Genomic DNA, 144,179 nt, shown 5'->3' with positions numbered 1-144,179 from the left:
CAATTAATTGACAGTGTCTCTGAGCCTAATAAGCCAGGTGACACTCCGCCAGCGCTGTGTGTAATAAACTCCTATGCTTTGACCTCTACACGGTGTGGATTTATGTCCTTCAGTTTGGGGGCTCGTCCGGGATACAAGTTTGTGAACTGGCTGAGGATCTGAGACTGAAATCCAAAAGAGGTGAGTATGTTTACTTTACCACCTCATTAGGCCAGGGATAGAAGTCTCTCATCCCCTTTCAGACACATCTTGTTTCCTTTTTTAATTTGTGTGAAGGACCTTAGACACATGTGGTCAAAGCAGTGGGGTTAAATAAGGGTACCACTTGGGAGGGAAGACTTTTGCAAGAGGGTCATGTACTGTTTGAACAACTAAGGGGTGTGTTACGGAGGACTTGAATAACCCGCCAGCAAGCGATTGGCCGTGAGTCAAGCCCAGGATTGGCTGGGTACGCAAGCGGTAGGCAGTGCAAACTGGTGGTCCATTTCCTCATTGCACGTAACATTGCAAGTCCTAGGGGAGTGCCCCCCCCCAAGGCATATGACGTACATGCTTTCGAATAGCACAGAGTCTCCAACCAATAAGTCCGGCATGTGTGTGTAATTGAAGACACGCTTGGTATTAAGGGTGGGGAGACGTCCTCATGAAATTCAAGGCTGTGGGGAGTTGGAACCATAGCATAAAAAGGGGGAAAAGTAACTCCTCATAAAGGCTGACAAGCATTTAGGGGGGGAAGACGCAAGTTCCCTTCAAGGTCAGCAGCCAGGGTGACGAAAAACCCATGGCGTCAAAAGGAGAGGCAATAATTAGTCCTCGAGAGTACTTGGAATATAAACATGTTAAAACTCGGCAGGCAGCAGCTAAAAAAGCAAACTACTCTGCAGCCGGACCAGAGGCAGATCTAGTTACTTGGTGGAACCATCAGAGAAGTGACAAAACAGACAAAGCAGTAATAGTTTTATTGGATATTCTTAACATAAAGGAGAAAGAAATTGCAACGTTAAGATCTCAAAACCAGGCTCTGAGAGATAAGAGCCTATGTTCTAAAATATGTAACTGTCTGGAAATTGGAAAAGATCCCGGAGAAAAAGAATCATCATGTCTGGGACACACCTCCAGATTGGGAGGGGGAGAGCAAACTCCTGGCATATGCCAGCCCACCGCTCCGCCGATTAACTATCTGTGGGAAAACTCAGCAGCACAAAGCAGAGGGGAGGAATCAGAACCCCCTCCATACATTTCTTCAAATGACAGGCCAAATTTAAGCACCCACAGAGATAATAAAGGAGCACCACAAGCATTAATTGCCCCAGGGGAGCAAGTACAGCATATGGCTCCAATCAAAACACAGTTAAGGAGGTTCAGAAACGTTAACGCGGAGGGTGAGCCAGTAAGGGGACTTAGAACAGAAACAACTGAAATTTACCGTCCCTTCACCCCCCAGGAAAAACAGGCATTACTGTCTGATTTACCTGAACTCAAGCGTGATAACAAGAATACTGAGTTCTGGGACAAGCTGGATGGCCTCACAGAAATACATGGCCTCCATAGGAAGGATGTTCACATCCTGGTCAAGTGCAAGTGCCCCAGGGATGTGTGGGAGAATCTAGATAATAAATGGAAGACAGGGCGCTGGGCTGAAGATCGTAACCCCAACCCAGCAGGAGGGGATCAGGCTGAAGAACCAGCAGGAATCCCAAACCCAGACGCAGGCACTGTAACAGAATTTAGGAATGCACTATCTGTTGTTCTAGGAGCCCAGACCACTAACTGGGGGGCTCTGCAGTCTGTGGTTCAGCAGAAGGGGGAGTCTGCCATGTCCTATGCTGAAAAGAAATGGAATGCATTCCGAGCTTATTCAGGTCTGGAAAATATAACATCCCGAGACCATGATGTATTCCTTCAAATCCTAAAGGAGGGGCTGTCTGCAGATCACCAAGCAGTCCTGGCATTAGGCATCTCAGTGGGAGAAACATACTCAGCAGTAATGAAATGGGCCACAGAAGTAGAAAACAGAAAAAAAGAGGAAGGTAGCAGCAACCGCCCCCTCTGAAGAAGTGGTAGCTGTGCATGCAGTCAAAACCACTACCTGCTTCACGTGCAATAAGCCTGGACATCTGGCACGTGACTGTAAAAGTAAAAATAAAATCAAAACATGCAATAATTGTAAAAGGAGCGGCCACTTACAGGACAACTGCTTCTACCCCGGAGGGGGTAAGGAAGGGCAGTGGCCATACAAGCAAAATAAAACCGATACAATTAGTACCCAAGAACAAGATAAGGATAAACAAATCCAGGAGTTGCTCAAACTCCTGGCTAGCAAATAGGTATCAGCGGCCTCTGTGGCTGGAACCGAAGGCGACCCCAGGATGTTTCTTAACGCACGAGTGGGGGGCCGACCGTGCAGTATGTTAATAGACACAGGAGCCTCAGTATCAATAACCAGCCAAGATCTCCCCCTCACCCGTAGAACAATATGGATTGAAGGGGTGGGAGAAGATTAAAAGCAACCCTTAGCCAGCCAGTAAAAATAGAATTCGAGGATATGGTCACAGTCAGTCAAATCTGGGTTTGCCCCGAGCAAGGAGACACAATTTGCGGCATAGATCTCCTTAAGGAGCTCGGGGGAGTAATCAACCCCAGAGCTAGCTGCATTGAATGGGCCAAAGGGTCCAAACAGGAAAGATCATCTCAAAATATAGCCATAATTGCCAGTAATAAAGTAATAATACCAGAGTGGGGGGAGAGCCCAGTAGAAACCCTGTGTTCCCTTCACCCTGAAGTGTGGGCAACAGATAAACAAGATTGTGGGCTAGTAAACATGAAGCCTATATCTGTAGAAGGACCAACTCACAAAGCCCACAGGCAGTACCCAATTAAACCGGAAGCCTTAAAGGCAGTTAAAGGTATAGTCACTAATTTGGAATCCAGAGGGGTGATTAGAAAAACCACCTCCACAACTAATTCCCCAATTTGGCCCGTCAGGAAGCCAGACGGGACCTGGAGGTTAACTATAGACTACACCCACCTTAACCGGGTGACTCCAAAGGCACATCCTATTGTGGCAAGCCCTGCCACGATTCTTAATTTGCTAACACCAGGACATTTAATATTCTCAGTCCTGGACGTAGCTAATGGATTTTGGAGTATTCCCCTTGCAAAGGAAAGTCAGGAGAAATTTGCATTTACAGTAGGAGACCAGCAGTACACTTGGACCCGAGTACCTCAGGGGTTCCATAATTCTCCCTCTATATTCCACAGGACAATGGCAGAAGTAATAGCACAAGTGCCTTTGGAAGGGGATACTGTGATACTGCAGTATGTGGATGATTTGCTAATTGCCAGTTCAAATGAAAAGGACCATTTAAAAACCCTAAACAGACTGTTCATGTATCTTCGCGAGGCAGGATTTAAATTAAGCCCAAAGAAAGCCCAATTGCAACAGCAGCAAGTTTTATATCTAGGGCATAACATATCACAGGGAGAAAAGGCACTCACAATAGACAGAAAGCAAGCAATTCGAGGGTTAAAGAAACCACGGACAGTTAAGGAAGTCCGAAAAGTCCTGGGACTCCTTAATTTCTGTAGAACCTATATACTGGAATACTCAGAGATGGTGGAACCAATTCAAAACCTCACTAGGGGGGGAAAGCCTGCAAATGAGTTAGTAATATGGGGCACAGAGCAAGAGGAGGCATTTATAAAAATAAAACAGGCTTTAGCCTCCGCCCCCAGCCTGGGCTTACCCGATATGAAAAAGCCGTTCCACCTTTACTGTAGCCATAGCAGGACCCAGTATTCTGCAGTACTAACTCAGCTTCACGGAGATAGACAGCGTCCAGTAGCATACCTATCTACCATAAGACCCCCTGTATCCCAAGAATTACCGGAGTGCGTAGCAGCTCTAGATTGTGCTACGTGGGCTGTGAAAGCTTGTGAATCATACACTTTCATGGGGAAATTAGTGCTTCATACACCCCATACACTTATCGATCTCCTCAACACCGGGCGACTAAGATCTGTAACAGATGCCCGCAGGAGTCAGTGGGAATCAACATTGTGCTTGCAAAACCCTAACTTCTCCATAGTAAGAGACAAGGGAATGAATGTAGCCGAATGTCTGAACATAGAGGGAGAGGTACACGAATGTCTTATAAATAGAGAAGAAGAAATGTTAAGAAGAATTAAAGAAAAGCCATTAAAGAATCCAGATATAGTTTTGTATGTAGATAGATCAAGAAAGTATGAAAATGGAGTGCCACACACCGGATGGGCAGTGGTACTCAGCAATGGGACGGTGATAGCGTCAGGTCAGATGGAAGGATCAAAGTCAGCACAAGAAGCGGAGCTAACAGCCCTCACAGAAGCTTTAAAAGTGGGGGAAAGCAAGAAGCTCACTGTATATACAAACAGCAGATATGCATTTGGAGTCGTGCATGACTACATGGACGTGTGGTCACGCAGAGGTTTTATAACAACAACTGGCAAGCCGATTAATAATATGGAAGCAGTTCAAAGACTAACAAAAGCTGCCAAACTACCATCAGAACTAGCAGTAGTAAAGATAAAAGCCCACAGTAATATCTCAAGTGAGGAACAAAAAGGAAATTATTGGGCAGATAAACGTGCCAAAAAAATTGCACAAGCAAGTCCTATTAAAATTTGTGCAGCTAGAGAGCCAGAAAAGAAAGTAAATTTAAGAAAACTGTATGCAACCATAAGCCCAGAAGAAAAAAGCAAATTGGAAAAACAAGGCTGTGTATATAAAAATCACCTCTGGTATAAGCCAGGGGGGAAGGAGCTGGTAGCCCCGGAGTGCATACGGGCTCTACTGCTCCATGCCATTCATTCTCCAGCTCATCTGGGGTAGAGACAAATGAGGGCCGCCTTGGAATACTAGTGGTGGCCAGCCATGAAAAAAGATGCTTTGCAATTTCTCAAAAGATGTGTAACATGTGCACAAGTGAATGTGGGTAGAAGAAAAAAGGTGCCTCTAAATCACCAACCACGACCAGAGGAACCATGGCAAAATTTGCAAATTGATTTTACTGGACCCTTGCCACAAAGCAGAGGGTACACTTACATTTTGGTAATTATTGACACTTTTACCCGATGGGTAGAGGCATTCCCAACCAAGAATTGTACTGCTACAACAGTAGCTTGAATCCTAGCAGAAGAAATAATACCCAGATGGGGTTTACCACTGTCAATAGACTCTGACCAAGGAACTCACTTTACAGGGCGAGTAATGAAGGAGGCATGCAAGGCACTGGGAATAAAGCAAAGATTCCATATACCATACCACCCTGAAAGCTCGGGAATGGTGGAAAGAATGAATAGAACAATGAAAACAGCCTTAACAAAAGCAGTACTGGATACAGGAGAAGGGTGGGCTCGTATGCTTCCTGCTGTATTGTACCGAATTAGAGGCAGCCCAAATAGGCTGACTCAATTGACACCCTTTGAGCTAATGACAGGAAGAGCAATGAGAATGCCTAGCACTGTGATCCTCCCTGCGGGGGAGTCAGGGCTTTTTGCAGACAGGCTGCAAAACTACATCAAGGCATTGGACAGAGAGTTGAAGGATTTATACAATCAGGTGAAGGAAAATCAAACCCAGCTGGATGATAATAGCAGTCTGGACAAACCTGCATTTAAAGTTGGGGATTTGGTAATGTGTCGCATTTACCCAGAGGTTAAAGGAATTTTAAAGCCAAGATGGCAAGGCCCTATGAGGGTCCTTCTGACTACTAATACATGTGCAAAGATTGGGGGAAAATTGGGAACATTTTGGCGTCACCAAAATCAGTTAAAATTGTTTGAATCAGTATCTGTCAATACTAACGACATTTCCACAAGTGTCTCTACAAGAAAACAACAAGAGGAAGGACTGAAGGGTGACCAGGACAACCAGAACGACCATGGGGAGGCTTCTGCTGTGGCTCCTGCTGTCCATGTGGTGCATGAGGAAGGACGCAAGTAGTATGCCATGTGAAAAGGAGGACTGGGAATGGGTCACTAACCCCCCTCCTCCGGGTTTGCTTCGTTTTAATTGCCGCACTAAGGAAACACTTAGCTTTTGCAAGACACGTGCAGTGGCCAATAAACAAGTTTGGCCAGAAGTAAAGGTGGCACTGTGGTTAGGACATGAGCACACAGTAGAACGCAAGAAGGTCCAAATAAAATCATACACTGATGCTCATAACAACAGGGAGGCTAGTAACATTACAATTTTGATAACAGCTGACTGCCCTGTTATCCGCTGGTGTCAAGTACCAGAGATTATGGAGTTTCATGGAGGCATTTGGAAGGAATCATGGAAGTGTATGAGCTACCCCTTTGAACAGGGTGACGCTCTTAGACGATGTTGTGGCCCTCTTAGAGGGACAGTGTCTATACTTAATGCAACCAGTGTCCGAGTTACCTTTAAAGGGGGACAGCTGCGTACTACTAGTGAAGGGGACTACAAAGTCTTGGGCTATCCCTCATTTGAACACAATTACATGGCATATTGCCACGATGGTTTGGGAGGAAACACACAGACCTCGATACTGGAATTTGTGTGGGATTTTGTGGGAAAAAAACCAAACACTCATGAACGATTATGTGCCAATTATACTGACATGGTACCAGTGGAGGTTGGGCCTGTTGAATCAGGATGGGGCTTACCACTTAAAGCCCGAACGGAGGTAACCCCAAAGGCATGGCCTACATTTGTTAAACGATGGCCCAAATTAGAATGTCCACGACTGGTAACAATTAACCGGGTTATCAGAGACAGAGTGGAACCACCCGATTGTGTGTCATGCCCTGAACATATCCCTGTTCCAAAACCAGGACTGATAATGATAGGACCAGCTCTACCGGTCCTCACCTCGGTGGTATTCCACACTTACAAGGTTGAGGTGCGTATTCCTTTAGAGGAAGTGAACAGACAATGTGCAAAGGTCAGGCCTCAAATGAGTAGAAACATTACTAGCCTAACAAACCAAATTGGTGAGCGCTTAACTAGACAGAAGAGGGGATTACTAGATACCCTTGCAGGATGGTTTGGTGCAGGTAATTCTGTTGGCAACTCCTATACCATAGCACGCCAAGCTGAGAGGAGGGACCGGCTGGAATCAAGGTTGGCTGACGCTGTAATTTCTAATGCCCGGGGAGGACTGGATACTACTAAGGCCAGTCGATTGATCCTAGATAGCTTAAAGGATCTGTCAAACTCTGTATCCACCTCATTAGATATAACAAAATACCTAGGTCAAGAAGTCACCAGCCTGCTAATAAATGGGACTAAAATAAAGGCACTGGAGGAAAGTTGTTGGAGAGCAGGACAAACTTTGGCTATCACCACACAAGGAATTGTAACCGATCTCCTTGATGGCCGGGTCCATCCAGCCCTTATAGAAGTGGTGGGACCCTATCTCCCCAGTACCCCTCCGTGAGCATGGGGAAACAGAGAATCAATGAGAGTCCAAAGACCAGTTTGGACAGGTAACAGTATACTCTTTATCCTTCTGGTACCTTTAGGCATCCCTCATTTGCAACAAGCTAGGATAGTGACCTCCCTGCCAGTATGGAGAAGGGGTCATGTTATTAAAATAGAAGGCGTTGCATACGCTGAGGTCGCAGGGAGAGCATTGTATCCTGGTGAATGTTGCACCCATTCTGATAAAGAAATTCTGTGTACATGTCCATATAATGTTCTAACAAATCTGTCTAGGTTCGAAGTGGCCATTACTGAGAAACTGGCGCACACGGAGCTGGTCCAGATGAACAGTACCTACTGGTGTGTGACTGCCCAGAACCACTCCATCGAGCTAAATGGAAAGCCCTGCCCCTGGAGACATCCATCCGTGTGCATGACGGTCCCCCGAAGGTCAACCCTGACTGTTGACGGGACGCGGCTCCACCGTACTCCGCCAATGATGGGTAACCTAACATGGGATCCGGAATGGCACTACGGCAGTAAGTATCTAGAGGAGGGTCTACAGGCCCTGCAGGCGAAGATCGAGGAGTTGGTGGCCGAGGCCCAGAGGCATATTGGGGAAGGCCGTCTGAGGTACACTCAGATAGGAGAAACCGTGGACCAGGCCGATGTGAAGTACTCAAAGGCAAGGAACCAGGCAGTGGAGGTTAAAGCAATGATTATGGGCGATGCCATCTCAGGTGACAAGGTCCCCTGGGGATGGATCTGGATGTTATTTTGTCAAGTTATGTAGGGATTGTCTATCCTAACATTCCTGATGGTACTAGTGCTTTATCGGCGACTCCGCAGTAGGCTGAGTACATTAAAATTGGTATATTTGACCTGGCGGGTTAGGGAACCCTAGGGTCAAGAGGAGGGACTGAAGGGTTAAAATCCATGTGCATGTTATATAACAACCTGGTATATATGGATTGTGCCAGCTCTTTTTCAGACCCAAAGTCCAGAGTTTGGTCTGGAGACCAGAGGCCTAACTAATAGTGATCAGCTAAGAGAAAGCTGAGGTAAACAAAATAACATTGCCTTTACTAAGATCTGCTTGGTCAGTAGAAATGCCAGATGTTGAAGCAATAACTGAATAATTATGTTTCATCCAATGTTTCAAATTGAACAAAGAATCCCTGTTCCTATTGTGTTTCTCCTGAAGGGAAAACAGTCTTCCCACAGATCCAACCTTGAGTTTATGAAATATTGGCACATGTCACTATAATGATATGGCACCCTTCCACCTCCCTTCCAAGGGACCAATGCCCTGCCTTAAGACATAAAAGAGACAATCTCTATTTTCATATGCTTTCACTGTTTCTTTGCTTTATCCCCTAGACATGTACCTGTCGGACAATCAAAGGAGTTACTCCATTCCTATGGACCCCAAATCAGAATTCAACATATATATTTTATACTAATAACATTTTATCAAAGTATTAATCAAATGTTAATTTGCTAACTTGAGACCATGGGCGGAGACATTGTGTAACCTTTTAACCATTAGCTATTGTGCTATCTTGTCTTGCTGCAAAACCTATCCCGGGGTGTGGAACTGCCTACCCCGTCACTTTCCCCCGCCCATGGAAAATCTATATATTTCATTGTAATCAATTAATTGACAGTGTCTCTGAGCCTAATAAGCCAGGTGACACTCCGCCAGCGCTGTGTGTAATAAACTCCTATGCTTTGACCTCTACACGGTGTGGATTTATGTCCTTCAGTTTCCTCCTGCTTAGCTGTAAAAAGGGATCCCAAGATTGAAACTTCGTATGCGGAAATGTTATATTATCTCCTGTACATACGTGCACAACTCCTATCAAGTCTGGTGATATGAACTGTCTCCTTTTATATAAGAAAAATATATTTAAAGATCCCATTTGATGAGTTCTGTAAATATTTTGGAAAAAGTTATGAGGTGGGATGTTGACTTTGCAGCATTGTATATTGTTGTTGCCCCTGTAGCCGGAGTGGTTAGCCAATATGTGGGGTCTTTCAAGGTTGTTCCTATTAGGAGGAGACATTGATATGAGTCAGGTATATTTTTTTGGTGCAATCCTGTTTGTTTACAAAGAACATACACACAGCTGCTCTGTTCCCCTGAACTCAAACAGCAGATGGTTCCTCTCAGCTGCTTCTCTGGCTTTCTGCTTGCTCTCTCCTGCCTGGCTTTTTTGCCTTTTACTCACCACATGCTGTTTGTCAAACTGAATTTGTAGTCAGGAACCCTTCAGACCACACAGTTTAGCCCTGCTTAGGCTTTGCCATAATCCACAGTGTCTTTGTCAGTAGCCTCCTAATATTTCCAGCTAGCTAGCACTACATAGAGGCTTAATTGCGCCTCCATTTAGCCTAAAGAAGGGTGCTTAGAACACCCATAGGCTTTAACCAGGTCGATAATTGGCTTTAGAAAGATCCCTGGAGAGAGGAGGTTAACAATTTTCTAGCATAACCAGAATCCAAAATAAAGTGTGAATCTTGCGTTGTTTTGGGGACAGTTGTTCATTTTGCACATTTCAGTTTGAAAAAGTGCCCAAAGCAGAAGATAGATATTTAATTATGCGTGGAAATAAATAAGCAAATACATGTAACTTTTTATAGGCCCGATTTTCCATTCCCCTAAACTGTGTAGTCATTTACACCAGTGTAAAGTGAGTATAAAGTGCTACCAAATCAGAAAAAAATAAACGTTTCTACCCAATATATTCTTGCTTCCCATTAGTGCACAAGGTGCAGGGCAACAGAGAATCTGGTCCTTGAATTTTTCTCTATTTAGCTACAGTGCAGTATAGAAATGAAGACCCAACTTCCTATCTCTCTGTCCCTGGAAGCTTTGCATACTGGATATGATAACCAGGCAACATTAGAAATAAAGTAATTTAGAGCCATCCAATTTAATTTAATATAACTTTTCAGGCTGGAGTAAAAAAATCTTCATTTGCTAAAAGGGCCATATTTTGTAAGGGCCTTAAAATTCTTCCACTATATCTGCATGTGCAAATGCACAAATCATGTGATTCTTGTTCATCTAGTTACGTGCTTTCAGTGTGCAAGTATTACTTTTCATGTGTACCTGTGTTTTTCTGCATGTGCCAATGTTAAAAGATAGCCACTGGGATCTTAATATAAAACAGCAATTGCTTCTCCACTAATAGCACTGCTAATTAATGGCGAGTGCAGAAATATAGTAAGCATATTGCTAATTTAAAAAAATCCTGGTTATTAATAATAGATGTCAAAGAGAAGCCTCCCTCTCATAGTTTGTTCTGTCTCAGAGAGTTCATTCTGCAGCTCCCAGTGTCTAGAACTTCCCTGGAATCTGACTCTTGCTCTCCAGAATCAATACTGTATGTTACAGCTCAGTCCAGATTTCCACTTATTAAAGATCTGTTAGGGTGTGCTACCCTCAGGTGCAGGATTGTTCCCTACGCTGTTTTCTCTTTCTTACACTCTGAGTATTAGGAAATGGAAAACCACACCCCAACATTTATATTATGAGCTGTTGACTAGACCATAATGATCCCGATTCTTCAATATATCCACAAGTGGTTCAGCTTTAGTGAAGACAAGTGGCTGAAGGGAGTTTGTTGCGGCTACCCGATTCAGTGTTACTTAGCCCTGGCATGAGTTAGAGCAGGAATGGACATGCAGAGCTGAGCTCCACCATGCCCCTTCCTTTCTCTCTTTTTTCCCCCTTATGACTCTGGTTAGGAGTATGGCTGGTCTAGGATGTGACTGTCAAAAGAAAAGCATGGGACTCCTGTGCTTTGCCATTGCTGGTTTTGCTGATACTACGTGAAATGCATCACGCTGCAGCAATCCATAACATATAGTAGAGCGGATAAAAATCTCATGCTACGCTGTTATAAGAAGCTAATCTTTTGTCTTGGGCACTTCTGGAAGCCCTTGGGTCCAGTTTGTGGCATTTATTCACAGTAAGGCCAGTGAATGGCTGCACCATTCCAGGAGGAACTTGGGGAGGAATTTCATGGTACAGTATACTCCCCTGTCTGCAGTTGGCTAGCTCCATGGGACAGGGACACATCCTTGAGGCTTCGCACCCCTCCTAATCTCTTTCTAGCACAATTTTTTTGCTCCCATAAGTGCACAGAAGGAGCACTAGAATTGGTTTTGGTCCTTATAGGGTGCAATAAGAAGATTCCTTCTGCCCACCCCTGCCCCTCTGTGTAGACTAGGGACAATTTACCCTCTATAGGTCTAGGAATGGCATTTTTTTTTAAATGTCTGGCTGATGCACTAAATCCTCAGACAAACTTAATCGCCTTTTTTATGGAATCTTTGAAAGAAACATTGATTGGGCCATTTGACTTTCAGCTGCCTGGGACTCACATGGATAAAACTCTGTTCAGCTCTTTGAACACATGCCTCTCTGTACTGCTGTGACTAGCACTACAGATTCAACATGTGGTGCTTTAACATGTCGTTGTTGTTAATCTGTAGAGAATGCTGTTAGAAATTTCTCCATTCAATATGTTTTGAACTGCTTTGCCATACCTTCCACCCACCTCTCCAAAGTGTAGTAAATGCCTGCAAAACTTCATCAGTTAAAACCATGGGCCCAAATGCTGGGAGCTATATGGGGGACATGTCTCGCTCCAGAAGAACTTTCCTTTCCCATGGTGCTGTCCCCCTAAATCTAGTGGTAAAATGAAGACAAAGGGCAAAATGAAAGCCCTCTTTCCCTCCAGTCTGTAGCCCCTCTTAGCTGCTCTTCTTCTCCACAGTTGCAATCCTTTATATTAGCAGTAGGAGGTCCGGGTAGTAATTGTGCCTTACTGCCCCAATCAATCCTGAAGAATGCAAAATCTGAGGTGTTAACCAACTTTATAACCCCATTATCACATTTCCCACCCACCTGCCAGACATTTCTACCTCATAGCAAACCAAGTTCACTATTTACAACTCCCTCCATTCCCCTCTCTTCAGCATCCAATCACAGTTGATTTAACCTAATAGCCACATCTTTCTATAACCACCAATGACTCCACCCATTCTCCTTTCCTTCTAGAAGATGGTGGAGGGGAAGCTTGCATTACTACTACCTTAGAGATTCCCATCACTTCCTTTTAAATACTTTTTACAATACAGTTTTCATTCAGATGAAATAGGAGCCTAATGTTTCTATTATCTTTACATCTTTCAAATATACCCAAGATTCATCTAATTAGTAGAGTTACATAGAAGTAGAGCTGGTTGGGAATTTTGCCAATTTGTTGATCATGACACCTTTTGCAGGAAAGGGTCAGTTTTGACTAATTTCTCAGCGCCAACATTTTTTTGAATAAAAGCTTTAAAATTGTCTTTAGATGTGTTTGAAATGAAAAATTCTGGTTTTCTGTTTGACTTTATACTTTGAAATGTAAGCTAATTAGAGTTAAAAAACTTATAAAAGTTAAAAATGGCTGAAATGGAAACAAAACATTTTGAAATTATCTAAACATTTCAGTTAACCTGAACCAAAAAGTTTCTTAATTTTTTTCACAGGATGTGTGGGAATGCATTTTCCTTCGGTGTAGACATTAAAACAAATAAACTGAAAGCAACCAATAAAAAGGATTATTATTATTATTATTTTAAAAAGCCCTTCAATTTATGCAACAGGGTTGAATGTTGAATAATTATTCACATTTTTCCCATTATTTTACTATCTATAATTAGTATACACTACACTTTCCATTTTTTACATGTTAGTCATAGCATTAATGAAACCTGATAATACTTATCACAAAGGACATTTTAAAGTTGGGTAATTGATACATGCTAATAATAATTGTTACATATTTATATAACACGTACAATTGTAAATATATCCATATTTACATTAAATGAAATAAGTTTACTATAAAAGTTAAATACAAATAAGTCCTTTTTAGATATGTATAGTGTTTAATTAGTATTATTGTGAAATATATTAATTATTTATTACAACTCCCATTTTTACCCGGACTTATTAAATTTGTATTAGTAGGTTGATTTGAAAAAATGTGAATACAGATAGTATTGCTACATCAAGATAATCATAACAGCTTCTTAACTGAATTTTTCAACTTATTTGAGATTCATAACCCATCAGAACAGCTCTGTACTCTTTGCCACTACCTCTCCACCAGGGATTTTGAGGAATCACGCCATTAACCTCGACAAAGCAAGAAACAACCTCTACCTTTTTAACAATTTAGGTAATGCTCCTTCTCTTCACAATACTTAACATATGAAATGTTTTCAGTGGCTGTTTGAGAGTGAATGTAATATTTTTGAGGGAAGGAAGCACCTGACTGATAGCCCTGTAAATTCAAATGTTCTACTTATCCCCCAGCATAGATACACAACACAAGACGTGTCAATGCAAACATCTTCAACCCTGTTATGGAGGGACTGCATCTATGAGTGAAGGAGTATTTCAGTCTCTTCGCTGTGCTTTTTTGATTCTTGGTCTTGCAGAAAGATTGCAAATTGAGATATTGTGGCTTTTCTGGTGCATGGACACATACTGCAAAAAATTAAACAGAGAATGCCAACTCTTTTCACTTAAGGCTGTTCACTTGTCCCTCATTTTGCTTAGTGTACTGAACAGCTATCAGATTCTTTTTCACGTGGAGCCAGATTTGTAAAGGAATTTAGGTATCTGGAGATACAGATAGGTGCCTAATGGAATTTTTAAAAGTACCTTGAATGGGAGTTAGGCACCTATTTGCATCTTTAGGCACCTAAATACCTTTACAAATCTGGCCCATGCTCCCTAGTCTAGATTCAAACTCCCACTGAAACTCTTTATACTATTCCCTGCCTTCTGAACGTATCCAGTCCCTTTGGCATAATTAATAAGAACTGTCCATCATAATTTATGGCATTGTCTTCATTATTTATAATCAAGCTGATTAAAATCCCACGTGCTTTTTAAATTTAAAAAAATGGCACTAAACTTGTGTCAGGAATTCTTGTGAAACAGTGAACTTGTATCCTTGTTTTCTCATTAGATTTAAAGCCAATTTTGATTTTTTCTGATGCTTTAAAGCCTCCTTATGATTCTTAGTAATTCTCCATATATATCATCAGTGAAGCAACCATTCCAAAGCCTGTTCCAAATTTCCTGTCCATTCAGGCTTTTCAGCATAACTTAGTCAGTATCTACTAGTCAAGTCAGTGTGCTCATTGATATTAAATCCATAACAGACCCTTTAGAGGATTGCAGTCTGTTATGATATCACTCAGTTATACAAGTTATCCTGCTTGGTTTAAAATATGTGCATCTTTTAGCATCATTTTCCAGGCAAATGATGGGCATTTAATTTTATGGGGACGGCCTAGGCTCAATCAACAGGTTTGGGTAACCTGACTATTGGCTATTAATATTAAGCAGACTTATAACTGTTAGGACTGGCACGGCTTCCTTTGTTACTCGGGATTATTGAGGTAACTTAATTCTGATCCTTTGTCTTATCCAAAATAATGTCCTTTGCGTTCCAAATAGAGTTTCTGTATTAACGTCTTATACATTCACTTCTGTAACCAGTGCTTGAAATAATGAAAAAAATATTGGCATGAAGTCCTTTACCTTCCTCAGTGCTCTTACAGGAGCACAATTAGCTCCTCCCCAGAGTTTCTACACACATAGAAACTTGAGTAAATTCCTACCTTAAATACGTTTGTTCTTTTTTCTGCTGATTCCATTTCCTTAACCTGTCTTTCTCTTCCATTCTGAACTACTTTTTTTTTTCGTGTCTAATAATTTTTTTTTCTTTCCTTATGCCATCATCCTTTCCCTATTCTTCGTTTTCTACTCTCCCAGGAGTCTGGAAACTGTGTGTGTACACACTATAGATTAATAGATGCCAAGACCAGAAGGGGATCACTGTGATCATCTAGTCTGACTTCCCATGTAACCCAGGCCATAGAACTTCCCCAAAATAATTCCTAGAGCATATGTTTTACAAAAACATCCTATCTTGATTTTAAAATGATCAGTGATGAAGGAACCAACCCTTGATGAGTTGTTCCAATGGTTAATTACTCTCTCTGTTAAAAATTTACACCTTATTTCCAGTCTGAATTTGTCTAGCTTCCACTTCCAGCCATTGGATCATGTTAGACCTTTCTGTGCAAGAATGAAGAGCCCATTATTAAATATTTGTTTCCCATGTAGGTACTTGTAGACTGTAATTAAGTTGCCCCATAACTTTTTCTTTGTTAGACTCAAGAAGCTCAATCAATTTAGCTTATCAGAATAAGGCATGTTTTCTAATCATTCTCATGGCTCTTCTCTGAACCCTCTCCAATTTATCAACATCCTTCCCTGATTGTGAACACCAGAACTGGACACAGTATTCCAGCAGTGATTGCACTGGTGTCAAATACAGAAGTAAAATATCTTCTCTCTTCCTACTTGAGATTCCCCTGTTTCAAGGATTTCATTTGGTCACATTTCACTAAGAGCTCATGTTCAGGACATCAAAGAGAAGGGCTCTTACAAGGTTGGTAGAATTCTCCATACTCAACCATTAAATGATAATTTAAATAATTTACTTTAAAATAGCATGCCTATGGAATATCTCAGAGCACCCGGAATATTAATCGAGCAATTTTTAAGTAAAGTAAGACCCGTTTATTAATGCATGTTCCATCCCTGCTTCTGATACACAGTAGCTTTTGCTCTGACTCTACATAAGTCACTATGAACTCAAGTACCACTCCAAGCAACACAAGAAACGGAGTGTATACATCATTCAAAAATTATATAAAAGCTCGCAATAGATGAGTTAAGAAGCATTGACCTCTTCTGGCCAGATCTTGCTTTTAGCTGGGATGGCTGTAGTCTAACCTGCTGAGGACAGTGAGTATGATATAGCACAGGCCATCTGTGATTCCCTGCTCTTGACAGAGACTGATACTCTTTTGACCATCTGCTAAGATTCAAGCCAATCATCTTGGCTCATAGTGATGTCTTCCTTCCTTTCCCATGCCAGTCTAAATCATTTGGGGAATTTGTTTTTGTCTGGAGCAGGCAGTCAGCGACCTTTGAAGTCAATCCTTTTCCTCACCAGCTGCAGGAATAAAAGGGAAGTCACGTATTTGTAGTGAGTGCTACAATGGGGGTTAGGTGAGAGATAAAGGAAAATTGTTTAAAATTAATTATTGTTTGTTGGTATGACCCCAGTGCTGAGGTAGCTGAGAAAGTCCAAGCTGCAGATGGTCTTTGTAGAATTCTTAGTTAGAAAAGTACCCACAATCCTTGGAAACTGCCACCACAATTGGCATTCTCAACAGAGAGTCCAAGGGTTTCATGTGTATTAATGTGGAGGTGGGATGGTAATGAGGGCTAATCAATTTCTCAAGTTGCAAAGACAGATTTTTTTTGCATTAGAGTAGTGCTTGAAGGCCCACACATACAGAGGGACATCACTAGGCCTGTGCACCACTTAAGTCTTAAAATTGGACTTTAGTATGACCTAAGTGTTGCACAGGCTTTGTGCTGGCTATGTGTAGAAGGATCAGTGTTTTCCTCGGTGAGTAGTGAACAATGCCCTTGCTGATGCTAGAGATGCTGTAGAGTTTGTGTAAGAGTGAGGATGCTAAACCCAATGTCCTGGCCAAATTCTCCCTCAGGCATTTAAGTCCAGCCTGCCCTTCCTATTTGTCATGATCTTCTTCAGTTCCTTTCCTAAGATGTTTGCAATGTTATTGAATAACAACTGTGTTCCACCCCTGATGTATCACTTCAATGAGGAATAAAGGCATGTTTCTTGCTATAGCTGGGTAAAATATCCATAACAAGAGTTGTGTTTTTAATTACATTTGCCTGTTTTTGAGTTTGCAAATGTTCCAAAAACTGGTGCAGTTGTTTTTAAATTATTTGAAATGTCATATACAACATTTTTCATGATCTAGATGTTTCTGAAAATTTAAAGATCTACATAGGGTAACAAAATCACACTGGTGAAGAGAGGAAATGGAGAATACTTGAAATTACTTCTTGGTAAAATGTTCCATCAGTAGCCAATATGCTCCCTTCAGTCTCACTGTGATGTGCAGAAATTGTTTCATGTACAGTGTGCTGGGTAATAACATGTTTTTAAAACTAAACTGTGTCTTTATTCAGAGAACTATTTACAGAAATGTAACATCAGCGAGCATTCCAGCCATGTGCTTCCTCTAAACTTTTCCCTCTTGCAACGTGTGTCCCTCTCTCAAAATTCTATGCAGGTTGCTATAGAAGTGATTAAAGCTGTGGTAGGCCCACAGAGTGGAGGAAAATAACTAAACAGGTTTCTCTTTTTTTCCTCTGTGTAGACCTTTGCACATTTTGCAGAATATCTGCAACAACCCTGATCTACACAGAAGCAGCATGCAGAGATGTTGGGAAGGAATGCTAAGCATCGTGTTCCCTTCAACTCCACAGACAGTGAGACATCTCCAGGAGACAATTTTTAGACGGTCCATTCTACCTGAATTAGCATTAACTCCAAACTTCTGTTCTCTGACTCCCCTCCTCTGAATTACAAGAGGTAATCAGACAACTTTAGTCAGTGGTAACATGGGTAGTAGTCTTGCCATGATGTGTATATGTGGGTGGAGAATGGCTGTGGGGACATTTTTTCAGTGTTTCTGGGGAGGATCTAAGACGCTAGCCACCTGGAACACTAGGCCCTGTCAAATAGCAGTATTTTTCTAAATGCTGACATGAAATAAAGCTTTTGTATTTCCATTATACTTTTCTCTAGGCTTTATACACTCTCTGGAGATGGCTGGGAGTTCGAGGGGCAAATTAATTATTTCAGAGCACAATTTCCTTCCTAAATGAATCCAAATCGGATTCCCATTTAGGGGAGGAGGTGTTGATGATCCTGGATTTCTTCCATTTTCACAAATTAGCTGAATTTTACATGTTAATGTGCAAATACATAACATTCAAAGTGGTTGGATGGTGAGCTCAGATTGATTAATCTAACACAAAAAAGTTTTGAAGCCAAAAATTCTTTACAGGGCTGCAGTTATTCATTGCAAAAATGGAAATGTATTGGGTTCCTGCCTTTCACTCTTCCTACAACAGGAGGACTTTGGGAACTATGCTCCTGATGTAGTGTTGTTCAGAAAGGAATATACAGTAGTGCTGGCCCTTGAGACTTGTTATGATTTAGAGCTGAAATTCTAGTGGCTTTTCAGTCCTTGTGTGTTATATATGTTACACTGTACCTTAAGAGCATAAGAATGGCCATAAGGGGTCAGACTAATGGCCCATGTAGCCCAGTAGCCTGTCTTCCAACACTGGCCAGTGCCAGACACTTCAGAGGGTGTGAACAGAACAGGGTAATTTATTGAGTGATCCATTCCTTGTCATCCAGTCCCAGCTTCTAGCAGTCAGAGGTTTAAGGACACCCAGAGCATGGGGTTACATCCCTGATCACCATGGGAGGTGGGGGGAAATCACAGGCCAGGGGAGGCTAAACCTCCCCAAACACAACTCTTGTTATGAATATTTTACCCAGCTATAGCAAGAAACAGGCTAAACCTCCCCACCAACACTGTACCCTGAGGCCCCCTCCTGTTTCCTGCTCTTCCCCCGTGGACCCAGCCCAGGATGCTCCTGTTCCCCGAAGCGGGCTGAGGCTGAGGCTGGGGTAAGGGCTGGCTGGCAGCCCAGGACTCATGGAGGTTGGGCCTGATGTTTGGGCTGTCCAGCCCTGGGGGCGCCCACCCGACACTCCAGGGCTGGGGGCACCTGCCCAGCAGGCCGGGATTCAGGGTGGCTGGGGTGGGGCTCCTCTGGCTGGGTGGGGGGCTCAGGACTCTGGCAGGGAAGGGTGGTGAGGGGTAGAGCCTCAGGCAGAAGGCGTGGAGCCAGGGGCTAGCCTCACGAATGAGCACTTCACACACTGCCCATGCTGATGACCTTGGCTAATAGCCATTGATGGAGCTATCCTCCATGTACTCTTCTTTTTTTAATCCAGTTATACTTTTGGCCTTCACAACATCCCCTGGCATTGAGTTCCACAAGTTGACTGTGCATTGTGTGAAAACGTACTTCCTTATGTTTACTTTAAATCTGCTGCCTATAATTTCACTGGGTGACCCTTGGTCAATGGGTAAATAACACTTCCTCATTCACTTTTTCCTCGTCATTCATGATTTGATAGACCCGTTTCATATCACCCCTCAGCTGTCTCTTTTCCAAGCTGAACAGCCCCAGTCTTCTTAATCTCTCCTCATACAGAAGCTGTTCCATACGCACAATAATTTTTGTTGTCCTTCTCTGTATTTGTTATAATTCTAATAGATCTTTTTTGAGATGGGGTGACCCTAACTGCACACACTATTCAAGGTATTGATGTACCTTGCATGCATCCGGGAAGCTATATTTAGGGATGGCTTTCTTTTTCACAGTGGTGTCCTTGATAGCATTATTTAAAGATAACATATTCCAAACATATCATTAAGTATTTATTATAGCCTTCACAACCTTCATTATTAGTGGTTATTTATTTATTTGTGGTAGCGCCCACTGTGTATTAGATGCTTTTCAAACACTCAAGCAAGATGGTTCCTGCTCTGACTGTACAGCTCACCATCTCAGGATGGGGAGAAGAGAGATTTCAGAGCATGATGCATGAGAAAGAGAATCTTGCTTTACTTTCTGCTCTCAGGCTGAGTTTCCCCAGGCTAGGAAACATCTCTTTGTTTGTAAAGTCAGCATGTTTACTGTAGAAGTCATGGAATGGGAGATGGGAGGACACATGGAACCAAGTGGCTTTTCAGAACAGACCTGCATTTTAATCACATTTTAGGTTGCTCCAGAATCCTAATTAACACTGCTTAAACTAAATATGTGCCTGAAGCACAATCTGGATCCAAGCATCCCAAAGGATGCAAACACTTTTAGAGTTTTCAGGGACATATTTTGTGTAGGCCTATCATTACCTTACATTTTTCACTCCAACATAACCCCTGCTTTAGTCACTCTTCAGATATGACTATAATTTTCCCTCGTTGTTGAATGAGACTCAGTGGATAGCAAATGCTGAAACCTCAGTCCTGGACTGGGAAGCTGCTGTAGTAAGCCTTTTTGTCAGATAATAAAGCAAAATAGCTAGTGTTCCACTTTTTAAAAAACAATATCATATTTTGATTTGGCACTAATGTCACTGTTCCGTTAAAGGTGCTTTTAACAGCAAAGTGACAGCTGAAATTGTCTATATATTCCTAAGAACAAGTCAGTCTCTTCCTCAAGAAAACACTTTTTGTAACATGAAGCAGTTGTGGTTTTGGAATAAAGGTCCATAATGGAAACCATAACCATTTAAACCAATATAGACAATAAAAATGTATTAAACATTCATCTCTTCTTCATTTGTAGGAACTGAATCACTAATATCCTATAGTACTTATTCAAGAAGTATATTAACGAAAAACTAGGGAGTAGCATTAAAAACCTTGAATCATCCTGTTTAAAACTGAGCAGTTCTATCCAGAATTATGGCTAAATAATTTTTGTTATGACACTTTGCTAATTCAAATAAAAGCTTCATAATAACTGTTTTTTGCTTAATGTAACCAAGTCGTGGCAATGTTCCCAGCTTTCTTGTGCATATAGCCCACGTAAACTAATTCACTAAGTTACTTAGGCTTTGCCAGAGTTTCAATAGCATCATGTTTATTTGTGCTAGCTAACAGAGCTTTTCCATTGTGAGTAAATTGTAACACAATATACTGACAGGAAGATTACGGTTACAATTGGTCAACCTCTTCATTGCCAGCAGTTTATTCAATGAATTTAGCTCTTTGGGTCTGTTTGCAAATTGTCCATACATCAAATTTTATTAATTTGTTTACTGTTCCTAACTGTAGATTGAATGTTTTATTACCAAGAAATGTGGATTTTGGATTGTCAGCAAACTCTATTCAGTCTAGTATTAGGTATTCAAATTTGCTCTTTAAACTTTGTGGCAATCCTCCTTATCATATGATATTGGTTACTCTGCACTGAATGACCTTACCCTTTCTAAAGTACTTCTGCCCCACATAAACTTTGTTTCATGAAATTAACTTTTTTTTCAATTAAAGAAATCTTATCAATGGATTTAAAGTTCTTTCCATGTACATTTGCACAAACTAAATTCAGTCATGCAGATGAGATGTTCACATGTAGGTAGGGCTCTACGAAATTTACAGACATGAAAAACATATCACGGACTGTGAAATCTGATGTCTCCTGTGAAATCTGGCTAGTGTAGGGGATGGGCAGGGCTGGAGACTCTTGCCATGTGCTAGTCTCCAGATGCTAGTCCCGGCTGGTCTGGGGACGGATGGACTTCCTCGACCCCTGCAGGGGCTGCTGCTGGGGCTGGGTCAGACTAATCTCTGGGAACCTCCCCCATCTGCAGGAAGCCCAGCTCTGAAGGCAGCACCGCCACCAGCAGCAGCACAGAAGTAACTGTGGTAATACGGTGACATCCCCTTACAATAACCTAGCGACCCCACCCCCCACCCCCGCCACAGCCATCTTTTGGGTCAGGACCCCAACAGTTACAACACTGTGAAATTTCAGATTTAAATATCTAAAACTGTGATCTTTACATTTTTAAAAATCCTGTCACTGTGAAATTGATCAAAATTTGGTGGGGCCCTATAGATAGGGTGAAATTCACCCCTGTGTAGAGGGCCAGCCCAAGATCTAGACTCCACTGAAGTCTATTTTAAACTCTTCAGGCTCAAGTGATGCACAGGCTTTGTCCTGGTCCCTTGCAGAGGGGTGAATTTCACTCATAAAGAATCATTCAAAATACAAGTGGAAGGCCAGGCTTCTAACTGAGCAAAGGTTTGTGAACAATGTTATCAATTCTCATGACTATATTGTGAGTCTTACAGTATTTGGTGTTTTTCTTCTAGAGAATCTCAGATTTTATTTAAAATAAAAAGTAAGTTTCGAGCCCCTCATGATTGTGGAGGAAAACTTGAAAACTTGAAAACATGACCTCTAAAGGCTCAAAACCCAGAAAGCAAATGACAACACACCAATATTCATTATTTGACAATAAATCTCATGATTTTTAAGACATTCTTGTGATTTTTGGGGGCATGACTCATGATACTTGAAGCCTGGCCATCAGCAATACTGTGGTTTTCCATGTGATATAGAAGGGGATGCTCACCCAGCTGTCTGACAATGTTCTCCTCCCACATTTGGGCATCTATGGAAAACTCTCCATGTGGTCCAGATCCATACTATGGAATGGGATGGGAAGTGAGCAGACAGTAGAGGATATACAATGTCCCCCTTCTGAGCCCACAGAAAATAGGCAAAGGTAATACAGGATGGGACTGTTACTCTTTCTACATAACCCTCCTCCCTTAAGAAGCACTGGGTCAGCTGTTGTTAGGGAGTGGCTTTGGTAGTGGTGTAGTGCCAAGGGACCTATGCTGCCAGGGAACCAATGGGTGGGATACCAGGTACCGGAGCTGGTGCAGAGATTAGAGACTTCTCATGAATAGCCCTGGCCTCCCTCACGTACCCAAGGATCTGAAAGGTTTACTAAGGGCCCCCCCAAAAGTTTTGGAATCTACTTTAAGATGCAATAAGAAGATGTAACAAATGGAAAATGGGAGGGAGAATAAGGGAAACAAAGGCAGGTAATATGTAGTTTTGTAGACTAGCTCTGGGCAAATTAGGAGTTGACTATTTCATTAGGTCATGAAATAGTCCCCCGAGAACTGTGCTGAAAGCCCTGTTGTTTGGAAATTTTAAAGTCAGATTAGGTTAAAGCTCTATGGAATATACAATGTGGAATAATCCTAAATTGGCAGGCAGCTGGACTACTTGGTTTAATTAATCTTTTCAATCTAATGTGTCTATAGTATTGCTAATGCACCTATTCTTGTGGTATGTAAGTGTCAAATCTCTTTTCTTTAATATACCCAAATTTCTATGATATACCCAAATCCAATAAGGGTTAATACACAAGACTAATGAGGGTTAATACTAGTTTAATTGTTATATAGAGTGTATTGGTCAGGGGGGGAAAAAGAATACAAATCTGCAAGTCATAAACAGAGCTTTAAAAGTTCTTCAGCAGGGGCTCAAGATGAAAGGAGAAAGAATGTGTGCCAGGCCAAGAATTGTTCCCTGTAACAAAAACTGTTGTTCTGATAACAAAGAATTTAGCAACGTAACTATCTGGTGATAGCAAACATAATGGAACGGATGGCAATAAAATGTTATGCCAGTAATAAGCCATGGTCAAAACTGCATATTTGAAAAAATACATCACTAATTGCAATAGATATATTGCCTCTGTTTATTTTAGGAGTCACAGTGAGAGGGTTTTTTGTACATATGATGAACTGGTAGAATAAACCAGAGCCAGACATACCTTGGCATTGAATAAGCTTCCTTATGGAGTGCTGGCAGAATACTAGAATTCTGATCTGCAGCACCTCAGGTGTTCCAACACTCAGGGGGATGGGGGGGAGAAGGTGTATGTCCGCCAGTCATGCCTAATGCTGTGGCTATTATGCACTACAGACAGACGACTTGGCCTTCCTCAGTATTATAGATTATGAAACTCTGATATATTAAAGATTTAAACTTAGTCCTCCAAAGTGAGAGACTAATGGATTATCACAAAGTACTAACTATCCACCAAAAACATCTTCTCTGTGAATCGACTTCAGATGACCAGGAAACAAACCAAATAAAGATTAGGAGCAAGAGGATTTTACGCAGACACTGTTCAGAATAAGTGCATTGCCGAGGAAAAATACTGCTCTTAGCACAAGTGTAGAACAGAGGGCAACATGACTCTCTTCATGTTGAGCCTGAGGAGCCGTGGTGCTGAGTTCTAATGACGACTTTTACCAATTTTTTTTACAAATTTAAAGAAATGTTTTAAATGAACTGCTATCTAGTCTAACTGAAGTAGAAATTTGAAAAAAAAACAACTCTATGCATTTATGGGGGGGATGATTGACAAGATGATGGTAACCATTCAGTATCTTGTTCCAATTCTAAAGCCATTTCATAATCAAGATTTCATAAAAAGTATAATTGCCTGAAGATAAAAAGTAGAGTACTTTTGTCAAACATCTTATACATCAATGCACTAGAGTTGTTTTAAGGAATTAAATCAGTTTCTAGAAAATGATCTGAGCTGCAAAGTAGACATTATATTAGAATGGAAATGAAATCATAAAGTTAAATTGTCAGGTTAAAAAAATCTAATATATACCATCATGGATTTTGCTCCCTTCAGTCAATTTTCCAATCCTTTTCCAATTAATTTTCTGAAGGAAACCTCAGAGGCAGTTTTGTTTTTGCAATAAAACTAACATACTGTATTCTGTTCTTTTCATTGGTTCTACAAGAACAATAGATCATTGTTTAAAGTTGTAGAATGTTATGGATGTCATTGTGCTATTCTAAGGAAATGTTTTTTTTTTTTTAAGTTGTGCATTTCTGCTGACTCATGAATTCTCCTTCTTTGCCCTGAATATTTTATGCAAAGCGTAGACCCACCAACTGCCTTTTAAAAAAGCATGATTCTGCAGTGCCATAACTAGAGGTGGGCGAAGCATGCAAAATTCAGATCTGGATTTGAAATGTCATACGTATGTGGGAGAGAGACAAGGTGGGTGAGGTATTATCTTTTATTGGACCAACTTCTGTTGGTGGAGGAGACAAGCTTTCAAGCTTCACACAGCGCAGAGTGTTATAGCTAAATACAAAGTGCTACAGATTGTTACACATAAGGAGTTCATACATGTTGTAGGAGACCAATGAAGCGGGCACTTAATACCTCTGCAGTGGTGGAACCAAAAGAAGGTTAGTAGGCAGCAGTGTGTGTTACAGGTGGTTGTAATGAATCTTAAAACCAGTGTCTCAGTTAAGTCAATGATTTTTAGTATCCAGCAGAGTTATTAAATTAACTGATGTAAGTTTCCAGACTTTCATGTTTGAAGGTGTTGTGGAGGTTTCCTTTGAAGACGAGGACTAAGAAGTCAGATATGGAGTGGCTGCTTTGTGAAAAGTGTTTGCCCTTGGGTGATATTGTGTTTTTGTCTTTTATCACTTTTCTGTGTAATGATTATGTGGATGAAACCACAGTTGTTGTTAGGGCCTTTGATGCACTCGATGAGGTATGCCACATATGATAAGTATGTGTAGGACCCATAGATTTGTAAGGTGTGTTATGGAGGGTATTAATCATCATAGAAGTGGAGATATGTCTGCAGGTTTTGCATCTCTTGTTCTGGCAGGTTCCGGTGCTGCTTTGAGTTGGTGTGTCCTTGTCTGTAGAGAACCTGCTTCTGATAATGAACTTGACAAGTTTGGGGGGCTGTTTGAAAGCCAGAAGAGGGATTTTGGAAAAGTTTTCTGTTTAGTAACATACTTTTCTGCCTACAAACACTCCTTTGTCCTACAATCTCAGAGGTGCCCACTTTATTTTAAGTGGTTTCCTACAATATGTGTGGACCCCTTAAGCTTAACAATGTCACACCTTGTCATAGGTGCCAACTTCCTCTCTACCCAGGGAGTGCTCGATTGCCCCGCTTCTGCCCCAGGCCCTGCCTCCACTCCACCCCTTCCTCCAAGTCCCCATCCCCACTCCACCTCTTCCCACACCCGCTCTGCCCCCAGCCCCACACCACTCCACCCCTTCCACCAAACCCCCACCTTGCCTATTTCCACCACCTCCCCTGAGCACACTCCATCACTGTTCCTCTCCCTTCCCACAGCACCTCCTGCACGCAGTGGAACAGCTGATCGTGACAGCTGGGAGTCACTGGGAGGGACGGGGAGGAGTTGATCGGCAGGGCCATGGGTAGGCAAGAGGCGCTGTGGGGATGGGGGAGCTTGGCTGCCAGTGGGCACTAAACACCGCCTAATTTTTTTCCGTGGGTGCTCCAGGGCTGGAATACCCATGGAGTCGACATCTATGCACCTTGTATTTAGTTGTGACACTCTGGTTACCTTCTTAAGACTTGAGGAAGAGCTCTGTGAAGCTCAAAAGCTTGTTCCCTTCACCAACAGAAGTTGGTCCAATAAAAGATAATACCTCACCTACCTTGTCTCTCTCATATCATAGCTCAGTGGTTTGAGCAGTGGCCTGCTAAACCCAAAGTTGTGAGTTTAATCCTTGAGGGGACCATTTAGGGAACTGGGGTTAAAAAAAAAACTGTCTGGGGATTTGTCCTGCTTTGAGCAGAGGGTTGGACTAGATGATCTCCTGAGGTCCCTTCCAACTCTGATATTCTATGATATCCTGGGATCACATGGGCACAACGACACTGCAAACATAAAGTGTATGAACAACTAAATTGTTATAAGATGGAATTTGTTATAAGTTGGCTGTAGTTACTCTCATATCTGAAAAGGTGACCTAGCTATGTGGTGGGTGGTTGTTTGTTTCTGTCTGCCATTGCTATTTACTGTATTTCAGAGAGACAAGTTAAAAATAAATAAATCAGCAGTGATGTTGTTTCTGTAATTCAGAGACAGTGGATAAAGTTTTTAAATGTGGGTGCCTATATTTTGGGCCTGACCTTTACAAGTGCTTAGCATCTGCAGCTCCCATTGAGTTCAGACCACTGAAGTTGCCTGTATGTAGAAACAGATGCCTAAGTTTAGGCACCCATGTTTGAAAATGTTGGCCTGAAGCTATGAAAGGGATTAGTGGCACATTTCCAGATCTGCTGTTCAGGTAAAGTTTTCACACTTGATGTGTTATGTCTGTCTGTTAGGGTTACCTACCATAATATTTGTGCAATATACCTTACTTAGAGTTTCCCTGTTAATGCCTTTAATTAAATTGTATACAGAGGGCCTGATCTCCACTGCGATGTTGTTCCAGTTTGATGCCAGTATGACTCATAATTGCTTCCTTACACTTTACTCAGTACTTCGGGGAGGGACACTAGCACATGTGCTCTCTCTCTCTCTTGTTTATGACAAGAAGCAAGTTGGACACTTTGCAACCCAAATTGGATTGCTCCTCAGTTGAAATAAAAACTTGAGACACTTTTAGATATGGAAATCAAATGTCATCTTACTTGATATGGTCAAGTCTCAACCTTTTAATTACCATGTGCTCCCTACAAGGAAGGGGTGGATGACTATTGTCTTTGAAAAGTGGCTATTGACCTTAGTTAGACACCTCATTTTTTCCTTATTCACTTTGAATTGCTGAAAGGTGACTAACCACCAGCCACTTTTGAAAATGTGGCTGTATTCCACTTACATTACACAATCTGCCTCCCCACAATCCTGCCCAAATAAATATGTATTTATTTCAGTTTCTTTAGCAGTTATCTTTAACTCTAGACACTGTTACAATAATTGTACAGTTACAAAAGGATGCAAACTAAAAAATACGTACAGCTAGATTCTGCCACCCTTATGGTCTTGAGTAGGACCTTACCTCTCAAGTTGTCTCACTGAAAATTTGCGGAACAGGTACTATGTGGTTTGAGAAATGGTATCACAATCTGGCTCTGAATATAGTATTAGTCATTGAGAACAACAGTGATAGAATCTAGCTCACGATGCATAATGAACTGCCCACACAACATCACAATAAATGACAAGATGCTCATATTTTTTTTCACCTTTGCAATTATAATTTGATCAAATATCACAGCATATTTTGTCAGGTTACAATGAATAAAAATGAATTTTCCAGCTGCTCAACAGGATTTTTATTATGTGAAATTGAAATATATCCCAGCATTTACTTGTCCTGGGGCTGTACCACATTTTTTTCCATCTCTTCTAAAGGTAATGCATCCCTTAAGGATTCAACTTCCAGGAATTACTTTACAATGCATAATTGTCTGGAACCATGTAATTCACTGAGCACTTCCTTCCCAAGACAGCATTTTCAAGAATAATGTCAAATCAATCCTGGGAAATGCAGCTACCAGCTAAGACAGTGCCCAGTCATCCTTTTATCAAAGGAAATTTATAAAAAATTCTACTTTTTTCACCCAGAAAATTTGTGGTTATATAAATTCACATTCAAATTGTTTTGAGTGAATGTATTCACTTTGGATTTTTTTTTTGTAAATCCAGTTAAAATGGAAGGAAAATGATCTAGTCTGGAAATGCATTTTCCTGTATTTAGCTCTTTAAAGATGAAGGATACATTTTTGAAAGCACCTACATGGTAAAGGCTCCAAAGCCACAACAGGATTTAGACTCCTAAATCAAATTAACTTTTAAAAATAGGACTTAGATGTTTTTGAAAGTTTTACCCAAAATGTAATAACTACCTCCGTAATTTTAATATCAATATTATAGTACTTTCATTACTATTGCCCATTACTACTGTAAAATCTTAGCAACCACTCTAAGTATATACAACAACTATAGCTGTGGTGGAAAAGGCATCATTGGAATCTACACATTGTATAAATGATTTTGTAAAATCTTGGGGGATTCCAAGGCACAGGCTACATTTGTATAACAAGTCAATGGGAGCTGAGCACCCCCTAAAACTCTTATGGAATAACGCCACATTATTTTTCTAGTCTTGGGTAAACACTTGTTTGGGTAATTGCCTGTAGCTTTTTTATATAAGGTGCATAACTCTTCCCCTTAGACCAGTGGTCCCCAAGGTGTGCCTCCCTAGGGGGGCACAGAGGAACATTGGGGGGGGGGGCAGTAGGCCCCGGGACCAGCCCCCATGGGGATAGGGAGGGAGTGCCACCCAGCCCCATCAGCCCCCAGCTCCACTCCAGCTATCGGCTCCCAGGCCTGCTCCCGGGCGCAGCTCCACTCACAACCATGGCCCCAGCTGAACTTCCAGTCCTGGTTGAGGCTCCCAGACCCGACCTCAGGCCTGCTCCTGGCTGCAGCCCCTGGCTCCTGGACCCGGTCGCGGGTGAAGCCCCCAGCTCCAGCCACAGTCCCGCTCACAGCCGTGACTCTAGCTGCAGTGCCGGCCCCACTCCCGACTGTGGGTCTGCTCCAGGCCCCAACTGCAGCCCCACTCCCAGCCCTGGCTCCTAACCATTGCTTCTGGGAGGGGGGCATGACCAAAAAAGTTTGGGGACCACTGACTTAGATGAAGCCTTCAGATTGCTTCCTTTAACCATTAGCGACTTCAGAACCTGGGAGTTCTGCAGAGTATTTTAGCTCCTAATCCAAAGCTCACTGAAATCCATGGAAAGTCTTGGATTGACTTTAGACAGCCACTGACTCTGAATTATGCCCAAAGTTTCTTTGACTATTTGGGCAAGTCCCTTTGCCTTTCTGCACCTCAGTTTCCCTATCTATTACATGGGGATAATGGTAGTGACACCTCCTTGGTAAAGTGCATTGACATCTGCTGATGAAAAGCACTGTGTAATAGTGAGACACTTATTATTATTTATTTTATTTAAATAGCTTATGATGCAGTTTCAAAGCTGCTAGTATGGATCAACTTTTTTGTAAACAAATTGATAATAATGATAGTATTTTTAACACATAATTATATGTGACTTTTATTTAATTACTTCTAAGTATAGCTTTGCCTAGTAATTAAATGCTTTTATTGTGTACAGACAGGGACAAATGTGCCCCTTCCATGACCTCGTAGTTTAATACGCTGCACACTACATCATTGCTATTTTTTTAAGTTAATGATACCTTGATCTGGTTAGATAAATGGATTAGAACAATGCTGTCTTTAATTTTCATTTGCAGCTAATTAGTATCATCACTAATTACTATAATTCAGGGCATGTTTATTGCATTATAGTATTTTGTTCCTTTCTGTTTAAGATATGGAGGATAGATCTTTTCAACCCCAAACATAATGATTATACTCAGTATTAATCACTCTTAAGCTTGTTAGTAGGTAACTCTGTGCCCCTTCTGCATACCTAAGTCTGAATCACATTGTGTGCTCCTTGTAGGATGACCAGACAGCAAGTGTGAAAAATCAGGACGGGGGTGGAGGGTATTAGGAGCCAATAGAAGAAAAAGACCCAAAAATCAGGACTGTCCCTATAAAATAGGGGCATCTGGTCACCCTAGCTCCTTGGTAACACACACAGGAGACAAAGGGAGGATCTGAATCAATTCTGAGGTGGAGCATGTGGATTGTCCTCTGGATGCTGAGTGTGGGAGCTCCGGAGGATACTGGTCATGGCTTCACCCAACATACCTGTGGAGAAAGGGATACTTGGATAAGGAATGAAAAACCTACATTATGAGAGGAGACTCAGAGCTTGGATTGTTTAGCATAATCAAAAGAAGGCTGAGGGGAGATATGAGTGCTCTCTATAAATACATCAGAGGGATAAATACCAGGGAGGAAGAGGAGTTATTTAAGTTTAGCATCAATGTGGACACAAGAACAGATGGATATAAACTGGTCATCAACAAATTTAGGCTTGAAATTAAATGCAGGTTTCTAACCTTTAGAGGAGTGAAGTTCTGGAACAGCCTTCCAAGGGGAGCACTGGGGGCAAAAAACCTAACTTGCTTCAATACTGAGCTTGATAAGTTTGTGGAGGGAGTGGTATGATGAGACCTCCTACAATGGTATATGGCTGATCTGCGACTGCTAGCAGCAAATATCTCCAATGGCTGGTGATGGGTCACTAGATGGGGAGGACTCTCAGTTACTACAGAGAGTTATTTCCCACGTATCTGGCTGGTGAGTCTTGCCCACATGCTTAGGGTTTAACTTATCACCATATTTGGGGTGGGGAAGAATTTTCCCCTGGGTCAGATTGGCAGAGACGCTGGGTTTTTTTTGCCTTCATCATGGAGCATGGGGCACTTGCAGGTTTAAACTTATGTAAATGGTGGATTTTCTGTAATTTGAAGTCTTTAAATCATGATTTTAGGACTTCAGTAACTCAGCTAGAGGTTACGGGTCTATTACAGGAGTGGGCGGGTGAGGTTCTGTGGCCTACAATGGGCAGGAGGTCAAGACTAGATGATCCTGATGGTCCCGGCTTACCTTTGAGTCTATGAAAAAGGAAACTCCAACCATGTGGCTGGGCTGCTATGTCATGTTACTGTCTGGTAAATATCAGAGAGCTGGGAGCCAGGAGGATTTGAGTTCTGTTCTCATCTCTCCCAATGACTACCCTTAATAGCATTTGCACGTGCACAATGCTGTTTATATAGAACACACTAATTATGCTCCACAGCACCCCCTATTGTACTATATTCAGTAGTGCCTAAAGACCCTGGCAGAGATTGGGTCCCATTGTTGTAGGCATTGTACAAGCACATAGTGAGAGACAGTCACTGACCCAAAGAACTGACAATCTAAATAGATGGGAGGGGAATAAGAGGCAAGAGGGGTGAACTGAGGTATCCAGACCCACAAGGTAGGTTAGGGGTATAGCTCAGAATAGACTCCAGGTCTCCTTATGTGGTCTCCTAGCTATTGGAGCACACTAATTCCACAAAAACCAAGAGCTACATACAGCTGTAACTGTACAGAGACAGGGGATGCCATTTTGCAGAGGATTTCAATTTTTCAAAATTTTATTCTGATTTGGAATGAAACACAAAAAGTCCCAAATTCTCTGTGAATAAGAATGGAGTCATGGACTGACCTGCAGTTGCAGAACCTAGAAGTCCTGGGAGCTCAAGCTGCCAAGGAATTGGGAACCAGCCCTCCCAGGGCTTCCAGGCTCCAGCCTCCCTGTCATCCCAGCGGATGGATTGAAGGGGAGCCAGAAGTCTGGAAACCCCACTGAGTGAGGAGCCTGGAAGCTCTGGGAGCCTCACTCTGCAGAAGCCTGCCAGTCAAGCTGTGGAAGAACTGAGCAGCTTAGGAATTTAGAAGACCCTGGGAATTGGGGCTCCCAAGGGTTCCCCAGTCTCTGCTCCCCTTTAGCTTGTGAGGCAAGCTACCAAAAGCTGCCGAGGAGCCAGGGATGCAAACAGGCAGGAAACCACACAGGTATTGAAATTTGCCCATGTTCCATTGCAATTTTGTCTACATTGAACAATCTCTGATAAATGTTTAGCTTTCAATGAATCAGCATTCTCATCTGGAAAACTTCCACCCATCTCTGTGCCTTGTTAACAGATGTGGAAACAAAAACTGTGAGGTGAGTGACATGTCAAACTGACAGCACAACTCATTGTGAATAGGGGTGCAAGAATCTGGCCCAATGGGACTTGTCCCAGTATAAGGTACCACTTGTTATGAGAAAGGGAGGCAGAATCAAGCTCTGATTTATCTTGGAGTGGGGACAGGGGAGTTTGGTCTAGTGGATGAATTATGGACCTGGAGATGGTCTCAGTCTCCCAGTGAAACAGCTTCAATTTTCTATACCAACTTGTGTGTTCAGGTGTTACACTCATCCACTGTCACACAAATGCACAGAGTGAGGGGAAAGGTGTTGACAAAGGCTAGTTTACACAACCTGCTTTGGAAATTTAGGGTGTGGGTGAAATAATGAATTAAAGTTTAAACGTGATATGGTGAACAATGTTTCTTTTCATATTTATTACACATGTAGGTACTGTCTTACTATCAGATCCAAATGAAACAAATGTTTGAGATAATTGAAGATGTTACATCTCAATCAGATTTGTGTTGCCCCGAGAAGCTGCCACTAGTATGGGTTGAATGGTGAAAGCTGCCTGGAGAATTAAAGCTGACTACTAAATGTTTGTGTTTGCAGAACTCTAGAATCTCCACATTTGCGGTAATTTTGTGCAATAGATTATGCTCCTTCAGGCAATAGTATGTATTTATATTTGTTGATATATTTAAATGTGCTCTAAAACTTGCATGGCTGGCTGGAAAGGGCTTGAAAAATCAGTGCTGACAGGCAGCGGGTGCTCAAATAAGTTGTGAAACAAGGTTGTAACTTGTAACTCAATTATCACTGGAAAACCACTGATTTCAGCAAGTCCTAGATTAAATGGAGAATCTACTTGCTTTTTGAAGTTAGTCCATGGCCCCATGTGGGTGGCAGACACTTGCTGGTAGTTTGCGAAGAGCTTACTTGTCGTGAGCTGCCGGTTCACTTCTTTGTTTCCAGCTGAGAGAGAGAAAGAGGGAGAAGAAATGAAGAACCAAAGGGGACAGCATGATCAACTCTTATCACAAGGGATAAAACACTTATTGCACAAAAGGCAGCAAAAATAAGTTTAATACTTTTGTAATATTACTTTTCCATGTTAAAAATTGCTGTCATTGCTACGGGGTGTCAGGCATCTGTGAATGGGAAGGTAGGTGGTCTGTGCATTCATAAATGCGAGGAAAGGTGATTGACAATCCATAGGCAAGATCCTGGCTTCTCTCCCATTCAAGTGGTGCAAAGGGGTCAGGACAGCTACCCCAGTGATGTGGGGAAGAATTCCCTCAGTGTTGTTTTTTTTAAAAAACCATTGAGTCTGCCATTTTGCTGCTAATAGCAACATGTGGAGCCGTGATACTCAGACTGAGGCTTGGGATCCGCAAGTGGCTCTTTAATGTGTCTCCTGCGGCTCTTTGCCACACATGATATTAAAACACTGTGTGATTTAAGTTATTAGTCAGTCAGGATGATTTTACTATGTTATTAACCAATTGTTGATTTTTTGGTCAGTCATTTTGGTGGGAGAATAATATATATATAGTAAATGAAACAATGAATGCACACTACTGTGGCTCTTTTGGGTAATGTTGATCGCTAATTTGGCTCCTGAACCACTGAAGTCTCAGTATCGCTAATATAGAGCTTTTAGCCTCTCAACCCCCATACATTGTACCTGATGGGACCTGACCAGGGCACCAAACCTCAAGAGGCTTCCCTCCTTCTTCCACAAAAGCCAGGATCAGCTCCCAGGGGGCAGATTAAGGAATCTCCGATCGTCATTACTCCTTCCCAAAAGCCACGAGCACCATCTACAGCCAACCAGCAACTTCCCCTTTTCCGCTCACTGGAGAGACCAGCAGTTGGGAGGATCTTGCATGATGTCCTCACTTCTGACTTACTCAGCTTTCAAACTTGGTCTCAGGATTTTTGCTCACTTATTCTATTGCTGTTGGTGGCTGATGCCCCCTCACTCTGCCCTGTTTCTACCCCTGCAGGTCTTCAGCCGCCCAAACTCATTCACCATCCGATAATATCTCTGTGGCAAAGGCAGGAATAGAATTCAATTCTCCAGGTGGCACAGCTGCTTTAATAACCCTTTCCCTCCTTACAGTCTCCTGCCTCAGTCATTACACACTTTCCAGCTTCTGCAACAAATGAGGAAGGGGTCCAACAAACAACAGTCCCCTTCACTGGCTGCTTCCCTGAGCATCATCCATTCTGTGTGCTGAATGAGGCAGAGATACTGTGAAAAAAAATAGTATGTGATCATATAGTTAAAGACTGTATCATAATACATTTGCTCAAGAGGGCTGAATGAAGGTTGTGCGGGCAGCTTTAAATCTGGTATTTCCTAACATTTTGAATGATTGATACTGCAATTTTAGCATTCTTTTAACATAGATTTTTAAATGTAATATGTAAATAGACATGGAATTAACAAGACATGCATCTGCCATCATCATGACCTTTTCTACCACCTTACTTTTTCTCTTGCACTCTCTCTTTTTTTAATTAAATCTTTTTAGATTGCAAACTCTTTGGGACAGGGAACATATCTTTGTTCTAGTTGCTACCTTAATATAAACACTAAATAATAATAGGTAGGATGTATTGTTAGATAACTTAGGCCTAGAAAATATTTATAACCACTGAAGTCAATGTGAAAAGCACTGGACCTATAGTTTTAGGATAACTTTGAATAAATACATAAAAATATTCAGACAAGTACAGTTAGAAAAAAAAGACATTAATGGAGATATCCCATCTCCTAGAACTGGAAGGTCATTGAGTCCAGCCCCCTTCCTTCACTAGCGGGACCAAGTACTGATTTTGCCCCAGATCCCCAAGTGGCCCCCTCAGGAATTGAACTCACAACGCTGGGTGTAGCAGGCCAAGGCTCAAACCACTGAGCTATCCCTCCCTCCCAGTTGAATTGTAGCTTACCTTCCATTCTTTCTTTTATTAAGGGACAAAGTCTAGAACTCTCAGATGAAGAGAGAGAGCGTGTCCCCCGCCTTTCCTGACAAATGCAGTGTTTCAACTTTGCCAACTTTGTGCTTACTCAGACCAGGATTCACCCCTACATCATCTTTTGTTTTGACCCTGCTTTAAATAGCTTCAGCAGGCAAAGTTCAGCATCATCCCGTGTAACCTTTGTGTACAATCTGATTCTTGCACTGAGATGTGCAGCTTCAGTGCTGGATATCTTTGTAATTCAAACTTTGGTTTCCTTATTAAAATATATAGTTGTTACATTATCTTATAATTAAAATATTATCCAAATGACAAGGATATAAGGCCTGCTCTAACGCCCTTTGAAGTCATCAGGAATCTTTCCACAGTGAACTGTTGGATCAGACCGGTGCTTAGGATATCGTAAGATATTGATTATCAGATCATTTACAAAATCTCTGAGATTCCAGTATGACAGTGTATAATAAAAGGCGAACTTTTTCCAGAGGGTAACTATATTCACATCTCTCGAAGGAAAAGGTTCCCTAGTTCAGTGTATGAAGAATTATTTTTAATGTGTTGAGTAGAAGAGTGTTGTGGCTGTATAACACACTAGAATAGTAGCCAATGTTCTTTCCCTTTGAACAGATCAGTACTAAAAGTTAATTACCACCTCCATCCCAGAAGATGGAAAAAGATATGAAGCAATACATGCATCAAGCAATTCAATATGCAGAAGCTTGATTTAACTCAGAGATGGGGGAATGGTCAGGCATTGTCTGGTCTAGAATCCATGCAAACATGACAAGTATGAGAAATAAAGTACTTTACATATGGCTGGATTTATTTTTTGGATTGGAGACAGTTTTTACTAATGTCAAATTCTGTGTTGTCAGAAATTAAGCTGAAGAGAATGGGCCTGATTCACCATTATATTCCAGTGTACAGTGTTCCTCCAGTGTAGCTCTATTGGCTTCATGGAGTTAAACCAGCACACAGCCTGCGTTGTGCAGTCCCAATGGCTTTGGGGCAATTTGCAAGCTTGAGTGTTTACTCAGCCCATAGTGAGGTTCAGCACGTAGCTGTGCTGCACCAGGAGCGTCCCAGTGAGTGAATTATGGCGGAGTCTCTCTTTGCTTCAGGGTGAAAGTAATATGCTGCCATTCTATACCAGTAGCATTGAAGGTTTTCCTTTGCCCTGGCTCAGCTCCACTGGCTGGCACATCAGTGGATGTGAGTGGAGTTCTAACTTCACCCAACTGCATGGGAGGGAGAGTAGTGGCCTTGCAGGGCTGCACTTCCTCTTGTACTGTGCCCTATCCGGTGGGTAGCCCACATGGGTGAGTAAGTGGGGATCTTTATTTCCATGAATAGGCACATAGTACAAACAGCAACCTGTTCTTTATTAAATGGCACTTAAAGACAGAGTTAATTCTCTGTGCAATGAGGGACCCACTTACCTGAGAGGAATGCTCACTGTACAGGGCTCTCATTGTCTAAACATTTATGATGATAATTACACAATGACCTATGTTTCTTTAGATAATGAAGGCCTGATCTTGCTCTCACTGAAGTCAACATCCCCTCTTTCCCTCACCCCCCAAAGTAATTGCAATGGGAGCAGGCTTGGAAACTAAGAATAAGTGGTTTTCCCATTGCAAAGCCATTTGAGAAATACTGATGAGGATAAAGAAAGTTGGGGATAAAGGCCTCATCTGATTGACTGACTTAGCTTTTCCAGATTCTAATACTTAAGGCTAAGGCATACAGGGATATGACAGAATTTAGAATGTTACATGAAAGCATCTCAAACACACTTCACCGAGGAGCATATTAATATTACATGCACGGCTCCATTCAGATAATTTACACCTCTCACTGTAGTTCCGCATTAGAGATTTGCAAAGAATGTCAGAATTATGACAGCGTCTGTCTCCCATGTGACAATCAGTGTCTTTCTTTAAAAAAAAGGGGGGGGGGAGAGAGAGAGGAAAAAAAACCATGTTGTGACAAAACCTGAAGCATAAAAGTCACCCATGACAAGTACTCCTCTATTCTGATAATAATAAAGGTCTGATACAACAAGAAAACAGCCATTTACAAAATCCTGCTTAGAACTTTGATCTCAACTGCTTTGAACTGAGATTGAACTGTATGGAAAGGAATCTTCTCCTAAATAAAAACAGTGTAACAGTGTATGCAGTCACCTCCTACAAGACAGGCCCAACAAAGAAAATAACAGAACACCACTAGCTGTCACCTTCAGCCCCCAACTAAAACCTCTCCAGCGCATCATCAGAGATCTACAACCTATCCTGAAAGATGATCCTTTACTCTCACAGATCTTGGGAGACAGACCTGTCCTCGCTTACAGACAACCCCCCAACCTAAAGCAAATACTCACCAGCAACCACACATCACTGAACAAAACCACTGACCTAGGAACCTATCCTTGTAACAAAGCCCGATGCCAACTCTGTCCACATATCTATTCAAATGACATCATCATAGGACCTAATCACATCAGCCATACCATCAGGGGCTCGTTCACCTGCACATCTACCAATGTGATATATGCCATCATGTGCCAGCAATGCCCCTCTGCCATGTGCATTGGCCAAACCGGACAGTCTCTCCGCAAAAGAATTAATGGACACAAATCTGACATCAGGAATCATAATACTCAAAAACCAGTGGGAGAACACTTTAACCTGTCTGGTCATTCAATGACAGACCTGCGGGTGGCTATATTACAACAGAAAAACTTCAAAAACAGACTCCAACGAGAGACTGCTGAGCTGGAATTGATATGCAAACTAGACACAATCAACTCAGGATTGAATAAGGACTGGGAATGGCTGAGCCATTACAAACATTGAATCTATCTCCCCTTGTAAGTATTCTCGCACTTCTTATCAAACTGTCTGTACTGGGCTATCTTGATTATCACTTCAAAAGTTTTTTTTCTCTTACTTAATTGGCCTCTCAGAGTTGGTAAGACAACTCCCACCTGTTTATGCTCTCTGTATGTGTGTATATATATCTCCTCAATATTTATTCCACTCTGTATGCAGCCGAAGAAGTGGGCTGTAGTCCACGAAAGCTTATGCTCTAATAAATTTGTTAGTCTCTAAGGTGCCACAAGTACTCCTGTTCTTTTAGTGTATCTGTAGGTATCCATAGAGAAGAGGGGGGAATTAAGTTATAGGTGATGAGGGAGGTTTATCTTCTATAGTTTAATGGTGGAATTTTCAAAAGTGCTTCTGGTACTGCTCCCACTGAAGTTAATAGAAATTTTACTGTTGGTTTCAAAGGGAGCAGAGGTAGGCAGCACTGAATGCGGAGTTAAAACCCCACCCTAATGGTGACCAGTTCCTAGTTGTGAATATTATTGAAAGTGACCTTGCTAATGTCCCTCTGTGTACTTCTAAGGAGCAGAAGTGTCTCAGCTTTCTGTCTTTACTTTGGCTCCTTTTCCTCATCACACATATAATAAGGGAATCTGTTTTATTATTGAGTCATACTTCTTTATGAAAGGGTCAGTAATTCAACAAACAACGTATACAATTAATTTAGCCTTTCTTTCTGCTGGCAGACTTTTAGTGAGTATATTGTTTCTTCCTCAAATGTACATATGATTTGCACTGATTTAACAAATATGTTTTACCCATGGATTGTGCATCTATTCTAACTTCAAGCTAATGGGTGAAATTTTCAGAAGTGACATAGGCCTAGATTTTTAAATGTATTAGGTGGTGTTCTATTCAGCATTGCAAGGTCTAACTAACTGAAGAGCCTAAATTTTATTTTCAAAAGTGACTTAGGAACTTAGGACTTAGGTTCCTAAGTCATTCCATTGACTCAATGAGACTTGGGTTCCAAAGGCTGAGATCCTTGACAGTGTTTAGGTGCTTAATTCCCAATGGGAGTTATGTCCCTATGTTCCTTTTGAGGATCTTGGCCTAAGTGTCTAAATCACTTTTGAAAATGAGGCTTAGGCCCCTAAATCACTTCAGTGCTTTAGAAAATTTTAACTGAAATTCTTAGATTGGCCAGATATGTCACATGATATTGATTCTGTTTCCTCAGTGGAGGAACATGAAAGCACTTATAGTACAGATAGTAACATTTTCATTGAATTTTGCTGTCTGAAAACATTTGTGGCAGTAAGGTAGCATATTTTTATGTCTGTGGAAAGCAAATAAAAATGGAAAGTAAACATGGTAGAAGAATGTTGAGTTAAAAACTCAATAATTACAGAATTATTTTTGCAGCATTCATCCAACTCTATTAGCACCTGCCAACTTGAGAATAAAAACCTATAGAATCAGTACAACTTAAACAATGTCAGTTCTTAGTATATATAGGCTAAGGACTTCGATTCTCAGACTGATCTTTACATTTACACGTCTCCCTCATAATTCAATTCTCTTATTTGACTACCTTATTATAAATGTTTTCTAGCTGGCTAGATCGTCGGGCTCAACGGGTAGTGATCAACGGCTCCATGTCTAGTTGGCAGCCAGTTTCAAGTGGAGTGCCCCAGGGGTCGGTGCTGGGGCTGGTTTTGTTCAATATCTTCATTAATGATCTGGAGGATGGCGTGGACTGCACTCTCAGCAAGTTTGCAGATGACATGAAACTGGGAGGAGTGGTAGATACGCTGGAGGGTAGGGACAGGATACAGAGGGACCTAGACAAATTAGAGGATTGGGCCAAAAGAAACCTGATGAGGTTCAACAAGGACAAGTACAGAGTCCTGCACTTAGGATGGAAGAATCACATGCACTATTACAGACTAGGGACCGAATGGCTAGGAAGCAGTTCTGCAGAAAAGGACCTAGGGGTTACAGTGGATGAGAATCTGGATATGAGTCAACAGTGTGCCCTTGTTGCCAAGAAGGCTAACGGAATTCTGGGCTGTATAAGTAAGGGCATTGCCAGCAGATCGAGGGACTTGATCGTTCCCCTCTATTTGACATTGGTGACGCCTCATCTGGAGTACTGTGTCCAGTTTTGGGCCCCACACTACAAGAAGGATGTGGAAAAATTGGAAAGAGTGCAGCGGGAGGGCAACCAAAATGATTAGGGGGCTGGAGCACATGACTTACAAGGAGAGACTGAGGGAACTGGGATTGTTTAGTCTGCAGAAGAGAAGAATGAGGGGGGATTTAATAGCTGCTTTCAACTACCTGAAAGGGGGTTCCAAAGAGGATGGATCTAGACTGTTCTCAATGGTACCTGATGACAGAACAAGGAGTAATGGTCTCAAGTTGCAGTTGGAGAGGTTTAGGTTGGATATTAGGAAAAACTTTTTCACTAGGAGGGTGGTGAAGCACTGGAATGGGTTACCTAGGGAGATGGTGGAATCTCCTTCCTTAGAGGTTTTTAAGGTCAGGCTTGACAAAGCCCTGGCTGGGATGATTTAGTTGGGAATTGGTCCTGCTTTGAGCAGGGGGTTGGACTAGATGACCTCTTGAGGTCCCTTCCAACCCTGATATTCTATGATTCTCTCAACACCAATTCTGATTTGGCAATATAGTTATCCCTGTGAAGAGAATACTCCTTTCATTTTTGACAGTCTCATTACATAAGCAATGTAGGTCAGTCATTGCATTTTACCAGACTGATACAGAAAATATTCAATAAATGCATTTTGAAGTATGTAGCTCAACCCTTGTTTCCTGAGAGTGATGACCTTATATCAAAACTGTAAGTTAAAAAACTTTGACAAAATCTGATGTATTATAGCTATAACATTCCAGGAAGAAATGGGATTGATTGATTAGAATGCATTGTACTGTAGTTCATTCCCTAATTGAAATGGGGTATTGATGTGATTCTAGCTTAAGATTTGTTTCTCAGGTTCAGCAGTGCACATTAAGGAAATGATCAGCTTGTATATGATTTTCATTATTATTAGTCTTATGATCATGATACTGCTTTCATTATTTTGTTGAGAACCTTTTCTCTGTTTAGTAGCATATCAGTAATGCATTAATTATAAAGATAATCATAAAGATAATGACACTGGTCCTCTGGAGGAACATTTGCATCTAGATGAGCTTTGCTATCATGAACCAAAAAAGAAGGTTTCGTTATTAAGGGAAAGCTGATTATGGATGTACTCAATTTTCTTACACTTGCTAGTACACCTCTAACACGATATATCGCGACCCGATATAACATGAATTCGGATATTACGCAGTAAAACAGTGCTCCGGGTGGGGCGGGGCTGCGTGCTTCGGTAGATCAAAGCAAGTTCAATATAACGCGGTTTCACCTATAACATGGTAAGATTTTTTGGCTCCCGAGGACAGCGTTATATCGGGGTAGAGGTGTATTCCCCTATAGTTAGCTGCTTTCTTGTTGATGTTGGAGATCTTTACCATGCTACTAACATCTCATAGGTATGGATAACATTACTGGAAATGGGATTGAGCTGCAAAATTTGTAACGCCCCACATTTAATGGTGTTTGGATCAAGGTTTGGTTTGGGCCATTCGTTAAATCTTATCTGTGGAGGAGATAATACAGTCAAAAGACCATTGTGAGGGGGAAAAGGACCCAAGAAACAACTGCGCCCTTAAAATTAGAATAGAGCATTGTACATAGAATAACCAATGGTTTGTCAACTACTGTTCATAATTCCAGAACTAGTGGTAGACAATAAACCCAAGGTTGACAAGACCTTAAACCCTCCTATGAAAAACTTAAAGTATGGCATAGATGGTGTTTTTTCCCCAATTCAATGCTTTGGTCTAGTTCACGTATAATTGTCATGTCTTCTCAGAGATAGTGCTATCTTCAGAACTGCCTGCTGGATTGACTGGAAATAGGTATGTTTATTAAATATTTATATTGTGGTAGTGCCTAGTGGCTCCTATCAAGGATAATGCTTCATTTTGCTAGGCGATATGCACACACATGAACAAAAGATGGCCCCTATCCAAAGAGTTTACAAGCTAAGTATAAGACATGAGATGATAGGTGGATACAGCAAATAGGTAGGGTAGCACAAGATAACAGTGAGACAGTTATGATTAGTGTATAAGCTGTGGTTACAGTAAACCAGCTGCTCAGCTGTCATCAAGTGTTTTGTAGACTTCATGACATAGATAGGTAGAAACACCTTTAAAGTAACCATGTTGCACATTTAGACTATGTGTTTACTGTATGAAGTCTATAATATGAGATATGGCATAGCAAATGATAACAGGGAATCAAGAGATTTGGTATCTGATACTGTATACTTTCTTCAGAAAACTCGCTGGCAGCTCCAGAGCTTATTTTTACAGAGAGGTTTGGGATGCAGGGTCACAGAGTTTCATATTGTCATGTAAGAGGTTGCTTATGCCCTCCCACCTTTTGGATGAAATGGGTAGGCTGCCATCATTTAAGCAGATTATCACAATTTACTTTTAAATCCTGGAATGGTCACATCTGAATATGGTACTTGAAGAAACAATGGTGTAACACACATAACACAACGTGGCTCTTTGTCTCACTCTAGTGGGTATCTTTTAGGATCTGGTCCTTTAACTTGAAGCCAGTATCAGACTTATAAACCTCCTAAACATGGTTTTGCCTTTAAAGGAGGACACAGAGCCACACTGGGATAGTTTAGGTTACAATGGAATTGAAAACACTGGTTGAATGAGTCTGTCACTATACCGAACAGTATGCTTGACAAATGCAGGTTGGATCATTTGAAGTCAATACGTTCAACCATATTGGCCTCTTTTGTGTTCACGCATTGAATAAAATATTTTTTGTTGAATTTTTTTTTTTTTTAATTATTGGGCAATTTACTTCTCAAAGCAATTTCTTGGCTTGTGGGTTGTGTATGAACAGCTCATTGCAAGTGCTTGATATTACATTAGAATTGTATTGGTTATTTTGGCTGTACTCATAGGTCACATGATATGCTTCTATGGCTTGATAGACTGGTGGTAGTGTGAATTCTAGAATCAGTTTTCAAGTGTGAAAATTTAATGTGCACATTTACATATTCTTCAATGTTTGCTTAAATTTCTGGTTCCACAAATATTCCTTCCAAAAAGCTCATCCAGTAGGATCTTCTCACAGCATGAAAACCCAAAGAGCCCAAACACACAACTGAAGTCAATTTACCTGTCAATGAGAACAGATATTTCTGGGAAATATTTTGCAGTATTCCTCCAGACTTACTCTTTCCTGTCTTTTTGCTATATTCTGTCTAGCTCTTTGTCAGACTTGCAAGTTTATCATATTTATTAATTTAATGCAAATAGTTATTCATTTAAAAGTTCCTTTATTTCAGTGTGCTTTCTTGGTCACTTAGATGAGACAGTGTTTAAAAGAATTGCTACTTGAAGTGGCATTCTTTTAGCCTGAAGAAGTCAGCAAAGATAATCCAATAGCTCAGCAAAGATAGTACAAACTGATATGTCTACAAGACTTGCCTGGAAATTATGAAAAATCACATGACAGAAGGAAAAGATAGCCTTTAAGGGCCATATCATATTTTGCCTGGTAACTAACTGCCCTTGGGTCAGGAAACTGTTTTATGCAAGAAGATGACATTGATTAGAAGTACACAAAGTTTGTTCAACTAGAACCATAAAATACATGAGATACTCCAAACTTAGGGGCCTGATGCAAAGCCCAGGAAAGACAGCAAATTTAATTTATAATTTACAGTAGGAAAAACTCAAGTTTATTTCAACAGAGATTGTATCAGGTCCCTACTTTGGTCCATCTTGAATGCATTTTATGGGTCAGATTTTCAAGAGTCCAGAACCCAACAATTCTCCCCAAAGTACCTAAATGAAGGGACCAGGTTCTCAAAATTTTATAGCACCGAGCAGTGACCAGGTTAACAGAAGCCTTTGGGTGCTGAGCACTTCTGAAAGTCTGGCCACTTCATGTAGGTGCCTAAGTGTGAGGTAAGCTCTTTTGAAAAATTGGCTCTTGTGTGTGTGCTGCATATTGTTGAAAGTCTGGCCCCAAAGATAGTAAAGTACAATGTTGTCACACTCTGAAGTGCTAGAGAAGATATTGTTTTTCCTTTTTAATTAGACAGCCCTTTTATAATTGTGTTTTATTTTTCTAACATTTGTCAAATGTTCAGTGGAGTGATAAGATTATTTTCTCTAATTGTGGTGAGATATATATACATACACATTTCAGTTGCAGAACTTTTGCATAAATGGCACATGAATTATACATACATTTAAAATCGTCTTCTGGGAAATGGTCTAAGGTATTATAGTGTAACCTTTAAGGCATCTTTTGATGTTAGATTTTTTGTATGATCAAAAACATTGAAAGAACACTGGCCTGTTCTAAACTGATTAATGCCAGCCAGGTGGGAAACCTCAAGCTGATCTGTGTAAACTTATATTATTCATCCTGTTAACTTTGGTCTTGGATCTGAGGGGAAAATATCTTAAAGTACACTCCCATTAGAACTTTGAACAGAAAACTGTTGTACCGTAACAAGAGATATCTCCTGAAAAACCTCCAAATGATAATTAGTGGGGAGAAGATTCATAAAACTGTCAGAGTCAAAAAGTTATTGCCATTAATATAATGTAGGTGTCTCTTGCTGGAATGTGAATATAGGGATACTCCAATTATAAAAGCCTTTCTCCAATCCTGAACATAGACCGTTTTCATTGAGTGACCCTTGAAATATAGGTAGAAAATCATAGAAGATCCCCCAAATTTGCAAAAGCTGACACCTCAGGAATGACAAAGTTAGCCCCAGGGCACAGTAACATGATGGTGGATACAGTGGAGGAACTAAAAATAATCTTTCTAGGTTGGGATGATTTACATGTGCACTCATACTTTGCTTCTCAAAGGAACTCTGTAATATGACATCAAGAAGTCTGCAACTAAATGCCAGAGCTTTTCTGTGAACAAAGAATTCTTAATTCTAGTCCAACAGCTCTTCTATAGAATGTGACAGAAGAAATAAATCACAGCATTTACCTATACTAGGTGACTAGTGGACCTTCACAATGAGGAATTTTTAATAGATGGGTCAAGTTTTACTCAAATCCACAGTTTAAATATGTAGGGTTGTTTTTTTTTAAATTAACCATACAACTGAATTTAAGCCATTATGGGTCTTCCAAATCCAATTACTGTAGAAGGACACATTAGCCAAGAATGTCTGAGCATAGATCATGTTTGCAAGTCCTATTTCTGCAGCAGGATATAAAGTTAACTGTATAATGAGTTTAAGGTGGATGTGAATTTTATTCATTGTTACTTTCCAATGGTCATGCCATGTTTTTGTTATAGTTTTAACCTATATCTCTAGAGACTCCTTCTCAGTGGCACATTATGGGGTGCAGTCCAGACCAATTTAAACACAGTGCTGGATTGGTTCAGTTTAAAGAATAAAATAAGTTTATTAACAAGAGAAATTAACTGAATTTGTGGTATTTGTGACACTGTATCTTGGGGGAACACCCTGCACTCCCATGTTCATCTTTATAATATGATTGTGTTGTATCCAGAGCAAAGTTTGTCATGTCAGGTTGATGCACTGAGCATTGTTGTTATAGTAATGTTATAGGTTGTAATTTCATGTATATAGTTATGAGGCTGCAAATGTGTCCTCATGGCTTAAAAGAAGCCCAGGCAAAACTCTCCAGGAATAAAGGGGCAGTCCACACCTCAGCAGGGCATGTATGGGACAAACCCAGCCCAGCCTCACAGGAACAAAGGACACTGGCCTAGGCAGCTACAAAGGATCTGTCGGACTCTCAAGTGAATTACCCTCCCTTCCCTTGGTCAGTCAGGGACTACGATGAGGTAATGCTCATCTGACCCTGAAGGGGGGAGACAAAGCCAAGAGGGAAGAAAGAACATGATAAAAGGGGGAGATGTTTGCCATGCTCTTCCTCTCAAAGGGCTGGTTCCTTTGTCACCTTAGATGAAAGAGAGAGAGTGATGCCGGGAGGGTGGTTCTGGTCCTCACTTTTATAGTCCAGTCACCCTATGAAATGGATTCTTCTTAGCTTTGAGGGGTAATCCTCAGTAAAAAAGGTGACATGGAGTCTGGTGGTAAAGATGGTTCCACGTTTTTTCTTCTTCCTTGTGTATGTTGACATGCAGATTTGCCTTGTCTCCTGCCATTTCCCCCCTTGCTGTCTCAAGGACCCTGCTTACTGCTTGTACGTAAGTGGAGGTAAACACACATTCCTTCGTTCAGGATAGGCCTGTTTAACAGCTTTTGCCTAGTCCAGGCTGTGTGGGTTCGAACATGTGCTAACAACATCATACAGCAGGAATTCATAACTTTACATATAATGTTGCAACATACATTTCACCAAGATATTATTGACCATCAAGTTACTAGTTTTCAAACGATATCTCACAAGGCCTATTTTGTACAAAGATTATTACAACAGTGTGTAAGGTGTGAATCCAGGAGCGCTTTTGGTCACTATGACATGTTGTTACATCTCTCTAGAGACTCCTTTTCAGTGGTAGAGATTTGAAATTGTCAAAAGTAATGTCCTGAGAAAATGTGAAAATGCTATCTGTAATAGCTGAGTCTTGATGGAATACAACACAAAACTGCCCTCATGGATTTTTAAGATATTAGTCCATCAGAGCATATTTTATTAAGTAAAGTGAATATCCAACCAGCATACAAAACAGATATTTGCATAAGGATTTTTTAAAATTTTAAATTAAGGTTCACAGTTTTGTTAAAATGTAGATTATTTGATAAAATATTATATTTGATAATTAATGTAAATTCCAGGGGGGAAAACTCTCAGCAGAAGGATTTTAAGTGGGGCATGTTTGTAATCAATAAACTAACAATAAAATGAATAAAATTAATAATACGGTGCATCAAAGAATTCAATTTATACGCAAATCTAATTCAAATTCCCCAGGCTGTTATAATGTGAGATTTTATAAGCAATAGGAGGCCTCATTCTCATTTCATTTACACCAGTGTAAATCAATAGATTGCAGCAGAGGCTGCATGTAAGTGAGGCTACAAGCAGGTCTACAGACTTTAGCTGTATATGAAGGATGAGATCCTCATCTTTGTTCTATCCTCTTTGTTAGGTAAAGGGCCAGAGTGACAATAAAGGGCCTTTAAAATCACTGGGTCTGGCTGGTGGAGCATTATTCTAGTGCAGGGACTGAAGAAGGCAGCTGCATGCTGTCTTCCAAGGACCTCCTTGCCAGCCCTGGTATAGGGGACATGCCAGAGGCAGGGCTGGGAGTAGAAGGGGCATGTCCAGGGCTTGGCTGTAGCACTACAGAGATTGTGAACAGCACTGTGGCCCATAGGAAGCCAGGGGCAGGTTGCCTTAACTTAGACAGGCCCTCGGTGCTGTCTGTGTTGCACCAGGAGCTGTGGAGAAATCTAGAATTGAGAAGGCACAAGAGTGACTTTAAGCTACTATAATCAGGGCCGGCTCCAGGGTTTTGGCCGCCCCAAGCAGCCAAAACCAAAAAAAAAAAAAAAAAAGCCGCGTCCGCGATCGCAATCGCGATCTGCGGCGGCAATTCGGCGGGAGGTCCTTCACTCCGAGTCGGAGTGAGGGACCGTCCGCCAAATTGCCGCAGAATACCTGGACCTGCCGCCCCTCTCCCAAGCGGCCGCCCCAAGCACCTGCTTGAGAAGCTGGTGCCTGGAGCCGGCCCTGACTATAAGTCCCTCTCCCTGTGAGTTCAATCCTGTGCCACTCAAAGGTGCAGAACAGTTTCTCATTCCGAGTGTTGAGATTGGGTTTATTCAGCCAAAGAAAAGATGGCAAGGAACTTCATAAAATAACATTTCTCTAATCACAGTTCTTATTGTCCTCCTTAACTTATTGTCCTTTCTTCTCGAAAATCTGGAAAGAAATTAGATATACACCATTAATTCTCCCAACTGTCTTAAATTCTTTGCTTTTCTTCTAACATACTTATCAGGGCCTTTTATACTGTCTCTCTCTCTTCAGGGTATGAAACAATAGAACAATGGATTCTGTGTTCCTCCTTGGGCCAAACTACAGTATCTGAATATATTGTATATAGTAGGTAGGTATTGAAAAGTCTGCTTTTAGTTTTAACAGATAAGTTAATTCCTTATATGTTAAGACATGCCATACACTGTAGAGCAGCGGTTCTCAAACTGTAGGTCGGGACCCCAAAGTGGGTCGCGACCCTGTTTAATGGGGTCGCCAGGGCTGGCTTCAGCCAGGCGCAGTTTGGCTCAGGTTATAGGCCCCCTGTGGCTTTGCTGGACTCGGGCGGGCTCAGGCTTCGGCCCCCCTTCCGGGTGTCATGTAGTAATTTTTGTTGTCAGAAGCGTGTCACAGTGCAATGAAGTTTGAGAACCCTTGTTATAGAGGATGCCCAGAATGAGTCCAAAAATGGAATTCACTCTAGGAATTCTTATACTGACAGTGCAGCCTGGGTCATTTACAAATGACAGCAGTGCCTCAATTGTGAACTCAGCCATGGACATTCCAAAACCAGCTGCTATTATTGCTAATGGACACTTTATAACTTTAAGGCTAACCTGTATCAGAAAACAAAAACTGGGTTTGTGCCCACTTTATTTTCTCGTATGTTTAAAACAGGTAAAGAAAGCTTGTAGGATTCTTTAAAAAAAAATCTGTACTCCCAATTTTTAAATAATTGTTTGCAGTTCCTCTCCAATGGTGATTTGCTGAGCTAAAATGAAAATTGTGTGATGGTCAGAAATATCTTCTGGTGTCTACCATTTATCAGTTCTTCTTTTACAGCATTGTCCTGATATTTTCAGAGCTATCTATTTTCATGCAGGTTATTCATGGAGTTCCAAAATACATTTTGGGGGCCATGAAATACTATTATATTGAAATTATGGTGGTGTGCTGATATTTCTAGGAAATGTGCTCTTTTTGAAGTGTTGTCATGTCACTTTATGTGGTGTAACATCATGAAATCTGACTCTGTTCTGCTGAGACCAGCTCACAGCAGGAAGTCTTGGCTTTCAAAACTGAAATGAGTTTTAAATAATCCTTTTATTCTGTTGAAATATATATATATATTCATTTCTGAAATCAGATGATACTTCCTGGTTTGCTAACCACATTCCAGGATACATCTTTTTTTTTTTTACTTCACAGACTTATTTGGTCACATGGTAGGTACTAATTGCATATTTTGCATGGGAATAATAGTACCAGTGATGCCACATAATAATGCATTAATCAGTGCGTTTAGTAAATGGATGTGTGTTTGTCACAGCAGGGCAGGGATTTTTAAAATGGGTTGGGGAATTAATTTCTGTCCTGACCATCTCCCCAGTCTAGCAAGTGGTGACAAGCAACACATAGTTATGTTTGAGGAATAAAACATTTCCACTTGTGAGTTTCAAATGTGCTTATGGATGTTTCCTTTCTTCCACCTAGTTCAATTCCACACTTCTTGGAATTTATATATTTTGTATACTTTGAAGTTTTGGCTCATTCTTTGGGTGGCTATTCTATGCATCTCGAATTTGAGGTTGTTTGCAGAGGACTTTATGCATCAAACAGAAGTGATTTCACATGATGAAGTCCATGATAAAGGATAAAGGTCAGATGAGATCTGGTCCTTCTGTGCACTTGGGTTGCTTTAAGATGCTCTGCTAGTACACAGTTACCCTAAATTCAGTTGCTGGTGGGTCTTCCCTAACACTGGGTGGTCCTCAAATGGTGTAGTGATTTTATAGTGGCTCTTATGGTGTCCCACCTCCCAGCCACTGGCATAGTGGTATGTCTGAAGAAAAGGGACATAGCCAAAGCTTCTGTGTGACTTGGTCATTCCAGGCCTCCAATAGCCTCTTGGGTCTTTGGCAGCTGGCATTAAGTTGGAGATATCAGATGGCTACTCTAAATTTTTCAAGGGATTGGCTCAACTCACAGACAGGAATTAGAAGAGCACAAATATTACTTAAGGCCATCAGTGTAACCATATTTTCCTGAACTGTAGTCAGTGCTCCTTGACCACAGCTCAGAATCTGGATAATTATTCCCCTTTATTAGAGTGTCTTATTGGGATTTATATTGCATTAATCAAAAATACTTTAAAAGTGCTATTCTTGTCTTTGGCACTATCTGAAATACATGGAGACTGCAAATGATTAACTAAGCATTAAGGCTAATGTTGTCAAATGTAGATGCCTAGGTTGAGCACCTAAATCCAAATGTAGGTTAAAATCTTCAAAGGTGCCTATGTGATTTAGGAGCCTAGTCAAAACTCCCCAAAGGTGTTTAGGCACTTGTCTTCCATTGAATGTGTGCAAGAGCAATTTATCGTTGCAAGATATGAAGCCCTTAATATTGATGGGTTGTATGTCCATTTGGGTTACATAGAGAGCTGGGTGAAATCAATGGGAATTAGATGCCTAAACCCAGTTCAGGATCTGGGTCAAAAGTCCACTTACATGCCTAAATATCATTGCCCAAAGATAGGAGCATCTTATCAGGATAAATTAATAAAACAGTGCAAATGGGAAACATGCAAAAAATCCTGTAATGAATTATGCATAGGACATTTCTTTGTTTCCAAAGAGTTGCAACCAAACCCTATACAATATTCCCGTTTACAGTAGATATATACAGCTAAGGATTTCTCACTACCCTTTTAGTATTTGCACCATAATGCTATTTTTATTGGTTACCCTATTTAATAACCCTGACTCAAAGTATTCTCTTTCCTTCTGAAATCTAATTTAGGTAGTTTAACCACTTCCAATAAAATATTTGTATTGAATGATCTCTAGAGAAATCTATTTCCTGCATGTGTGGTCTTAGCACTTTGAATGTTTGGATGGGATGGCTATAATAAAATCTATGGAAATTAGAAGAGGGCTCTTAATGTCAATGACAAAAACGCTGCTCTATTGAATGGTTGTTAATTATCCTAGCATGTACCAATAATGTAAGGTACTGAGCACTTCTGTCAGGTGCTGAGTGTCATCTGTCACTGATTTAAAATGGAGTTAGCTCAGCACTTCACTGATTGGGCAATGAGGAATGGAGTCACCCCAAAAGTAGGAGCCCAATTCTGCCATTTTAGCCTGATCTTCAGAGGCGCTGAGCATCCATAATTCCAAGTGAACTCAACAAGATCTACAGGTGCTTCACTCCTCTGAAAACCAGGCCCTGAATGCACAACCAAAGGTAAGTTAGTGGGATCACGTGTAAGTCAAAGCAATATTTGACTGATCGTTTTTAGTCAGGTTGTGCCAAACGTTGAAATCTAGTTCTAAATATCTTTATGCTGAGCTTTCAAGATGAGTCATTTGAGTGGCACTTACTCACAGGGCTCCCCCTGAGAAACACAGTTTATTATTTTACTTTAAAAAAATATTTTGCAAAGTGACTATCTTCCTGAAGGATGTATGGTGTGCTTGCTTGAAATGGACAAACCCAGGGTTTTCATTCACCAGTCAGTCCAGACATTCACTGGAGCCTGGGAATGTGCCTAAAGTTGAACTACACTACGCTGAGGGAAAGAAGCCATGCACTCTTTTAATAAAATTGGGAACTGGATAGTTTGATCAGTATTCATCACCTCAGGAAATTGCAGGGGGAATCCCTCTGTTTTCTAAAGTACAAAATCTCCCATCAAAAAGTAGAGTTAAAGAGTGATAATGTCACTTCTACAGAAAAAAACATTTTGCACATTTCTTTATAAAGAAAACATATGAGACAGTCTATTTTTATCAGCGTTGTTCATCTGCTGCTGAATCGTCTCTTCTATTAAGAGAGTTATTTTTAAATCGAGAGTCAGGAAGTTCTTATAACAGTAATTATTCAAAGGGCAAGTTCTGTTGTTCAATATGATAAAGGAACTTATCTTCCTTTTTAGGACAATCAGAGTTTTTCACACCATTCCTGTTACTGATGAGGGAAATGTCTCCCTAGAGTAGATGGCAGGGAGGGGTGAATGGGTGGAACCTTGGCCTAGATCAGTGGTTCCCAAACTTGTTCCGCCGCTTGAGCAGGGAAAGCCCACGGCGAGCCGGACCAGTTTGTTTACCTGCCCCATCTGCAGGTTCAGCTGATCGCGGCTCCCAGTGGCCGCGGTTCACTGCTCCAGGCCAATGGGAGCTGCTGGAAGCGGTGGCCAGTACGTCCCTCGGCCCGCACTGCTTCCAGCAGCTCCCATTGGCCTGGAGCAGCGAACCGTAGCCACTGGGAGCTGCGATCGGCTGAACCTGTGGACACGGCAGGTAAACAAACCGGTCCAGCCCACCAGGGGCTTTCCCTGCCCAAGTGGGAACCACTGGCCTAGATTTATGGTGAAGCCCTGTTTGAGGTAAAAATATTTTCTAACTCTGAGATGTTTCCAATGGTTTTTCAAGGACTAGCAAAAAGTGGCATCAGTTCATCACAATGCCACATTACTTGCAATGTGGTGATGGTAGTTTTATGAGTGACCTGAGATGGTTATATCATGATAGCAAAATGTTCTTTGTCTCTCTGCAGAGACAGTAGTCTTAGAAATTGAAAGATGTATTACACAGAGTTTCGGGGCTACATATGCCACATATAAATATAAATTGTTCAAGAGAAATTTATCCTTGCCAGATGGTAAGCCCTTAGTATGGTCCTGGTGTATGTCTGGAAGGAAAAGGAAGAGGGGCTTTTCCAGGAAAAGTTAACATTATAGGATAACTACGAAAGCTGGATCAGATGGAGGGTTGGTTGGGGAACCAGGAACCATGATGATGGGCATATTATAAGTCTCTGTACAGAATATAATAATGGATGATGAAAAAGCCATGTTGATGAATATTTATTTTATGTAAATTACATAAGGGAGGTTCACTGCATGAATTTCCTTGTAACATACAATACATACATATCAGCCTTAAACAGGTATCAGACTTTGTGTAAAAGAATTTGCTGATATTTCAGAATTTACAATAGTATTTTATTTTGTGTCTTTTTACATCAACAAGAAAAATAATGACATTATTTTCTTCCTGTTCTCTTGTTGTTAATATTAGGAATGAAATAATTTAGCAAAAGTACAGTGCGTTTATTTAAAATGGTATTTCAGGAGCCACCAAGGTGCTATTTTAGTTATCTATTGTAAGAAAATTAGTTTGGTTGGACAACAGTGATAGGCTCTCCTACTATTATCTCCTAATTGTTAATTTCTCCTGTACTTTATTTAATATAACAGCAGTAAGAATGTTTAATAAATCATAAAAATGACATTAAATGTAATTGAAAAATCAATTATTTAAAAATACTAAAAACCAACACACCCCCCAGAAAACCACCTCATCACTTATTAATGCATAACTGAATTACAGTGTAATAAAAGTGTATTATTATGAGTATATACAGCCTTTTAAAATTTGTTTATGTAGAGAATAAGGATAGAAAATTCACTTTTTAAATCTTGTTTGTTCATGATCAAGGCTCCCAGTGGTATGGTCATATTTTATACAGCACTTGTTAATGCAGGTCTTCAAATGATGGTTTTCTCGGGTTTAGAATTAAAAGGTTTTCCCATTCTTCTACAATCTAGTGCTCTGGGACTGACACTTCAGAAAGATATTCTCTGTAAGAGTTAATAATTCCTTTGCTGATTTTTTTTATTGTAGCAGTTGTAACTTCCAAACCTGACTGATAGACCTGAGAATTAAACAGGAGTCTCTCAAGTGCAGTAAAATCAACACAACAGTGCACCAAGGTATCTTGATGACTCAGGCCAAAACTCTACAAACACTTTATTTCTGTGAGTGGACCTGTTGACCTTAACAGGGCTACTTGTGTGTGTAACTACTCTGTATAACTGGACCCTTGTTTAGCTGTTTAAGCAACACTTCTGTATAATATGGGTCCCGTTCAGCTTTGCATAACAGTGGAGTAACCAAGGGCATAACTGGACCAATGATATTGTCAGAGGGCAAGAATCTTGCCCTGAGTTCTGGCCATGTTGTGTCACTCCGCTCTAACAATCCATATAAGTATTCTTTCTGTGTAGGGGCAGCGGTCAGCCATTTCAGAGTGCTGAATGGATCTTGGTTCAGAAAAATATTTGGGACTTTGGTTTTAGTCTGGTGGTGTTGAGTGATCAAGAAAAAAACATTCCTTATGTGGGCTTAATCCTTCATTTTTTTAAGAAATAGGTTCCCCCTCCCCCAATTTAAATGCTATGGAGTTATTAGGAAATGTCATCTTGTTGTTGTTGTTAGACTGGCATCCCATTATGGTAGATACTGTACAAACTCAGAATGAGAGGCAGTCCCTGCCATGACAAGTTTACAGTTTAATTTGAGACAAACCAGAAGTGAGTGTATCAAAGAAAAGAAAGGAAAGGAGAAAGGTGGTAATGAAAATGAGTTACATAGCTATTGAAAGACTATGGTTTCTCAAGAATCATTTGTAAGTAAATGATACCAGCTACTCTTGACTGATTCGTGGGCCAGCTGATTTCTGGTGGGTATCAGAGGCAAGTTTCGTCTTGAGTAGAACTAGTCAAAAAGACACCAAACCAAAAAAAAAAAAAAAAAAATTAAAACCTTTTGCAAAAAATTCATTTTGATCACTTCCCTCCCATTCCTTCTCCCTCCCTCCCTCCGTCCTACCCCTCCCCCCCCGCCCAAATTCATTTTGTTTTTGGGGAAAATCCCACTGTGTGTGTGTGTGTCCGTCCCACTGGAAAATGGGGGTGGATAGTGGGGTAAAGCAAAATAAGACAGTAGAGAAAGACCCCCCCACACTTTCTCTTACTTGAAACTTTTGGTCTGTGGAAAAAGAAGTCAACATTACTTTACATTATTTTCTACTACTAAAAAAAAAACCAGAAGAAATTAAAAAGTGAGCCAGAGTGCTACTTTTAAAAAATTAACATGTTACTTTCTCTCACTTCTTTATTCGACTTCACTCCATCCCTTCACCTCTACTCTTTCATAGTAGCAAATAGAAGGAGGTCAGGATAAAGTTTTAAAACAACAGTAACCACCAAACTTGAAAATAACAACAACAACAACAACAAAATCCCCAAATGTTTCATTTCAAATGTATTTTAAAAAAAATGTTGTCTAAGAAATTTTTGGGGAAAATATTGTTTTTGACAAAACCTCTTTTTTTTTAATTAAAATACTTTTCCTCATGGGGACAGAGAATCTAATTAGCTCTGATCTTAGGGAGGGATTGAATTCTTGCACTTGAAAAAGCCTGTGTTGAAGCTATAAATTGAGGTAAATAATGTGTTGTAATATACTTAACTGAAGTCAAGATACACCACAGAAAAATAGAAAGAGGGGAGGAATATATATCTATCCAGCCTGGGAAGTTATTGAGTGTTAGGGCGAAAAGGTATAGAAATATCTCTAGATATTCCTCTGAAAATAAAATACTAACCCTTATATGCAAGTAAGTCCATAGAAGAAGCTCCTCTTACACCAAATGTAAAAAGCTTGTTTGGCCAGAAATCAAGGGGATTCATACAAAAATAAATAAGATTTCAGCATGAGAGTCATTTTGCCTGACTCAAATGGGCCCAGAGCTCTCCTTATATTTGTTATAGTCTCCATGAGCTAGCAAGCTCAGGATTGATAGCTGTTTAGATGTCTTCTGTTTGAAACCCTACCCTTGGGGGGGCGGGGAAGTATATTGCCCATGAATGATCTTTTGGCTGTCCACATTTATGCCTGCTCACAGGACTCACCTTTGTCCCAGTTATGAATGCCAGGTAGTCACAAGGAGAAACAAAAGAGATTTAACACAGTAGGTGGCCTGAAAAGCAAAAGGGAGTTAAAGGAGTCTTCTATGGAAAAATAATGAAAAGCATGGTGGAGGTGATTGTTGGCAGCAAGGACACAACAATAAGTAGGCAGCTGCAGATGTAAAATAGCTCTGGGCCTGAGCCAATGCCCATTTAAGTCAGTGACAATCTTTCCACTGACTTCACGATAACGATGAGCTCTACTATCTCTAAGGATAGGTCTGAACTTTGAGCTGGAGGTGTAACTCGCCGCTTGAGGAGACATGTGGATGCTAGCTCTGGTAGTGCTAGCACACAAAAATAGAGTGTAGCTGCAGAAACATGAGCAATAGGAGGGGCTGGTTGCCCCAAGTATGTATCTAGCATGATGGGTGGGATGGTACTTGGGGCAGCTAGCCCCTCCTGTTGCTTGAGCTGCAGCAGCTACGCTCTATTTTTAGCATGCTAGCTCAATCAGAGCTAGCACATGTGTAGCTCTTCAAAATGGGAATGACTCCTCCAGTTCCAAGTGTGGCCGTATCCTAAGAGAAGAACCTGGATGTCTTCCTCACCAGTAACACCAGTTAATGCAGATGGAAAGAGCTCATTTTCTGTTTGGACTTGGAACAGGTATTTTAATAACTCACTAACTGCATTGCAAGTTATTTGTTGCAGGTATTTATTGCTATTTATTATATATTTATGTGAAAGCTTTTAGAGCCTTGGATAAGCATATTTATTATTTTAATTTTAAATAAATACAGTAAAAATAACAGAGGGTCCTGTTAGTCTTAAAGGTGCCACAGGATCCTCTGTTGCTTTTTACAGATTCAGTCTAACAGAGGCTATCCCTCTGATACAGTAAAAATAAAATATTGTCAAATACCTCCAGTAAATACTCTACCAGTCTGTTTATTTGTATGAACTAGTTTGCCATCAACTCTTCCACTGCTGTCTTCCCTGATGTCAACATATTGTAAATCTACCTTATCCCACCATATAGCCTGGAAAATGTGTTCACTAAAAATTCAAGATGAATCCTTTAAAATTGCATATGAAAGATGAACTATGGGTGTGTATGAATAGCCTGCATAACTACACCTAATACCACTACTTGTGGTGGACATTTCTGTAAATGTACTGAAGTATTGGTACCACATGCCTTCTCACCAGGTGACACTAGCATACTAAGATAAAAAATATCTGAAAACTGGAGGAAAGGAAAACAGAGAGATCACAGACACTCATGCTTGACAATGTGTCACATTTTCTTGCAGTGGGTGTTTTTGAAACTAGGCTGAATTCTGCAACAGTTTCTCAGCTGTTACAAATTGGTTTGTCTATTGATTAAAGAAAATTGATACAGCTTCATTAAAGTGATTTTCAATTGAACTTCACTTTTCAGCAGGTGAGAGTCTGTCTGAGATATGTATGTAAGTAAATAAGTGTTGTATGGAGGCATTTAATGGGGAAAAACCCATAGTTGATCTTGGCATAAGGAAACAATCTAAACCCTATAACATTTGGCATGTAGCTCTCCAGGGTAAGCACCCTGGCGGGCCGGGCCAGTTTGTTTACGCGGCAGGTTCAGCCAATCGCGACCCCCACTTGCCGCGGTTTGCCGTCCCGGGCCAATGGGGGCAGCGGGAAGTCGCGGCCAGCACATCCCTCGCCCGCGCCGCTTCTCGCCACCCTCAGTGGCCCAGGACGGTGAACTGCGGCGAGTGGGCGCCGCGATCGGCCAAACCTGCCGCGTCAGCAGGTAAACTGGCCCGGCCCGCCAGGGTGCTTACCCTAGTGAGCCGTGTGCCAAACGTTGCCAACCCCTGCCCTGTAAGAAAGAATCCAGCTGTGCCAAAGACACAGAGCTACACCTTAGATAAGAGCAGAAGGCAACCAATCCAATCAGAACAATCGTGATTGGCTTCTATGTTAGGGTGTATTACTGTGGGCTACAGGCAAATATTATTGGGTGATAGTTGATTGTGAAGGGCATAACTGAAAATAGAACTAGAGAAAATTGATCAGCTGTACCCTATCCACAATAGGTAGGTCTCACAGCAACTAGACAACTGCAGCTGGGCCTTGCTAGCCAACTTGGGGTCGCAGGGCTCAGGTTTCAGGGCTGTTTCATTGCTGTGTAGACTTCTGGGCTCAGGCTGCAGCCCGAGCTCTGGGACCCTCACGGGGTCCTAGATCCCTGGTTCCAGCTGAGCCTGGAAGTTTACACAGCAATTAACCAGCTCTGCAGCCCAAGCCCTACAACCACCAGTCTACTTACTTCAGGTGTCTAGTTCCTGTGTCGATCTATCCAATGAGCCTATGATTAGAAATAAATGGGCACAGTTGATTACAAACATCAAAGCCTTCCTAGGAGTGTGTTCTGAGAGATGGCTCTCTTGAGTTAGTGTAACTTCATCGGTCTGGACCACTATGGGTACATGGATATGGATAATTTCCATCTTCATGTTAATCAAAGATGGGCTGCCAAAATCCAAAGTCTGGCTTGACAGATGCAATGCAAAAAAGAATAAACGCTACTGCATCACACTTCGTCTCTGTGACAGTTTAGCATCAGGAAGCCCTGAGGAGACTTCAAACTACAGCAATTCAATTAATGTCTGAACGGAGTTATTATGCCATTTCTGATAATCGTTTTTGTATTTTAATTACTATTTGTAGTGTTCTTAAAAAAAGCCCCAACCCACCATATTCGGTTTCATGATAAGAGAGTTCTGGCTGTGCATGTATTCCATAACAAACAGAGGGGCTGACTGCAAACAGAGGACAGATGAAAAACTGTTCTTAAACATTTGGTTTGGATTTGGTTCCTGGAACTGGCAAAGACGCTATTACATTCTGAGCCAGACTGTGACTTGGCCTGCATGGATGTGTTAGGGGAGGTAGGGTGCATAAAGCCCCTTCACTTTTGCATCCCCTGCACAGGACCTTGCCTTTAATCCACTGAATACAGGTTACTCAGGGCTTTACTCTTCCTGAAAGAAATGTGGAGAAGATAGGGCCATGGCTCTGCTGCCCGCTCTGCACTGAGCGGGAGAGAAGAGTGTATGCTACACTCTGCTAAGGGGAAGTTCAGCAGCTGCACACCGTAGGAGAACACAGAGTCTCAATATTCTTCAGAGCTTCCCCTGGGTGAGCTGGCTCCACCCCACCCCTGTCGAAGACTACGCTTCACTGATACGGTCTGGCCCCTACTGTTCAACAGAAACCACTGCAACAAGCCATAAAATAAAATTTCATCTTTATGGCCCTTTGCTGAACATTATCATCAAACTATAACACGTCTCATTGCCATAGCTTCTCCCATCCAATGGTACTGAAGCCCCGAATGACCACTGATAAGTAAAGCCTCACACTGCTCCTGTGAGGTGACTAGTAGAATTCTCATTTTATATAAGGGTCAGCTGAAGTACAGAGAGCGAGAGATTGTTCCTAGCACCTGTACAAAGAGCAAGGGAAGGAGAGGATTCAGAAACCTCTCCTTTCCTTCACATTCCTTTGCATCCCTCTGCCCAGGGGCCAGCCATATTTAATTCAGATGGACTCTTTAAGAGCCCTACTACTGCTGGTGCTAACCCCATCATGAGAGCGGTGCTGGTTGGGTGCAGAGACGAGAGGGGACGCTACACACTCTCCAAGGGTTGAGCAGTGGTTATGCTTCCCCCTGCACTCCTGAGAGTACAGATCAAGGATACAGTGTGCTTGCCTGAAGCTGATGCATTCCCCCCAATGTCGGCTGAAGTTGCTGTATGCCGGATTTCAGCTTTCAGTAGTCTTTACAGGAAGTTCATAGCTGAAGTAGGAAGAGAATCCAGCTCCCCTGACTCCCAGTTACAAAACTATCTTTCCTTCCTGAGCCCAACCTTCCTCCCCTTTAATGAAGTGTAGAAAATAACATTGCTAGCGGGTATTTTTAGTTGTCTCTAATTTCAGCAATTTAGTCTTACTCAGCTCGTCCTCCAAAACATGGAAGACACTGAAATAACAGGCTTAGGAAGTTTGGATGGTGGGACTTGGCTTTTAAAGCTGAAGTCAGCAAGCATTGCATTGTATAGTAATTGCTAGTTAATGTAATAGCAAAGTCATTATGGTGACAAAATCTCGCAGTACACACCACTCTTTTGAAGTGTAAATTGGGACTGTCACAAAGCAGCTGCAATATTAAATATGCCCCCTCATCTTATCCAGTTTGAAAACACTTTATCTAATTGTCAGCAGCATTTACCCTCCCATTCACTTGGCTCTGTTGCCTACATGATTTCCACATTCACTGGGATCACTTTGCACATACACAAAAAAACAAAACAAAACAAAAATTGAAATGGATTGCGAAAGCTTGTTCAGTACTATATGGAGTAAAATAGTAAAATAGATGAAGTTTGCTTCATGGGGTTTATATTTTTAGTATCATGCACCTTTATTATTAGATCATTGACTTGCATGTTTTCAGTGTGTTTTAGTTTGATATATTGTTAAATATGAAAAATTGATATCAAAGAACAAATATTTATTTTGGATTTTTTAAAAAATATTGAACTATGGGGTTGTGGGGGGTTTTTGGGGGGAGGAGAGAGGTTTGTAGGGGCTCCCAGAAGCACAACACAAAACTCACGGTCAAAGAGAAGAGGGGCTGAGATGCCTTTTAGTCACATTTTGTGCCTTCTCTATTCTGGGCACCTGTGGAGTGTGAAACTGCCCCCAGTCTAACAGCAGCCTATGGGCAACAAGATTGTACAGAACTGTGCTAGAAGCTTCTGCTATGTCATTTTCTTCTCCAGCTCCCAGCTGTACATAGTACAACCCCCTAGACCAGAGCCTGCAGAGGCTATTTTACTCAGTTCTTGTGCTGGGGGAATTCTCCCCCAGCCATGTCAGAACATTTATGGTTTCTCAATGCTTCTATGGCCATTTAAAAGGGACCAGCACGGGAGGGAGAATACCTCCCTTGAAATTCTACAACTGCAAATATTAAATACAAAATATTTCAATATATTTTAGATTGAGAGCACAGATTATCATCTCCATCAGAAGCCATTCTAAACGCCTGGAACAAATTCTCCATGCCTTCTTTACTAATAGAAAACCGCTCGTGTTCACAAGGAAGCACAGGCATCCTGAAGCGCAGACAATGGATCTTCTGGCAAAGGAAAACTAAGATTCCGAGACAGTAGTGATGGTACTTAAATCGGTGTTTGCGTCCCTCGTCTGGTGAAGAGAAAAGTACAATTTTGTGGTGGAAATGGACTTTGGAGTGTGTTAACACTAGATCCTGTAGGTAGGACACTGGCCTGTGATTCTAGAGACTTGGGTTTTACTTCCTGCTCTTCCACTGAGCAGCTGTGAGACCATAGACAAGTCATGTCACATCTCTATTGGCTCCACTTTAAGTCCATCCTTATTCAACAAATTACTTAAATATGTGTTTAAGCCCCATTAACTTATATGGGATTTAGGTGCTTTGATAAATAGGAATGGAATTAAGCGTGTGCTTTGCTGAGTCTGGCCTTATACTTCTGTTTCCCTACAACCCTTTATCCTGTCTTGTTTTTTTAGACTGTAAGCTCTTTGGGACAGAGTTTTCTTGCTATTTGTTTGCACAGCACCTAGCACAGTGTAGTTATGATTTCATTTCAGCCCTCTACGGGTATGTCTTCACAGTGCATGGCAATGAGCCTCCCAGCCTGGGTCAACAGACTTGGGCTAGAGGGGCTCACAGGAGTGCTCTATGAACAGCTGTGTAGACAGCACATTGAAGTTACGGCTCAGGCTCTGAAGCATGGGGGAAGGGGTGGGCTTCAGAGCCCAAGCTGCAGCCGGAACCGCAACTTGAAAGCAGCTATTTTTTTCGAGCACTAGCTCAAGCTCTGCTTGCCCAAGTCTGTCAATGCTGGCTGGGAAGATTGTGTCAACAGGTTGTATAGACATATCCTATGTGCTACTTCTTCCTTGCGTTAATCCCATCAAAAGGGGTCTGCTCTTAGAGCCCTCTCCTTCCAAAGAGCTCTTGGGGATGCCATATCCCCTATTACCCCACATGTTAACATGCCTTCTTCTTGACATCCCGCCGCTGCTTCTTGGGTTGGCCTTTATATTTTTCCTTCAGTCTTGATCTGCTGGATTCTCTTACCCACATAGTTATCAGGACCTTGCTTTGCATGGCCATACCACCTGAGCCTGCACCCCCTCATTTTGTTGTTTATGGGTAGGGCCGGCTCTAGGTTTTTTGCCGCCCCAAGCAAAACAATTTTTGGCCGCCCACCCCACCTCTGGGCTCTCCCTCCCACCCCACCCGCACCCCCTGCTGCCCCAGCGCTGGGCTCCCCCCCACCAGGGCTGACTCCGCCCGCTCTCCCCTCACCTCCAGCCGGTCCGGTGCTGGCAAGATCGGGGTAAGCAGCGGGGCTCCTGGCCCACGCCTCAGCCCAGGGTCCCTTCAGCCAGGGCTCCCGCCTCCAGGACTGGCTGGAACCCGGGAGGGCAGAGACGGGGAACCACCCTGGCAGGGGGCTGAGGAGCCGGGGCAGGGTAGCCCCAGAGGGAGTGGAGCCCCAGAGAGCGGGACGTGGGCCCCGCATGGCAGCGCCCCGCCCTCTATGGCCCCGTTGTTGCTTCTGGACGCCCTGCCGCAGTCCCTGGGCCCGGCTGCGGCATCTGCAGGCAGCTCCATGCGCCCCGCTAGGAGCCTGCCCAGCCCAGCCACAAGGTGCAGGCGCTGCTCACCCGCAGCACGAACCACAGCGGCCCCAGGGCGACACGCTACTGCTGCCAGGGCCAGCTGTAGGCTTTTGCCGCCCGAAGCAAAAAAAGAAAAGAAAGAAACAAACAAACAAATAAAAACGACAGCCAGAATGCTGCCCTTGAAAATGTGCCGCCCCAAGCACGTTCTTGGTTTGCTGGTGCCTAGAGCCGGCCCTGTTTATGGGTGTTACTTTGAGCATGTCTCTACCATACACATTCCTCACGTGGTCTTTCTTGCTTACACCACTCCTCCATCTCAACGGTCTCATTTTTGTGGATCAGATCATTTGCTAATGTTTTCCTTTTGTTGCTCAGCACCATACATTTAAATTGGGCAGACCACTGTTTTATAGACTTTCCCTTTTAATCCTACTGGTCTCTTCCTATCACATAGTACACTACTTCTCACTTCATCTGAGTCAAGCATTTATAATCCTAGCTCTAATTATTTTGGATTCTGGAACTAAGCTGTTTGAAACTTTGATTTTTCAGTATTGTCTATCCACAGAGTTTCAAAGATAATTCTTTCATGTTCTCATTATTAAAATTACATACCATAAACTCTGTTTTTCCTCTGCTTATTTTGAGCCCATCTCTCTCCAGCACTCTGCTCCATTTATCAAGAGCCAAGGTGCCTCCTTCTGTATATTCCTTCTGAGGGTATCTAGGATGAGGTTAAAGAAGAAAGGTCTCCGTGCTGATCCCTCTAAGTGCTTCCATAATAGTAATTTATAGTTCCATAGCTATTGGTCAGACTAGGTGGGTGAGGTCTAAGAGGGGTAGCTGGTGGTGGGAGGCACTCCCATAGACCCCATGAAATGGCAATAGTCCAGCAGAAAGCCCACTGTTAGGTTTTAATGTCACCTCTGACACCCAGTGGCACATAATTTACTTGTTTTGTCTGATCTGTTTTGTCTGTAAATGAACAAATTTGTAAGATCTTTAGAGCGGGGACTATGACCCGTGAGCTCTTATTTGTATGTAAAGCATCAAGCATGCTGTTGGACCTTGATAAACAACAACAGAGGACGTAGAGCTCTGTTTGCAAAAGTGGTGTGGGGTCAGAGGGGCCAGGCCTCTGTTTCTAACTGTTCAAACAAGGCAGAAATGTTAGACTTTAATCTGTAGATTTTATTTTTGCCTTTTGATCGAATTTCTGAGATGAGTAGCTTGTCTATTTGTAGAAATTACGGAAGCTTCAATAAAACTGAAACAGCGACCATCTGCTCCAGGAGTTTTGCCATTTTGTAAATCTTAATTGCTTTTATTATGGAATAGATGTCAACATATCATTCTCTAACTTTATTTTTAGCTGCCTTGTCTAAAATTGGTAAGATAAAAAAGTCCTCTTATTAAAAAATGAAAAACAGGGATTTACTTTTTCATTTCAGGGGACTGCTTTACAGGTTTAAATCTGCTGGCAATAATTCCAAACACCCTGGTTGATTTCCAAAAAAATCCAATATCATTTGTTTTTCACGGAAGATTGAAGTGATTCTGTTTTCCTGTTCTCTTTTCACTTGCTTGGTAGAGACTAGTTAATTTTTCTCCTCCCCAACTCTTCCCCCTCTTCCTGCCAACCCTCTTTGTAATAATAGGCATGGGTATGTATTAGTGAATCTGATGCAGGTGGTCTGGGAGTTAGCTTGCATTTCTGTTTCTTTTGCTAGTTTAATGAAGGTTTTGGGATGCGTGATGGAGCTGTGATCCGTTTTTGATCTGTCAGATTTCTCTACTTCTGGCATTTTGGGCCCCATATTCCCCAATTAAATGGAGAAAGATCCAAAGCAATTTGGGACAGATGCTTGTGAAGTCTCCTAAACTGTCTTATGAAAATAATGGTTCAGTAATAAGATTCCTGTATGGGGAAAGAATGAATAACTTCTAAAAAAGAGCACATTCTTTCTTCTCTACATTAGTCAAGGCCAGCTAGCCTGCACTACAGTATTAATAGGGTAGCTGTCCTGGAGGAGATAGGCAATTAAGTAGCTGAAAAGCATTATATTGCACTGAGTGGCTACTTTGGCTGGGATTATCTAAGGAGCCTCAGGGAGTAGGGTGCCATAATCCCACCAAAAATCTCAACCTTAATATTCCTGTGTAAAATAAACATGGCAATAAAATCGGCAGCCATATCCAAGGATACCATGAAAAACGGTGGTTGAACAAAATCATTATTTATTTGACATGTAAACTCACCAAGGGCTTGATTCTCATCTACCCTAAGGCTATTTTTATACTCATCTGGCAGTGTAATGGTGCCACATGAGTATAAATTGTAATTAGTTCCCACTTTAAGGTTTCTCCTCACTGCCAGTGGTGTAAAGTGGCCCTTGTGTAAATAAAATAATAATACTTAGCTCTTGTATAGCCATTTTCATCCATAGATCTCAAGGAGGTCAGTAGCATTATCTCCATTTTACAGCTGGGGAAACTGAGGCACAGAGCAAGGCTGTGACTTACCCAAGGTCACTCAGCAGGCCAGTGGCAGAGCTAGGAATTGAAGCTAGCTCCCAGTCCAGTTCTCTAGCCACAAATCTATTTTGCCTGAATGTTAGATCCAAGGACTGGAATTTTCTATGGAGCTGTCGTGGGGCTGATACACCTCGTCACCCTCTGGGGGAAGGGGAGAGGTGCTTTACAGCCCCGTGGTGAGTCTGTAGGGCTGCATGGCCCTATGGCCTTAGTCAATAGCCTGTCTCTTGCTATCAGGGTAGTGTGGCCTACTGGCCAGAGTCAATAGAGCAGCCTTGCTAACAGGGCAGTGTGACCTAGCGGCCAGAGTCAGCAATGTGGCCCTTGCTCTCAGGGCAGTGTGGCCCAGGGGCTAGTGTCAGCAACAGTGTTGGTGAGCTGGGCCACCACCCCAGGGTAGGCGGTGGCCAGGATAAGGAGACCTGAGCCCCCACTCTCCACTGGGTCCCAACCCAGGGTCCTGTCAGTGGCGGGGATCCTACCTAAACATGCTAAGCCTCACTCCAGTTCTATAACTGCTTCCCTGTAAAGCTTCCCTGGGTCACTTCCTACATGATTCTCTGCAGTTGGCCATCTCCACCGTCTCTCCCCTCTCCGTGGCGTCCCGAGTCTGTGTGTCAGGGTCCATCTCCATCTGGCTGGCCTCCACATCCTGGAGTGTAGGCTTTCTCAGGAGTCAGCAGTGCACCTCCTTCCCTGCCGGAGGTCAGCCCAGACTGAGCTGTTCTTCTGCCTTTCATATCCTGTCTCCAGCCGGAGCATGCCCAGCGAAGCCAAGGGGGCATGGCCTCCTCGGCCAAGAGAGAAGGCTTAACCCCCGCTGCACCAGTGCAGGGCTGATACACCCGGTCACGGGAGCCTAAGGGACTTTCAACATGAGATGGGCAATTTAACGCTCAAGCTGTGATTTCCGCAAAGCCTATGTCAAATTCTGTCTCCATGAGAGTGTGGGTGGCTGCCCTGGATTTCAGATCTTTTTGGCCTATTGGTTCTCATTACAATGTGGTGGTCATCCTTTCCTATCTTCCATTTTAATAGTCCTAAAGGGAGTGTCTGGTTTACCAATACAATGAGACGATGACATTTCTTGAAGTTTAAGAAAACAAAATGTTTTCTGTCCAAGAATTCTTTGGCTAAAGTTCCAATGCATTCAAATGAATCTGCTGTGAAACACCTCCAACACTGATGTTTGTTTTTAGTTACTGATATGAGAGACAATACTCCTTCACTTGACCGGGAACTTAATGTCCCATGCATTCCCAGAGAGGAATTGAAAATTTTCTATAATATTTATAATTCTACCATACTAGATTTCACAGGGAGTTTCTCCTCCCATTTATCAATTAACAGGTTCTAATTCAGCTCTGGACTTTTGCCTGAAGTGCAGAAAAATGAAAAAAGTTAATAAACTAAAGTATCATTAGTTTAGGTACTTAATGTTACACAAGGCAGCACATAAATATTTGAACCTTCCCGTAAGGTCCCCATCCAGCAAACACTTACACATGAACTAAATGGGATTACTTCCATTTGTAAAGTTAAGCACATGCCTAAGTGTTTGCAAGATCAGGATAGGAACCTCAAAAACTTGCATATTGAGATTGAGAGGGAACTGTTAAGGAGAGGATAGTCCAGTTGTCTAAGCATCATCCTGGGCGTTGGAAGACCAGAGTTCCTACTGCAGACTTCTTGTGTGACCTTGGGCAAGTTTTTTAGAGCCAGATCAACACAGGGACTTAGGCCCCTAAACTCCAATTTTAAGTGCCAGTTTTATGGGATGATATTTAATGAATGGCAGATGGAATTTAATTGAATGGCAGCCGAAATGTAATGTTGATAAATGCAAAGTAATGCACACTAGAAAACATAATCCCAACTATACATATAAAATGATGGGGTCTAAATTAGCTGTTACCACTCTAGAAAGAGATCTTGGAGTCATTGTGGATAGTTCTCTGAAAACATCCAGCGGTGGTCAAAAAAGCGAACAGAATGTTGGGAATCATTAAGAAAGGGATAGATAATAAGACAGAAAATATCATATTGCCTCTATATAAATCCATAGTAATCTCACATCTTGAATACTGCATGCAGCTGTAGTCATCCCATCTCAAAAAAAGATATATTGGAACTGGAAAGGGTTCAGAAAAGGGCAACAAAAATGATTAGGGGTATGGAATGGCTTCCGTATGAGGAGAGATTAATAAGACTGGGACTTTTCAGCTTGGAAAAGAGACAACTAAGGGGGGATATGATTGAGGTCTATAAAATCATGACTGGTGTAGAGAAAGTAAATAAAGAAGTGCTGTTTACTCCTTCTCATAACACAAGAACAAGGGGTCACCAAATGAAATTAATTAATAGGCAAAAGGTTTAAAACAAACAAAAGGAAGTATTTCTTCACACAACGCATAGTCAATCTGTGGAACTCATTGCCAGAGGATGTTGTGAAGGCCAATACTATAACAGGGTTCAAAAAAGAATTAGATAAGTTCATGGAGAGTAGGTCCATCAATGGCTATTAGCCAGGATGGGCGGGGATGGTGTCCCTAGCCTCTGTTTGCCAGAAGCTGTGAATGAGCGACAGGAAATGGATCACTTGATGATTACCCATTCTGTTCATTCCCTTGGGGCACCTGGCATTGGTCACTGTCGGAAGACAGGATACTGGGCTAGATGGACCTTTGGTCTGACTCAATATGGCCATTCTTATATTCTTACTGTGATCCACAATCCCTTGCTTAATGGCTGCCTAAACTGTACGCATCTAAGCTTACTCCGTGTTTACATTTCCACCTTAAAACTTCTCTAGGCACCTATGTTTCTGCCTTTGATCATGTGTACTGCTGTCTCACTTTGGGCCCCAATGCAATCTACAAACTGGAGCACCTACCTCACCTGTGGGACCTGCTCCAGTAGGCATGCATAAAACAGTGAGGAGGCAGAAGCAGCCTCCTTCATAACCTTTAGCCAAGTTGTTAGAGTACTTCAGGATGTGGAAGGCCCTGGCTCAATTCTCCCCTCTTCCTATTGAGGAGACACCAATTTGAACTGGGGTGCCCTAATCACTGGACTAGGGGATTTTCTGTTGTATGGGGCTCTCTGAATCTCTCTTATTAAGCTGTTAATTAAATAACTGAATAATTAAATATTAAGTGGCTCAGAGAAAAAGTGAGAATCACTTTATAGTCCAGAAGCAATGCCTAAGTCCCTGTGGATCTGGGTTTTACCTGTGCCTCAATTCTTCATCTGTAAAATGGGGATAATAGCACTTCCCTACCTCACAGGGGTGTTGTGAGGATAAATACATAAAAGATTGTGAGAGACACAGATACTAGAGTAACAGGGGCTGTATAAGTATCACGGATAGATATTTTAGATTAGCAGCTAGTCATCTATTACAGAAGTTGATTTTCTTGAATGATGTGGCCCAGAGGCAATGTGTGGCACCTGCTTGATGTGCTATTATACTAAGAAAATGCTGTACAAGCCAACAAAATTTTATATTTAAAGAAAAAAAGAAAACATAGCTTGCTTAAAATCATTGTGGAGTATCTCAGCACAGCTGACTTTGTAGCCCATTATCAGCAATATGGGGCAACCTATTACTAAATCATGTTTGAACCCATCATCATGGGTGAAGAACTGAGCAAAGCAAAGCAATTTTTTCCCTTAATGCTGATTTTTTTTTTCATTTTCGGATGCTGAGGAGCTCTATTAATACAACTGAGAAACAATTGCAAAACCAATGGCTAGATTCTTCTGAATTACACTAGTGTAAATCAGAGCAATTGCAGTGATGAATTAAATTGGTTAGATTAACAGAACTGAGAGCTGAATTTTTGGCCCAACATCATATTTTCTCTGTTTCTTCTTAACATCTTTGCTTCTGAAATGCTGAAGTCTGATGCTGGGCAGGATTAGGTGTTTTTTCTCCTTCTAAGCCTTACAAAAGACCTCTACTCAGAACATCATGGTAGAAAAGGATTTTTAAGAAATACTTTTGGGGTTGTGCTTGTTTGCTCCTTCTGACAGTCCCAGGTGATGTAAAGTCAACCAGGTGGAACAGTTTTGCTGATTGCCTGCTTTTAGCTTTAATCAAGAAATTTTGCCCTGAATATATTTGTATCTTTCCATAGCTTTGGTCCACCACCTTGTTACTACTTTTGCCCTTCCCTTTATTCATTTCACGGGTCCTGAGCCTGGTATCTACCAATATTTTTTCAAGCGAGTAGTACAAAGGAAGGATGGTCTAACAGTTAGGGCACTAGCTGGCAACTTAGGAGACTGAGACTCAATTCCTTGCTCTGCCACCAACTGACCTGAAGCAAATGTGTCTGTGCCTCAGTGCCCCAGCTGTAAAATGGGGATAACAGCACAGCCCTAATGTGCAGCAGGGCTATGACATTACAGAAATTGACAATTGTGAGGTGCTCTGAGAATGGGGGTTATTAGATAAACGGCAATACGTTTGTTGGGACAATTAACCTTAAGATAGGAATGCATATCACCAAAGATTAGGATGTGCCTCTGTCTTACTTGCAGGAGAGTAAAGTAGAGTAGAAGTAGAGTCCTCCACACCTGTGTTCAGCCATGTAAGAGCTCCCCAAATCTTGAGTCTGGTGCAGACCATTACTGGTTACATGGTATCTGGTACAAGTAAGTGGGTGAGGTGATGAAGGAGGGAACAGGCAGAGCCTTGCCTACCTCTCCCCCACTGGTCACTGGCCAGTAAAATTAAATTGCACCTTCCCAGGTCTACCCTTAATTTTTCCCCAGGATCTAAGGGGCCATGTGTGACAATTGCTGGTCAGGGATTCCCCTGGGGCAGCCCAACTAGGCACCACTCCATACACAGGGCTGAGAGCAAACTATGACCCTAAGCCAAAATATTTAGATGTGGATACATTTGGGGTCTAGGGTCCATTCCTTCCCATCCTTCAGTTCACTTCTAGGCTCCTCCTTCACAAGATGATAAAATTTAATCTGGGGAGTAGTGTCTCTTTGGAGGGCAAAATGGGGATGTGTTATACTAATACATCATTAGTGACAGCTCTCGCTGATGATGTATTCATGTAATACATCATCAGGGTGAGGTGCCAGGTAAAAGATGAATTGCTCAAAAGATGGTGCCCTCTTGGAACAGAGAGGCAGAATATTTGTAATGATAGAATAAAAGACAGCCAACTTTTAGGTTATTATAAACTATTCTCCAGTGCCAGGTATGATGCTTTTACTAGTAGCTTAGAAAACTTAGAAATCTGTATTACTAGCTTTGGGTGTTTCAACTGAAGAAAAAGACTCATTTGATAAAATTCCTTACAATGCTTTCTACTTGCACAGTTCCGACTAATTTACAAATATCATGGACCTCTCTTATTAGACTCACAACTCTTTTGAGTTTAGTTTTAACTGAATTAATTGGAGCAAGGCCATGGAAGGTAAATTGAAAGGGGGGTGAATGTGTGTCATTTGAAGATGCTTTTGATGTGGCAGTGCTTATTAGTACAAGTGTTGCTATTCTGTTTGGGAGAAAGCGTGCTGTGAAGTGCTAGTATCTGAGTTTGCCTCCCCTGTAGCCAATGCATCCTTTATCAGACCATGCAAAGTTATAAAAACAGTAAGTAGTGATTTTGAAGGGCGGTTTTTGCTTTGTGCTTTTTGCCAGAGGGTTCTGAAGTCCCTTTACTTAATTAACCCACAGCAAAGCAAACTTGTGACACAGGAGATATAAGCCAGTAGAGCTTGCAGTATCTTGCTGGAGGCCCAAAGAGATGACTGAGTGTGGAGAATGAACTCTTCAATAATTTGATCTCTGAACCTCAATCACTCTTTGTAGGGGCCACCAAGGCTGCATCTCACATGTCATACACAGGTTGGCCTCCTGGGAAAGAAATAGTTTCATCCAGAACATTTGGCTAGGATGTATATAGTATTGGTTCTCGTTCGATAGGATGTTATCGACACTATTTAAAGTGACATTCACCCTGGATTCATTAGACATATTTATTCCACTTCATTTGGTATAGAAATTATTATTAATGATACAGACTGCCCCAAATAATAATATTAGGAGATTTGGTTTCATGTGCTGATATATTTTCCCCTTCCATTTTCCGTTTTTTGTTTTGTTTTTGCCAAATCATGGCTGTTTTGGGGTATAAAAATCAGTTTTCATGAGTGTTTATAAAACTGTTTCCCATTTATTATAAAATATACGCCCCCTCTAAATCCCTGAAATACAACGTGTCATGCTGTCTGGACTGGCTCATGACTGTGAGTGCCTTCCTCAGAGCAGACTATCAAAAACAGGGCAGGTACCCCAAACTGGTGGTATATTTTATAAATAGATTTCACCAAGCCAATAAGAAATGTGAACTCCTGTATCACTATACCACTCTTACCATGGAGTGACAGACAGTCCTCTTAGACTCTCTAATCTATTCTGCCATCCAAGCAAACTGGACATAGTGATAAATGGCCACTTTCACTAAAAATCACACCATATTCAGGTTGCTTCCAGTCCCAGGAGATCAGTTACTTATCCCAGATCAATTGGTACCCTAGATCTTACTCCAAAGACAAGGTTTATTAATGAGGAACAAGAAATACGAGAGTCATTTACAGGTTAAAGCAAGGAAACATATACACACAAATGACACCATCTAAACCCTAAGAGTGACAGAGTTGTAGTGATCTTTCAATTCAAAGTGTCTTTCAGGGCAGATCCAGGAGGAAATCCCTGGGCATGTCTGACTTTAGTTTGGTCTCTCTGGCCCTGTGAGAGTTCAAACAGCAAAACGATGAAAAATCTTCACATTAACTATTTTTATTTCCCTCTTCCAGCATTCAAAGCAATGTGACAAGGCCTTCTGCACGTACTTCTCCATGGGTGGATGGGGCAATTAAAGTTTTTGTTTTATAATGGCTCACTTAAATTTTGATAGTCCTCTTGGATGGGCGGGACGATTCTCGTGCCTGGGTTCACAAGTTCAGAGCAAACATTTTCAGAGTTATAAAGCAAAATGTACATATTTTCTTATAGCATGGAATACAGACATTACAAGTGAGGTTAATGCATGCAGCAACTTACAAGCTTTCTATCGAGTCTAAAGACTAACTACATTCTTATAAGATTAATACCTATTTTGAGCAACACTAATACATAAGTGAACTGATCTGGTCTCCAGCTATGAGTCTGTCACTTTTTAGCTATTGCCAATAGCCTTGGCAAGAGCTGGCATCTGGCCTGCCAGCGTCACACAAGAGTTAAGCTGTTAAGATTCAACTGATCTCACAGTTACCTGGGAGTTTAGGACATTTTTGTGTATTATGCAACAACCATAACCCTAAGCATAAAGCTTCCATAGAACAGTGGTGTGGCTAGCACATTGTACAATGCATCAGCATTGTATTGCACAGTGTGCTGACAGTACACATCATTGCGGATGATAGGGGATGGACCCTGGAGCAATTCTGGAACAAGTAACTTCTCACCAGTTGCAGACAATGCTTGTCACTAATTATTGTTTTATTACTTTATATAGGCACCATGCTGGATCATTTACTAAGGCAAACAACGACCCTGATCCTGCAAACCATTATGCACGTGAGTAGTCCCAGTGAAGTCAATAGGACTATTTACATGCTTAAAGTTAAGCACATGCATAGAGGTTTGCAAGATCCAGGCCTTAGTACAAGACAGACATGCCTCTTTGGTTGTGCAGCCACAGGTTGTTGTTTTACCTGATATACTGGCTTACTACTTCTGCTACATGTCTGGTAGAGTTATTAGACATCCCTGGTGTCCCAATTCTGGTGTCAGATTGTTGTGATAGAGATATGAATGTGGAGAGCACAGCTGAGGGAATAATTGTTAATAAAAACTTGATTCAACAAATTTTGTTTTCCTTTTCTGTTCACAAAATGCTAATTCACAATCACTTGCAATGTAGATATATAAATGTTATTCATTATTAAAAATTATTCAACATTTGTGTCCATTTTGTTTGTTCTATGCCTTGCAGCTCAAAATTCAGAATCTGAAATGTAAGTTGTGCTGCTTAGTTGTTAACTGGTTACATAAGTCACCATGAGTATGGGCTCTTTGCCATTATGGCCAGAATGTTTGGGAAGGTCTCAAAACTCACAATTGAGGCCAGATTTTCAAATGTTAAACTCCAATTTCTGCATGTAAATGAAACAGTCAGGTTTTCAAAAAAGCTCTGGCAGATTTAATGGGAATTGCTGGGTAATGAGCCCCTTGAAAATCTGCCCTACATGGCCATCCTGCAGTTCTTCTGTGGGCCTCTCAGATTCCTTGCTGCACTATCTACAGACATGCTTTTCTGGGACATAGTGACCCACGTGCCTAGCCTCCTTTTCAATGCATGTCATTCTACTTGTATTCTTTTTCCACGGTAAAAGGACTAATGGGCTCACTGTGTCTGCCTCCAGATCTGGGTCCTTCAGCCCACACAGTTAGGACTTGGCATGATTAATAAACTGCATAACTAACTGACTGTATTGGCTCAATTCTTTATAATTCTTACACCTATTAGAAAACTACAAAAACTGAGATGTAATACCCTCACCTCTGATGCTGCTTCAGTGGTAGCAAATGATGCCTCTTAATATAAAGAAATACAAAAGTACCAAAATAAAAATGGACTGAATACCAAGCATATCATTTTGAAAAAATGTAGATTCGAATTGGATATTTTGGAGCTCATATTGCATTCTAAAACAAAGAACCTCAGTGATACAAAATAGTGAAGCAAAAATATATGAACAGAAACTATTTTAATTTTAAATGGTTTCAAATGTTTTTGCTACATTCATTACAGTGAGTGTGTCCCGTTCCCCGCCCCCTTCCCCTTAGCTTTTAACATGGGAGTATTAAAGAAACATAATCGTGGCTGGTTAGTCACAAAGGAAGAAGAAGAAAAAGGAAGAATGAATACCTATTTGTGATTGTGTTAGATGAAATAGACAGAAAACCTGATTAGTGTGGGAGGAATGAATTATTAAATCTACCCACATTCTCTGTTTTTTAAATCTCCAGTATTCAATTATGCATCAGTAAATGTTATCATGCAATCACTGGTGAGGCACTAATTAGTATTTATGAACTGATGCTTTTTATGTCTGACCTTTTGATAATTTCCATATGTGGAGCTGGTCTTTGGGTATATACGTGATTCAGAAGAACTCATTTTCTTCTAGTTTTGAATTTCTGACATTTTGTTAAAATAGTGTTGATTTGTAATCAACGATTATTGTCTCTAACAGAAACTGAAGCTACAGTGCTGCAGAAGGTGCCTCCATTAATTGTTACGGTAAGAGAAAGCAATGCTTAATATAAAATAGTGAACCATATGGAAATGTGTGCTCACTGAAAAATACCGTAAAGCATAACAGATAAAGCCTCTTAAAACCAAGCCAGTTCTCTAGATCAGGGTTTCTCAGCCTGTGAGTCTGGACCTAAAATTGGGTCACCAGAATGTTTCAAAGGGTCACGTGGCAGTTTCTGTGGCTCCTGCCCATGGGACTGGCTGGGCTCATCTCCCTGCTCCAGGCACTGCAAACCCTATGGTCCCAATGCCACTCAGGTTTGGCCCAGATGTCATGATGATGGGAGTCCAGATAGGCCAAATTTGAGTGAGTAGCACTGCAACTCCATGAGCCAGGTCACATCTCTACTCACATTTGGTCCAGTCAGGGGGGCGGGGCCAAATCTGAGCAGTGCTGCAACCTGGGAGGTTGCAATGCCCAAGTCCAGCCAACCCCACAGCACAGGAGCTGCCACTGTTGGGTGAGTGCCTGGCAGGACCCAACCTCCGGGGGGGGCAGGATCTGACCGAAACCATCCCAGGGCCTCCATCCACAAACTTTGTACTGGGTCACAACAGGCCATAAACATTTACAAATTGGTCCTGAGCCCCAAAAGTTTGAGAACTGCTGCTCTAGAAGCCTAAATATGGATTCAGATACCTAAATTTACCCCCCCCACACTTATGACCATTTTGACCATTGTTACGTTTAAATTGTTCACAAATCTCTCATAAGCTCAAGCACAGGACAAGATGCTGGGTGGTAGACTTATTGGCTAATTAAGTATGTCCAGCTATGACTGTCACTCTGAACATGGAAGAAAAGCCAATTTTTAGTTATAAAAGATCAATTTCTCAGTTTAACTTCTTCCCAAATACCTGTTTTATAAATAAAGTAGGCAGGAATTGGGCTGTTCAAGGGTGTGATTCATATATATGTACTGAACTGATGGCTGTGGTTGTGAAAATTGCTGATTGACATCCTTCCTGAATGAAGTCCTCTACTTACCCATAAACAAGAGATGAGAGAATTACCAGTTCAAGCTTCTCCATGTCCTGCCAGTGTGCCTCATCTCTGACCTACACCATTCACTTCTGGGGACAAGACCAGAGTTCAGTCTCCATATCTATTCATTCTTTGGCCTCTTTGCAGAGAATGCCAAAAAGGTAGTTGTGATTGTGTAGTCTGATTTTGCCCACTAAGACGTGGAACTAGACTACTAACTCATTTTATGCACACCATTAAATAACAACATCAGAAGGTTATGACTTTCAATCCCTACATACTTGGGTAGGATTTGAACACAAGCTCTGTAGAAAAAAAATCTTGATATTCCATTTTCAGTATATTAGTAAAGGCCCCCCTCCAGATGAAATCAATAGATGATTGATTTCAATTTCAACTAAAGCTTAATTGATTAATTATAATTAAATTAATGGTGATATTACTGAATTAAAACCTCATCTTTCTGATATTACACACAAACACAGGAAAGGGTAAGAGAGGTTATAGAGTTATACACGAAAAATATAGTGTACGGTATATGGTTCCAGTACCATAGATACAATCTAGCTCTGGCTGTCTGACTTACAAAAGGTTGTCCCACTGACTTCATTTGCTGGAGCAGGATTTGGCCCTATATATTTTGTGTTATAAGAGGATGTCATCATTATTATGTTCTTTCATTTTGTCTGGAGAGGTCAGGGACAAATAATGTCTTCTGGTAAATTAAGTTAAATATTAAATTTATTTCTGAATATCTCAGTAAGCTCACAGGATGTATGGGAATCTTAACAAAACTTAATAGAATGAGACATATAAACTTCAAGATACCTGCTGGGAATGTGATAACAAATGAATGCTAACTCACTTAATATACGATTGCTCTAAAGTAGAATTAGGACTCAAACCATGTCTTGCAAGGTGCTGAATGCTCTTATCTACCTTCAGTTCACATTTCATCATGAGATCCGTTAATAGTATTTGAGAGATCTCCACTCTTTGCAGGATCAGGCCCATCATGTAGCATTGAATCAGGATCTCAAAATGGAATTTGAATTAGCTATACTTTTGGCTTTTATTGCTATGGCAGGAAAATAAGCTATTGTTTTCTAATGTTTTGAATCCAAGTCCATTGGGGCCCCAAAAAGGGTAATTTCTGAAAACTACAAATCTAAGAATAAGTTTGTCATTGTCAGGGTTTCTTCTCCACTCTGAACTCTGGGGTACAGATGTGGGGACCCGCATGAAAAACCCCCTAAACTTATTTTTACCAGCTTAGGTTAAAACTTTCCCAAGGCACAAGTTCCACTTTGTCCTTGATCGCTGCCACCACCAAGTGATTTAAACAAACATTCAGGGAGGGCCACTTGGAGCCCTACCTCCCCACAAGCCCCTACACCCCCTTTCCTGGGGAGGCTTGATAATAATATCCTAACCAACTGGTTACAAAGTGAGCACAGATCAACCCCCCTGGGTCTTTAGGACACTGTAAAACAATCAGGTTCTTAAAAGAAGTTTATATTTTAAAAAAAGATAAAAGAATCACCTCTGTAAAATCAGGATGGAAGATAACTTTATAGGGTAACAAAAAGATTCCAAACACAGAGGATTTCCCCTCTAGGCAAAACTTTAAAGTTACAAAAACAGGGATAAACCTCCCTCTTAACACAGGGAACTTTCACAAGCTAAAACAAAAGATAATCTAACACATTTCTTTGCTATTACTTACTATTTCTGCAATACTAGATGCTTAGTCCAGCTATGGTTTAGGGAGATGTATTTACCCTGCCCTGGTTCCTTTTCTGACTCCGAGAGAACAAAACAAAGACCTTCCCCCACAGATTTGAAAGTATCTTCTCCCCTTATTGGTCCATTTGGTCAGGTGCCAACCAGGTTATCTGAGCTTCTTAACCCTTTATGGGTAAAAGAGGAATTAACCCTTTACAGGGTAAAGAGGAATTTTATGCTACCCATAGCTGTATGTTTATGACAGTCATGTTCAGGTTAAAATTTTCTAATAAGACATCAGGACTTATTTTCATTTACACTAAGCTTCTTTAAACCATTCTGGGAGTGTAAAGTGACCTTAAAGTAGACATAAATTACATGTACACTGATATTAAGGAACTTTTACACTGCTGGTGTTTTGTAGGAGAGAGGTTTAAATGAGAATCAGGCCCATTATGTTTTGTTTTTAAGTTATCAGTGGCAAAGAGAAGCTCATTAATGTTCTATAGTCCATTTGTCTTCATAATAAACTAATGAGACTTTATGAAGGCTAAAAATAGAAAAGCATTCTGCCTGATAATACATAGAGCAGAACACTACAAACTAATAGCTTCACTTACTGCCCTAGAAGCGCTGACACATTCAACTAAGCTTTATCTGGAAGCAAACTACTAAATGTGCAAATATTCCCCTTATATTTAAAAGAATGGAGCCAGATTATTGTAGTTTGTATAAGCTTATAGCTCTCCACAGTGCTGATTAAAGATTTTAATGAAGATCTTAGTGGGGAGATTTGTGATTTATCTCCTTACATTGATTGAACCTGGTCAAAGAGGTTTTCATGCCTTGACAAACAACCTTTTGATGCTTTTAAATAGCTGCTTTAGACAATAGAGGCATTTTAGGGGGAAATTGTGATATCTCATGGATATGCATAGTAAATATGAAATATTCCATTATTCTGGGAGGTAAATTAAGATGAGGTGAATTTATTTTAATAAAGGCATCCTGGGAATTATTTTCGTTCTAAATTACAAATTAGAAGGACTTTCACCAGACTGTGAGTAGCTTTAAGAAAGCTTTAAGAAATCATAGACTTCCTTTATACATAATTTTGAATCTGCTTTGAAGATTAGGAATTAAATATTCTGGATCCCTTTCTTTTTGGAGTCAATATTATTATAATGATTGTTTTTGTCTCCTTTACTCCTTAAAAATGCTGCTGGTGTATTCAAATAGAAGTCCAGTGAGAGCTTAAGGTGCTTCCAAGGCTGATTGTAAATGCAGTAACACTTCTTTGAACAGTAAAATAAATAAGGATTCTAAGTTTGTTTACTGGAATAAAATTGAAGTATGTGAGATACAAAATAGCCATGGTTAAAACTGGAAACGTCAACTCTCCAAGGAAAAAAACATTCTCATGTTCTTTCAGATAAGACTGTATAGTTTGGATTGCCAATTTATGTTGCATTAGTGAAAAGTTATTTTTTAGTGAGAAAAAACACATGGTGACTCATTAAGAAGGCAGTGAAAATAGCAATCCCTTTAGAAGAGATTTTGTTTTGTTTAAAAAAAAAACAAAATAACCTATGCTTTATGCAGAAATGACTTATCTTTGGTTTTGATAATTTATTGCAATGTAGTGCTCTGCCTTAAATTAGAAGATTCAAATATTTCTACTATCCGCAACCTGAATTCAAGAACCAAGATTGTTTCATAGGTGGCAAAGTGTCTTTTGGAATTTTGGTCAGCCAATTTATTTGCTTTCTACAGAGAAAAGTGTGATCTTCCTCGAAACAACTTTTTCACTTCTCTTCAGCTGAAACTTTACATTGGTGATTGCATCAAATTTTGATCTGGTGACTGATTCAAATTGAGAGAACTACCTGAGATATGTTTCCAGCTATGGTTGTAAGGATTTATTCATGTAACTCCCTGTGATGGGGTTAAGATGGCCAGGTAGGCCTATTAACTCCACAGGCTGCACTTGGAGGGAGAGCCAGGGAGCAGGGAATTGATTGCAAGCAGGCTTGGCTGTGCAGGAACAGGTGGGACCTATAAAGCTAGGAAGCTGGCAACAGCCAGGGGATGCTGCTGAGAAAAGACAGTTGCTCCCTGGTAAAATTAGGTACATTAATTAATTAAACATTTTGGCAGTTTCCCCGTTCACCTTAATGTGAAGCTGCAGTGCTATGTTTTTGCCACTATGTGGTGCAATGTGAGGCTATAAATCTGCTGCATTCCTGGGATGCCGCACAAGATCCATATACATGTAGTCCATCAGTAAAACAGCTGTAAGCTGCTACTTCATCTAGAGCAGTGCTTCTCAAAGCCAGTCCATCACTTGTTCAGGGAAAGCCCCTGGCGGTCCGGGTCGGTTTGTTTACCTGCCGCGTCCACAGGTTCAGCCAATCGCGGCTCCCACTGGCTGCGGTTCGCCGCTCCAGGCCAATGGGGGCTGTGGGAAGGGCGGCCAGCACACCCCTCGGCCCGCACCACTTCCCGCAGCCCCCATTGGCCTGGAGTGGCGAACCACGGTCAGTGGGAGCCGCGATCAGCCAAACCTGCAGATGCGGCAGGTAAACAAACCAACCCAGCCTGCCAGGGACTTTCCCTGAACAAGCGGTGGACCCGCTTTGAGAAGAACTGATCTAGAGGAAATACCAGTACAGTTTCTATTTAAAAAAAAAAAAAAAAGGGAAAAAAAAAAAACTTGCCTGAGGTAAGAGTGCCTAGATCTCTTTATCCATTTATCCTGTAATGAAGTCTGTGCAGGTGGGTCCCTGCACTTGTATGGACCAGAGTTCAGGGCTGATGTAAGGCTTTGGAATACAATGATAAGAGAAAGAAAACCAGCTCTACATTTATATCCTTCTGAGCCTTTCCCTTAGGGCTTCATTAAAGGTTCCAAGGTAAGGTTTTATACAGTGAGGATCTTTCTTTTGGATTAGCTGTTTTGCTAGCCCTTAATTGTTGGGCTTTTGCAGCCTCTGTGGTAGATTGCTCCTTCATATATAGTCAAAGCCACAAAGGTATTTAGGTGCCTAAGTTCCATTTTTAGGCACCACTGAGATCCACACCCCAGTGCATATGCTTGTTTTCCTCTGAGAATGTATACTGAAGCCTCATTCTAGGCAGCCAAGTGCCTATCTCTGGAGGAGGGGAGACTTGAACTGGGGGCCTCCCACAGTATCCTATCCACTAGGCTAAAGGTTATCGGGGAGCTCCTCTTCCTCCTCTGGCTGTTTTTTTGGGGGGCGAGGGGTCCCACATGCAACTTAGATGGGTAAGTACCTTTGTGGATCACTCACTAGCAAAGCTAGGCACCTCTGTGCAACCTGGGCTTAGGTGCCTATATTTGAGAGGGGATGGGGGTTAGCATCTTCCATTGTCTAGCTTAGGCAGCTCCCCATCTTGCATGCCAGCTTACTGGATCTCAGTGTAAGGTGCCTGTCGGTCTCCATTTATTGTATAGGCTCCTCACTCAGGCTTTGTGGGTCACTGTTGTTCATGTGACTTTTCTAGGCACCTTAAAGTTAGTTGTTGCAACACTGATTGTCACAATGCCTAAGCCCCGTCATGGTCCACCCTTAGTGTTGGCCACTGAGAAGAACTAGGAATGCACTGGGGTTGGGGGAGAGGAGATTGCGATTAATACTTTATCAATGAAAGTTTCCCAAAGTGCTGCAAGATCCCAGGAAACTCCTGTGTCCTTTTCGTAGATACATGGCCTTCCATAGCATCCTCGCAGAGGAGGAAAGAATCCTGATGCAATAGATTTGGAATATGTTTCCTATGGGGGTCAGAGCCTGGAAATGACTGTCCGCAAAACATTAGGGCAGATCTGCCTGAACGATGTTGTGGGGATATTTTCAAATTGACTTTGTCATTGACACATTGGAAATGGCTCTGATTGTTCTCTTTCTCCTTGTTACATCCCTTTTCCTTATGCTGCACCCCAGGTGTGTTGCATCTTCCATAGATAGGCAAAGAGGGGATTATTCTTTCATAGTCTGCAGGAGCTACAGTGGGTAAATTTGAGAGTTTTCATGAACTTGATTTGACCTCTGCAGCAAATGAGCTGTAGAAGTCCTTGAAGCTCCCAAGCCCAGGAATACAGAAAACATATATTTTCCTAATCTAGAAGCCTTCAACAATTGTTACTGTAAGGGCAAAAAGACCTTCAGCATCAGCACTACTCCATCTTGGCTTTTATTATGTCTTAATAGTTTTAGATGAACTGAGACACATTCGTCACACACTGCTTTATTATACTTTCCCTGTGTGTAATTATAGTGGGAAATATTGGACAAAGAAAAAAGCATTTAGAAAATTTGCATGTGGGCATCAGCTGAGAATGCTACTGGTGAGTTAATTACTGTGGCGGGAGTTGGCTGGGCTGGATCACTGCCATTAAGCACAACACACAAGTACGTGCCTGGAAAACAACGTGCAACTAGGGGCAGTGGATGCCAGGAGGGTGTGAAGAGTGTATTTCATGCCATGGGATGCATTTTTGTTGTATCTTTTAGGAGAATATTAGCATTAAGTTGTAGAAGTCAATGCCTCTGCTGTGACTTTGTATCCATGCATTTCTGTTCATGCATATACAGTTGCCTCTGAAAACTTAAAGGTGGTAGGCTGAAAATAGGGAGTGTGGTGGGGGCGGAATTGCTGGACTTCATTATTGCTGTGTACACTGTATCTTAGTTGGTTGTACTGGGCCAACTTCTAAAAGACACCGTTCTTGTTCAATTAACCCCTTTGTTGGGGTTTCAAAGGAATTGTCTAACTGGACACCTGTATCTTCCTGACTCCAGCCATGCCACATGGGCACCTGTCTATGATCTGTGACAGGTTCTTGATTGCCCCTTTTCTCCCCATAAATGCCCTTCAGGCTTTACTGACTATTGAGCTCTCCTTCCAGCATCTTCACAAGGCAGTATTTGCCAGCTGGGATATTGACATGAACTGAATGATTTTTGTGTTCATTTTTGAAACTGGTTAGTTACTTTGTTCCAAAATTTGTACATTGAATGGTATTATAGAGGTATGGCAAGGCCCTGACACCATGGAATGGAGAATCAAGCTGTCAGGGATCTCTTACCGGCTCTGTCCCAGGCTGGCTGTGTGACGTCGGTGAAATCACTTAAAGGACAGATTGTGACCAGTCCCCACATGTTGAACATGGAGTTACCTGCCTCAGCTCGCCCTATGCCTCTGCATGGGGGCTGTCCAGAGCATCTAGAGCAGAATCTCTGTTCTCTCCTTGCATCCTCTAGAAGGTGAAGTAGGAAACAGGCTGTGGAGGGCTGGGCCATAGTTTTATTCCCCTATCCGTGCCTGTACAATAGAACTGGATGGACATGGAAGGGGTGGAGTGAGATGATGTGTGAGCTGTTTGTTTCAAATAGTATCTGAGAGACAAGTAGAGAATGGACTACTTTAACGATCCAAGTTTTACAGCAAACTGGTGAAGTAAGCAAGTATTGTTATCTCCATAGGGAAACTGAGGCACATTTTAAAGACTGAGTTACAGTTTTGTAGCCTTATCCATACTTTAACTATTTGCCCACCACAAGATGAGGGTTTACAGCTAATTTAATCTGAGAATTCAGTCCCCAAGATCCATTACAATAGAGAGGTTACAAACAGAAGGGGGACCCCATAGTGTACCACAGACTACACTGTGCTCTTTCTATAATAATTAGTCTTATTCACCAACCAAACAATACACACACTGCAGTTCAGTAAAGGAGAGAGAGACTAATACAGAATGCATACTATTTGCATTACTCACACTATGCCTTGTGGAATACTCCAAAATTAATCTTCCTTCTCCTCATCATCCACCACCAGTTGTCATCCTGGCGTCTTCCTCCTCCCAAGGCATGCAGGGCAAGATATAGCTTTTATAATGTGTTACGCTGATGCCCACCGGAATTCATTTCATGCCTTTTCTTTATTTGAACTTCCACACCCCATCACTTTTGGGATGCCCCATGCTCCATAGGCTAACTTGTTTAGTTCCCCTTATACTCATTAATATTTTTGTCACCTTATCACCATAGTTACAAGTGGCTACTTTAAATAAGCCTCTAACATTTCACCCCATCTATTTCTGGTCATCTTGTGGTGTCTGCTGATCTCCTGTAGGCACTATTATCCAAACTCAGCAGTTATTTTCAAAACATCAGCATATCACAAACATAGATACAAACTCAGCAAGCTTATAGTCAATTTAACTTATCTTTATAATATAGCTCACATATCCTAAACCCTAATTTGACTAAGCTAAATATTTTACAGGCCTGAGGCCCTGGGTTATAACATTAATTAATATGTAAATTTCATCTCTACATCCTAAATATACCTGATACCTTTTATCCTTGGCTACAGTTCAAATGTTACCCTAGGCAACATCAAGTACACTGATTCCCTCTGCTCCTGTCCTACCTCCAATCTCATAAACTGCCTCACGGAAGAATTTCTGCTTAAACTTCCCCAGTGTGGTGGTGAGAGACAGAGCATTTGATGCTTGTTGTGTGGTAGAAGAAAGTGGGTTTTTCTCTGACTCTACCATTATAATGTGACAGAGGGAATGCCCTGCATCCTCTTCAATGCAAGCATGGCAGTATGTGTTGCCTAGCAAGTCTTGCAATGTATTCTGTGTTAGGAGAATTCCTCCTGAGGACATTAGCTGCAACCCCTCTGCTCCCATCTATCCCCATTGATGTTGCCCAGGGCATAACCTAGCCCTCAATTTCTCTGTGAAGATAATACTTACTGCTTCATTTGTGTATTAAGGCCCAGTTCATTAATGTTTGCAAAAAGTACTGTGCTACATGAGACCAAGTATTAGCATTTATTATTGTGAAGCAGGGATCAGTCTTGGTTAGCCTGTAGCCTTCGTTAGTTCTGGTAACTCCCTGGTAACCAGTTCCCCCCACTACTTATTTACTACCTTGATAATTCCCACAATTATGCCACCCCAGCATCTGAATAACTATCTGTGATGTTGTAGGCAGCTGACACAGATCCACCATATAGACAAATTCAGCAACCCAGTTCTATGCATTTTAGCAAAGGCAACTGCCTCTGAGCATCCCTTTCCTAGCAAGCACTTCTACAGCTGCTTCAAGGAAAAACGACTGCATCTCGATGATGGGCAAAGATGTGCATTTTTTTCTTCTACAAGGAGGATGGCTGGGATGCTGCTGTTGGTGGCAGGGACAATGGGACAGATTAGGGTTTTTTTCTAAAAATATGCCAAGAATACTTTGAGTTCCATGAAAAATTGTGCAAAACCAAAATTATAGTTTGATGATATATTGTTCTTTGTAACATGTTTCTAATACACATTCTAGGTATTTACATATAAACAAAAGGCATTAGCTGTTAATATCCAGGCAGCCAAATGCTGAAGTATTTAGTCCCATGCAGGAGTCTAAATGGCTAATGACTGATCAGGCTTCTCTAACAAGCAGCCTAATTTGACTGCAGCTAATGATTTAACAAAAGTGGTTTTGGTCAGGGAGAGAGTAGGACTAAATAACTCTTAATTTCTGTCAGGAAACTATTTAGCTATTTTGTTGCTCTCTGATGTCTGTGATATAATGGAGCCGTGGGCATGGTGGTGAAGGGAGAGAGGGTCATTAGCAGTTGTTTTCTGAAAATACTGGCATTCCATCAATTGATTCAGTCACAAAAATGTGCATAAATTACAAGTGACAAAAGGTGCAACAATGATTTGTACTTAGGCAAGCATAAAATTCATACAGGCTGTCCGATGTGATCTACAAGTGTGCCTGTGGAGTAACTCTGCAGAAGTGGGGCCTTCTGGGCATCTACTGTGGTGGGGCAGCTTTGAAATCCAATTTGTCCTTTACAGAAGGCCTGCCCGTGGAAAATGAGTGGGAGAAGCACTGAGTCAGTAGGTCTTCAGGCCTGCTTGGTTCCATCTAGAGTTCTGCAAGAAAGGGTTTTGCCAACTTGTGAACTTTTTTATTAGATTTCACCATTTTCTTGTTCTGCATCTGGACACAACTAAGACCTTTCAAAGTTTTGATTTTGGTCATACACACGAAAAAGAGACCCACCCCCAGAATAGGTAGTTGGTTAGGGCACACACACAAGATATGGGAGATGGATTTTCAACTCCTTGCTCTTCCTGATTTGGAGCAATGACTTGAACCCAGATCTCCATATCCTAGATGAATCCTTTAACTACCAGGCTATTGTGAGGTGGGGCTCTCTCAGACCCCTCTGTTGGAGCTATTCTACTTTGCATCAGTAATTATTCATTGGAGTAGAGATTTGAACCTAAGTCTCCCATTCTGAGGTGAATCCCAGAACCATTGGACTATGGAGTCAGACTCTGCCTGCCCTAATGAATATTTAATTACTTACGCAAAGTGGAACAGTTCCAGCTTGAGAAAGAGAGTGAGACTGACTCTGACATTCCAGATGAATGCCCTAACCAGTAGGCTGCCTGTCCGTCTCTCTGTTTTGACCACAAATTCCATCATGGATCTGAGAAATATTCCCAAAAGTTGACCTGTTCCCACAAAAATTTGTTTCAGCAAATTGGTGTTTTACAATGAAAAAACATTTGTCAGAAAATTACTGCCCAGCTCTGTCCTGTCTTGGATTGTTCCTGCCTACCTTCGGAGTACATAGGTTGCCTTCGGGCCCCTGGTAGAGGAAAGATTGCAGATGGCTTGTCTCATTTCATTGAGCTTCTGTTCCAGGAGGATATTCTGCTGTTGTACCAGTGGAGTGAATCTGTCTCCGATATTTCAATTACTATCCAAGAGGTGGTTACTGAATCTCACTTGCTTGCTTTTTACAACACCACTGAGCCGTCTAATAAATTCCTTATCTTATTTTACAGCCAGAATAAAGGCTGTATTGTCCAAAATATCATCTTCTGTTGTCTTCAACAGATTGATTGTGGAGTGGACTGTTTGTCTATATAATATATTCTTCATGTCCCAGATTCACAATATAAAAAAGTTTAAAAAATATTGTTTTGCAAGCTCTAAATAGCATGCTATGAGCTAAAAATAGAGCTGAGGTGGGATTGAAAGGCTTGCCTGCAGGTGCAGCTAATAGCTGAATTACTCAAGAGTAGCTTGAATACAAGAGGGATGGGGTGCCAAAGTCTGTGAGCATTGCTGGAACTACAGTTTCAGGGATCTGTGTTTTGTAAATCATGTGCATGTTTGTGACCGCACCATGAAATTGACATCTTTCTAACCAAGTGTTCTCAGAATGCCAAGTTAGTGATACCTAAATTAGATTAGTTTCAGAGTGGTAGCCGTGTTAGTCTGTATCAGCAAAAACAACGAGGAGTCCTTGTGGCACCTTAGAGACTAACAAATGTATTTGGGCATAAGCTTTCATGGGCTAAAGCCCACTTCATCAGATGCATGGAGTGGAAAATACGGAGGCAGGTATAAATACATAGCCCATGAAAAGGTGGGAGTTCCCTTACCAAGTGGGGGGGTCAGTGCTAACGAGGCCAATTCAATTAAGGTGGAAGTGGGCTATTGTCAACAGTTGACAAGAAGGGAGGAAGCTTATGTCCAAATAAATTTGTTAGTCTCTAAGGTGCCACAAGGACTCCTCATTGTTTTTGCAAAATTAGATTGGTAAAAGCAGTTGACGGGGCTTGCTGACTGTTGATCTTACACATGGAATTTAATGCTTTATTCGAGTTGGGTTTGAACCATCAAAACCCCACAGACAAACATAAATCCAGCTCACAGATGGGCCCTCTTGGTATTACAATGAAGCAAATCCCTGTGTCTCATTACCTCTGGGTTTTGGGGAAATAAGTGTCTAAATCCTTTGAAGTCAGTGCTGTTACACCATGGATTTATATTGCCCTTTTATTATTTAGTGAGAGACTGCTGGAACAGAGTAGTGATATGCTAGGAATGCTTTGATTTTTTGCAATAGTTACATAATGCTAGAAGACACTTCAAATGTCAATGTGCATCAACAGACCTCAGTGGGGTTGCACATATATAACTGAGAGAAGAATTTGGCCAACAGTATTTCTGAACATCTGACTTGAACTTTATCTTGTGCCTGTTTGTGATTGATGTTTAAAAATATCTATGCAGTAAGAGATGGAGAAGTGAAACAAATGATTGAAGAAAGCCATTAACAGTTTATCTGGGAATATTCAAATGATCAAGTATTTAATTCAACTCTGCATTGATGGTAGTACTTTCAACTACTACATTCATTTTAGTGTTTATGGTCATGGATGGTAGCCAGTTTGAAAATAGATCTGATAACACAGATTGCACCTTCCTATAGCAAAGGAATTTTTTACTTCTTTAGTTTATAATATCCGAGTTTTAATAATGGTATCGTCAGATGTCATAAGGCACAATTCTATTCTCAGTTACTTTGGTGTAAATCTGGAGTAACTGTGGATACAGAACACCAATGTTAAGAGATACAGAACTGGTGACACACTGATTAGTGTTAGGACCTGTTCATTACGGGCTTTCTCCTCAGTATTCAGAAAAAAGTAAATAAAATCTTCAGTGCTTTAGTTACTCTGTTAAGGTTCAGCAAAGTCTCAAATGAGTTGTAGCAGGAAAACCATTTACTGAAACATCAGCTGCAGAAGGAAGCAGCTATCTTCATTGACTCTCTCCTTACAAGCTGAAATGATTTATGTAATGAGAGATGACTGTCAATATGGGAAAAGTATGTTGTCGAGTGAGAGAAATGTGTATCTCATTTGGAAATAAGGAAAGGAGAGCAAGGTACTGTAAAAAGTTATTGGCAGAGGCAATGACCCCTGAGTTTTCTAAATTGGCTCCAGAACTAATTAAATATTGGAAAGGGAGGAATATATATTGAGCAATGCCAATCTACATTTCTAGAGTGGCGATCAGGACACTAATGATGGCGATTAGTGCTAGTCTTCAATTTGCAGACTTTCGGGATTGGACTGGAGTCTGAGCTCTGGGACACTCCCACCTTGCAGGTCTGTGACTGCAAGACTGCACAGCAATGAAACAGCCCCTCAGCCTGAGCCCTGTGAACCTGAATCAGCTGGCACGGGCCATCTGTGGGTTTGTCTTTGCTATGTAGACGTTCCCTAAGAGTCTGCATATAACCTTAGCAGGCTCCATGCTTTGTCTAAAGCAGTTTTCTGACTTAGTTACTTTTCAGCATCACCAACCCACATGGTTGAAGATCCACCTAGCTGCAAAGAGCACTGGCCTCTTTGTTTCCTCAGTGACGGATAACATCAGGGTTCTCTTCCCTTCTTATAAGCCAATAAATCTTTGCCATGTATTCTTTTGAAGTGTATCCCCAGAAGTTCGCTTCCCCTGCTATGTGTGTGCTGATGCCACACTGTCCTCTTCATCTTTTTCCCAATTTACTTTTCCTGTTGACTCAGATGCAAATGTAACTTTCAGTGTCTCTGGCTCTGGGCAGATAGGTAAATTAATATTGCTTTGTGTAGGACAAACTAAAACATATTTTAGGAACATAGTTCTGGCACACATACGTTACTCTTTACACACCTCTGTATACCACACAATGATATTACTGACTTCTGTCTCACCAGCTTTCCTTTGATACTTCACATGACACTCTTTACAAATAAATACGTCGGTAATATATAAGGCATAGTAAGCATGTCAGGCCTGATGGGAGTCTACAGAACTATACGTCCATTGGCATTGAGGGGCACTTACGGTCACAGTCATGTATGACCTAAAGAGAAATTCTCATGGTTCTTGTAGCAACAGCCACTGGAATCAGTTGATACTGACTCATGGCAAGAGTATGAAGAACTGGTTTAAACAAAACTGAACACAATGAAACAATACCAAAAAAACCCTGGAATTTTCAAAAACATTACCTGTCTTCAAAATCAATGGTTTGCTGAACATTTGACCATCTTTATAGTTGTCATCCTAAAATTGTCCTCTTTTTTTTTTTTTCATCAAATTTATTTTTTGGCAATTTTTGTCCAAGCTCATAATGTGGAAAACTTTTACCAGATCTGATATTAAGCTTTTATAAACCTGACCCATAACTTTGTGAGTGGGGCCAATAATTAAACTGCAGTCTCATACCTGCACTCCTGAGAGTTAAACCTTTATCACACTAATATATTTGGCAAAAAAAAAATCAAATGAAGCCCCCAAAATCCCTCAGTCCAAGAGGAGAGCTGACAGAAAAGTGGAGGAGCTGATTGCAATGCTTCCAGATTTTCCTGCAAGCCAGGGGTATTGAAGAGAAAGCTGAAAGGGTGAAGTGCTCTACAAGGCTACTTATGTTAGGTGCAGAGGCAGTGCAGACCTACAGGACATTCCAATGGGAACACCACAGGGATTCCAGAATGCTAGACAAAGTAATTTAACAATTACTTGATGTATGCCACTTGGGTACTTTGTAAGACATCTGATGCCATGAATACCCTAAAGGCGAGTGAACGATCAGTGTTTAAAGGAAATAAAGGGGATGATAGCTGATGAATGGAACTCAGAATTGCCATCCCCAAGCTTTCAATGCACCCAGCACCAAGCAATCACTAATCAGAGCCCCTAAAAGCATGAGGTTTTAAAAATCAGTGTTGGGTTCTTCTTATTTGCCTTTGCTTTTAGGAGTCACATTTTTAAGCTTCCCTCCATAAATTAGGAGGGCTAGAAACCTCCCTTTATTTTTCCCGGAATGAAAGCTTATATTCTCACAGACTCATAGAATCATAGAATATCAGGGTTGGAAGGGACCTCAGGAGATCATCTAGTCCAACCCCCTGCTCAAAGCAGGACCAATTCCCAACTAAATCATCCCAGCCAGGGTTTTGTCAAGCCTGACCTTAAAAACCTCTAAGGAAGGAGATTCCACCACCTCCCTAGGTAACCCATTCCAGTGCTTCACCACCCTCCTAGTGAAAAAGTTTTTCTTAATATCCAACCTAAACCTCCCCCACTGCAACTTGAGACCATTACTCCTTGTTCTGTCATCTGCTACCACTGAGAACAGTCTAGATCCATCCTCTTTGGAACCCTGTTTCAGGTAGTTGAAAGCAGCTATCAAATTCCCCCTCATTCTTCTCTTTTGCAGACTAAACAATCCCAGTTCCCTCAGCCTCTCCTTGTAAGTCATGTGCTCCAGCCCCTAATCATTTTTGTTGCCCTCTGCTGGACTCTTTCCAATTTTTCCACATCGTTCTTGTAGTGTGGGGCCCAAAACTGGACACAGTACTCCAGATGAGGCCTCCCCAGTGCCGAATAGAGGGGAATGATCACGTCCCTCGATCTGCTGGCAATGCCCCTACTTATACAGCCCAAAATGCCATTAGCCTTCTTGCCAACAAGGGCACACTGTTGACTCATATCCAGATTCTCATCCACTGTTACCCCTAGCTCCTTTTCTGCAGAACTACTTTCTAGCCATTTGGTCCCTAGTCTGTAACAGTGAATGGGATTCTTCCATCCTAAGTGCAGGACTCTGCACTTGTCCTTGTTGAACCTCATTAGGTTTATTTTGGTCCAATCCTCTAATTTGTCTAGGTCCCTCTGTATCCTATCCTTACCCTCCAGCGTATCTACCACTCCCCCAGTTTAGTGTCATCTGCAAACTTGCTGAGAGTGCAGTCCATGCCAACCTTCAGATCATTAATGAAGATATTGAACAAAACCGGCCCCAGGACCGACCCTTGGGGCACTCTGCTTGATACCGGCTGCCAACTAGACATGGAGCCCTTGATTACCTGACTCCTGGAGCTGGATCTTTAAGAAGGACCAAATATTGCAAAACTGGCAATAAAATCACAAGAGCTGGCAACTCGAAGGAAGGGGAGTTGATTGGGGAATAAGGAAGGGATTGGAAATGAAGAGGAAAAGAAGTAGTCCAGTATCAGCAATGTGGCTCTCTTGGCAAGGGTTATGTCTGAGGATGGGGACAGCAACAGAGGCTGTCAGTAGAGGAAAGCTGGGTCTTGGAGACTGAGGAAGTGTAGTGAGTGGGAAAACAGAGGTCGTGAACTGCAGTGAGGAGGGAAGGGACAAGGCAAATAATGAGGATATGCTATGAGGGAGAAAAAGGCAGAACATAGAGGTAGGTGGGAAGTGCCTGTGTATGTAGATGTGGCTTAATCTGGGGCATATGTTGCCAGAAGTGAGGAAGAAGAAAGGGATGGAAGTAAAATGAGAATTAGATTCAGGAAAGGAGCTGCTGTTGAGCTGGTTGAGAGAGCAGAAGGGAGCGTTTATACGTGAAACATACCTGCAAAACATTAGTCAAATATGACGTATTTTAAAACAAGATCTTGAAAGCTAGTTCTGGGAGCATATTTCAAAACTCCCATAAATACATCACAATGATATACAGAGACATATAAAAAGAAATATATTATTGGACATTGCATTGAAAATATATCGTAAATATGTTTTTAGTTAGAATATATTTCCTTAGTTTCTTAGTGCACATAATTCTCACAATGCAATAGAATAAAACTTTTGTTTTACAGCATGTCAGGCACTAGATGGAAGGTGGGTACTTTTTTTTGCATTCAGTCTGGCCTTGAAATAAAGAGAGGGTCATTTAATATTGGCTTACATTTTCAAACTGTCTTTAAAAATTATGGTTCCTCTTCCTCTTCTACACATACACTATTTTCACTTAACTTTCATTCCATTCAAGACCTCCTCTCTCCCAAATAAACACACTGCTCCTGAGGGCATGCATTTAGCCATTTGGTCTCCGGGAAGATTGGCTATTTCCTTATTTCTCTTGAACAAATATGTTGCAAGGGAAATAGAATGGAAGTGAGTACATGGTTGTTGTTTTTTTTAAATAATGCATATCCAAGTGAAACACATTGGAAGAAAAGATTAATCATTGTTGTCTGCCAATGTCTCCGTTCACTGTACATGAAGAGAAGATACATAATATTAAATAAACCTCTTTGTACAACAAATATTTTATTCTTTGAGCTAGATCATGCACAGTGTTGAGCACTCTCACCTCCCCAGCAAGATCCTTAAGCACAGGCTTAACTATAAGCAGGATTAATCCTATTGACTGGAATGCAGCTGCACAGGTGTTTAAAGTTAAATGTTTTGCTGGATAGGAACCAGATTGCTCAGCACTTTGCAGGATCAACCCCTAAATGTATAAATGTGTGGTATTGTTAAGCCAGGATGGTTCTGGCATGTGCCTGGGCCGCCTTAAGCGTAAGTCAGACCAGCTATGCTATGTGTTTGTGCCTGCATACGTTCAGTATGGCTGACTAGCTGTTTCTCCTAATAATTCCACACAATTGTAGCTAACAATATTGGGTCAGAGTGGTTCACAGAGAGGCAGTTTCAGATTATTTATTACAGTTGCAGATAAGTCTTTTCTGTCTAGGTGTACTACTTTTTTCTAATGTAGCATCAGATATGTTAGAAACTGCAGAATGCTGCTGGAAATATGGAAGGGATTGATCCTTTATGACTAAGCACCACAATAGTACTTATGTATTATAAGTGCTGTTTAAATGCCAAGATACCGTTCTGTGTATGTAGATATAATATAAATATTATACATTTTAATACAGGTATGACTTTTTTTTTCCTACAGTGCATATTGTAAACATGTAATTTTGATATACCTTAAAGACATGAGATTTTTCCATGCTTCATTTCTTTGAGGTTGGTTATCCTCTGCCTGTCATTGAGCTGATGGCATAAACAGAAAACATAGGTAAGCCAAATAATCACCTCATTCAGAGAATCACTGCCAAGTGTAAGTTCTCCCAGGTAAAGTTAGCAAGCTTCAAATTATGAAACAATTAGTGAGTGATAGTCACTGGGGAATTGGAGAGCTGTAAAGAGAAAATGTTTATAATCAATAAATTTGTATTGACTTTAGCGAGCTTTGGATCAAGCCCCAAACAGCTTCCTCTTTGCTTTTTAATCTTTTGTAATCTGAAATATCACTGCTTTGTTCTTCTTTGAACTTCAGCAAAAGGATGCTTCTCCATCTGAGCTCCAATAACTTTAGTGTCAAGCAACGTTATCCTCAAATTATTCCAAATATTGAAAAAAATGACAGTTTTTTTAATTATCTTGTACCAGGCTTAAAGGCTAATTATTTGCATATTAGACACACAAACACTTGCATGCTTATGTTATTTAACAGATCCTGTAATTAAGTTCTTTGTGAAAAAGCTAATTACAGTCTATGAAAGTAGTGGAGTACATGTGAACATCATATCCGATTCTTTTGATGGAACACTTTTAGATGCTTTTATGAGTTTTTCATATGACTTAAAACATGGTTTATTTCTAGACAATTTGATTTTAGTTAGTATGGCACATAGAAGTAGACAAATATTTATTACGATACATGTAAATGTAAATCTTCTGCCCTGAATACAAGTAAAAGGTGTTTTCATAAAACCAGTTTTCACTATGCCTCTTCGGATTTAATGTGCCAAGGATGATGTATTATTGGCATGCTGTGTCCTTGGCCTGCAATTTCCATTTCCTACCAGTCCTGCTTAGTGCACTGTGGATTCTGTGCTGAAAGAAAATAGAATCCACTTGGGTAAGATCTGAAAATGTTCAGGCCATAAGAGTTGTAATTTTATCTGAAATCTAAGGTTTTCAACTAGACTTCATATTTCTGTCATTGGGATGTGGGCCATTTGCTGAACAATGCCGTTTCCTGTACCTGAATGTTAGAGAATGTAAATTGCTATTCATTCTGCCTTGATATTTAATACCATTTGAAAATCAAAACAATAATATTGTTTCAATAACTACATGCAATTTCAGTGAGTCTGATTTACATTTGTGGTTTACTATATCATTTAGACTTACACAAATGCTAAATGAGTCCCCATCCATATACTTTTGGTGGTCTTGTCATAACTCAAAAATATAATACAAGAATATCTTAAACATGTAGCAGTACAAGTCATATAACCAGCAAGTCGGGCAACTTGAAAAGCTAATTTCCCTGTGTAACATGACGGGTGCAGAGCAGAAATATCTCAGAACTTCCCCAATGCAGGGTTGATGAAAGGACCTGGATTCTGTGAGGCAGAGGACTAGGCAGAATGGTCATGTTGGGACACCAGCATCCATTGTTAGCCAATCCTAGCCCTATGGGCTGCTTTCATTCTTCTCATGATTGACCTCTACATTGACCTCCAAGCTGAGCATCCTGCTGTATGCTCCCTTAATTCCAGCTGCAATTTTTGGAAAATATTTTTCTAAACTAGACTCTTCTGAATGAGAACTTTGGCCTGTAAAAGTGAGAAAAGAAGCAGAGTGGAAATTTATGACCTGAGGGTGAGGTTGCATGGAATGTCAACACGTGACAGAAGAAATAATACTGGCATGCCTACTCTCCACTCACTTGTTTTCAAGACACTAAAGATATCAAGGCATGTTCCAGTGTCAATGATCCACCAATGCTGCTTGTGGTGTATCATCCCAATTTTGTTCTATTCTCCACCCAAGAAATGGTGACACTTCACTGTGGTTGTGTGTGTATATAGTGTAGTTGTTAGGTGCTTTGATGCTATTGTATAATCTCAAGCATCTCTCATGTGGATGTTGTAAACTGGATTGTAATTGGCAATTGAGAGTTCTGGTTGTAAGATAAACGACAATATAAATTAGTGCTATGTCTTAGTCATTATTACATAAAACTGTAGTATACAGTATTATACTAATGCTAATACTGTACAGAGACCAAGGAAATGCCTTTGAACACCCATGAAATGTGACATTCAATGTCTTCAGTTGAGAGATGCATGAATACAGTCTTTCAGTTAAGCTGAATATCAGTTTGATTTGTGCTGTACGTTGACCCACTCTTCCTATTAACTCAGCTTAAGCAGTCTGGTGGGAAAATTAAAGTTTAAATACTTAAAAGGGATTTGAACTTTCAGAAAATGAGCACACTGACTAGTCAATCAGATGTTTTCTACAGTTAGGGTTTTTTTGTTTGTTTGTTTTCCAACACTGCGTTTAAAACAACACTGTCTTGAACAGTTAAACCCTTTTCCTAACGATGGATAACCTGTTCAAGGAAGTGATCCAATGTCTTCTCCAAAACTGTTTCCTCGCCATTCTTGCTCTTCTATGCTTCTCATAAGAATGCACTATGCAGCGATATTAAAAAGGCAAGAGGTACAGAAACAGATCCATTGGAAAGCATACCTGAGCCATTTAAATAAATACCGTGAAAGACTCTCAAAAAAAGGAAGAAGACATCTAACAGTCTTATTCTACCACCCATGGTCACTCTGACTACTTACTCTGGAAAAAGTCCTGTTGAGTTTAATGGGACTACTCATGTAAGCATATGCCACCTAGCATAGGTAGACTAAGTACAAGCAGGAAGAAGTGTCACTGAGAGTCATGGGATAACAATCCTGTGTCCATGAAAACACCCAGATGGTATGATGAGTGCCTCGGAAATAAAATAAATATATCAAGTATTATATGTCCGCTGCAAATTCCATTTCTACTTCCAGAGCAAATATCCCTTCAGTCTGTACTTAATATCTCTAATGCATGTTCTATGTGTGTGACGTTGCACTCCATAATGCTTTATGGGAATATGCTTATGAATGTATATATAATATAACTGGAATATGTTTTATGCCACATATGCCATGTAACATATCTCTGTATCTTATGATCTACTGAATATATTCATTCTATTTGTATGCATGTATGATTTTTGTATTCCAAATTATGAATATTGGCTATGTACTTGTTTAATTTTAAGTAGCCTCAGTGAAGCAGTTGGTCAGCTTCCTGAGAAAAGACTTCCTCAGTAAGTGCCCAATCAAGAAACACTTAAGCTAACAATTAACTTGGAGATGCCAATCCACATCTGAACTTTCCCAGGAATGTGGCCTGGCTGGTAAGGAACTCAGTCATGCATGGACATGTGACTTGCCCATGTGACTCCAAAACTCCATCTTGGAGCTGGATTTTGGATAGGAAAGAGGAGGGGGTCTCCACCCACAGAAAGACTATTTAAGCCCCTGGGACACCCCTTCATTTTGTCTTCAGCTGGCTGAAGAGATAGCCTCTCCACCCCCAAAGGATACCTGAAAGAAACTGGAACAAAGGACAGTAACCACAGGGGTGTGAGTGATTGCTGGACTCAGACTAGAAGAAGGCTAGTCTGTAAAAGAAGCTTACTGGAAGATCAATGAAGGTGAGATTGCATCTGTAATCACTTTCTTACTGTATTAGGTTTAGACTTGCGTGTTTTGTTTTATTTTGCTTCATAATTCACTTTGTTCTGTCTGTTATTACCTGGAACCATTTAAATCCTACTTTTTGTATTTAAGAAAATCACTTTTTACTTATTAATTAACCCAGAGTATATATTAATACCTGGGGGTACAAACAGCTGTGCATATCTCTCTCTCAGTGTTATAGAGGGCGAACAACTTATGAGTTTACCCTGTATAAGCTTTATACAGGGTAAAGTGGATTTATTTGGGGTTTGGACCCCATTGGGAGCTTGGCATCTGGGTGTTGGAGACAGGAACACTTCTTAAGCTGTTTTCAGTTAAACCTGCAGCTTTTAGAGGATGTAGTTCAGACCTGGGTCTGTGTTTGTGGCAGGCAAGCGTGTCTGGCTCAAACCAGGCAGGGCACTGAAGTCCTAAGCTGGCAGGGAAAACAGACTCAGAGGTAGTCAAAGCACATCAGGTGGCAGTCCCAAAGGGGGTTTCTGTGATCCAACCCATCACAATGTGCATTCCACATTCAGAGCTCCAGCTGATAGTGATGCAAGTTATGTGTGGGGCACTGGGACAGAATACACAATGGATTTCAGTATTATAGATTTGAATGAAAGGCTTTATCCTTTTCGAAGGCACCCTTTTTCTACAAGTAGCTTCTGAGATGCTCATAACAATAAAAAGGATGAAAGTTAATGTGGGTAGTGAAGTGGCATGACATGGGAGAAGACTGAGCATTTATCATTAGTAAAGGAAGTGAGCATTGTAGGGGGTATTTAAATGGACTCGAGTGCCCTTTAAGAGGCTAGTAAATCTTTCTAACACTAGGCTGGCTGATTTAATCTCTTAGCTACTTATAAAAAGTGTCCATGGTGGTATCAGCAAAAGTCATGTAGAAGGATTGCATAATGGATACTTTGATTCTTTCTCAAGAAACCCCAATACATTTAAGTAGATTGTGTGGTTTTCATTAAAAGACCTAGTTATTTGACATTTAATAAGGTGTAAGAGTTGTCATTTCTCAAGTGGGTCATGGGTTCTCTTTTTCTAAAAATGTGGTGCTTGGTTTTGCATTACAATCTTATGATAAAAATGAGCAGATAATACCTGAGTGGCATAATCCCAGACCAAATGAGTAAGTATTAATCATTTACCATAGCTCACATCTTTAGTCCTGTAATACTGCCGTCAGGGTTTCCCAGGTTAGTTCTTTTTTTCTATTGTACAATTAATCTTTTTTTGTGGAGGGAAATGACTTCTCTTGTTGAATTTTAAAGAAAAGGCACTGTGGGAGTGTACAAATGCCACACCAGGAGGCAAGAGCTGCAGCTGTGGGCTCAGGCAGTCCTGCCTGCTGCACCTGCAAAGCATGCCAATCTTGAAGGAGGAGCCTTTAAAAGGGAGAAGCTCAGTTTAAAAAGCCCCAGATAGGAGGTGGACAAACCTCTCCTCCTCAGCTCCCGGAGAGGAGCATGGTAGAGAGCCTGTTATCTTGGGTTGTCTGTGAATACGGAGGAATCAGACAGGCAGCTGGAGGATCTCTGGGTAGGACCGAGAAGCTGGAGCCACTCTTTATTTCTAAATTAATTCATTTTCATGTTACCTTGAAGACTGAGACTAGGGCTGGGCCCCAGGGAAGATCCCTGATGAGAATGAGCCCTGTGAGGAGAAGATGGATGCATTGTTGGAAGTAGCAAGAGGTCTGACCAGTCAGACTTTAAGCACTTACCACAAGGGTCCCTGGGCTGGAACGCAGGATAAAGGGAGCAATTGGAGGAGTAGTTAGAAGACCCCAGATACAAGGCCAGAAGGACTGTTGGGCCTGGGACTATTGGGAGAAGTAGTGGTTGAGAGTCAACATTTAAAAACACTCCATTGATCAGTTACTGCAAATACCTCACTTATATTTCTATTCTTAGAGTAAGAAAACACAGCAGTATCTCATGTCCATGGTATGGTAGCTGTTGGTAAAAGTTGGTTTTTAATTATGTTTAATATACAGTATATGCTTTCTGAGCTCCTGATTCAGTAAAGCATTGTTAGGCATGTGCTTAAGTCACATTGAATCCCATGGGTCTTACGCACAGCCTTTGCTGAATCAAGGTCTAAGAGAAAGATATAAATATTAAGAAATCCTCTTTCACTGAGTTTTGCCATTGACTTCAATAGGACCAGGATTTCACCCAAAATTTTCCTGTTGTGCAAACACAGCTTTCTGGCACAGCATATTTACCATACCATATACCTACCAAGATAAAGGAGTGCTTACTCCACTGATTGACAGAGAATGTGACTGCAGTATGGAGGGATGTTGATTGTTATGTTATGGCACTGGCCTACTTAAAACCAGTTATTTAGCTACTTAAAACCAGATTTATATCAAAATATCACTTAGATGAAACCACTGCTTGTTTTGCTCAGTTTAGCAATCTGAACTGAAGGCCTGAATCAGTAAATTTCTGTGCATCATCATCTCCAGTTCATTTCAGAGGACCTCACAGAATTGGACCCTAAAATGGTCAAAGTGTAACTTACATTTCTTATAATAAAAACCCAGGAAGGTTTATTCTGAAATAAATTTTTAAACTGGTCTTTTTAATTCTCTGCTACTGGCTATTGCTAAATGGTGACATCAATAGTGACAGTGTCTAGTGTACAGTGAACTTCCACATAATTTCCAAAGTGTGGTAATGCTGGTTTAATGACCAGAAGGAAAATGGTAATGGTGAATAATTAAAAAGTCTATTTAATTATTAACCATTTAATTTATTTTGATTGTTAAGGTAGTTAAAAGTAGGAAGCAGTCCTTCATTATAGTCAGTGTCTCACATCACACTAAGCAAACTCACAGAACAATGCTTGTACTGTTTGTTTACATTGTTAATGAATTTATCTCAATGGAGTTTGCACCTTTAGTATTCTTTCTGTGACCCTTTGAGCAATTGAGGTCTACCAGTTAAATGTTTGCGTTGATTGAATTTTAGGCTCATCATTTCAAATACCATGAAAAAAAAACGTTAAGGCCCCATTCCTGCAAGCTAATCCACGTGGGTGAATTCTTAAATCCAAACAGAGGTCAGTAGGCTCAGTGTGGGCAGAGCAAGCCTTATGTGAAGAACTGCTTTCAGAAGCAAGACATTGATGTAAAAAAAAATTGTACTTTCTGGAAGCATGTACAGAGAGGTGGATTACAATTTTGTGGGACCCTGAGCCAGAGCAAGTGGGGGGCCCTTCCCCACCCCTGCTGCCTGCAGTCCCCCCTGCCCGGTGCTCCTGCAGGGGAGTTGGGTTGGTGCACAGGGGGGCTTGCCCTGCCTGCAGTCCCTGCCACCTGGCATGCGCCCTGGCCCTGCTCTGCAGGCCAGGTGGGGGCACAGGGGTGCCTATTTTTCTGGGCCCCCCCAATTGGTCAGGGCCCCTGGGCATGGGTCCCAGTGGCTAATCCACCACTGCATGTACACCAGAAACATCATAAGAGTTGCGCTCTTTCAGTCAAGCAATAGGACCAACATAATGTAACTGAGAATTTAGAACCTACATTCCAGTCTTAAATCCCTGAAAATCTGGTGGATTTGCTAATCTTCAGAATCATGACATCCAAGGGAAATTGCACAGGTTGTCCCTTTGCTAATTCCCTTTATATGGATTTTGTGGAAACCTGTTTTTCTGGTCTTGGTTGTATGCTTTATGCAAAGTTCTTTTAATGACACATCACTTACATTTTAAAGTTTTAAAATATAAATGGATTGTCATGATGAGTCCACCAAGCATAAAAACTTCCATAAATCTTTCAATAATTCTACATTGCAATTCCTGTACGCTTCTGCTTTGCACATTGTGTTCAACTTTTGACCTATAGCTTTGAATTGCAGTATGATAGGATTATGGGATGCTATAAAGTAGCTATGAAACCTTTTTGAGCTGTTTTAGAAATAGGCCAATTACTGTAAATATGGGATTTAAAAAACCCAATCAGGTGCAATGTCTTTCAGACATTTAAAACAATATATCTGAAAAAAATGCACTAAGGAATTCTGTTGCAGTCAAGTTTGGTTCTCCAAGCTATAAAAATAACTAACTTGTGTCTCATTGTTTGTTCAACTAAAAGAGTATCACTAGAGAAATCTGGTTTATATAATTATGAAAACAGTTACCACAAGAAGCAGATGTTCTGAGAAACCTGAAGAAACTAAGAATAAGTTTTAATGAGAACTGTTGCTCGTGTTGAATAATAATACATACCTACAGCTAGATACACTTTTACACGTAGAAATTCTACAAGTCTCTCATTCCATGATAGATACTATTAAAAGGATCTTTTAGTACCAATGCTAGAAAAGTAAGATCTTCAATTATCTTCCCTAAAGCAAGAAACTAAACTATTCACTATTGTTCTGCAAGAGCTATATTTTGAAAGAGTAGGGTTTTTGTTTTTTTAAAAAGTCCAACAACTTGAATTTGAGAAATTCCAAAAGGTAGAAGGAGAGGATGGATATCCTCTGGTACAGAAGGAAAACTCACAGATCTAAGCATTTCACAGTATTGCAAAACAAATTATATGTTATACACAAACTATGTTAAAGAACATTAAGGTTACAAAGTCAACCATTCAAAAGTTAGGAGAGCCTAGAACACTGGTCTACAATTTTTGAGAAGTCGTCTGCTTCAGAGATAAAATGTGCTATTTATGATGTATTTTGATGTGCTGAATTCAAATATGACAATTAAAACAACTGATTGGCTTCTGTTTCTAAGATATTTAAGTTTTTACATTTTATGTCTATGTATATTGTGTAGATAGTAGAGTTTTAATCATAAATTGTAAACCTAGGTCTTTTCATGTGTTTATGGTTGCTTTACATGATAATATTTCACCTGTCCTGTGTATGTAACACTTTAAAAATCAGCAAAAGGGTTCTATAAATAAAATTTATTATGAAACAAAAGGCAAAAAACTATTATGTACATAGTTTAGTCCTATTCAGTGTCTACTCGGCGCTTCTTGGCTTGTCTCTTGTATTCATTAAATGGAGCATCTCTTGTCACTGTCCAGCAATAGTCTGCAAGCATTGATGGGCTCCATTTGCCCTGATAGCGTTTCTCCATTGTTGCAATGTCCTGGTGAAATTGCTCGCCGTGCTCGTTGCTCACTGCTCCGCAGTTCGGTGGAAAAAAATCTAGATGAGAGTCCAAAAAACGTATCTTTAGTGGCATGTTGCAACCAAGGCTTTTGTATGCCTTGAGGAGGTTTTCCACCAACAGCCTGTAGTTGTCTGCCTTGTTGTTTCCAAGAAAATTTATTGCCACTAACTGGAAGGCTTTCCATGCCATCTTTTCCTTGCCACGCAGTGCATGGTCAAATGCATCGTCTCGAAGAAGTTCACGAATCTGAGGACCAACAAAGACACCTTCCTTTATCTTAGCTTCACTTAACCTTGGAAATTTTCCATGGAGGTACTTGAAAGCTGCTTGTGTTTTGTCAATGGCCTTGACAAAGTTCTTCATCAGACCCAGCTTGATGTGTAAGGGTGGTAACAAAATCTTTCTTAATTCAACAAGTGGTGGATGCTGAACACTTTTCCTCCCAGGCTCCAATAACTGTCGGAGTGGCCAATCTTTCTTGATGTAGTGGGAATCTCTAGCACGACTATCCCATTCACAGAGAAAACAGCAGTACTTTGTGTACCCAGTCTGCAGACCAAGCAAGAGAGCAACAACCTTCAAATCGCCACAAAACTGCCACTGATGTTGGTCCTAGTTTATGCACCTCAAAAGTTGTTTCATGTTGTCATAGGTTTCCTTCATATGGACTGCATGACCAACTGGAATTGATGGCAAAACATTGCCATTAAGCAGAAAAACAGCTTTAAGACTCATCTTCGATGAATCAATGAACAGTCTCCACTCATCTGGATCGTGAACGATGTTGAGGGCTGCCATCACACCATCGATGTTGTTGCAGGCTTCAAGATCACCTTCCATGAAGAAGAATGGGACAAGATCCTTTTGACGGTCACGGAACATGGAAACCCTAACATCACCTGCCCGGAGATTCCACTGTTGTAGTCTGGAGCCCAACAGCTCTGCCTTACTCTTGGATAGTTCCAAATCCCTGACAAGGTCATTCAGTTCACCTTGTGTTATGAGGTGTGGTTCAGAGGAGGAGGATGGGAGAAAATGTGGGTCCTGTGACATTGATGGTTCAGGACCAGAAGTTTCATCCTCTTCCTCTTCCTCGTCTGACTCAAGTGAGAATGATTCTGGTGCATCAGCAACCGGCAGTTCTTCTCCGTGGGGTACTGGGCGTATAGCCGATGGAATGTTTGGATAATGCACAGTCCACTTTTTCTTCTTTGACATACCTTTCCCAACTGGAGGCACCATGCAGAAGTAACAATTGCTGGTATGATCTGTTGGCTCTCTCCAAATCATTGGCACTGCAAAAGGCATAGATTTCCTTTTCCTGTTCAACCACTGGCAAAGATTCATTGCACAAGTGTTGCAGCCTATGTGTGGGGCCCACCTCTTGTCTTGATATCCAATTTTGCAGCCAAAATAGAGGTGATAGGCTTTCTTAACCATAGTGGTTATACTGTGCTTTTGTGATGCAAAAGTCACTTCACCACAAACATAGCAGAAGTTATCTGCACTGTTCACACAAGTACGAGGCATCTCTGCTCACTTTGGCTAAACAGAAATGTGTCCCTTTGCAAAAATTAAACACTGACAAATAAGAGAGCACAACACTGTATGATTTCTAGAGCTGCTATAGGGCAATTTGTTCAGCAGAATGATGTAAGCTTCGTTATGATTACATCATCCATGACTTCTAGGAATAACATGATGCAATTCATGTCACGTATGACGCAATACCAGCTTCAGATTGCATCATTCATTGTTTTGCCTAAAAAGCAAGTACTGTCCAAACCCAGTCATAGATTTAGTCATAGATCCAGTCAAAGATGTATTTTAGTCATTTCTGGTTTAAATTGAGATCCCTTCCCTTTATAACTCACTTATCCTCTGCCATTCCCAAGTCAAGGGTCGTATATACTGACCCAATAGCATATCTTGAAAACTAGAGCCAATCAACAATTTAAGCATCATTTTCGTTCTCAGTGACCCAGAATTAGTAAAGTTTGACTACATTTATTTCAGAAGCATTTTGGCTGTAGAGCAGTGGAATTAAAGCTGCCTGTGCAACCTTAATGCAGATTTTAATTACATGATCACTTACTTTTCTTTTTTTCCCCACAGTACCCCTGCTTCATTCTGCACATAGGATGGATCTGCTCTGAGGTTGAATCAGGGTTGTGTAGTGAAAGAGACTATTGTCTGCAGGATGCCTGCTCCATTAGTTGCAGAAGTTGTACAGTGAATGAGGCAGGGGACTCCAGGAAGAAAAAGTAGGGTCTCACCGCTAAGGCAGTTGAATGTTGTCCTGGGCAATGTCTGCCTCAGCCACAAAGTTCCTATCTGAGGCTAGTCAAGTTCCTTTCAAATCCAGTTTTTTACAAGAGATTCTCTAACTCAGACTGTCAGTGAGATTATGGCTCCTGACTGACTAAATTGTTTTTGAAAATGAAATTTAGGTTCTTAAATCAGTTAGATGCAGCAGTGCCTAAATACCTTTAAAAATCTGGGCCAGAGAGATTACGATCAAAAGTATCCATTAATTTTGAATGCCCAGTTTGAAAGGACCAGGACCTGATTATTTTCAGAGTTCTTAGCATTATGTAGCACTTTTGGATCAAAGCACTGCACCTGTTGACTTTGGTTGTAGCTGTGAGTAATCAATATTCCAAAAATATTCGGCTTAAGGCAGACACCTAGAATTTCAGCCCAAATGGTTAAAATTCAGTAGTTACAGTCAACTGAAAGCAGCATCGTAGCATGGGAAGTGTCAGGCAGTGCTACCAGCCCTGCCTATAATAGGCAGTCCAGCCAATGACTTACATTTGATCAATTATCTCCTCACAGTGTTCTCTGATATGACTTGCATAAATATAAGCATTCAGGGCCACCAAGAGGAAAAAGGGGCAGATTTTCCTTGACCTCCTGTATGTGAGGGTCCCCAAACAGAGTGCTGGTGTGATCGGCACACAGGGTTGCAGTGCCACACAGTTTTGGCCTGGCTGCCCCTCCTAATGGCACTGTGACCCTGTGTGCCAGGTGGCAATGCCATGAGCAGGTAGCCATGCCCAGCTGTATGGGTCAGGAGCTGCTGCTGTGGGCTGAGTGCAGGGTAGTCTCATTTGTGAGCCTTCCCTCAGTGTTCTTGCACCTGTGCTTGGGTCCTGAATTTCAGATTTGCCCCAGACCTCCCTGAAACTTTTGGCCTTACAAGGGACACTGCGTGAGTTTACCATGTTTACTGAATGTAACCTGTTGAATGGGATTTGTGGCTGGAGCCTGCTGCCAACTTGTAATTAGGTAAAAGGAAGTAAAACGCACCATGAAATATTATTTCAACATCCTTCTTTGAATGTAGGAGACATGTCACTGCTCTCTATTGTACCTTATTACCTATGTCTGTCTTTTGATCTGCATGCCGTATCCCTTTCAATCTTCTCCTAGATAAGGCTACGATTTAGTCACCGATATTTTTAGTAAAAGTCATGAACAGGTTACGGGCAATAAACAAAAATTCATGGCCCATGACTTGTACCATATACCCCTGACTAAATCTTAGTTTGGGTTGGGGGTGGGGGCAGTGGCAGTGGGGAGGGCTGGGGGGGCCAGACGAACCAGCTGCGGGGGCCACCAAGCAGCAGCTGCTCCACCGCCCCTGGGACCACTACTCAGGCAGTCCCCAGGGACCACTACTAGGCTGGCCCCTGGGACGCTCCAGCAGTGCCTGATGTGGCTGGCTGCGGAGCCACCCTAGTAGCAGCCGGTGTGGCTGTGCTTGGGGCCAGCTGCTTGGGTGGCCCAGAGGTCAGCCGCACCGGCTGCTGCAGAAGTTATGGAGGTCATGGAAAGTCACAGAATCCATGACTTCTGTGACAGACACGGAACCCTACTCATAGATTGAGGAAACTTAATGCAAATGTGTTGTAATTGTTTGTACCTAAGAAATGACAATGATCATTTAATAATAATTAATACCTAATGCTTTTTCATCAGTAGATCTCAAACCACATGACAAAGTAGTTCAGTTTCGTTTCCCCCATTTCACTGATCGGGAGAGTAAAGTACAGATATACAGCAGGCAAATGTAGAAAATATGCCTTTTTTCTGGTAAAGCAAAGCAATTCTTCAGAGACAGCACTAGTTTCTCTAGCATTTCACAGACTTTCATTAATAATTCAGTAATAGCATCAACACCCTTGAACTCTGAAAAAAGAAGGAAATAGCTAGGTATAAACAAGGCTAGTGCCATATTCTTCTTTAGGCTTGGCAAAATATTTTCACTTAATGCTCATGAATGTTGATTTATAACTACCATAGGGCATGCATCATAACATGCTCATGGTAACACTTCCATGAAACATTTTACTGGGTTGCTAAGCTGTTCTATGTCTGAACAGTGTGGTTGTGGATGCTGTCAATTTTTTAGAGGCCTAAATGAGTGTAGGTGCCTGACTCCCATTCATCATCAGTGGCAGCTAGGTGCTCACTAATTTGCTTAGACCTTTTGAAAATCCCACCCTCCATATATTTATTGTGATTTGGTTACAAATCTGCAAAAACTTTCTGTTCCCAATGTGGGTGTGACAAAGTGGGGATGTTCTTAATGTTTTCTCTAAATACTGTGTGGGTGCCTCAGTTTTCCCTATGCATTTCTCAAGTATCTAGGTGGTGGGATAAGGGTGTGTGATTGTTGCAGAGCCCGAGGGGGCCGGTGTGATGCTGTCTGCACAGAGAATGGCCGACACCCTGTCTCCTGGCAACTGATGGCCTGGGCCCCTCCCCTTCAATGGTGCCGACTGAAGGTGTTGGAGAACAAAGAGATCAGGTGGCCTCCTGGCCCAGGAAAGAGACAAAGGCCAGAGGAGGGCCTGGAGAGTTTCAGTTTGGAGCTGGCTGGGGAAACAGAGGGAGCCCCAGGGCTGGGGTCTAAGCTCCCTGCCCCCCAAGATGGACCTGACTGAGGGGGTCCGGTTGTCTGGACTGTGTTCCTGTTGTCTAAATAAACCTTCTGTTTTACTGGCTGGCTGAGAGTCACGGTGAATCACAGGAAGCAGGGGGTGCAGGGCCTTGTCTCCTCCACACTTCGTGACAACTGGTGGCATAGGTGGGATGAACTGCACCCCGTGGATGGTGCTTCCTGCAGTAGGTGACTGGGGAGCAGTAAAATGAAGGGGGATTGATGAGGACCAGGCGTACTGAAGGCTCAGAGAGGAGCAGTTTTGGGGGACGGAGGAGCTACGCTTAACCCCTGGGAGTGTGTGACCAGCGAGAAGGATTGTTGCAGTAATGGGGTCCCCCTGGAGACTGCAGTGAACAGTCCCAGGGGCAGAGGAGTCTATGGCTTGACCCTGGGAGAGAGGTGGTGACCTTGAGAAGGGCTGGCACACTAGGGGTCCTTCCTGGAAAACATGGGGAGCTGAGAGCACACAGGCCTGCAAGTCCACAGAAACTTGGGAACAGCGAAGTGATGGCCTATCACCATCTCCTTAAGAAGGACATTGTAATCCTGTGCAAAAAGAGAGGGTTATGCATTGGAAAGTTCACCAAAGCACAGTTAATCGTGCAGCTGGAGGATGATGACCGCTCTAAGGAGCAGATTCCTGACCCAAATGGGGCTACAAGAGGATCTGGGAACAGCGGGAGTGGTAGCCAGGCACCCGCAAGACTCCTGTCCCCGACCAGATAGGGGTCTTCACGATCAGGTTCCCCATCAGAGGATCGGAGATGGATGGGATTGAAGCTGAGATAGAGAGAGCGAGAGGACCATGAGAGACAGTGAGAGCCCGAGAAAGAGCTGTAGGAGAAGCAGCAGCAGCAGCATGAACTGGTGATTCTGGAGCGTAGAGGCATAGGGGACTTCCCAGGAGTGAGTGGGGATAGACCCCGGGGTGCCAGTTCCGCAGGGAACTTCGATACTAAATTGCTGCCCCTGGGTTGGGGGGGGGGATATGGATGCCCACCTCACTGTCTTTGAGCAGGCTGGCGATTTGAACCAGGGGGGGTCCTGCGGAAAAGCCCCGGTATCTAACTCCATTGCTGGGTCCCAAGTCCATAGATGCTGTCAGCCAGAAGGGTAGGTGGAGGACAGGCTTCCACTCCTGGCCCCAGCCTATATGTCTGCATGGACTCTCCTGGGCTCAGGCCCCTCGGTCCCCCAGTGGGAGCGGAAGGTGATCGTCAATGGGGAGACATTCCTGGGGTGGCGAGATCCTGGGACAGAGAACTGTTGTCAGGCCCTGGGAGGTGCAGCCCCACCAGATGCTGAAGGGCTGTGTGACCTGGGTGATGAAGGCCCTCCTCCTGCCTATGGCCCAGATCCCTGTGCAGACACAAGAGGGGTCGGGCTGGCTGGTAGTTGGGGTTCTCCAGGATATTGGCTGTGAGGTCCTGTTGGGGGATGACTGTGTCTCTTTGGGACAGGATCCAGGCCCTGCTCCTGTAATGGCCGAAGCTTTGAATTTGAATCCAGGGAACCAATTGGCTGAGACTGAAATTGTCAGTGAAAATGTGAATTACCTGGTTGGCAGGGGGGAGGAGCTGCTAGGCTCAGGATACCTGCCTGTCTGTAATCAGGCCCCTGGGGCTGAGTGGGATGGAGAGATGTTCCCCACTTCCTTGCACACCAGAGAGGGGGCTCACACTGGCTCTGATGCTGTGACCAAAGCAGCGAGCTCATTGCCTACCCCCACTGGGACAGCAAGGGCAGAGCTGAGCATGGTGGAAGCTGAGACCCCAGCCGAGTGGGGGGGAAAAACAGGCAGGGCAGGTCGGCTGCCAACCACGTTTGCCTGGTCCAGATGTGCTGCTGGGAAATGATCCCACAGCAGGGAGGGAGCTAGCTGGGACAGGGCTCAGCGGGGCTGTGACCCCAGGCCCAGCCACCGAGAGGGAACAGGTCCCTTCCCTTCCCCAGCAGCTGAATTCCAGACCGAGCTGCAGAAGGAGCCCTCCTTGGAGAACCTGAGGGAACTTGCTGGCCACAGCGCTGCAAACCCTCTTGGGGAAGGCTGCTGGGAAAGATTCATGTGGGAGAAGGGATTCCTGTACCGGGAATGGGCTCCCCAAGGGGAAGTAGAACTGTGGGGAATCAGGAGGCAGCTGGTGGTGCCAGAAGTATCACCACAGGCTATTGTACCTGGCTCACGATGTCCCTCCCTCGGGACACCAAGGGATCCAGCGCCCCAGGCAGCAGCTGCTGCAGAACTTTTACTGGCCCAGAGTCTGACACACAGTCCAGCAGTACTGCAGGTCCTGCGACCCCTACCAGAGGGTGGGGAAGGCCCGGGATAAGGTGAAGCCCCCTTGAGACCTCTGCCCATCATATACGAGCCTTTCCATAAGGTGGCTATGGACATAGTGGGGCCCCTCAGCAAGGTGACCCAGTCAGGGAAGAAATACATTCTGGTGGTGACGGATTTCGCCACCCGCTACCCAGGGGCGGGGGATCTGTCCTCCACTGAGGCAGACACCATGGTAGACCTGCTGCTGACCATCTCAGCAGAGTGGGGGTCCCTAGTGAGGTTCTTACACACCAGGGGTACAATGTCATGTCAGCCCTGCTCTGGGGCTTGTGGGATAAATGTGGGGTCTGGCTCACCTGGGCCTCTGCATATCACCCTCAGTCCAACGGGCTGGTGGAGAGATTTTATGGGACCCTGAGGATGATGCCGAGGACTTTTATGAATCAGCATCCACAGGGCTGGGACAAGTACCTGCCCCACCTGCGGTACAGGGAAGTGCCCCAGGAATCCACAGGGTTCTTCCCTTTCAAGCTGCTGTATGGGAGGAGAGTGAGGGGACCCCTGGACCTGGTAAGGGATGGTTGGGAGAAGGGGGAAGACCCCCTGGTGGATCTCTTCCATGAGATGGGAGCCAATCCTCCCATCAGGTGTCCCCCATTCAGAGTCACTGGGAAAACAGCCTAGGACCTGCAGAGAGAGGTCAAGGACATGCTGGCTTTAGAGGTGATCCAGCCATTCAACAGCCCAGGGGCCTCACCCGTGGTGCTGGTCCCCAAGCAAGACTGGTTGATCCGATTCTGTGTGGACTATCGAAAGCTTAATGCCATCACCGTGTCCGATGCCTACCCCATGCCTAGGCCTGGTGAGATTCTAGACAAGCTGTGGGGGGCTCATTACCTCTCTACTATGGATCTCCCCAAAGGTGACTGGCAGGTGCCTTTGGACCCAGATGCTAGATTGAAATCTGCCCTCACCATCCCTTTGGGGCTCTTTGACTTCCTGGTCCTGCCTTTCAACCTCAAGGGAGTGTCGGCCACCTCCCAGTGCCAGGTGGATTGGTTACTGGTGGGGATGGCAGAGGCACCATACCTGGGCCACAAGGTGGGGAGCGGCTGCCCAAGCCCAGAGCCGGCCAAGGTAGAGGCGATCAGAGATTGGCTTGTTCCCCAGACCAAGAAACAGGTCCAGCCTTTATCGGGATGGCGGGGTACTACTGGAGGTTTGTACTCTACTTGAACTCCCGAGCTGCCCCCATCACTGAGCTATGTAAGAATGGGAAGTGTGATCGGTATCAGTCCACCTACCCGCTAGGGGGCGGTGGGGAGCTACGACGTCACTGGCCGGCCTGGGTCATGCCTCGGCCACTGGGGAATTAGCGGCAGGAAGGACGCCAGCCACTGTCAGTAGCACACCCCTCAGGCAGGGGAGCGCCGGCAAAGGTCCCGGCGTGAGTCGGCCGGGTAGGGGAACGCAGGCCCACCCTACACCACTGCGTTCCAGCTCAGGGCCCTGACAGTGGCAGAACGAGGGTCCCGCCACTGGGTCAGCGGGGTCGTCCTGCTACATAGACTCACCACTGTGCAGCTCTGTCCCTGGGCTACTTCCTACCCGGTTGCTCGTCCGAATCCCTCTGGTCCCGCCAGTGCGTCGGGGTAGTCCGCTGTTGGCAGCTCCAGCTCCCCCTCGGGCTCAGGCTCCTCCAGCTCCTCCCGGTCCTCGGCTACTGGCAGCTCCAGCTCCCCCTCCGGCTCCTCCAGTCCCGCTGGGTACTCGGCAGCGGGCAGTCCTGGCAGCCTGAGTCCTTCCTCCAGGTGAGGTTCCCACTGGTCCAGGGCCTCCCCTGGCGTGGCAGCAGGGTCTGAAGGGAGCAGCCCGCGGTCTGCGTCTGCCTCCCTCCCTGGTGCTGCCCTGACTGAGCTAAGGGCCACGCCCTTTATACTTCTTGTTCCACCCCTCCCCTTCCGGGGGGTGGAGTGAGCTTGGCCTGGCCCCGCCCACTCAGGCCGAGAGAGCAGCCCTTTACCCTCAGGTTCGGAGGGCAGCCACCCTGGCTCCCTACAGGAACCCAGACGAGGTGGTCTGGACCGAGCAGTGCCAGAGGGCTCTCTGTGCACTGAAGGAGGCTCTAATCCAGGGCCCGGTAAATCTGGTAAACTCAGATTTCAGTGTTCATTGACACCTCAGACGCAGGGCTGTGCATGGTGCTGATGCAAGCTGATGCTAAGGGAGAGAGATACCCCATTGGGTACCTGAGCAAAAAGCTGCAGCTGTATCTATTTGGGCAGTGCTTTACTGTGTATACTGACCATTCTCCTCTGACGTGGCTGCATCAAATGAAAGGGGCTGATGTCAAGCTGCTGGTGATGGAGACACCTGGTCAGAGAGTGGCCAAGGTCAAGATGGGGGCTCTTAACCAAGGGAGCCCAAATCACAGCCCTCCAGACCAGAGTGCTGGGAGAAGACCCATTCTCAGTTTGAACCCCAGGGGTACTGGGGTGGCAAAAGAGCACAGGCCACATAAATCTTCCCAAATGCAGCCTGCGAGTGCCATCAAGCGCACTCAAGGAATGGGAGAGGTGCTGGGGCATCCATGGGAATGTTGGTGGGTTCGAACTTCCCCAGGTCACTGGCTAAAGTGACCCCACTCAGTTTGGTCTCGAAGGGGGGAGAGATGTGACAAAGTGGGAATGTTCTTCATGTTTTCTCTGAATACTGTGTGGGTGCCTCAGTTTCCCCTATGCATTTCTCAAGTATGTAGGTGGTGGGATAAGGGTGTATGATTGTTGCAGAGCCCGAGAGGGCCAGCGTGATGCAGAGAGTGGCTGACACCCTGTCTCCTGGCAACTGATGGCCTGGGTCCCTCCCCTGCCATGGTACCAACTGAAGGTGTTGGAGAACAAAGAGATCAGTTGGCTTCCTGGCCCGGGAAAGAGACAAAGGCCAGAGGAGGGGCTGGAGAGTTTCAGTTTGGAGCTGGCTGAGGAAACGGAGAGAGCCCCAGGGCTGGGGTCTAAACTCCCTGCCCCCCAAGATGGACCTGACTGAGGGGGTCCGGTTGTCTGTACCTGCAAGACCTGTTTTGGACTGTGTTCCTGTCGTCTAAATAAACCTTCTGTTTTAGTGGCTGGCTAAGAGTCACGGTGAATCGCAGGAAGGGGTGCAGGGCCTTGTCTCCTCCACACTTCGTGACAGTGGTTACCTATTAGGGGATAATGACACCAAGACAGGTTGAAAGTGACTTAAGCTGATCGCATGACAGTTTGCATCCAAGGCATTTAATCCAAGACTAATGAGAGGTTGTTCAAGTTATTTCCCTCTACTCTTCTATACCTAGGAGTCACCAGGGTCAAGAAATCCAGCAGTAATTTCTGGTCATGGACTAACCTCAAGAGGGGCAGCCATCTGAGGGAAGGCAGTGGTTCAGGGTGTGGGAAGTAGAATTCTGCAATTTCTGAGTTTTCTGGTGAAATAGGTGGAACCAAGGAGATGCAAGGGCAGCTGAAAGAGTTAAGAAGATGTGACCATGGCCTCAGGGCATACAGTCAAGATTGCTTCAGTCATATTAGTGATTGAGGTGGGATGTGACTGAGCAGGCAGATCGCCTGAACCAGCAGGAAAGGACCCTGTCTCCAGTGGAAAGCCCTTGAGTCCTTTCAAGACCCAGTCCCATGGAGGGCAGGGAGTTATTTGTTGTCTAACAGCTATGCTCATGGAACCTTGTGTTACATAATCAATCATGAAAACTTTGCATTAATTACTAGTTTTTGGATTTTTTTTTTAGAACAATAACCAAATAGAGCACATCACAATTTGCGCGTTGTGAATTATTTGTAGCACTCTATGCCTTGGTCTTACTACCCTGACTTGCAATTACTACAGTGAAAATTGAGCCATCAGTCTAATCTTTTGACTGTAAAGGTTACAGGTGCAGTGAGAGCTGAAGGTCTGAGCTGCACCACAGTCAATAATTTATGAGTACATATGAAAAATGAAGGACCCACAATGTGACAGATGAAGCTCATCCAAACGAAAATGAGAGAGGAAGAGATTTCTCAGTCATCAATACTTATGACAAAGCTTGGTAATGCAATTGCTTTGTCTGGTGATAATGTTAAAGTTATTTGAGTGTGTGATCTAAAACTGAGGCCAAAAATCCAAGCACTCTTTTCGCCTGCATAATTTTGTTTTCAATATAAACAAACATTTGCATACCTAATTTTATTTTAATATTATTTTTAACTTATCTTAAAACAGTCCAAAAAATAATAAACCCCATTGAAACTGAAATGAAAATCTCAACCTAAGCCTTTATCTCTCCTACTCTCTTTTAGATGCTAGATATCCATTTATTTAGGAGAAGTTATTCCCTCACAAACAATGGAAAATCCAAGTAAAATCCTACAATAAGACAGGCTTAGTATAAACATGGCCATCTACAAGTTGGTAATAAATTAGAAGCTTTTCAAAAGAGCAGCACCAGCTTTATACATCATGTCTCAATTTAGTCCATAATCTATAAAAAGCCCCCAAATGTCTTCATAAGAATTCCTAAATCTAAATTAAATGTTCTCATAGAAAGCCATTTAGGACAGGAGTCCAAACCATTTTTCCTTAGTCAGAGGATCATTGTCTTTCCAAAGTCTTAATGTGGATCTCAGTTGCACCTGAATAGAGCTATGTACAAGTTTCAGTTCACAGGTCAGGGCACCAGACTAACCGATGCTAGTTTACGTGGAGGGGGTATAGAACCTCTCAGCTCCCCCTCTGTTTTGCTCAGTACACCTCAAACCTGGGACTCCTTTTTACCATTAAATGTATTACAGGACTGGGCCTATCCTAATATTGGGAAAGAGTCCTGCAACCTTTCTCAAGGTATTCAAGTTGATGTCAGATCTTGAAGAGGCAGTGGCTCCTCCAGTCCTTTGAAGGGGAGGGGAAGGAGATGCCCACCATCCATAGCTCTTAGTAGTTCTCTAGAGAGTGTCTACCCCTTCTCAGTTCCTGAGCAACAGTTCTAGAGTTGAAGGAGTACAGAGGGGATGTCTTCTGCTCCTACTGCCTTGTATGGTTTCCAGACTATTGGAGGATTAAGGGAGACTGTATCACTTCTGTTAAGAGCTTCATGTAAAGAACTATATGCCTGGAGCCATTTGCAGGACACACAGTAACTTTATTGCTCATTATTATGGCCTTTTGGCTAAGATCAAGTGTTGTATTACGGTTGCATCATGGGACCCCAGTCACAGACCAAGACTCAGCTGTGCTAGGCACTGTCAGATACATAAAATGTTTGTTCCTGCCTTAAAGTGCTGACAATCCTGGCATACACTAGAGTACCTGCAGTGATGGAATGGCCTCCCAGAATTCTTCTGTAACTTCTTACTCTCCTGAGGCCCACAGGGGAGATATTAAACCTGATTTTTTCTTGTAGGAATCTTGTAGGAATTGTATGGATAAAGAGGGGAATTAGATAAAGCAGGAACTTGAACCTAGGTTTCCACATCTGAGGCAAGTTTCCTGATCACTGGGCTATTGGTTATTCCGGGATGGGTCTTGGTGTCTCTTATTTTGACCACAAATTTCCTCCTGGATCTGAGAAACTTTCCTGGTGGAATTTTTGTTGAAAGCTGTATGAAACTTTTCATCTAAGCAAATGACATTTTTCATCAGGAAAAGTTTTGTCAGCTTTTTCAACCAGTTCTACATAAAATATCCCTAGCCCTCACAAAGTTATGTGTAAGGACAGTTAATGTATTTTAAAAAAAAAGCTGCTTGTGGTTAACCTTAGGTATAAACAACACGATTGTCCGCATTAATACTAAGGGCAAAATAATGTTACACATTCAGTTAGCACATCTCAGGAGGAAGTACTAATGGGTTATACACCAGTATATACATTCAGATAATAGATATCAATTTATTAATAAAATGTAGAAGTAAAGCTTGCTAGTTAGTTTTACGGGTTACACATAAGAATGCCAAAGTCACTAAACAGTCCCCTCTACAGATCACTCTAATTATTTCTAGAACTGCAGGTTTATTTGAATCATGATTTATCCTTCCTACATTAAATGTAGTTCTCTCTAGCATGCCTGTAGCACATCTAGTCACCTATGCTGTCTTGCAAGTAAGTAAACCAAAGAGGATATGCCACTGATTTTTTGGCACTTTTATTTTTATGGCTGCAATCGCTTCCTGCATTTGACAAAATGTTTTAACTACTGTGTTTTTCAATACATGTGTGGGGTGGGAGTAGGAGGATAGGACCCTAACAGTTTAAAATGTTTTAAAATCAGTAGAAAATTCTAAAGTTGGATTGTCAACATAACCTTTTCCATTTTAATGCCACGTTGTGTATTGACATTAATATTTAATGGAGGCATTTTATTTTAACGGCTCGAAAGTCATTGGTGATGTCAGCTGGCCTTATTTTCAGTGATGTGGCAGGAGCTGCTGGCTGCACTGTACTCTGCTAAAGGCCATATCAATCTTGCTTTGCTGGAAATAAAAAAGTGAAATTGCTCCTGAGGGGTAAAAATAAATAAAAGCAATTCAAACATTTCTACTTAGTTCTTTGGCCATAGTTTATTTGTATTCTGAAAAATTAAGAAAAAAAGCTTTGTTTATTAATTTATACTGTTAAAGATTTGGAATTTTATTAGCCTGTGGGTGAGTTTCATAAAGTAAATGATTTTACTGAATTATCACACAAATGTAGTTTTTGCTTACTTAAGGAAGTCTGTCCTCAGCTCAGAGAATACGGTCTTGCTGCTGTGCATCTTCAATTAAAGATGAAAGAAGCTATTTTGAGTGTGTGTAGCTTGTGATGCAAAGAAGAGCCTGTATCCATTAAGATATCAACTTAAATGTCCTTTAATCTTAATTAGGTGATGTTCTTAGGGAAGCAGATTCCTAATTACTGTGTTACCATCATATCTGTGCCTGATAAGATATTGCTGACAAACCTGCAGGGGAGAGGCTAATGAAAAGGATCTCACAGTTCTGCAGAAAGAAGGTTTAAGATGGTTGCCAGTGGCAGTACTAATGCATTTTTGCATTAGTGTTTCATGTTGACAAATCCCTTTTAAAGGACCCATGAGATAATGAAATTGTTTCCCATATACATAATGCCTGGATGAAGCTAATAGCACTGCATAGTCTTCCCCCATTGTCCTTATATTTTTACATTCATATTTTGGGAGTTTTTCTTATCCCTAGAGACAGCTACATAGACCGACCATGGTCTGATGTGAGATAATTAGGAGATGCAAATAGTCAAGGAAGGTTTTTATCATTTTGGCATGTCAGGATATTGTTGTTCTTGTGCTGAAGTGGAAATCCGAATAGTCTCCAGAATGGCCTGTGAATTCTTTCATCTATGCCAGACCATAGTGCACTGTATACTTTGTTGGCCAAAAGACAGCCTGCAACTAGTTTCCATTGTGGCTGTGATTATGGTGGAACTTGAGGAAGGACAGAATTGCCTGCCTGCTGCCTACACAAACTGTCTGCCTGTTAGGATCAGATTTAGTCTAAAACTTTTAGAGCCCATTAAAGTTGATGGCAAAATTTCCATTGACTTAAATGGAGACAGAGGTAAGCCCTTTGTCTCAACATTCAGAGTTCTTAGTGGGCTAGAGTCTATGGGTCTAATTCTTCTGTCACATCAATATAAATCAGGAGTAAGTCTACTGAAGTCAAACTTCAGCGTAAAACTGGTTCACACAGGATGAGAATAAGGTCCCATTTGTATCATTTTACCCTGTTATCTGGTGTAATCTTGCTTTTGGGCTTTCAGTGTTAGCATTCTTGGGTTTCGATAACAATCCCATCTGTTTTAGGAACTATTTCACACTTCAAGTGCAAATAAGTAGAACTGGTTGGGAATTTTTCAACAAAACATTTTTAGTTGGGGAAAATGCCAACATGCTGAAACTGAAACTTTTTGCAGAAACCAAGTTTAATATAAACGTCTGTTGGGAAGACTTTTCATGCCAGGATGGAATTTCTGGTCAGAGAGATCTACCCAACCCACAATAACCATATTTTGCAAAATGTAATTTTTGTTCAGCCAGCCCTACAAATGAGGTTGATTCTCTTCTGTTTGTGGTACAGTGAGATTTTAGCAAATGCAAAAATATAAATATAAACATAGCTTTTTACTGTATAACAATTTGGTCACATGAATAGATAGGGCTGTCAATTAATCACAGTTAACTCATGCAATTAACTCAAAAAAACTAATCGCACTCTTAATCACACTGTTAAATAATACCAATTGAAATTTATTATTTTTTGGATGTTTTTCTACATTTTCAAATACTGATTTCAATTACAATACAGAATACAAAGTGTACAGTGCTCACTTTATATTTTTATTACAAATATTTCCCCTGTAAAAATGATAAAGAAATAGTATTTTTCAATTCACCTCAGACAAATACTGTAGTGGATCTCTTTATCGTGATTGTGCAACTTACAAATGTAGATTTTTTTTGTTACATAACTGCACTCAAAAACAAAACAATATAAAAACTTTAGAGCCTACAAGTCCACTCAGTCCTACTTCTTGTTCAGCCAATCGCTAAGACAAACAAGTTTGTTTATATTTACGGGACATAAATGCTGCCAGCTTCTTACTTACAATGTCACATGAAAGTGAGAACAAGCGTTCGCATAGCACTTTTGTAGCCAGCATTGCAAGATATTTATGTGCCAGATATGTTAAACATTCGTGTGCCCCTTCATGCTTCAGCCACCATTCCAGAGGACATGCTTCTATGCTGCTGAGGCTTATTAAAAAAAAAATGTGTTAATGAAATCTGTGACTGAACTTGGGGGAGACTTGTATGTCTCCTGCTCTGTTTTACCCACATTCTGCCATATATTTCATGTTATAGCAATCTTGGATGATGACCCAGCATATGTAGTTCATTTTAAGAACACTTTAGCTGCAGATTTGACAAAACACAAAGAAGGTACCAATGTGAGATTTCTAAAGATAACTATAGCACTCGACCCAAGGTTTAGGAATCTGAAGTGCCTTCCAAAATCTGAGAGGGACGAGGTGTGAAGCATGTTTTCAGAAGTCTTAAAAGAGCAACACTCCGATGCGGAAACTACAGTACTGAACCACCAAAAAAGAAAATCAACCTTGTGCGGGTGGCATCTGACTCAGATGATGAAAATGAATATGCGTTGGTCTGCACTGCTTTGGATTGTTATTGAGCAGAACCCATCATTGGCATGGACGCATGTCCTCTGGAATGGTGGTTGAAGCATGAAGGGACATATGAATCTTTAGCACGTCTGGCATGTAAATATCTTGCGATGCCAGCTACAACAGTGCCATGCAAACACCTGTTGTCACATTTAGGTGACATTGTAAACAAGAAGCAGGCAGCATTATCTCCTGCAAATGTAAACAAACTTGTTTGTCTGAGTGATTGGCTGAACAAGAAGTAGGACTGAATGGACTTGTAAGCTCTAAAGTTTTACAATGTTTTATTTTTGAGTGCAGTTTTTTTTTTCCACAAAATTCTGCATTTGTAAATTCAACTTTACCATGAAAGAGATTGCTCTACATTATTTGTATTAGGTTAGTTGAACAATACTATTTCTTTTGTTTTTTACTGTGGAAATATTTAAACAAAAATAATAATATAAAGTGAGCACTGTACACTTTGTATTCTGTGTGGTAATTGAAATCAATATATTTGAAAATGTAGAAAACATCCAAAAATATTTAAATAGATGGTATTCTATTATTCTTTAACAATGCGATTAATCATGATTAATTTTTTCAATCGCTTGACAGCCCTAGTATACGAGTAGATGGTGCAGACCATAAATAAAATATAGTATCATATTTTACACTTTTAATGACTTTTAGTATTTCTGAAAAGTGACTTATTAAAGGTTTGGAAGAGAAAGTCATCTGTTTACCCACAGAACAGGTAAAATATAGAAACATGGACTTTTCTATACTCTTGCCAATTCACCTCAACTCTGATGTGGAATAATTACATAGAAGAGCAAAAACAAGAAATTGGGCCTCTAATCTCTCTGCTGTGACTTGTTAACATATGTTTTAATTAGTGCCAGTTGGATGATTCTGTTGGGGTAGATGCCTGTCTGCAGGCATTCCCCATTACTGACGGAGGTAGTAACTTTTGGCCACCTATTAGCCTGGGCCAGTTATGAACTGGTGACCCAAAGATCAATGACAGATTTCTGGGAAAAGAAGCTTTTACTTCTGAAATACTTAACCATCACTTTAAAGGAAAGATTGTTGGCAGCTGGTACCATTAACACTTTCTCCATTACTGAACCCTATGAACCTTACAGAAAAGGAAGCTTATTAGAGCACATGAGACTACAAAAATGCTTGGGAATATATAGGCACCAGGTGGGTGAGGTGATATCTTTTATTGGTCCAACTTTTGTTGGCGAGAGAGAGAAAAGATATTGCCTCACCCACCTTGTCTCTCTAATATTCTGGGACTGACATGGTTACAACACACTGCATACAGCAATGAGAATATATGGCTTAAAATAAACTCTAACCTTAGGGACCTGAAGTATTTAGAGGATAGAGTAGAAAGATATTGTTTCCTCATTTAAAAAGAGAGGAAGAGACTGTTAGATTGGAAACTAACAGAGAAAAGATTTAAAGCATTGAAAAGGACTAATTTCTTAAATTCTAAATGGGCAACGAGCAATTTCTATTGACTAAAACAATCTCACAAGTACAAGCCTTAACTTTGGAGGCAATTCTTTGTATGCTCATCTAACAGTAGCCCTTAAATTGTTTGTTCAACATAATACTTAATATAAAAAATTTCATTTGATCATCAGAAAATAAATTTCTGATGAGCCTCCCTCTTATCAGTAATGCTCTCTCATTAGTTGAGATGCAGTAGAGTATCTCATTGCTTCTACAAGGTAGAGTATACATATGCTATTAAACAGATTTCATAAGACTTAAATGTAGACTTTATCTAGGATGACCAGACAGCAAATGTGAAAAATCGGGATGGGGGTGGGGGTAATAGGAGCCTATATAAGAAAAAGACTCAGAAATTGGGACTGTCCCTATAAAATCGGGACATCTGATCACCCTAACTATCTGTCTCAGTCACAGCAATTAGGAAATGAAGTACTTGTCTGAAGTTTCAGGAACCATGAGTCCCATAACCAAATTGTTGCAAGAGATTTGGAGGAGATTTGTTCCTTTGACAGCTAATTTGTTCATGAGCAATATTTATAAAGACCCAAGAGTTCAGCATATTTTACAAACTATGTGCCTGATAGGGGCTGCGCAGGCAACACCTTACGCCACTGGAGTTCTTAAAAGTTAGTGGGGCTTGGTACAGCAGTTAGCCTTCTCTAATGGGTTTTTGGGATCAGGGCCTATACATTAGAACATCAGAGTTATTAACACCAGAGTTACAAACTGATCAGTCAACCACACACCTTCTGTGGAACTGGAAGTACTCACTCAGGTGGCAACAAAGACAAAAAATCCAAAACACAAACAGCACTGTTAAACATAAACTATTTAAAAAAAAAAAGTCAATCCTTTTTTAAAATGAAAGTGCAAAAACAATTCCCTTACCTTTTTAAAACTAAGATGGTTAAAAGCAGCATTTTTTTTTCTGCATAGTAAAGTTTCAAAGTTGTATTAAGTAAATGCTCAGTTGTAACCTTTTGAAAGAACAACCATAACATTTTGTTCAAAGTTACAAACAACCTCCGAGATATTTGTAACAGAGTGAGTTTCTACTGTAATTATGTATAGCAGTGGTTCTCAAAGCCGGTCCGCCACTTGTTCAGGGAAAGCCCCTGGCGGGTTGGGCCGGTTTGTTTACCTGCCGCGTCCGCAGGTTCGGCTGATCGTGGCTCCCACTGGCCGCGGTTCGCCGCTCCAGGCCAATGGGGGCTGCGGAAAGGCGGCCCGCATATCCCTTGGCCCGTGTCACGTCCCGCAGCCCCCATTGGCCTGGAGCGGCGAACCGTGGCCAGTGGGAGCCGCGATTGGTCGAACCTGTGGACGCGGCAGGTAAACAAACCGGCCCGGATCGCCAGGGGCTTTCCCTGAACAAGCGGCGGACCGGCTTTGAGAAGCACTGCCCTAGAAGGGTGTTTTGCATTCTAAAAGATACATAATTTACATTAATGTAGTCCACAAGAAACATGAGGTACATCTTAGAGTGCTCCAGCAAGGTCTACATGGGGTAGTTAGAGCACAGCCCATTAGTGACCTCTGCAGATACAGTTATGCTGCTATAGTTGTGGCAGCAAAGCCCCCTAATGGAGACACAGCATATGTCAGCAGAAAGAGTTCTGGCATCGCTACACCACTTCCCCCAATGACTCTGTTATGCTGGAAAAAACCCACTCTTCTGTTGGTATAGTCACATCTATCTAGGGTTTTTGCAAGCATAGCTGTGTCAGCTAGGGGGTGTGGGTTTTTTCATACTACTAGCCAACGTAACTCTGCCAGCAAGACTTGTAGTGTAGGCCAAGTCTAAGTGAAACTTGATGGTTTTGTTTGAGTCTTACTTTGAAATCTTTGATTTGTTCAAAGCGAACAAAGGAAAGACACATACCCCTGAATCAGAAAAAGTAGATGTGCATGAACCCTTGCAAACCCAAATTGCTGTGTTTCTCACAGTTCTAGATAATGCCTCTCTTGCTAAAAGCATTGTGGGATTTTTCAACAACATTGGTGGTCAACTCTTCATCCAAAAGGTGGCATCTCTCACAGTATTGTGATCCCATGCAACCTCCTGTGGCATTGGTTTAGTACTGACTCAGAGGAATGCACCTGCTAAATCAACAAGGCTAAATCCTGCAGCAGGCAGGTATTTCTAGGAGGTCTCTCTGCCACATACTAACAAGTCCTGGCACTGCTTTGTTTTATGAGATCTGATGAGATAACAGCATGAGCTGATACGGCTGCTGTGTGTAGATGACACTGTATATTAATCAAACTGAAGTTTACAATTCTTGATTTGTTCATTTAAAAAAACAACAACAACAAAACTGTCTTACAAAAATACGATCTGTCTCTAGAATTCAGTTATACCAAATCCGGTAAGTTTATACCTTTATAGAATGTGTCAATTCAGCCATGACATCCATCATTGCAGAAATGCTGCTACAGACATCACAGATGACATTTTCTTTAGAGCTCCACTACAGCTGAAAAAGCACCAATACCTATTCGGAGACTGATTTAGAGTTAACAGGGGGACAATTTTACTACACTACAGTACATAAACACTCTGTACTGTCAACATTTTATAACTGGTCACAACACTTGTAAATATATTTTATTGAATCAGTGTGTAATGCTGTTAAATGCAGATAAAGGCAGGAGAAGATCAGTATTACTTTGTTTATTTTGTCATTTTAAAGTGATTTGGGATAAGCCTGTTAGGCTATTAAGAACCAAGAGTTATAATTAGCTTTCAGTTACAGTGATGTAAATTGCAGTTCAGTGTCTTTGGTAGAGTTTTATTGCACACTTGTTCTACGATTGCCACCGGGCCTGATTCTGATCATGCTTGCACTCCAGAGTAAGTCCACTGAAGTTAAACCAGATTAAATGTGATCAGAATCAAGCCCCTGGTACTAAAAAGATCTGTTTAATTTCATTGTGCATTCTTATGCTTTTCTGTATCTTATTGAACAAGAGAACATTACTTCTGGATTAAAGAAAATATTCTTAAATAATACTTTTAGGCTGATGCTGTCCTTGCTCATGCAAAAAATCCCATGTGGCTTGGAAGTAATGGGTGCTTTATCTGGAAAAGCTTTGTGGTTATATTTTATATAATAAAGTCTTAAGTGGATTTTTTAACCAGTGTTAATCTTGCTATTTCTTGCAACTGTCAAACCTGTGACATACAGCTGATAAAGTGTAACAGTTGATTAAATCCATTTGATATTTTGCCCCATAATTTTAATTTTATATAAAATTAGCAATCATAGATAAGAAAGTAAGTTAAAGGGTAAACTTAAGACAAATAGGAACAAAGGGGCAGGGAGGAGAAAAAACAACCCCACCCAAAGATAAATGAACTAATGCAGATGGGTGAATTCCAGTGTATATTACAGCTCTCCAGCCCCAACTGTTAATTTAAAAAAGAAACAGGGTGGGGGAAAGAGGAGTCTCTGCATGCTTTTATTTTTCCCTGAATATCCCAGTTTCAGTTATTTTAGTTCTCTCCAGAATCATTTGCTGCACTATCATAAGGTATTGTAGCTCTTTGCTCATTGCCTTTGCATCAGCAACTGCTATGCAACTCCAACCTTGTCCTGCTTGCAGATACTGGAAGCTTTTTTTCCTTGTCAGTATCTATTCTTCTACTAAATGAACGCACCTTAATGTTTAGGGTAGTTGCATAAGGGCACTTAAGGAAAATTGCTTAATTTTTCTGTGTGAGAGAACATGAGACTAGGGCTCTGACCTGCTCCCTTGAAATCAATGACAAATCTCCAATGGGCCACATCTTTGGGGCTGACTTTCTTGCACCTGGCACAGCTCAGAAGGGCTCTGTGTAAAGGTAGCTGAAAGCCACTTCTACCTGGTGCAACTTGAGCAGCTCCAGGGCTGCTCTAAATCCCACCAGATGCCAGTTGTCCATAAGGACTGTCCGACAGCAGCCGAGGATCCCTGGAATGTAATGGTACTCTCACAATGCCTCCTTTTTCCTAGTCTTGCCCTCTATGCTGGGGGCTAGGAAGGACAGTGGCACAGGAGCTGCTACAACAGCGCCCAAGGACTCTCTTATTCCAGGAAAACTCTTAGCCAGATTCATCAGCTTGATGGCTTCTTTGTACTGGGAGCAGTGAAAAATGGACAAAGTGGGACCAAGATTTGGCCCCTGTGGCTTCAAAAGGAGCAGGCACAGGCCTTTGAGTGCCGGCCTTGCTCTCAGTGTGGAAAGATGGTGGTGTCTGTGGCAAAGACAAATTATTATGGGATTGATTTTTTTATATATACATTAATGAGCAGGTATTGACAGAGCCTGCCCCACTGACTCCAGGGGGACTACTCATGTGAGTAGCTGCTTACTAGTATGAGTAGAGGGTTCAAAATCTAGCCAAGTGTCTGTTTGCCAAATCATAGATAACTTACATCTAACTTCGTGATCTTTCCAATCTCTCCAAGTGCACCCCTTTAGGAGTTCAGCTTCTTGCAGTTCGCTCTCGCATGATTCTTCCACTTGTAGATTGGGATCCAGGAACGCTGGCCTGTATACCAGTAGTTTACTATCCTGCAGATGCAAATGAATTTGGGGCACTTGCATTTCCTCCCCTTGGGAACTTGCAACCTGTGAGATATTGACTGATAGCCTGCTTAAAACAATGTGTTTTATTTAGGAGTTGGAACAAAGCACTGGAGAAAAAAAGGATTTTTAAAACTGCCTATGCACGTATTTCTTATGTTTGACTACAAGCTAAGCTATAATTTTGCCTTAAATTATAGGAACACAACTGCCCCAATTTACAGTCTCCTAGCACAGCCTAGATTCCTGCTGTGGCTGCGTGACTCTCAATCTGGTTCTCTCAGGTTATGTCTACACATAAAATGCTACAGCGGTGCAGCTGCACTGCTGTACTGCTTCAGTGGACACTACCTATGCTGATGGAGGAGTTCTCCCATTGGCATAGGTAATTCATTCCCCCAAGAGATGGTAGCTAAGTTGACAGAAGAATTCTTCCTAGCACAGTCTACACAGTGGGAGTTAGGTTGGTATATCTATCTTTCAGGGGTGTGGATTTTCCACACTGCTGAAAGACTTAGATATGCCACTGTAAGTTCCCAGTGCAGAGCAGTCCTCAGTCTGATCTACCCTTTTAAACTGGTTTCAGTGATCCCCCAAGAAGCATGGGCTAGAGCCATTAAGGTTACTTCCCCTGGCATTGTCCCTTAACAATCCTTAATTTTAAACTATTAGACAACTATTAGAAAAGGCCTACTCCCTCTCTGAAAGTTTTACTTTCCAGTGTAGCTGCAGAAACTTCTGCATCATTATTTCATATCTGCCTGTTATGTGTCCCTGCATCAGCAATGCAACCTCTACTAAGGTATATCTTTGTTGTCGTTAACTGGGGTGATCGGTACCTGGGTTCAGCTGAGCCTAAGTGTGAGCAGACACTCTGTAAAGCCAATTTTTCCTCACTGGTGCTGCACTCATCCATGTGCATTGGTAGGACTTCTAGGGGCACATCCATGTGTCAGGTTCAGAGCAGGGTAAAACCAGGGCCGGCGCTTCCATTAGGTGACCCTAGGTGGTCACCTAGGGCAGCAGGATTTGGGGGGTGGCATTTTGCCGCCCTCGGTGGAAATTCGGCGGCGGGGGGGTCCTTCCGCTCTGGATTTTGAGCAGAAATTCGGTGGCGGGTCCCGGAGCGAGTGAAGGACCCGCCGCCGAAGTGCCCTGAAGACACGGAGCAGAAGGACCCCCGCCACCGAAGACCCTAGACCCACTGAATGCTCAGAGGAGGAGCGCTGCCACCTAGGGCAGCAAAAACCCTGGCGCTGCTCCTGGATAAAACTCAAAGCTGAAAGTAGCGGAGAAGTTCATAGTCGAGTTCCAGGCTGGGGTCGATACCAAGGATCAGAGTCTGCCTCCTGACCCACTCCTGAAATTGGACTCCATGTCCAAATTAAGCCAAGGTCGAAGCCTGGAGTATTAGCAGGAATGGTTATGGCAGCTACAGGAGATCCACATTCTTGCCTAGACACTTTTTGGAATGCCCCTTGGGTTTAAATATGGTGGGGATCCAATCAGGAGCCTTGAGGCTGGACTTCCTGTAGTCTGTCCACAAAGGGTCATGGATAGTGGAGTGTGAGCTACTTACAGCTGCCACTGGGTGGAGTTATGGAGCGGTTTGATGCCTGGCAGCTCTGCAGGCCAGGTTTGAAACCCATTGAATCTTGCACAATGGTTCTTAGTGCTGCAATAAATTGAGTTGCTCTATGATTCTTCCCTAGTGATTTGTGAGAGAACTTGTCTGTCTGGGCTCACAGAGGGAATTGTGGGAAGGCATTGGAGAACTAGAAGTACTTGAGTGATTTATTCTGACTGTAAAGTGGGTAGGGTACCAGCCTGAGTGAAAGCAGTACTTAATCTTTAGCCTACTGCCCCAGCCAGGCCTGCTAGTTCAGGTTAAAAAAACCACCATGCTCAGGTCAGTTCTTTGTGAACAGAAGGAAGGTTAGAGCCCAGGTCAACTGTACAGTGAAGACATACTGTTAGACTTACAAATCAACAGGGGCCATGGCCAAATCCAAATCATATGGAAGATAGCTTCTGCCTATTTAGGGGATTCACTGATTGTTATTTCTACTTCTCCAGTGGATAATCTGTGTGTGCTCTTTCTGACATTAATATATATTCCATGTCATAGTGGGAGAAAGGCATGGCTCATCAACTCCTACAGTATTACTCGTAGGAGGAGGGTTTCTTTGCACAGACTGAATCAAAATCAAGGGAGAGTAGTTAATGTCACTGCTGCTAATTTTGCCACTTACTACATCTAATATTGATGTACTGTACCTGTTGCCATTAGCCCGTAAGCCATCTTCTTTTACACATAACATAAAAGAAGCATAAAAAACGGCTCTTGTTTTTTATTGCCTCCCGTGCCTTTCTTGAAATCCTGTAAACCTGTTCTAGCTTCTCCATTTTGTTTGAGTGCTTTTGTAGAATTCTTCATAAATAACAAGTCCTCACATCCAGCCTATATCTAAATCTTGCTGATTCTTTCAGCCTAGCAACTCTAAGATATGTCCTTTCCTATCCATGCACGTAACTAAAACTCTCATCCAATCTCTCATCATCCAGTGTCTTGATTTACTGCATCATCCTTCTCCCTGGCCTTGACAAATACAATCTTGCCTCCCTCATTCATTCAGAATGCTGCTGCGAAAATCCTTTACCTAGATGTTGCTTTGACTCTGTCACCTTTTTCTCTTTGAATCCCTCCACTGACTACCCCTTCTCTATGACATCTGCCATAAGCTGCTTGTATTTACTTTCAAGGTCCTTCATAGTCTGTCTCCATACTGCCAAGCTGTCTTGCTCTCAAGCTGTCTGCTCACCTGCAATCGGACCATGATGCCAGCCTCCACTGCCCAATTGTTAAATCTTCACACAAAATTTGTGCATTCTCCAGAGTTGTCCCACACCCTTAAACATCCACAAATCTACCTCATCATCCCTCAGATCCCTCCCCAAAACTCCTTTGCCATGATGCCTACAAAAAATGACATTTACTGCTAGTGCGCTAAGACCCCTGCCTATCATTGTCTCATTGTTTACTTTTACACCCCTGTTTGTCTCTTACGATCTGTTGCCTCTTGTCTTATGCTTGGACTGTAAGCTCCCTGGGGCAGGGCCCATCTTTGTTCTGTGTTTGTAGCACAATGTGTCCTGTTCCATGACCCTGGTTCTAGGCACAATGGTAATAGAAATAGTAGCAGATGATAAAACTCTGAATGCCGGAGTCCTTTCTTTATCATTTGGATAGGTGCGTTGTCTTACAAATCTTTTCTTATCAAAATTGCTTTTCTCCCCTATATTACATGGAATAAATATACTTTGCAATCTTCCTTTGATCAGTTATGTTTGAGGTGTGATACACACCCTCCTAAGTGTGGCATTTGAGCATCTGTGTGAAATTATTTATTATTTTAAGGTCCTTTACAGACAGCGATTTAAGAAAATGATCTATTGTGCCTTACAAACCAGACACCATATCACAGAAACATTCCTTTAAACAGTGTCAATATTTCACTGTCGGACTTTCTAACACCAAAAGGACTGTTACACTGGATGGCTAATAATGCAATAAATTCAACCAGGAGCTTGTTACAGTTAATAAGCTGTAAAGGGCAAAGGTATTTGGACAATGTACATTAAATTAGACCTGTATCAATTACTAACTGTGTAAGTTATTTCTTCTATTGTCCTTTGTAGAAATGTCATTTTCCTGAAGAAATAGAGGTCATTCTATTTACTACATGTTTAATTTTTACAGCCACTGACTTCTTTGTGAATAAATAACAGGCCTAGTTCAGAAGACAAGCATCAACTCAGAACAATTATCAAAGACATTAGGAGACAATGCTAATGTATTTCATGCTTCAAAAGCTACAGCTGCCAGAAATTCACAGCAATCAATCAACACTCTTTTCTGCTGTTTTTCATATATTAACACAACGGGGGTAATAATTTAGAGCCTGACGCTCTCCCCCCAAACACCACCGAAGATAAAATTTCTGGGTATATTAAGTGAATGTTCCTTGGAGACCATTTGACATATAGGTAACATTCCTAAAGACAAACAGTGTTTTATTCCTTTTTTTGTATAATGCTCAAAAAACCCCCGAAAAACAAACCAAACCCTATTTCAGACAATGAACACATTTCATTGCATTTGAATAGAAATCTCTTTTCCTGCCATTGTAATCTGCAACTCGTAGTTAGAAAACTGCACAGTCAAGTTGAAATGGATAAAGCCTTTGCCTTTCACAGCCTGTCAGGTCTTCCCTGGATTCTTACATAAAATAAGTTTGGTCGCAGTGCATCTCTTGTGGAAAATAGTCCATACTAGGAAACCATCTCAATTTACTGGAATAAATGGCTTTATGGTCTGGGTCAGAAAAGGCTTCGGTAAAGTCTAGCATATAGAGTGAATTATTTCTAAACCCCCAAAGCCAGGTCAAGGTTTATACCACAGATGGGGACATTTGTATTGTAACATTTTGCAATGTATGCTGTCTTCATTTAAAAGACTTCAGTCTCCAATCTTATCTTTTCCTTGACCTTCACTGAGAATAGACTAATAAAAACTATTTTTATAAGCAACATAAAGCTTGCACAGGCATAGATGCTGCAACCATAACAACAAAAGATTACCTGTGAATTTATGAAGAGGGGATGCTGCTTCTTATAGTAATGAATCTCTCTTCTGTTAATAAGCGATATTGGCTGTGCCCTGGGAATGCAGAGGCAATGTTATTGTTATGCTCTCAGCAAGAGCTAATTATACACTTTGTCACTGAGCTCTGTTTTCTGTGGGGTTGTTTTTATCTGCTCCAAAAAGGAGCCTGTCTAAAACTACAAATGAAATTACAATGTATTTTTGTACTTTTTCTTGCCTTGTTCTTCCTCCCATAAAATATTGTATTTTCAGGTTCCTTGAGCTCACTTCAGAATGAGACACTCAGCTTCTAGTAGAAAAGAAAACCCTCATCTTGTGTGCTAGAAGAAAACAAAAGTGACCCTGAGCAGTTTACCACCCCCTCAACCTCATAGTCAGCCTGCAAGGAGTGTTAAGTTGCCTAAAGCCATTACCCTCTAAGGTATTTCCCATCCATTTGCATGGGGATGAAGGGAGGAGTAGAGGAAGATCAGGCTGGGCTAATCTGACACCCCTCTCATGCAGGCATGGGAAATGGCAGATGCCTAACAATGGGCTGAAGTGGACCTGAGACATCTGTAGAGACTGATAGCTTATAGTGAAGTTCTGTTCTGAAAAGTGATGTTGTAAATATGGCAAAGGGGAGTCCATGGTTATTGTCTCATCGATTTTTAGGCCAGAAGGGATCATTGTATCACGTAGTCTGATCTCCTATATAACATTGACTCCAGATCAGATTTGCTGAGTTAAAACAAACAAACAAAAAAACCACCTTAAGAGAGTTTAGTTGACTGCCACCTCAACAGAAACTTACTGTGTGATCTGAAAGTCAGTTTATGCTATTCATACTCTTCATTTCACCACTAGTACCAAGAGTTCTATCATTGGAACTTACTGCTTTTAATGATGCATGAGCCAGGAAATAATCCAGCTCACTTCCCCATAGTTTCATTAGCTCTTCAGAAGTAACAGGAGTAAAAAGTCATTTTTATTTTTTAATAAAAGCAACAGCGCTCACTCAGACTATATGGAGGGAGCAGATCTGCCCAATAAGATAACACATTGTTATTGTCACTTCCCTCTTACAAGGAAAGCCCTTCTATCTGCTTGTTTCCTCCCAATCCTCTCCCAGCTTCCTCTTTACTCTTGAGGATCAAATTAAGACAAGACCTGCTGCAACTAATTCATTTATTCATTCATATGTCTCATATTCCAGTACACAATGAACTCTGGATGTCCTCATTTAGGGCAAAGCCCAAAACAGAGTCACATGCCAGATGGCTGAATACCATGATAGGATCCTCAGCAGCTGGAATATTTTTGATCTTAAAGCTTCTAGGTGCTCCAGTGCTGTTTTGTTCATGGATCACCCTATTAGTTCTTTGAAAGTGTCTGGTTCACTGCTCCCAAGACCTGCAGACACCACTCAAGACTGCCACCTTAGACTGGCTCTGTAGACAGACCTGGAATTTGACCGTTTTCTGCTATTGAAAGGATCCATTTTCAATTCAAACTGCATATGCGAGCATTGTCAAACTGCCCTGTAAGCACTGATGATACACAAATAATAAAATATGTGGTTAGATGTGAAAAATCTTCATGGATTGATATGTGGTCATGAGAACTTGTCCACAACCACTTTTGAAGAATTATTCTTCAGACCATGAGTCACTGCTCCCCACCTCACCAAAAAAAAAAAAAAAGGGCTTGATTTTTACCAATGATAACCCTAGTGATGGAAAGTCTGTAGGATATACCCACAATCTGCTTCATTGGGGTGGGCCAACAGCCTGTTAGTGCAGTGGGTAGAGCTAGGTGGAGAGCGGGTAAGGAGAGAATGCTCTGATGGGTTACACCACAGGAAGCCTTTGTTGGGGAGGCTCTTATGGTGCTTCGGCCAGAAATTAAAGCTCAATAGCCTGAATGGTGCAGAATATGCAATTGTGCAGCCCTTTGTAACCAACAGTAATTAATTGATCTCATTAAGTATTACCCTTGAAAATAGCTTTGCTAATGGAAGAAGCACGTATTGTAAGGGCATGTAAATATACCGGGGTGTTCTATGTAACCTGTGTAGGGATATGTACATACTGGTGAGCACTCTCATGCACCGTAGCCTGTTTATATTATCTCCCCTTCATAACACCGAATAACTGAATATCGTTTTAAAATGCATAGATGAGAACTTGCCTAAACGGAGTGTGACAATAACACTGGCCAGATCTTTGGTATAAGTTCACTGAAACCACAACATGTTTGGCCCTTCATGTCCTGTGCCTTTATAATTAAAACATGTCATGTTTTCCGGGGAAAAAGATCCAAACTTTTGTTTTATTTGGTAGTGTGTGACCTACCAACTTACTTGTGGCATATGGCAGAATTGCCCCTGAGAGTGATGCACATGCAGTGCCCCAGTCAGAAATAAAAAGGTGTATTCTTCTCTGAGAAGGAAGGGACTCTGTATAGTTATATAAAATACCAGTTCTATTGTAGAGATATTAAAGAAGGTACTAACAGTGATTCCCCCAAGTGACAGTGACCCCCTCATAATTTGTCCCCCACACTTTAAAAATCCAACAGTTTCACCAAGTACAAAAATCTTTTGGGTCTTCTGTTAAAACTTGTAAGCTACTGTCTGTAGAAACCATTGATTATATCTATCCTGTGAAAGATACTTTACTACTATGTAAAACTTACAAACAAGTTAACTGACTTTGTTCTTGAAGTAATTGATACAATGCAAACAAACACTATAAGCCGTTAAGTGACTTTCACTTCATTCAATGGCTCCTAGCACAGACCCCCACCCTCTGTGATTAAAGGGCCGGGAGTCTCAAATGAATTAGCACATTTGGTAGCCCCCTTTGCCTCCGGACCCCGAGCCGCCGGAGCAGAGCAGCTGGAGCCGGGGAGGAGAAGTGCCCAGCTGGCGGCTGGAGTCCGGAGGCAAGGGGGCTGCTCGAAGCTGGTAGCGCTGGCTCGGGCAGCTTGCCTCTTAAACAGAGCCGAAGTCTGAGGGGGGAGGAGCAGAGCAGCTGGAGCCCGGGAAGGGAAGTGCCTGGCCCACGGCTCAGGGTCCGGAGGCAGGGGGGGCTGCCCGAAGCTGGTAGCGCTGGCTCTTAAAGTCTGAGAGGGGAGGAGCGGAGCAGAGCAGCCGCGGGAGGGGAAGTGCCCGGACGGCATTTTCTCGGACATGTTCAGCTTTTCGGCAATTCCCCCCGGACGGGGGTTTGATTGCTGAAAAGCCAGACATGTCCAGGAAAAACCGGACGTATGGTAACCCTACTATATATATATGTATGTGTGTGTGTATAAGAAATAAGTAGTCAAACAACGTTGTTTACTTTTATCTTTTGCTTTATCAGTATATTTACAATAAATGTGGCATCTTTGCCTTATCCCTCTTACTGAGATCCTGCTGGTTTTTATTCTATTGGTATAACACTATGTTAAAAGGTAAAAGAAGTAAGAGAGACACTATAAGAGCTGTACTAAAACAAAGCTAACTGCAGCAAAGACCGATCAGCCTGAAGATAAAGCTAATGAAGATGAAAGAGCTCTTGACTCCCATTTCATAATCACTGTGAAGGTCACTCTGTTACAGGTATGTAAACAACTGCACCTATTAATCTTCATACATCTGGGTGTCAGGGAGAAGGAGGGTGAAAGGAAAGAAAATGTCGGGGGGAGGGTTGTCATGACTGAAAGAAAAGGGAACAGACCACTCTGTCAAGGAGATTGCCCAAGTGTAACTGGATTCAGATCTTGGCCCATTGTCTACAGGAATGATAAAGAATTGGCTCTTTCCCCATCCATACTTGGATGAAACAGTAGTAAACTTAATTACTTAATCTTCACTCTTGAGCAGGCAGGAATCTCTGGATTCCAGGCAGAGTGAGTTATTTCCTTTTTTGGAGGGAGAAATGAATGGACTCTGGGGGCCAGATCCTCAGCTTGTGCAAATCAGTATACTTCCATTGAAGTTAGTGAAGTGACAAAGCCAATGTTCACCACCCCTGGGGATCTGGCGCGTTCAGCTGTTGTGGCATCAGTATATTTATACCATAGATCAGGCCAGAGTGTTATTGTCACACTTTTTGTGTATGTAGGTTCTCATTGCAAATTTATGTTGGTTGAGCCTTCTTCGCATCAAAACTAAAGTTGATTAAATAGTTTAAAAAAATCCACCAACAGCTATTCAATTTCTCAAACATTCATGTCACCTGTATTCACACTCCTCTTGTATTTGCTCTTTGTAAATAGACATCCTCAAAGCATCAGACTGAGGTAGATACTCAGTAGGATGTATAATAGCTGAAAAGATAGCCAATGTTTGAAAAGTTTTTTTGATTCACCCATCCCTGCAAGGTATCATAAGATCTAGAGAAGCAGTTACCTAATAGCAAATAATGATATCTGCTATTCTATATCAATTGCTATCTACATGCTGTGTGCCTAATCCTGGTTCCATGGAAGTCAGTCTAAAGATTTCCACTGACTTCAGTGGGTGCAGGACTGATGCTTGTAAGTGTGAAATGATCTGATAACTTGGAGTAGCTGATCTAGACTTTGTCTCCTGAGTGTTTGCAGGAAGTGAACTGTTAGGAATTCCTTCTTTCCTAGTCCAACTTTGAAATCTACAGAATAGAGTCTGCCAGAGGAGCTTGAAAAACTGATTGCTAGTGATGCTTTATAGGAGTGAAGACTGAGTTACAGGAATGAGGACTACAAAAACAAAGATATTTGGAATAATAGATGGCACAATCCTAATAATCTATTCTTTAAGATGGCAGCTTAATTCTGACAGGCGTTTTTCTTAACTAGTTTTTTCTTAACATTATTGAAACTGTTTAATCTCTGTATCAAAGCACTAGGGTTTTTTTTGTTTGGTTGGTTGGTTGTTTTTTTTGTTCTTTGCTTCCTGTTCTCTTTGTCTGTCTTCTGCCTTCCATAGACTTTGTTTTTACTAGCTGGAATGTAGTAGAATGAAGTTAAAAGGGGACAGAAGAAGTGAGAATGGGAGAAAAGTGGAAGAGACAGTTCAGTCGTGAAAGTGAATAAAAAATTGAGGGTCAGCTAATAAAAATAGACTCTCAAAGATGAGAGGCAATGAGAACTGGGGGCAAAGACCAAAAGGAACATGGAAATATAGCCCTTGTTCATTTGTTGTTTGTTATTCCCCATATGGAAACACTGAAGAAATTCATTCCCTTAAGTAAAAAGCACATTTTGGTTTTAGTTTAGGCATTCTGTGTTACTTGATGATAAATGCACTTTTAGCTAAAAAAGCACAAGGGACTGGATTATAATCTCATAGTCTGCCAAGTGAGAGGGACTGCATAGCTGTACTGCCCCAGGCGCACAGCAGGAACTGAATTAAGAGAGCCATGCCACAGTTTGGTCCCTGGTTCCCCTTTGCTCCATGGGAAAAGTAATCTGTGCCAGTCCTTCTCCTGGTTTAGTTTTTGTTCCTCTGCACTGGCTCAGCTATGCTGACCAACATGTGTGGAAAGGGGTAAGGAGCACAAACCTGTGCAGGAGGCAAAGTAGCTGCCTGGCAGCAGTGGCTGCTTCTCTGTGCCCCTCTCCTTCCCACCTGTACCCCCAGCTACTTAGGCAATATGTCTCTGAAGTCATTGTCATTACTCACATGCTGAAAGATCTGTATTGCATTAAGTTCCTTGTTGAATTGGGGCCTGTGGGAAGCAAGCACAAGAGAGTGGCTTACATCTCTGCTTGAGTGCACACACTGTAAGGGTTACAATCTATTTGATTACAAGGGTTACAATCCAAAATGATTTTAAAACATATCTCAAAATACGAGCTTAGTGAAGTCCGACTTGTCCAGTACTTCTGAGCTAATTTTTTAAACACTTGATCTGGGCAGCTCAATAGATGCTGTATACGGTGAACACCAGAGAGCAGCATCTTCAGATGGAAAAAAAGCTTGTAGTAAGTTAGAAATGAAAGGAAGCTTCCATACATAGTTCTCCACAAATCCCTCACCTAAATAAATAAATAGAAGTCCCTAGGAAGTACTGTGCCATTCGTATACTCAGTTTGGGAGAATGCTTTTTAATGAATACATTTTGACACAACTATAGGTGTAAACAAACTCAAAATAATTGAATAGCTGTCATACTTAAAAGTGTCACTTAAGTTCTTACTGCATTTTGAGTCCTGCATGGACACCTTACCAGTGCTAACATTGGCTTTTCATTAAAAACGGAAGAAAAGTTCGATTTGGAGAAGGTGTTTCATAAAATTTGCAGAGCATTAGCTACTGAGCTGCTTTTTCCCTCAAACTATATCTATGAAGAGACACTGTTTTTTCCCCTCAGTGACAGCCACCTGATTTTTACTTCATAATCTTGCATCCAGTGCAGTTTTCCTCCTTTGCTCTGTTGCACCCATGGGTGCATGACACAAGTATTTCATTTGTTCTAGAAAGTCTCTATTCCTTATAACGATTGTGAGTAGACTAAATGTAGATGATATGTTTCTCATTTTCCTCCCATTATACCCCATAACTTCCTTTCTATTGTGTCATATCTAATATTTAGAGAGGAAGCTCTCTTTAGATAGACTGTGTCCTTCTGTTTTTTTTAATGAAGAACCTAGAATACTTTTGGATACTATAAAATAATGTTCAAGACTAGAACACAAATGAGGAATATGACATTACCTTAGTGATAGGTAAACAAGTATGAATGAACAACACATTCTCCTCCTTCGTAATCATTGAATTCTGCCAAGGTTGATTTGACTTTTCTCTGTTGTTGAACTACTCATACAACCAGTCATAGACTCATAGAATATCAGGGTTGGAAGGGACCTCAGGAGGTCATCTAGTCCACCCCCCCTGCTCAAAGCAGGACCAATCCCCAACTAAATCATCCCAACCAGGGTTTTGTCAAGCCTGACCTTAAAAACCTCTAAGGAAGGAGATTCTACCACCTCCCTAGCTAACCCATTCCAGTGTTTCACCACCCTCCTAGTGAAAAAGTTTTTCCTAATATCCAACCTAAACCTCCCCCACTGCAACTTGAGACCATTACTCCTCGTTCTGTCATCTGCTACCACTGAGAATAGTCTAGATCCATCCTCTTTGGAACCCCCTTTCAGGTAGTTGAAAGCAGCTATCAAATCCCCTGCCCCATTCTTCTCTTCTGCAGACTAAATAATCCCAGTTCCCTCAGCCGTTCCTCATAAGTCATGTACTCCAGACCCCTATTCATTTTTGTTGCCCTCCACTGGACTCTTTCCAATTTTTCCACATTCTTCTTGTAGTGTGGGGCCCAAAACTGGACACAGTACCCCAGATGAGGCCTCACCAGTGGGGATGATCACGTCCCTCGATCTGCTGGCAATGCTCCTACTTATACAGCCCAAAATGCCATTATCCTTCTTGGCAACAAGGGCACACTATCCAGCTTCTAGTCCACTGTCACCCCTAGGTCCTTTTCTGCAGAACTGCTGCCTAGCTGAAGGCATCTTCAGTAAGCATCTTTGAAGGCATCTTTGATAAAAATAGTGTTATTGTTAACATTACTAGAAAAGTGCAACCTGAGATCTAAGTAATTTCCTTTATAAGGCATAACAAAGTAGTATAAAAGATATGTTTGAAATACATATGGTCATACACATTAATTGTGCTCTTGTGTCAAAACCATGAATCTCACAATGCAGACAGGAAAAGTGGGAAATCGATTTAATAAAAAAGCAATAATTAATCAATATTGCTCCAACTTCAGTTTAAATTTAAAATTTCACTAATCTGCAAAATATGAAAAACAAAAACTGTATCTATGCTGCGTTCATCATAAAATATTTTCCAATTTCTAGCACAGTTGCTTATTTTATATGCCCTCCAAGGCTCCTCTCTGTATTTATATGCTTGTAATTCATACTAATCTATGCTTTTTGGATTCATCAATATAAAAAGAACCCAATAAATGAATACCTATTCGATTTAAGATCTGTAGCCTGGGGACAATTTTATTTTAATCATAAATTTTAATACCCACTCTCTACTACAATAAAATAATGAGCATACAGCGTTTTGTCACACATTACAGAGAATTTCTTTAAAGCTGTAAAAAAATAAAAAAGAAAAGTGACTACGTTTGAATTGATCCACCCGTCTGAGATCCAATATTTTCCTTTCCCAATCAGACTCCTGGTACCAATGGGTAGCATCCATTTGCTCATATCTGGCTATGAAAATAATCCTACTTTTTCCATTCATCTTAATGTCTTGATCCTTTGACATAAGGTCTTGTGAACCAAAGGGGAACAAATGACTAAAGAGTTTTATACTATTTTTATTTTCTCTTTTTTTACAAATTTTAACTATACCATTATAGTAAATACTAAATAATAACTTCATTATCAAATCACCAACTGTGAATCCCAGACAATTGTATTCTGAAGATGATGGGCGACCATCGAATGTTTAGGCAACCAACTCTAGTTGGGATTCAGTGGGATTTTGTTGCTTCCCTCTTTGAAAATCTCAGCCACAATTTTCTAGCGGTCTCGTGAAAATGTAAGCGATGTCCAAAGAGTACCCATTTCTTTTCTTTGAAATGATTATTTACTGTCCTGGCATAGAGGTTTCAATGCAGACAGACAGAACCTTCAAGTGCTAACTCACGTTCCCGGTTCTGCATTCCTTACTCAGGCTGCAGGATTAGGCCCCAAGGATTGTATAAATATATGTGCTGGTACAGTGTTCATTAAATATGCACATTATATAGGCACATGGAGGTCAGTATTGTCAAACTCGGTGCCTAATTGGGTCTTTGATGTTTTCAGAGGTACTGAAGTGAGTTGGAGTTGTGGGTGTTCAGCCCTCTGGAAAACAGGCCACTTACTGTGTCCCTAACTTTAGGCTCTGAAGTTTCACAATTTTGACCGTATGTTATTGTATGTGTGACTGTGTAAATTTAAGATCAATAATTTTATATTCAAGTCTGTTGAATATAACATCAAAACCATATATTTTTGTATGGTTTTTTTATAATACAAATGATCAGTCCTTTATTTTAAATATGATGTGTCATAATAACCTTCAAGCAGCAGCTATGAATATATTAACATATACAAGGAAAACTAAAATGGCTGGAATAATAGAGTGAGAGAGAGCTCAAAAAGCATTAATAGGCCTGGTTCAAATTTTAAAAAAATTATTAACATTTTATTATAAAAATGAAATTACATGTATAATGTGTAGGGCCCTACCAAATGCATGGCCATGAAAAACGCATCATGGACTGTGGAATCTGGTCTTCCCCCATGAAATCTGGTCTTTTGTGTGCTTTTATCCTATACTATACAGATTTCATTGGGGGAGACCAGTGTTTCTCAAATTGGGGATCCCAAAAGGGAGTTGCAGGGAGGTCACAAGATTATTTTAGGGGGGCCGCTTTTACTTCTGTGCTGCTGTCAGAGCTGGATGGCCGGAGAGTGGTGGCTGCTGACCAAGGCTGCTGAAGGCAGCAGAGCTGAAGTAAGGGTAATAATACCACGCCATGCCATCGTTATTTCTGCACTGGTGCTGGCGGCAGCTCTGCCCTCAGAGCTGGGGTCCCGGTCAGCAGCCACTGCTCTCTGGCTGCCCAGCTCTGAAGGCAGCGCCTCTGCCAGCAGCAGCGCAGAAGTAAGGGTAGCAATACCACAACCCCCCCTGTAATAACCTTTCGACCTCTCCCACAACTCCTTTTTGGGTCAGGACCTCTACAATGACAACACCTGAAATTTCACATTTAAATAGCTGAAATCATGACATTTACAATTTTTAAAATCCTATGACTGTGAAATTGACCCAACTGCACCATGAATTTGGTAGGGCCCTAATAATGTGTGATGTAACACAGGCTTGAAAATTTAAACTATTGGCTAAAATTATTTGCTCAGAGACACGAAGACCATGTTTAAAATATTTTACAAACATTCAGAATTTAGTTTCACCTCCTACTTTGTTTTTTGCCTCTTTGAAGGAATACAATAACCCTTATTAGATTTAGAGGAGGTCCAGTATCGCTCTTGAACCCAAAAAGGGATAATTCCCTCTGTAATATAAATAAGCATCTGTCTGTGGAAGTGGGACTATCAAGAAAATACACTAATCATTGTAATCATATCACAGACATCTGCATCCTTGAAAAGGTTGGCTTTGAGTCTCATCGGATAATAGCATTTACTGTCTTCTTTCAAACAAATATAGCTTTTACTGTTACTGGAATACTTCACAGTACAAAACTGTTTAGAGTGCTTTGAGGAACAAGTCAAGGCCAAAGGGGAAGAGTGCAGAAAAGAAAACTCTTTAACTGCATAGGGTTTTCAGCCAAATGTAACTTTCCTTGATGTCCATTCACTAATTTTACATTAGCACCATCTACAGAAGAGGAAGACACAAAGCATGTTGTTCTGCTCGTGTGCTTAACCCTACGCTCCTTCAGACAATTACTTCTCTATGAAACAAGTACTTTGCGTGAATACAGACATGCATCATTTTACAGCTAAATTGTCCTTCTTGTTCATAGAATGTAATTTTTTTTATTATTATTATTTTTATCTCACTCTGTATTTGCTCTGACCTTGATCTTCCCATTTAATTCCTGAATACAAAATCAGGGACAAAGCTTTGTATCATCTTGGCGTTGCCATCAGTCATTGTCACTCTTAATTGTCATAGGTTTTCCTTAATGTGTTTCATCAATGATTGATCATGTTTAACAATGAACACGCTGTCAATCTCACACCGATGTATACTGTTCAGGGTCCTAGCTGAAGAGAAGAGAGAACACATCACGACATCAGGTATATTGTGCTTATACTGCTTCTAAGCTTCCATTTACAGTTGTTTTAAACACACTCTCTTGACGCATTTCAGATTCTGACAACCATGTACATTTGCTAACCCATCTGTGCTGTACTTCTCACAGTACCGATTGACACATTCCTTTCTGGTCACTTACTGCTGTCTGCTTTTTGTCACAATTTTTTCAAGCAGCAGCTTATGTTCTTCCTGGCTTATAATTTTACTGTTGATCCCTTTCTGTAGAATCCATGCCTGTATCTGCACTGCCAACGTTTCCTGATTGGGCCTTATTCCTTCCCTTAGTGGTTTAACTTTCTGCAGAAGCAAAATGATAATCAAACTCCACATACAAAATACGTTGATCCCTGTTCATTGATTATCTTCAGGAGTGAAACAAACTTTCATAACAATAACCTCTTTGTGAACGATAAGGTCCATTAGTTTAACATCCATAATTATTCATTTTAATAATGGAGATGATTCGTTAATATTACATAGGTCACATTGCTTTGTTCATTTAAATCTAGTTAGCAAAATATCAAATGACTGGCACAACATCCCCAAAGGATATCAAATGATCAGATATGTAAATATGAAGTTTTTTATAAGATTTACCAAAACATGACAAGACACTGCACAGTAGTTTGTTCTTTCCTCTTGCTCTCTCTGCCCAATGAGGGCTACAGAAAGACATTACATCTAGGCTACGGATCTTCTGCTTCTTTTAATTTCCTGAGCTTCTACTTTATCAGCTTCAGTTTTAAATCCTAATTCAACGGCTTCATTGGGAGATGTCCTCAGTCATTCATTCATATGCATACTTAGGTGGTACTTAGAAAAGTATGTGGCGTCATGGTGTAATTCCCTTGGCATTTCAGTTTTAGTTTTGTGTAGTATTGTAGGTAACTCTGTAGAGGTGGGTGGAAAACAGCTTTCCGGTCCCATGAAAGGAAATAATAGCCTTTAGGCAACAGCTATGAATTGTAGCTTAACGGATTGATCACAAAGCTGGAAGTTAAGACCTGAGTTCTGTTCCCAACTTTGATGCTGACTGCGTGACCTTGTGTTAGCTATTCAGCCTCTCTCTTACTATCCCCATCTGTAAAAATGGCAAACAATGGTACTTAGCTTTTGTAAAGCACTTTGACAGCTATTAATGAAAATGTATTGTATTCAAATTTAAAGTGCTTTTACTGGTAAACACCACACTTCAAGTATTTATTGACATGGGGTGGTTTAGTTTGTTCTAACTGGAGCTAGTGTGCATTGAAAGTGCCCACATACAGATGAAGCAAACCCTTGAAGTAAACTAACTCCTTATTTGCTGTGAATTATTTAATCCATTTTCAAAATGGAGTAAGTTCACTGTGAATTGAGTTAGTGTGGGCTATTGTTTGTGCACACATAATGCTTTTATACATTGCTTTGTCAGTCCTCCAACTGCTATCCCACATTGCTTTGCGGATGTCTGTGACCAACTTGTCTCCATACCTGGACTTTATCCACGCTGCTCTGGGGTTAAGTTGACCAGCTGTCTTCTTCCCCCATTTAAAAATTGGCACAGGGCTATGATCAGCCCATTTGCCCCTGGGTTTGAATATACTGCCGTTACAGTAATACTACTCCATTAACCTTACAACATGCTGGAATAGGTTACCACTGGAGGGTGTTAAGAACAGGTTGGACAAACAATTGTCAGGGATGGGCTAGGTTTACTTGGTCCTGCCTTAGCGCAGGGGGATGGACTAGATGACTTTTCAAGGTCCCTTCCAGTCCTACATTTATATGATTCTATGCCTTGCACAGCCGTTCGGAGCTGTGATGAGATCCTTGATTTCCTCATCATCTCGTGAGAAGCAACAATGCAGAAAGCCCTTGCAACCAACCACCAAAATAAGAAACTTTTTGAGAACATCTCTCAGCAGATGATGACTGAAAAAGGTCACAGCCAGGATGCTGACCAGAATGGATTCCAGAAACAAGTCTGGTGGTGCCCACGTGGCCTCCTTGAGGAGGATCTGGACAGGATTTTTTAGTGACACACCACTACAGATCCCAATTCTCTTGCCACTGAGGTTGACCATGGCTCTTCAGAGGAGGAGGAAGACAGTGGAGAGATCTCCCTGTACAGCCAGATCTCTTAAGAACTCAGAACCCTGAGGGTGGCCATGTAGGAACCTAGCCTGATTCCCAGCTCTAAACTCAGCCCAGACAGGAGGAGGATCCTTTTGAGGGTACATTGGCATGTAAGTATGTTTATACTTTACAATTTATTAGGCTATACAGCTGTGCTAACTTCAGTTCTGGGTGCCCAATGACCATTAGTGCTTTGAGATGATGTGAGCTAGCAGCCTCTTCAACCCCCACCTCCCTCCCTCTCTCTCCCAATTGTGCTCTCCCAAGCACATTTTCAAAATGATGGCTGGGCCAGGTAATTGGCTTCTATCTTGTACTGATGCCCTAACCATTGACTGTCTACAAACCCATGCCACAGAAGGCATATACCTATGCTCCCCACCCCACCCCCTGGCAACCCCATTTTCCTACTCAAAATGTTGGCCTCATGGTGCAACTACAACCTCCACTTCTCCCATCCCCTTGCACAGCAGATTAAAATAATGAAACTATTTAGTTGTATGAAATTCAAAAGTTTATTGAAACAGTCGTTACAGGGGGAAAAAAGAGGGGTTGGTTATTTTTCACAGTTTACATGCATGGGCATTGCTTGCCTATACCAATGATAAGGCCAGTGGTCCCAGACGAAGTGTATGTACCCGTAACAGCATTGCAAACAGGGATTCATACATGAAAAGACTAGGTTAGGAATAGTATAGCCATGCAGCTATTAAGGCAATTGGCTGATGTTCATCATTGTTTCAATCAAGCGAACAAAGGTGGAGTATGATTCACAGCCTTCCATATTTCATAGAACCAGACTGGGATCCGTTAAAGTTTCAGTCAATCAGTGCAGAACCTGATCTGTTTTTCTCAACAATTTCTGCATGTCTGCAGGGGTGATGAAGCAGAATCTAAAAGTGAGAAATTGCTCGATTTTAGTACGGACATTCAGTAGCATGGCAGCATAATCTTTGCCCCAGCATAGTTTGTGACTCCTTTCCACTCCTGCAGCACTTGTGGGGGTGGGGGAGGGGACCATCTTAATATTTACTATCACAGCATATCTCATTGGTTTGCCCTTTTGGCTTTTTGAAAAAGCCCCTTCTCTGCCTTCTAGCCACCTGCCTTGGTGCAATATCATTGAGGGTCAGGACAGCCTAGAGGAGATTGCTCTTCAACCTCCCCCACCCCAAACTAGGAACATCCACCACCCATATCATCCAAGGCATAGCATAAACTGCAACCCACAAACTGGGAAAATAAATCCCAGCATCCCAATATAGCCCCTATGCACCCACCATTTACCATCTCTGAGGTGTCCCAACACCTGGGATGAATTTCAGTGAATGGTATTCAGAAATAGAGGATAACAAAAATTGCTGCAATTTCTTCTGTGGAATCAGTACTAATCTGAGCAATAACTGCTTGGTTTTTTTTCTCTACTTCCCTAGCCACAATACCTGCAGTGGTGAGACCCCAAAGGACAGGACCTTTATCAATGGCTGAGCAGCAGGCCAACCTGAGGTGGAAGAATCAGAGGTCCAAAGAAGAGATATTTGGTGCCCTCCTTACAGAATCAAGGAAAAACTACTGAGAACTGGAGAGTATTTTGTATATCTGAGGGGAGATAGGCTGCTATCTAGAGACAACACTGAGCTGGCCCAAGACAGCATTGCCATGACCAAAGGCACCTTAGAGAAAGACAGAGACATGCAGAAGCAGCTCCCGGAGGCAATGAATAGGCAGAACATTCTGCTGGAGTGCATGCTGCTAATCGGCCAGCAGACAATGCAGTATGTTCAGCCAAGACCCAGCCATGCTCTGCAGCTAGTGGAGTATACAGGGTACTGGGAACACAGCAGATGTTCCTGCTATAGCTCCACAGCTTTGCTCCTGAAGTCCATTTCCCTCACCAGTTCCAGCAAAGGGCAGCAAGAACACCACCACATGGGAGCCCACCATTTTTGAGCTATCCAATTTACCTTGCAATTTTGAGCCCTGACACTCAATCCCAAAAGGCAGAAGCAGCAATGGCAAAATGTAAGGCTGCTTATGAACATGAGTCTCCTCTCCTCCCCCTCATTGTATGTATGCTGCCCTTTCCACTGCACTATATGTGAAAGTCACACTTGTTCACTCTTTAGCTCTTTCTCATGCTGTTTACAATCTTTACTCACAATGATTAAATGT

General features: G+C 41.7%; 1 long non-coding RNA gene across 1 annotated transcript; it reads right to left on the bottom strand.

Annotated features, from left to right (window-relative positions):
- Nucleotides 1-26,710: 26,710 nt before the first annotated feature.
- LOC101948420 (uncharacterized) lies at nt 26,711-129,147 on the bottom strand. The gene is made up of 4 exons (XR_010590638.1): nt 129,043-129,147; nt 93,120-93,186; nt 33,376-33,478; nt 26,711-30,624 (listed from the first exon to the last, which is right to left on the bottom strand). It is a non-coding gene; the product is annotated as an uncharacterized LOC101948420 (long non-coding RNA).
- Nucleotides 129,148-144,179: the final 15,032 nt, after the last annotated feature.

This window comes from Chrysemys picta, chromosome 9 (assembly GCF_011386835.1).
Source record: "Chrysemys picta bellii isolate R12L10 chromosome 9, ASM1138683v2, whole genome shotgun sequence".
NCBI classification, from domain to species: Eukaryota; Metazoa; Chordata; order Testudines; family Emydidae; genus Chrysemys; species Chrysemys picta.
Note: the sequence above shows the minus strand (reverse complement) of the source record. Positions and strands in the feature narration are given on the sequence as shown.